The sequence below is a fragment of the Molossus molossus genome, unplaced genomic scaffold (genome assembly GCF_014108415.1).
Source record: "Molossus molossus isolate mMolMol1 unplaced genomic scaffold, mMolMol1.p scaffold_m16_p_3, whole genome shotgun sequence".
NCBI classification, from domain to species: domain Eukaryota; kingdom Metazoa; phylum Chordata; class Mammalia; order Chiroptera; family Molossidae; genus Molossus; species Molossus molossus.
Window position 1 is genome coordinate 83,515,272 of NW_023425366.1, and position 144,179 is coordinate 83,659,450.

A 144,179-nucleotide genomic window follows, 5' to 3' on the forward strand; every position below is an offset into this window, starting at 1 on the left:
TAAAGTTTGAAATCATACTTTAATTATGAAGAAAAGAACCCCAAAATTCTTGTTTAGTTTTAATAATCTATTAAGTGAAGGCTACTTATTTCTTGTTCATAGTTTTTAATCACTTTAGAAAAGAATTATACTAATTGAAAGAAGAGCACACAATGTTTTTGAAGTACTTCATTTTTTATAGCAACTTGAATTCATTAAAGCAAAAATTAATGAAGAATTTATTCCCTTCATTATTTTTGTTGTTGTTGTTCAGATAGAGTAGGAGGGAGAGGAAGAAAGAGAGAGGGAGAAACATCAATGTGAAAGGGACACATCGAGTGGCTGCCACCCGCACCACCCAACCAGGGCCGGGGACAAACTGCAACCGAGGTATGTGCCCTTAGCGGGAACCGAACCTGGGTCTCTCTGGACCGCAGGCTGATGCTCTAACCACTGAGAAAACCGGCCAGGGCTATTCCCTTCATTATTAAGGCTATTTTTTAAAAGGGCAATAGTACTTTTGAATAGAAAAGAAATTCCAACTAGAAGTAAATAATTATTACAACACTTGTTAATAACTATGTTTTGAAATTGATATTATCCTTTGAATAATTTGATTATTTTACTGGATATTATTATATATTCTTTCAGCATGGGAAAAGTGGAATCTTTGTATTGATGAAGAATAAGAAAGTAAAAATGGGCAGCAATTCTCTTTTATGTCAGTGGACAACATTTTTTAAAGTTATTGATCAAATTAGAAATAGAACTACCATATGACCCAGCGACACCACTTCTGAGTATTTATTTGAAGAAATTAAAAACACTAATTTGATAAGATATGTGCATCTTTATGTTCACTGCAGCATCATTTACAATGATATAGCCAAGATATGGAAGCAACCTAAGTGCCCAATTTTAGATGATTGGATAAAGAAGAGGTGGTACATATACACAATGGAGTATTAGCCATAAAAAAAAGAAAAAAAAATCTTACCATTTGTGACAACATGGTTGGACCTAGAGGGAATTATGCTAAGTGAGATACGTTAGACACAGAATGTTATGACATATGTGGAATCTAAAAACAAAAACAAACAAAGAAAACAAAAACAAACTCATAGATACAGAGAACAAAATAAGGGTTGTCAGATGGGTGGGGTGTTGGGGGGCTGGGTGTGAAAGGTGACGGAATTGAGAGGTACAAATTGGTAGTTACAAAATAGTCATGGTTATGTAAAGTACAGCATAGAGAACATAGTCAATAATATTGTAATAACTATGTGTGGTGTCAGGGTGGGTATTAGACTTCTCGAGGGGAATCACTTCTTCAGTTATATAAATGTTTAATCACTATGCTGCAAATCTGAAACTAAAATAATATTAAATTTCAACTGTAATTTAAAAAATAAATTTTAAAGAACTTATTAATGAAAAGAGCAACATAATCTTCAAGAATAGAAAAGCAAGTTATTACATGAAAGATGGTATGTACTTTAACAAATGAAATTTGAAGAGCATTTATCAGATTTTAAGCTTAATGCTAGCATATGCCTCATATACTGCTTTTTAATGCTAATATTGAGTATGTTTTTTAATTCATCAATGTTAAATGACCAAAAGAATGAAATAAGTTGAATGTGACCACTGTAGATGATATAGTACAATGCAAGTGAAATATAGACTATAATCACACGGAATTTTATAAACAAATTCTGCAGAACAAAAACTGTTAAGGAGACCCAAGTCATTAGGAAAATAAGATGAAAGAAAGTGGTATGTAATTCCCATGGTTATATTTTATTTCAGATAAATCACAAATATCTTTATAGTAAAGTATGTCCATTGCAGAATTATTTATTTATCTAATTGTGTATATTAGAAATGTATTAGAAATAAATAGAATTTAACTGGGCATCCTGTGTTTTTAGTTGCTATATCTACAGCCCTATATTTAAGTCAGATTTAAGTCTTTTTCGAGTTTTATTTTATTTGTTATATTTATAGTTTACAATAAATTGTGGTCCTTTGTATACCAATGTGTATCTTATAATTTTGCCCATTTTATAAGACTTTGGAATGTTGCTTACCTTTTTATTGGTTACACAGGCTTGGGTTATTTTAATCTTTGTTCTTATGAGATATCATTAGTAGTATTATTCTTTTTTTCATAATAGCATATTTATATAACAGCTTTATTGAGAGATCATTAATATACCACACACTCTATCCATTTAAAGTATACACTTTAATGGTTTTCACTATATTCAGAGATATGTGCAACCATGACCACACCAAATTTTAGGATGTTTTCACCACCTCAGAAAGAAACCCATAGCCTTTAGCCACCTGGTTTTGTCCCTCACCTCCCTCTTCTCTTCCTGCCCCTTACTACCACCCAGACCTAAGCACCACTAATATATTTTCTGTCTCTATAGATTTGACAATCCTGGACATTTCATAGAAATGGAATCATATAATATGTGGTCTTCTGTAATTGGACTCTTTCATTTAGCATAACTTTTTCAAGGTCATCCATATTGTAGCAACTATTGGTACTTCATTCCTTTTTATGGTCAAATTACATTCCATTGTATAAATATATCACATTTTGTTTATCTATTGATCAATTGCTGTGTATGTGGGCCGTTTCCACTTTGTTACTTAGGAGTGAAATACCTGGGTCAAATGGAAACTCTAAGTGTAATAGTTTGAGGAAGCACCAGACACTTTTCAAAGTGGCTGCTCCATTTTACATTCCTACCAGTAGTGTATAATAATTCTGATTTCTCTACATCCTCATCGGCACTCATCATCTGACTTTTTGATTGGAGCCACTGTAGTGGGTGTGAAGTGGTATCCCCTGGTTTTGATTTGTATTTCCCTGATAACTAATGATATCTAGCATTTTTTCATGTTTATTGGTCATTTAACATGAAATGGATATCTATTTAGATTATGTACTCATTTTTAGAGATTGTGTTATTTGTCTTTTTTATTATTGAGTTGTAAGAGTGTTTTATATAGGGATGGGCAAAAGTAGGCTTACAGTTATAACGCAAATAATAATATAACAATTAAAAAATAATAATACAAGAATAAACCGTGTTTCACGTACTCACAACTTAACCTACTTTTGTGACTACCCTGTATATCCCATATTTATATCCCTCATCAAATACATAATTTGCAAATATTTTATCCCATTCTGTGTGTTGTCTTTTCACTTTTTTTATAGTGTCCAGAGAGGAATAAAAGTTATTCATTTTGGCTAAATTCAATTTATGTATTTTTTCATTTGCTACATATGCTTTTGGAGTCATATCTAACAATCCATTGCCAAATCCAAGGAACTGCAGATTTGCCCCTGTGTTCGCTTTTAAGAATTTTATAGTTTCAGCTCTCACATTTAGGTCTTTGGTCCATTCTGAGTTAATTAAAAAAAAATGGATTTTAGAAAGAGAGGAAGGGAGAGGGAGAGAGAGATAGAAACATCAATGAGAGAGAACATCTATTGGTTGCCTCCTGCATGCCCCCTACTGGGGATCGGGCCCATAACCTGGGCATGTGCCCTGACCAGAATTGAACCAGAGGTCTCTTGGTGCACTGGGTCGGTGCTCAATCTCTGAGCCACACCGGTGGAGTGAGGTAATTTTAACATACTGTGTAAGGTAAGCATTCAATTTCATTCTTTTGCATGTGTCTATCCAGTTGCCTAGCACTGTTTGTTGAAAAGACTACTTTGAATAATCTTGGAACCCTCATTGAAAATAAGACCAAATACTGAGAAGTATGGAGGAAGAATCCTGGGATGAGGATTGGATCTTGAGGACAGCTTGCTTTGAGACCTGTAGACACCCTAGAGGACAGACTAAGGCAATCTTCTTCCATGTGGCCCAGGAAACACTGATGGATACCAGGGGGCACCCAGCTGAACACATCCTCCTCTCTTCCCTCTCTTTCCCATCAGTAAAACACAGCCTTTACTGATGAGAAGGATGGGAGCAGAATGCGCCTCTCAGGTCACAGTTTGCCTACTTGTTAACCACAGCAGAGGCCACTGCATCTGCAGTATCACTTTGCTTAACGCACCTCCATAGTTTGATTAACACCACAAAGGCAGACAAAGCCAAAAGTGGACAAAGAAGTGGTCTTAGGCAACCCAGTAGCTAAAAAGACTGAACAGCAACCAGAACACCCAGAATTGGGTTAGTTTCTATGTAGTACAATTGCTAGAGGAGATAGAAGACAAATTTAATAATAAACAAACCATAAATAAATAAGCACTCATTCAAGGAGATTTAATTACAGCATAAAGAGGACATTCTGGGCCTAAAAGGAATTATTTTGAAACTCACTAATTCAGTGAAAAAAAATGGAAAGAAAAGAAAGATGACATTGAGAATCCAATTAATGGTGTGATAGTCAAGCGGAAGATGTATCTCAGTCTTTAAATAAAGACTGAAGCCCTGGCTGGTTTGGCTCAGAGATTAGAGCATTGGCCCGCAGACTGAAGGATCTTGGGTTTGATTCCCGGTCAAGGAAACATACCTGGGTCTCAGGTTAGATCCCTGGCCATAGTCGGGGTTTTGTGGGAGGCAACTAATCGATGTTTCTCTCTCTCCATCTCCATCTCCCTCTCTCCTTCCCTTCTATTCTATCTAAAAAATGAATATCCTTGGAGAATATTCTTAGGTGAGGATTAACAACAAAATAAAATAAAATAAATAAAGACTGAAGTCATCACCTTGAAAAGGTTTACTGGGTTCTAGGCCAGATTAGAAAAATAAGTAATATGTCTATTCCTAGATATATCCTGGTAAATTTTCTGAATTGCAAGGATAAAGATAACTCTTTTATGCTTACGGACAAAAGACAAATATCAGATTGGCATTAGACTACTAAACTGCAACATGGAAGCCAGGAGACAATGGAATAACACTTACAGGGCGTTGAAAGAAAGGAAAGCAATCGAAAAAGCCTACTCTCAGCCAAGAGGCCTTTCGCCTCCCAGAGTAAAAAGAAACCTATTGGTAAATATGTGATGATTTAGATTGTGTATCCCACATGTATCCCCACTGAGGAGAATACTAAGAAAGAACATTTCAAGCTAAAGATAGCTCAGGAAACTAAAATTAATATAATAGTGAATGTCAGCTCTAATTGAAAAAAAATTTTTTTTAAATAAGGGAAGTTTAAGAGAAGATGAAAGAGTGATGAACAATAAACATCAAAGCACATACTTTTAAATCTAAATAAATAGTGGTAGAAATATTGGGAATTTGTAATGTAAGTGCCAAATAAAAAGACCCCAAAGTGGAAGGATTTGAAGACATATGTGGCAAGAAAAAAAATTAATAATAGTTTAGAACTTAAAGTACCAAAATATCTCAAAAAGTAGGAACAGGGAGAGGGTGGGAGATAAGGAAAGTACTTGCATTCTAAGGCTCTCATTTAGAGAGTGAGGAAGCAAAAACATCTTGAGGTTGAGTAGAAGGGCAATAGTAGCTCTTAGTGTCTTGTTTTTAAATAATAATATAAAAATATCTATTTTATTATAAGTAGGAGAAATTAGAAAAGTATCTCCAGGAAAATGATAAAGTAAGAACTTCTAAAATAAGGACCAGGTGGGCTGGGCGGGCGTGGGCGGATCAGGCAGTAAAAAAAATAAATAAATAAATATAAAATAAGGACCATTTGCCAGGGGAATTTGGAGTCTGGGTTTTGTGCCCGAGGGTTTAGTTTGCTGGCTCTCAGCATCTGAACAGCTCAGCCCGGGGCCAGGATACTTATCTGGTCTCTGGAGTGTGAGAAAAGCCTGCTGGAGAGGCAAAGCAGCAGAGTGCATGAGCACAGACTCTGGAGTCAGACAGAACTTGATCCCATTCAGAAGTCTGCCACTTAGCAGCTTACTCTGAGCCTTTGATATTTTTTTTCTGTGAAATGAGGATAAAAACACACCCTCGCAAGATTGTTGTAAAATGGGGTGAAAGAATATGTGAAGTACCAGGCATAAGTAGCTGTGCTGCAACAGCAATTTTTACTTTTATTATTGTGTTTATGATTTCTTGGGATTACCCCAGCCCGCGAAGGAGCTCTGGAGCTCAGGGGCCAGCTGGGTTTAGCTGGTTAGCCAGGGGCTTAGGTTTCCATGCACTGAAGCCTGTTTTAGCTCTGCTCTACACGGCTTTGCTCTGCAATTCTAAAACCACCGTCTTATGCTGAGACTCCGGGGATTTCACCTCCTGCCTGGCGGCAGACTGGACTGGCTTCTTGGACCTCTGTTCACTGTATCTTTGAAATATCCTTAGATAAATGTATTCATCAGTTTCTTTGCATTTTGTGAAATAAAGGGAGAGGGTAAAGGAAGCAAAAAGATATTATTTTATGGCTAGTCTGAAAAATATGTGAAAATTATAAAGCAAAAGAGTTAAAAATTTCCAACCATTTTGGATTTTGAAGTTTAAAAAATTGAAGTTGGGTTTGACCTTTCCAGACTAAAAGTGAAAACTTTAAATTAAAAAAGTAAATTATTTTCTCCCAGTTGGGATGACTGCAAATTTCTGCCAATATCTGGTAGGGGTAAAGAATGAATGCATCAGACTCAAAAGTAGATTAATCGCATTAATCTTAAAATATATCAACATGGGCCCTAGCCAGTTTTGCTCAACGGTTAGAGCATCGCCCCAAGGACAAAGAGTCACAGGTTCAATTTTGGTCAAGGGCACGTATCTTGGTTGTGGTTCAGTCCCAGCTCAGTCTCCCCACATCAATGTTTCTCTCTCTCTCTCCTTCTCTCCCTCCCACTCTGTCTGAAAAATAAATGGAAACATATCCTCAGATGAGGATTAAAAAAAGAAAAAAAATATCATAGATGGGGGAGGAAAACTTGAGATTTTTGCAAACAAGGGCTGAATTAACATGTGCTAAGAAGTTTATATCTTGAAGAAAAATAATGTATAGCAAAATAAGTAGATGTAGATTTTCATGCAGCATTAAAACCATTTTAATGCTTTCCATGGGGATTATTTTTCTGAGAAAAAAAAAAAAAAAGTAATGTGGCAATTCTTCCCATCATGTGCCTGAGAATTCAAATCTACTCTATTTACTTTATAACGATCTATTTACCCAAGTAAATTGAGTAAACTTGCTTATGTATGGAATTTAAAAAATGAATTCATAGAAATAGAGAGTAAAATGGTAGCTGCTAGAGGCTGCAGATGGAGGAAGCAGGAAGAGGCTGGTAAAAGGGTACACACTTTCAGCCCTAAGATGAGTAAGGTCTGAGGATCTAATGTGCGGAATACGGACTACAGTTGATAGTACTGAATTATACAGTTGAAATTTGCTGAGAGAATAGAATAAATGTTCTTACACCCCCCACTCCCTCCACCAAAGATAAACATGTGAGTTGATGGATGGGAATTCTTTCACAGTACATATCAAATCATCACCCTGCACACTTTAAATATTTTAGAATTTTGTCAATTATATCTCAATAAAGTTGAAAAGGTATTAATAGAATGAAAACAGAAATAAATAAAGTGAATCTGTACTTTGTTATCTGGGTAATTCACACAAAATAGGCTGTCCCTGTAAAGTATCTCCTGTTCCTTCATGGGCTGCGTTCATGTTCCCCACCCCCACTCACTCACGCTTCTCTCCAGGTGTATTCTGCTGGTAGCAGTGCAATTCAGTTTATAGAGTCCATTGCTCTGTGAAACCACCAAAATCACACTTAATTTTATCTTCCCAAGATGTTTCTTTCTGACTGTGTTAAATACGTCAGATCCCCTCTCCTGGAGCTGGTAGAGATTTCAGAGTCCTCTTGTTATTTTTTATTGTTGTTGTTAATTATTTTTAATTGATCTTTTAGAGAGAGAGAGGAAGGGAGAGAGAAAAACAGAAACATTGATGTGAGAAAGAAACATCAATTGGCCTCCCCCGCAAGCCCCACACTGGGGATCGAGCCCCCAACTGGGCATGTGCCCTGACCAGGAATCAAACCCGGGACCTCTCAGTCCATGGGATGATGCTCAATCCAGTGAGCCACACCGGCCAGGCTCAGAGTCCTCAAATAACTCAGTCTCTTCAGCCAATCCATGACCTAGTCCTGTGGATTCAGCCTTGACAATAGCTTCTTTATTCTTTGTCTTCTGTCCATTTTGACTTACAACTTCCAGTCCAGATCCCCCTGTCAATACCCTTGGCCCTTTATAATGACCTTTCTGTCTCACTTGTCTCCTTCCACCAACCCAACTCACACCAAGAGCCAAGGTGAAATTTTCTAATGCTCACCTCTCACCACATTAACTACAGTAAGTCCTCACTTAATGTCATCAGAGGTTCTGTGACTTTAAGTGAAAGGATGTACAATGAACCAATTTTATCATAGGCTAATTGATAAAAACAAAAGTTAAGTTCCTAGGGTATCTCATCAATATTATAATGAAATGACATGGAAGGAAATGATATTATTTGAGGATCTGCTATATTCTATTTGGATCACTCTCCACACAGAAACATGATATGTCATGCTTCTCATCATATTATTATTAAATATTTATTATGTTTCTTTAATTTTTTAAAGGGCTGCCTTCTGCTTCCGCCTAGAGAAAGCAGCCCTACTCCCCTACAAAAATACTCAGACTCACTCCACATGTTACAACTTTCTGCTGGGGAAGAAGACATTTTTCACCCCCTTTTAGTCTGTGGCCCACCACGTCTTTCCCTCAGTCAGAACCTGCCTGTTCTCAGAGGACAGAGGAAACACACACTCCCTGCAGGGAGAGCCTGCCTCACGTCACCCCCACCTCTACCTCCTGCTGTGACCTGGCCCTCTGGCTCCAGCGGGACACTCACAGCAGTCACCTCAGAAAACAGTCCAACGGCATTACTGGAAGATTGGCATATTCCGTCTCGAACAACTATGAGAGAGGAATGCTTACACGGTTGTTTCAAGCCAGGCCAGTTACTTCCCACCATTTCTTCTGCCAAGTGAGGCGACTGTGAGGCTGTCTTGTCTCTCTTGTATGTCCCTGCAGCTAGACTCCTATGGCCCCAGCTTGACCATGGGCACCATCTATACAGAGAAAAGATCCATTTATTCTAAAATAACAACAAAGTCTGCAGAGATATAAATTCAATTCACCTGATTACCCAGAGCATTTAGCTTATTTATCTTAACATCTGTATAGAAATAAATGATAATATCCCAGCTTTCCCAAAAGCAAAGGGGTAGGAGTCCCTTGATTATTACTTGTGTTATTAAAATACTGAAATATTTCCCCAAAACAAAGAGTTGTTTTTTTTTTTTTGCAAAAGTAAATCCACAAAGTGCCTAAACTTTTAAAATCATGTTATTTTCCCAATTTTTAAAACTGTCATCAAAGTTTCTAAATATACCATAGCATCCCATAACACTTATTCATCTCCTACCTGACAAAGATTTGAAGGCTTCTATGTTTAACACATGTTTATAGGAGGTATTTAACTACTGTACTTGATGATGATGTAAAACTTGAACCTATGATAAGTGTCTGTTGCCTGCTAGGGACCAAAAATGACTATTTCATAAGCTGCCATAATGCAGAAGTACACATCTCATAAGGAGGCCAGACAAAGTGCCTCTCTCAGCTCCACTGCCTGCAGGGGCTCAACTGATTCCGGGATGACATCCTCCTCTGTTGCTACACTGTGTGCTCTTGCTCATGATTTGAATCTTTTTTGAGTTAGTAACCCAGCTGCTCCCAGCAGATTCTTGTCCTGTGGTTCAGTGAGTGCAAGTCTCTGAATAGGAACTAAGCTTGAAAGAAAATGCCTTTTAAATCAACATTCAGTTCACAACAGCCAGGGTCTTATCCAAGATTGGAAGCTGTATTATTTTATTTTTCTGTGAATCAGATTAATTCCAACTCTTGGCCAATATCCTACCAGGCTTGGTGGGAAATTCAATTTTAGGTTTTATTGGAGGGAATCCTTTCCACGACTCAGGATTACACAAGAATCCAAGGAGATTATGCAAAGCCGAGAAAGCAAATACCTTTAGCTTCAGTTCGCGTTGTAGTCACTGATAACTTTATTGGTTAAATCTGCACGGAACTTGGAAAGATCCTGCTTTGTACCAAAGCTGGAGACACCAGTTCTGAGTCCAGCCTTCCTGGGTGTATCAAAAGTTCACTCTTTTCCAAATATTTCCATGTCCTTTTCCATTCATCTGCCATCCTCAAAGGCTTCTAGGAGGCTGCCTCCCCACCCTACCCAACCCCTGAACACCCCCTATAATCTCTTCAGTTTAAGCTTTCAAAAAACACAAGGGCGGGGGCGGGGGTGTTAGGAGAGGTTGTCCTGAAGCCACTTCTTTAGCCCCTGAAATCTGAGAGGAAAATACAATCAGAAATTTTTTTTTCAATGGCCATTATTCTTTCTGATTTCTCTAATGTAGGGAAAAAAATAAAAAGACACAAATAAGTATTTGAAAAAAATTTGTCTTGCTACAACTCAATATAACAAGAATTGGCTATGGCTCACTGAATGGGCTCTGATTTAGGGGCTGTCCAGCGCCTAAGGCATCTGTTATATGGTGGTAGATCAAACACACATTTCTGAGACCTAGAGCAGAATGTGGCAAGTGCTATAAGAAAGTTAAATTCTATGGAAGCCCAAAGGTGAAGAGATTACCTCCTTGGGGAAATTTTGGAAAGAACAGATAATTGAGTTGGGCCTAGGAGAGGAATTGCTATTACCCTCAGAAGGCAGAGTACTGGGACAGAGTGTATTTTAGGCAGGAGACAGAAGAACAAAGCCGGAGAAGTAGGAACGTGTTATTTGGCCAAAGCACAGGGAGGCCTAAAATCAGAATGGAAAATCTGGTTCAGCTGGGGAGGAGTAGGGGGGATTGGATAGGAGGTGGGGGTGGGCAGGAGGCATAGGAGGTATGGTCACAGCAGGAGCTGGAGTGTAGTTCATACAGGCTTAATGCAGTCATATAGTTTAGGAATGAACGTTAGGAGAGAGACTTGAGGAACTCACAATGGCAATGCACACTCCAACTCTTCAGCTATATTTTATACAGGCTGGGGGGAGTGATGGGATAGGGTTGCTGCTAGGACAACAGGTCGATCAGCTCCGAATAAACCCTGAAGGGAAATCCCTACTCCAAACTCTTAGTGACTTTGTCTGTTCTCTTTGGAATATGGGGAGTATTTGAGACCTTTCATTTCAACCATATGATTTAGCTAGATTCTGGGACAGTGGGAAAGGCCCACTTGCCTCTTAATACACAGAACTGTAATTCTAGTGGCAGAGTTTTGACATGGGCTAGAAATGATGGAGGATGTTTGACATGGTTTAGAACTGATGCAGGTTTCCTCGGAGCACAGTCATGAGTCTGTCTGTAAAGCCTTCTGTTTTTGGAGTGAGAGGGTGTTTTACAAGTTTCACCAGTAAAAGAAAATGAATTGTTTGAAATAGTGTTATCAGGAGTAAAAAAGGTGATGGTGATTTAGTTTCTATGATCTTTGATTCATTTCTTCACTCATTAATTTAACCAATATCTATTGAGCTACTCAGTTCCAAAGTACTAAAAAATCTACTGATTTTTGTCTGCCTAGCAACTAGTCTCCCCCTTTATTCTCATAAGAGAATTCCAATTTTCCTTAGTGACCCCACCCCCCACACCAATCCATTTGATTTGGTGGACTGGTTCCACTCCTGACTCCATAGGCAAACATATGACTTGGGCCAGGGTGGAGAGCATACCCTGTTGGCCATAGTGAGTGCATCAGGGACTGGCATGTGATACAATCAGCCCATATCACTACGAACAGACTGAAGAAACAGCCCCTTATCATGCCAAAATTAAAACTGAAGTTCTGAGCCTGGAGATATTGGGAGTCATCTTAACACCACAAGGACAGACTTTAGAGTCAAGAAAGGTGGAGAGCAAGACAGAGTCTTAAAAAAATGTTTAAACTTCTCAGCCCACCCTTGCCTGAGTATCTCTTTAACTATACAGTTACTTGAATTTGTCCTAATGAAGTTAGTTTGGGTCACATTTTGTCACTTGCAATTTAGTGAGTCCTAATCAAAACATATTGGTCTGGTGCCATGGGGTATAACTATGAATATAGTCCCTACGTTTATACCCTGTGCCTTGTCAAATAAGTAGAAATGAAAGCACAGGCCAGTTCCAACCTCTGCTATGACATAATAATTAATTGGATTCACTCAGGAAAAATAAGACTCTTCGCTGTCCCATTCAGCCTAAGTGCCTCATGAGTTTATTTTTTTAAACTGTGAAGTCAGGAACCAAATGACAGATTTCAGACAGAAAAGCCATAGAGTCATCATTGCGTTGGTCACATTGTTGACTTTCTGTCCCTGCTTAATAGTTTTTCTCTTTTGCCAAAGGTACAATGTGTCCTGGGCAGAACCAACATCTATTTGGGTTTTTCCATTACCTACTTGCGTGTCCTTGGGTAAAAGATTGCATCTACATGGGCCTAAATGTCCTTATCTCTGAAAGGAGGCTGGGAGAAATAGTATCCCTGTCTTACCTTAAAGGATTATCTCTAAAGTGACAATAACATATGTCTATATAAGCAAAAGTGATTTAAAAATATAAATGTCCAATTAAAATTAAAAGATAAAAATGTATATTTAAATAGTCCAGGCAAACCTTTTCTTAATTTTGAATTGGTTGACTAGCCTTAGATAAAATGGTATGGCGGCAAATGTTTAACAACACGCTCCCTGGGGGAAGAGAATCACCCTAATCTGTAGCATTGACAGATTTCTACAGTGTAAGTACTCCCACTAGAGCCAACTTTAACCTCGCAATCAGCTTCTAAAATTCCTGAAGATCAGCTCCCATGGGTCTGTATGAACCTGCACTAGTACAACATTGCTCAGTTATGTTGGTTTACCTTAACCTCACCTGCCTCAGTTTCTTCATTTATCAAAAGGTTTGTTTGGCTAAATGCTCACTCAAGTACATTTCATCTTCACGATTTCATAATACAATTATTTTATATTTATCAGATGAATCCAGCATAAACTCATGATAATCATACAGCTTTCACTGAAAAGTACATCACAATGATCTGTTGTAATGACACTTCTGCTATGACGTGCCTAGGAGGGTTCTTAGCATTGAGGGTTAATCAATCTACAGTTGCATTAGATTACTTCCTAGTGGTATAATATGTATACCCATCATGTACAAGGAATTTTTCTGGTTGTGTTTTAGGTAAACATTATACATATCACTATAGTATATAGATATAAATATTTTAAGCAGATGACCATTTCCTTGAGCTTGTATATGGATGTCTCTCAGACTGATAGAGGTTTAAATCAGTGCTCAGAACTATATTCAGTAGATCTCAGTGTCTCACAGCTTTATGTCTCTCTGAATTACTCAAAAAATAAACAAAATGCCCCTCATTAAGAAACCTGTGAGGCATGTTTTCAAATAGCACATGAAGCCCTCTACCTATCACATCTTCTTCAACCACTCAAAAAACTCAGTGATAAGAACAAAAACAAAAGACAGGAAATGCATCAACTTTCCTACTGAGCACAAGCAGAATTGTAAATTGACCACCGACACATGGACTTTCCCTGGGTTTTCTTTCTTTTCTTTTTTTTTTGGTACGTGCCCCTAGCAAGAACCGAACCCGGGACTCTCTGGTCTGCAGGCCAACACTCCAACCACTGAGTCAAACCGGCCAGGGCTCCCTGAGCTTTCTTGACAGTGATAAGTAATCTCTGTGAGTGTTAAGCTCTGACAGCACTGGAGGGTCCACATGAACACACTTGACCAATGAGCAAAGTGGAAGGGGCTGAACTGAATGGCGATGACATCAGGTGATAAATTCTGCACAAAGAGGTACTCTTCAGTCAGGGCAACTTGCAATGACCTCTCATTACCTCATTTCCTGGGCTGAGTTATCTTGGTTGTTTCATAATAAAGAAACAATCAACTGATATTTATGAAATGACATTATGCACGTGGTTATTCATTGAAGAATTGTTTGTAGTTGGAAAAGGTTGGAAATCACATCAAAGTTCGTCAGCAGAGGACTGGTGAACTAAACTATGTACATTCATACAATGGAATACCACACAGCCAGCAGTCCAAAAGAATGCAGGAACTGTTTGCATTCTGATAAGGAAAGGTCTCCTTGTAAGTGCACAACATGGACTTTAGGATGCCATTCCATGTATAAATAATGGCAAAAATAAATGAGGACACACAAGAAACACAAGAAACTCGGTGACCTCTAGAGAAACTGAGAGCCTGAGGAGATGAATGGAAAGGAAACTTTCACCATATACCTTTCATATCATTTGCATTTTGTATGACAGTACATCTTATCTATTTCAATACATACATACACACCCCACATGTACCTTTTTCCATATGCACCTTTTTTTTTTTTTTAGAAATAACTTTTTTTATGGTAGGAAAATATACATATTTATCATTTTTTACCATTTATAAATGTACAATTCAGTGGTATCAAATACATTCACAATGCTGTGGACCCATTCCCACTATCTATATCCAAATTATTTTCATCATCTCCCAAAGAAACTCTGTATCCATTGAACAAATAACTTCCTTCATCCCCTAGTCCCTGAAAAGCTCTATACTTTCTGTCTTTATGAATTGGGTATTCTAGGTATCTCATATAAGTGGAATCACATAATATTTGTCCTCTGTGTAATATTTGATGCTGTGTAGAAAGCATCAACTCACTGGATAAATAACATTGTGAAATTTTTTTTTCTAAAGTATCTGAAATGTTTTTAGAAAGAGAGATAGCAGATCTTGTGAAATGTGTGGACGTGCCTTGGACAAAGTAGCACTGGTCTCTGGTGTTTCCTAGAAACCCTGTTGTAATGTTTGAAAGATTAATCAGTCGCCCAGCTATCTAGTGCCCTCCTATTTCAGAAAATGGAGTGAAATAGCCACTACTTCCCATTTGTCTTGACTCCCACATGACAGGGATCTTCAACTGGGGTCCCTAGTGAACTTCAGAAGGTCCAGAAATCTAATCTGAAATTGTATGCATATTTGTTCTGAACTCTCTGGAGAGTTCTTTAGCATTCAGAGATTTAAAAAGTGATCTGAATCAGAAAAAAAAAAAAAAGGTTAAGCACCATTGCTAAGTGGGATAATTAATGCTGCCCCTTCCCATAAAATACACATCAACTAGTTTGTCTAAGTACATGATTAACAAACCCACACCAAAAGATAAGCCTCTGACATAGACAACAGAAGAAATAAGTCTGTGGCTTAAAACAAAAAAGGTCCTTAGAATTTCTATACTTAGTAAAGATAACATGGCACATGATTTGGTGGTACGTAGAAGAGACCATAGCAACAAGGGTTTGTTAATACAACTCTTATGTAAGGAGATTGAAAGTTTTTCCATTCATTTCATAAAAAGAACACCTCCTTTGTGTCAAATGTGGTTTAAGTGCTCAGGATACAGCAATGAATGAAACAATGTCTCTACCCCATGAGGCTTGCATCCTATTAGTAGAATGTGATGATAAAGAAGTGAAAAAAGACATGACAGTTTTTAGATAACTGTAAGTGTGTCAATGAAATTGGATGGAGAGTGCCTGGAGATTTACCTTCAGATAGGTGGTTGGGGAATCCCTTTCTGGGGAGATGGCTTTTAAGCTGACATCAAAAGGACAACAAGAGCCAGCCATGGAAAGAGCGTGAAGGGGCATACCAGGCAGCATGAACAGTAAGTGCTGAGGCCTGAACTGTAGGTAAGAAGGGAGGTACTGAGTGCTAAGATGGTTCTTGGGCTCACTACCAGCCCTTCACTGTCTCTTCACACACAGGGCCCATTCTCCTCTTCTAGACTCAGGTCCTTACCCTCTTCTTTTACACCCCATTCACCCTAAGCAACCAGCATGATTCCATCCCTCGATGTTCCTTTTCCCTCCTACATAATCTCTTTGAGTCTTGATGGCTTCACTGCCTTGCCGTGTATACATACACCTCATCAACCCAACCATGTGCTGAGCAACTCTAGAAGCATGCTGCTTCTCTGTGAACGCTGTCATGAGCAGTAGTGAACAGAGCTAATCACAGAGGTCAGGCTGGGCAGGATGGCCAGGACCACCAGAGCAGCCATTTAGGTTGAACCTCACATGTACAAGGATCCTCAAATTCAGATTTGGCCATTACTTGTCATAAATAGGGTATTACCACATTTATGTATGTTACAAGTGCAATACATTAAACATCGAAATATACCATACATATAAAACTATAAATACACCATAATTTTGTTGTTTAAAAATAGAAAGCAAAAATGGGAAGTGGCCTACATTTCTCTCATCCTGAAAGGCTTGAGTATAAAAAGAATGAGTTTTAAAGCAAGGTTGCTTAGAATCAAATCGTAGCCCTGTAGTTTCTTGGCTGGATAACTTTTGATAGTTTGATAAGTTTCTAAACTATGCTCAACAGGTTTAAATATTGGGAATAATTGTGTCCCAGTATGGATTATACCCATACTGAATGTAAATGATGAGATATAATTTAGATAGGATTTTTGGAATTTCAGTTGACATTGTGATGGGATGAGACTTTGGGGGTCTTGGGATGGGGTGGACCTACTCTGCATGTGGGATAGGCATGGCTCATTGGGAGCAAGAGAGCAAACTGTGGCAGGCAGAATAACCTCACAAAAGTCCTCGTTCTAATCCCCAGAATCTATGAATATGTTACCATACACAGCAAAAGAGACTTTACAGATAGGATTAAGGGTACAACCTAGAGATGGAGATGTTATCTAATCACTTGAGTCCTTCAAAGTACAAGAGGAGAGAATAGATCAGAATGCTAAGATATAGAAGAACTAAGTCTGCCATTGCTGGCTTTGAAGATGAAGGAAGGGGATACCAAATCACAGTGGTCTCCAGAAGAAAAACCCAATACAATAGATCCTACCCAGAATTTACAGAAAGAAACGCAGCCCTGCTTGTATCTTGATTTTAGCACTGTAAAACTGTTCAACTTTTGACCTATGAAGCTGTAGGAAAATACAATGTGTGTTGCTTTAAGCCACTGAGTTTGTGATGATGTTACAGCAGCAGTAGAAAACTACTAAAGTACCTAATTCATGAGGAGGTTTGTTTTATTAACAAAATTAAGTTTGTTAGTACATCTAAACAACTCATAACCTGGTATGTAGTAAGCACTCAATAAATGTTACCATCCTTCACAAAGATAAGAGGAAGCAAAGATGTAAAGATGTAAATAATTCCAAGATGGTATAAATGCAGCCAATGACCTATGTAGAACTATCTTCAAAAGACATTACTCTCTAATTAAGTTTCTAGAGATAATGAAATACCAAGATGATGACAGATATTCCTAAGAAAACTGCCTAAAGTAGGGGTAGCAAACTCAAATGCATATGTGGGTTTTGCTGGTAACATACATCAAGGAAATAGGCAAGTTGGGGGCTGCTGCAGATTGGAAGGGTGGCCCCATCTAAGGGACAGACCCTAGCCTAGCTGACTGATGCCAACGAAAATTCAATGCAGTCCAGTGTTGTGACATACTTCAAATTTCCAAAAAGCAGAAATCCACATCTTATTCTTCTATGAAATCTCCAGTTTTTAAAAACTGGAAAATTCACATTTAAACACGGACAGGCATTATCTCAGTGATATTGCAGGTTTGGTTCCAGACCACTGCTATAAAGCAAGCTGTAATCTTTTTGCTGGTAGAGGGTCTTTTGCCTTCAATTTGTAAAAAAAAAAAAAATGCAATGTCTGTGAAGTGCAATAAAATGAGGTCTGCTTGTACAGACCTGCACACAATTTTTAGGCAAAATTGGTTATGTCTACAGTTAGTCCCTCAGGTTAGTATTTCCAACCAATTAGTGAACATATGTAAAACCATTTCTGAATGTAGTTTTTGGGCCCTCTCATAGTCTTATGTCAGAAAATCATACTTAGCACTGTTTTTTGATAGGTTACCCAAATTTAAGAAACTATAAATTTTATGAAATTAAACAGAAAGACAACTTCAAATTGTGTTCAAATCCAGTTTTATTAAAATTATTTGGGAATTTGAGAGCAGTACAAAGTCTTTGACTATGACCACTGGACACACCAGACATGAGATTATGTTTTCGGGGTATCAGGGCTTTGGGTACCTGTACTTTTCTAAATCCTTTGCCCTTCATTTCATTATCAACTGTCAAAGTACCTTAAGTTTCTCTATCTACAACATCTTATTATTTATAGAATAGGAATTTGTAAAATATGATTGAAAAAATAAAATCTACAGATTAAAAAAAAAACTCTTCAAATATTAAGAACATACAAAGTATACTGAAGACATTTAGTCATCCAAGTCACAAGACAGGCATTTGATGTCTGTAGTTTGTTTTTACTAATTGCTAATTACAGTTCAGAGACTAAAGTATTTCCAAAAGCTATAAAAACCTTCGCTGACATTCCCTGTATGGTTCCAATGGATTTACAGAATAAAACCAGGAGAGCACTTGATTTGGCCTTTAAAAATCACAAGCTTTTTTTTTTTTTCTTAAGGGATTTTTCTTCTGTAGTAGCTCAGGTCACTATTTGCTCACTGAATGCCTTATAATTGGCATCTGCCTTACTGGAGATCTAAGTATTGGCTTTGTAAAGTGTATGACTGAACAGCACAGGGTGGAAGGCCCTCCTGTCTGTCCAAGGCGGAACTTTCTGCAACCCTTAGAGGGCTTGGTGCTCCTTAGTTGTTCTCCAGTGATCCAGAAGTTGCCTGTAAGAAAGAAAAAAAAGAAAACTGCATGAGAATCTTCATACCAGACATTTCTGCTTGTTCTAAACAGTCCTGCTTTTTTTTTTAAATCAGTGTATGAAAACTCAGCAGTGGCTGTAGAGCCTTGTTGTTTTGTTCCTGTCATGGAGTAGTTCTTGGGGATCAAAATGCAGAAAATTCTGCCCTAGCTTCTCTCAAAGGTTGTACTTTTATAAGATTCACGAGAATGGTTTTCAATCTTTACATTCCCCTAAGTGGCCATTTTATTTCACCAGAGGCAGAAGATTGCTATATCATATTACTATTGGTTGCCTTACTATTTTTAGGTGGAAACACTTGTTCCTCAACATGTTGTTATAGTCTACTGTCATTTGTTTGTGGTCTGAATAGCATCACTACTGAAATAAAAAGTAATATGGCAATCAAAACAGGAGAATTTCTTTCTTTTTTTAATATGTTTTATTGATTTTTCTAGAGAGAGATAAAGGGAGAGGGAGAGATAGAAACATCAACTGGCTGCCTCCTGCACGCCCCCTACTGGGGATGGAGCCCACAACCTGGGCATGTGCCCTGATCCAGAATCCAACTGGTGACCTCGTGGTCCATTATTTCAATGCTCAACCACTGAGCCACACCGGCTGGGCAAGTTTCTTTATTTGTATCATCGAAATAGGATCTCAAACTTTGCAAAGATTAACTGTGCAAGTTATTTGTGTTGTCCCAGCAAATTAGACCTAAGAAGTTTTATCAAATAGATTTCACTCTTATTTCTCTAATAAATAAAAAAATTTTCTCTAGAAATGAGGATACATTTTGAACTTTCTCAATAATTCCTTACATCTAATTTAAATTTATTTATAAAGTAAAAATATAGTCTACAAAGTTAAAGAATTAGGATATAAGGAACCTTTCCCCTCAATTAAGATTCAGCTAAACTTCAATTCAAGGCTACTTAAAATATTCAAGTAATATCTAGAACAAAAAAGCAACACATACAGTATTATGTTGTCTCAAAGCACTTAAATCTAGGAGAGAAATTATACTTACAAATGGAGTCCTGATCCCAAATTTGCTATAGAATGTCATGGTGACTTTGTTTTTATACCCTGTTCTTTGATCAAAGGCATGGCATGAATCAAAAGGTGGGCTGTACAAGTGAAGGCTCACGGCAGGTTCTGTATGGCTGATATTTTCTACTCGATGTAAACCTATGGAATCTAAACAACATCCAAGAAGAACAGATAAACAATTTTAGATGATAGCTGTCAGTCATCTAAGATCATAAATCAATTGGGTACATATGGAATTAACAAAAATTAGTTAGAACTGAACAAAATTAATTGAGAAAAATTAGTTGGAATTGAACTTCTTATTAAAGATAGTAAGTCATATGCACTCTGTTCTTTCCTGAAAACCCCTATAACTTTAGTAAAAGAACAAAAATGGCATCAACATACAAAGAAAATAGAAAAAGAGAAAACATTACTAAAAATGTAAAAGCTTATGTACAGTTGATTTTTTAACAACATGGACATTAGGAGGTGCCAACTCCCACCCTCTGCAGTCAAAAATCCACATATAACTTTTGACTCCCACAAAAGTTTAGTTGTCCCTCAGTATCTATGGGGGAATCCGAGGATGCTCGAGTCTCCCACTGCCCTGTATAAAACAGCATACATCAATGCATATAGTCAGTACTCCACACCCATGGACTTCCAACCTTGGGCCAAAAACATTACAGGTATTTATTGGAAAAAAAAAAATCTGTGTATATGTGGATCCATCCAGTTCAAACCCAAGTCACTCAGGGTTAACTGTAGATGAATAGCTTTGCAGAACAGAGAAAGCTAAATATTCATTGACACATGGAGATAGCCAAGAAATAATCTGGTTTATATTGTGAACTTCCCAAAGAGCTCAGAAATTGGCAGCTTGGTATTTCTGGAAATGGGCATGAAGATGGGGCAAAACAACAAGAACTGGTTAAAGGCCCACTTAGTCCAGTCTCACATCCCTTTCACCACTTCTCTCTCCCCTCCCCCCGAGAAGTCTGAGGTCTAGTATCTAAAAAGAATATAATAGATGAACTCAGGGCAGGTGAAAAACAGGTGTACAAAGTGAAAATTTATATGCTGAATGGAACAGCTCCACTCTCTTCACCACCTCGCTGCCAGACAGGAATTTTTTTTTCTCCAGGCAGGAGGTGGGAAGCAGTTTCTCAGGGAATCTGATTGGCTCAAGAACAAAGCCCTAAGGATACTGCCTGCCCTTGGTTGTATCCTTACCAAAGAAAAGCGCTGTCAGATTATCCTAGAACAAAGTCCAGTGTTTAGAGCTACCAACTGACATTTTTTTCCACTGGTTTTTAAATATTAGCACACAGCCAAGGTCACCAGACATTTGAACAAGTATGAAACACAGTGGCCAGAGCAACCTGAAAAAAAGCAACTAGAAACAGACATAATTCAGGAGAAGACTTAAAAACAAACTTATCATTAATAGCCTCAGAGAGATAAGAGAAAATACTATGAAAGGACCAGAGAATAAAAAGAGCTTTTAGAAATAAAAACTTGAATAGAAATTTTAAAAGAAAAACTGGGGAAGCTGAGGAAGACTCAAAGAACAAAAGAACAAAGATCGAAAAGAGGAACAAAAGATAAAATAAATCAAGAGGAGGTTTAATATCTGAGCAATAGGAGTTTCATAAACAGAAAAAAAAAAAGTCACAGAAATAACTGGACAAAGTTATTTTCTTGAATGGAAGGACATGAATTTCCAGATTGAAAGAACCCACCGAGCCCTGGCCGGTTTGGCTCAGCGGTTGGAGCGCTGGCCCGCGGACCCGAGTCCTGGGTTGGGTTCCTGCTAAGGGTACGTACCTCTATTGCAGCTTGTCACTGGCCCCGGTTGGGGTTGTGTGGGTGGCGACCACTCGATGTGTCTCTCTCCCTCCCGCAAAAGGAAAAAAAAGAAAGAACCCATTGAGTACCCAGCACATGAGAGTCATAAAACACGTACATCATCACTATAACACTAGGGACAGAGACAATATAACAAAAGAGATCTCAAAAGTTTCTAGAAAGAAAAAATAGGCTTCATAGAAAGATTCAAGAATCAGAACGACAGCAGACTTTCAACAAGACTGAAAGCCTTGCCTCGGTAGCTCATTTGGTTAGAGCGTTGCCCCAATACAGCAAGGCTGTGGGTTTGATCCCCAGTCAGGGCACATACAAGCACAACTGATGAATGCATAAACAAGTGGAAAAACAAATCTATGTCTCTGTTTCTGTCTCTCCCCCTTCCCTCTCTCTAAAATAAATAATAATAAAAAAGGACTGAAAACTATAAGGCAGCACCTTCATCATTCTGAGAGAATATGATTGTCAGGTCACAATTCCTTATCCAGCTAAATTAGCAATCACATTGCAAGGGTTAAATATAGAGGTTTTAGATATATGAGATCTCAAAAAGATGTCTTTTTTTTTTTTTTTTTAAATCCTCACCTGAGGATATTTTTCGACATTTTGTTCAGATAGAGTGGGAGAAAGAGAGAGCAAGAGAAACATAGACGTGAAGGGGACACATCGAGTGTTTGCCACCCACACGACCCAACCAGGGCCGGGGACAAACTGCAACCGAGGTACGTGCTCTTAGCGGGAACTGAACCCGGGTCTCTCCGGACCGCAGGCTGACACTCTTAACTGCTGAGCCAAACCAGCCAGGGCTCAAAAAAATTTCTTTCCACGAACCCTTCTTCATAGAGCTACTGGATATGCTCCTTTAAAACAAGGGCCTGGACCAAGAATGAAGTAGACACAGATCAGGAAACAAGGGAATTAGCAAAAGAAGATGGCAAAGGGAAAGCCCGAATGATGTGAGGGGACCCCAGAATGACAGTGGAGCCCTGGCCTGGAGATCAAACAGTCCACACAGAAGCTGGTCAAAGACCCTGGAGGGGATGTCTCAAAGATTAAAATAAAGAAATAAGGACAAAATACATGATTTTAAAAAAGTATGCTGAGAAATTTATAGAGTTTGAGGACCAATCAGGAGAGAATTCAGTGTAATTAGTGTAGCTAATGTAGGCACCTAATTTGCCTTATGCTTTATGATCTAGCTCCATGAATTTGCATGATGAACAGCAAAGCCTAGAAGCAGAAGACTTAGGTTCTGCTCCCAGCTAAACTACCTTTAAACAATTCACAACTTAAGAATCTTCAGCTTTTCTTACTTCTAAAAATGGGGCCTAATTCTCACATCTGCAAACTCTTTAATTCTATAGCTTGCTGCTTTCACAGTATACTGGCTTAAGCACAATTCTGAACAGAAGTTCAACATTCTTAAGAACTGACTGCCCTTACACAAATTATTTGTTCCTCCAACTGCAAAGATACACACCACCCAATGCATGCTGGACAATTCTGTAAGCAAAGGCCCCACAAAAACTAGTTACCAATCCTTTGAAGAACCTCCGGAAGCTCATGTCTGATCCCAATTGTTAATAATCTCAACATTATTATTTTTGGTCTTTGCCTCTTTTCCTTATGGTGTACCCTCTGTCACAGTGATTCTGAACTTGTTGATACTTATGGACGCCAGACTGATCCTGGCCATGGTTACATTTTGTCTATTATAATAGGGAACTTGGTCTCCTTGCCCCAGTTCTCCCTTTCCTCCACTTTATGTTTTGTACACTGCTACCAAAATGATCAAGATATTCCCAAATAGCCCAGCTGGTGTGGCTCAGTGGTTGAGCATTGACTCATGCACCAAGAGGTCATTGGTTTGATTCCCGGTCAGGACACATGCCCAGGGTGTGGGTCAAATCCCGCACAGGAGGCGGCCAATTAATGTTCTCACTCATCAACATTTCTATCTTTCTCTCTCTCGCCCTTCCTCTCTCTCTCAAATCAATAAAGAAAACAAAATTTAAAAAAATAATGGTGAAAATGGTCAATTAAAAAAAAGAGAGATTCTCAAATAAAATTCTGCTGATAAAGCAAGCTCTTATTTTAAGCTGGTCTTGGAGGCCCAGGACAGACCCCCGTTTACTCTCCCACTATTCCTCTCCAAGCCCCTTCTCCCGTCTTCCCTCCAGCTGGACCATTCCTGACTGGTCTTTATTTTTTGCAGCAACTATGCCTTCACTCATGCTCTTCCCTGTACGTAAAACAGCTTTCCCACTAATCGGTATCTATCTACACTCCTCCTGCATCTGTAAAAATCAAAGGTTGTAAATTTGTGATTTCTGATCATATGGGGCACAGAAATATTGAGCTTATTCCACCCACTATTTTACTAATTGGCAAACTTTCCCATAAAAATCAGAATTTCTTATTTCTGTGGAAAAAGAAATCAGAATGATCTCACTGGTGCTGGGTGCCCATTGGTGCTCTGTGGCTTGCACACACCAGTTCCCACAGCCTTATTCCCCGCTGCGGCTCCTATACTCCTATTATCTGCTTGGTTCCTACACTCTTTGCATTGTAGGTCTTTTACCTATTCTTCAAGATCTAATCTGGCTTCACAAAGACTGTGGCTAGCTGAAAGTAATTATTCCAAAAGGCTTTTTGCTTTATTGTGAGTTACATGGGCATCAAACTTGTTCTTGAAAATCTGGTGTGTCTCGGATATACAGCAATCCTCAAATAAGAGTTTCCTACTACATAAGAAACGAACACCTTGTGTGATGTGAATGGGGGTAAAACCTCCCATGTAGTAGTCCCCTTTTATCTGCAGTTTCAGTTACCTGTGGTCAACCATGGTGTGAATACATTAAATGGAAAATTTCAAAAATAAACCGTAAATTTTTAATTGTGTGCTATTCTGAGTAACATGATAAAATCTCCCGCTCCATCCCACCCAGACATGAATTATCCCTTTGTCCAACCTGCTGTATAGGCTCCCTGCCCTTCAGCCACTTAGTGGCCATCTCCTTTATCAGATATTGTGAGAGAGAGAGAGAGAGACCACATTTACATAACTTTTATTACAGTATATTGTTATAATTGTTCTACTTTATCATTAATCATTGCTTTTAGTCTCTTACTGTGCCTTATTTATAAACAAAACTTTATCATAGGTATGTGTGTATATGAAAAAACAGTATATATAGGGTTCATTACTAACCATGGTTTCAGGTATTCAATGGGGTCTCGGAACATATCCCCCACAGGTAATGGGAAACTACTGTAAAATCTGACCTTTTTAAGTGCATTCTGAAACTAATAAACAAATTTAATCCACATATCAAGTCCAATACTTGTCTTTAAAGAAGATCCTGCCTTGCCAGAAAAATCTCTGTAATACTTTATTGTATGTAAGTGGGATAGCATCCAATAAGAGTATGACTTTTGGAATCAAATTGCTTAGGTTCAAATCCTGGCTGCCACTTAAAAGTTGTGACTTGGACAAGTTATTTAATCTTCCTATGTGTTGGAATCTCATCTGTAAATGGGAATAAATGATCTCATATAAGCTTTAAGAATACAGATGTTAATCACTGCCTCTCCTAAAAAGCATTTGGCTTTACCATATCACATTTCAGGGAAAGAAAAAATTCTTGATGAGAGAGCTATAAATCACTGCTACATAATGTGCTTTATAAAGTTTCCCTTGAGTATAATCTTTTAAGTACGTTATATGCATTTTAGAAAAACAGGGATTAGCTAGCATTGGTAACTACTTCCAGAACATTTCTTTACACTTTCTTTTTAAAAAAAAATTTTTTTTATTGATTGATTTCAGAGAGAGAGAGAGGGAGGAGAGAGAGGGAGGGAGGCAGAGAGAGAGAGAGAGAGAGAGAGAGAGAGAGAGAGAGAGAAATACATTAATTTGTTGTTACCCTTATTTATGCATTCATTGGTTGGTTTTTGTATGTGCCCTGACTGGGGATCAAACCCTCAACCTTGGCATACAGGATGACATTCTAACAAATTGAGCTATCCAGCCAGGGCCACTTCTTTATATTTTCTAATACAAAGACTAATATTTCCACCTTGGCCTCATTCCTTTATTAAAAGGCTCTACATAAGTAAATTCATATTCAATTCTAACTATCCTAAGACTTGGCAGGTAAATGACTTTTCAGTCGGCACTAATCTACACACATGTGCTTCTAATTAAGTGATTGTAGTCCAGATGCAAAACTTTAAAAAGTAAAATGCACTGCTTTCAGGCCCCTTCCCAAGTATTTGAAATCATGACTCCATGATTCAAGTTGTATTGCACATGTGTAAGTAACCAATATTTCAGATGGGAGTTAAAGGTCTTTCGCACTTGCCCTTAGAAAAAAGGTACTGGACGTTACCGTTGATGTAGGCACACTGGTTTTCCCTCAAGATTCTTTCAGACTTCTTGATCATCTCATTGGATTTTTTGTCAGGCCAGGCAAATAATGTCTCCTTTAAATTTCCCTGCAGCATCTTCAGAAAGCAGTGAGAGTTGGTGTGGTCATGGATACTGCTATATATACACAAAATGACAATCGAACTCAGTAGATGGTCCAGCACCCAGACCTGCAGTAACAGCCCAGAGCTTATAGCTGCACACTGTCAATAGGTTATCTCCCAGGACAAAATCCATTTCAGCTGGATTTTGAAATATCATCAATTTATAATTCCACATTGTTCAAAATAAATAAAACATCTTCCACATCAGCCCTGGCCAGTTTGGCTCAGTGGTTATAGCGTCGGCCTGTGGTCTGGAGAGACCCGGGTTCGGTTCCGCTAAGGGCACGTACTTCGGTTGCAGTTTGTCCCCGGCCCTGGTTGGTCGTGCGGGTGGCAGCCACTCGATGTGTCCCTTCACGTCGATGTTTCTCTCTCTCTCTCCCTTCCTCTCTCTCCCTCCCACTCTATCTGTACAAAAAATGGAAAAATATCCTCGGGTGAGGATAAAAAAAAAAAAAAAATCTTCCACATCAATGCATATAAGGGGTATAGTTTTCATGCATACCCCCTACTAAAGAAGTTAAATTTTTTAAACCTTGTTATAATACTACTTTCATATGAGAAACACAAAACCAACAACCTTTTATCTTCTCCAAGACATAGTTTTAAATAACTCAGTTAAGCTGGGCTAAAACTTGATTATAAAACCACATTGGAGAATTTTTAGGAAGAACAAAAATAATCATCTGTAATCTTTGCATCACACTGAGAAGATCACTTAAAATTTAATGATTTTTCCCAGGCTTTCTCTCTTTTATCCTTCCTTTGGGGAACAAAAGGCATGTGTGTATCTACTACCACCACCCTAAAATTATACTGTAATGTATATATAATGCTAACATTTTATAGATTTAGAGTATCCAGCTGTGATTACATCCCAATATTTGTGAAAAAAATAAAGTAAATTTGATTTGGGAAAAAAAATGTATTCATCTAATCTTAGAGTAAATAATATTTAAATTTATTAAATTAGGATTATCTGTAAGGTTGATTAAAATATATATATATATATATCATAGGGAGAATTTGTTTCCTAAATCTACAGAGCCTTATCCTACTCTTTATATACAATCTGCTTTGAAGAAACATTGAGAGAACAAGTGAAAACTTCTCCACTCCACTGAGTACAAAAATATATTCTATAAACCTAATTTTCCAAAGTCCTGTAAATTCTTGTTTCCTTTCTCCCATCAAAAATGGTTCAGGATTATTTGTTTGCACCATTCTCAAAAGACTGAGAAGGATCTGTTTAAAGAGATAATACTCAATTGGTAATGATGTTGGCAAATGTGTAAACTAAGGATAATTAAGGAACCAAGTTTCAAAGAACTGAAATTAGTTTAAGTTGCCTTACCCTCTATATAAAGAAAGTAAACCATAAACTTAAAGTAGAAAGACATTTTCTGAATTTGTGAGCTGCTTTTCTAGCTCCAAATCTGGATGCTTGGGTCTTCGTCCCACAATTATTCACACAATTCAAAATACCACAAAGGTCAAGTTTTAGCACAATCTCATAAAAGTTTGTAGAGAGAATAAATTAAACTGTTTACCACCTATTTGATTTACTACTCATTTGCGGGGGTTAGGGGGGCATAGTTTTGATATACATGGTGTATGCCTAAACCCTTCATGCTAATTCCCATGAGATTTTTTTGTTGGGATTAGGGGACAGACAGTTATAAAATGAGATTGGTTAGTGCTCTCAAGATTTGTGGCCAGCCTGGCACTGTACATTGCATATGCTGGAATACTCTAATAAATATTTATGAATGAATAGTTGTATTACCTTCCATGTCCTTCACCCCAACATAGAATCATTAGATTAAATTTTCCATTTCCTTGATCCACAAGATTTCGGGTGTACCTGAAAAGAATGTATTCAGAAGTTTGAATATGGGCCAGGAAAGAAGCACTGGGAAAAATAAGCGTGTCACAAAGTATCATTCATTTACAGATGTTACGATTTCTACCTCTAAACAACTGAGTGTGGTTTTGTAACTAGAGATCCAGCACAAATGAAAAATATTTTTTCCCAGTTTATTTTGGACATTTTTATATTTTGAATCACTGCATTTATAGCTGTTCAGTTTTAATTAATGGCATGAAAAAGTTAACAGGAAAAAAAAATCAAATTCCTTTCTTCTTCATGTGACTGCCTCAAACTGATAAAAACTTTCTCACGAAGCTATTTGCACAGGGCCTTATTGCTCTAGGCAAGCATGTTGCTATTGTTTTGTTTTGTCTTTTTCTTCAGGCAGCTAAACCTGAACTTGAGAAACAAGGTTTCATTAAATAGTTGTTCAAGAATTCTCCTTAGTTTAACTAGAGCCCAGACACAAACCACATTAAAAAGTACCCCTAATGAAAAGTCCTCCACAAATTGTGTGTGTGTGTGTGTGTGTGTGTGTGTGTGTTGGGGGGTGGGGAGGGTGTAAGTACCAGAACATAGGAGACTGACTACATTAGGAAAGTAACTAACATTCTGAACTTTTTACAATGATGAGAAAACAGTAATAAGCCAAAGAAAGAAAGAAAGAAAGAAAGAAAGAAAGAAAGAAAGAAAGAAAGAAAGAAAGAAAGAAAGAAAGAAAGAATCCTGAACCAAAACAACCACAATCGCATCAGGGAAAAAGAAAAGAAGAAAGAGAAGAGAAGAGAAGAGAAGAGAAGAGAAGAGAAGAGAAGAGAAGAGAAGAGAAGAGAAGAGAAAAAGTCAACTTCAAAGTTTCTATTGGTCCAAGAGGTACTAATGATGCCATCTAATTAGCAAAGTTTAATGACATTCATTTAGACTGTCACTTTTAAGGAAAGCAATCTTTACCTCATTTCTGGGGTAGTGTTTGTTCATACAGTCATCTGTTCACTTATGTCCTACATAACCCTTCCTCCCCCTCTGCCCCCCAGCAGAAGGCCAAGTGCTGGCAGAGCAGGATTACTGAAGGAGGTGATTAGTAAATGCTCTTTAGATGTCAGTCATCCTCACTTTGTAGGTTTCTATGACCGAGCAAGGAGTTGTGCATGTGGCCTTTAATTCACAGTAAATTCGGTTCCTGTACCAGGATCCCACTTCTCTCTCCACCAGTCTTCGTATCATCCCTCTTGCTTTTCTGGGACTTCTGTCAGAAAATTCACTGTCTGGCCCACTGGAACCCATTCTGTCTTGGTTCTTCTGCATTGGCCTTCTCAAGGTCAGAGACCAGAATTCCTCACAGTGCTTGGATACTTATTATATGCAAAAAATACTATTAAATTCATTTCTGTTCTCCCTTCTCCCTCCCTTTCTCCTCCTCCAAACACTCACCCAGGAAGGACTGCACCCATTATTTTAGTGAGCTGTTATCTTGGATACCTGTGGAATAAATAAATCCAAGTGGCTGCATTTCAAGTGGTTTAGAGCTTGTCAGTAAAGAAAATTTCAAGGCCCCTGGAAATGTCCTTCTTCTAAAGATTAAGAACACTTAGAACCTACCCTGGCTAATTAATTTCATTTGCTCAATAATATCTCTAGGCAGCAGAAGAGAACTATTATACACGGTATGTCTACAAAGAGCTTAATAGTGGTTTAGAGTGTGGGCTCTGGAACAATAATGCTAATTTGCATCCTGGTGCTACTTCTTGACACCTTGTTCAGGTAATTAAACTTTTTATTGCTTACCATTTCTCACCTGTAAAATGGGGATAAGAATGTCACCAACCTCATAGAGCTGTCAGATATAAATGAGTTAACAAACATGCAAAGTGACTGTAATGGCACCTGGCCCACAACAAATCCTCAATTACTTGGAGCTAATGGCAAAATTGAAAACTAGACTCTGGTAACTTTATTGTCACCCACACAAGGACCTTACCATGAACTGAGTTGATAGGAACCACTTGCAAGTGGAAAATGGGATCCTAGGTAGGCTTCACTTTTTTTTTTTCTTTATTATTTTAGAGAGAGAGAAAGGGAGAGGGAGAGAGAAATAGAGACATGGATGAGATAGAACATAGACTGGCTGCCTCCTGCACGCCCCTCACTGGGGATCAGGCCCACAACCCGGGGCATGTGCCCTGACCAGGAATCCAACCAGCGACCTCTTGGTGCATGCATGGGTCCACACTCAACCACAGAGCCGCACCAGCGCGGCTAGGCTTCACTTTTTTATTTCAAATCCTAAAATACAGTTGAAACAGTCCTTGCCAACAGAACTTTATCAAACACCCTAAGTATGTTTAGTGAAATGACTAATAGAAACTGCTCCCAAGGAGAGTGTAATCTTTCCTTATTCTTCTCTTTCAACTATCCCCCTCAACCCAACTAACCATAAAGACAGAAGGGCTAGCTACCCTTCGGAAAAGAACCTCTCACTCTTCGGAGTGATTAAATTTCACTTCTGGCCCCAGAGGAATGGTAGAGATTCGTTTTTACTTTATCACAGAGCCAGAGCTACAAAGGACCAGGCCTCCTAGGGCATCTCACTCCAGCGCAGCTGGGAAGCAGCGGTCTTCAATTTACGTTCCATATTAAGGATAAGAAAAAGCATATTGCGGGGGGAGCGAGGGCAAATGAGAGACAGTCGTTTAATTCGCAAACCCCGATAGTGGGTTTAAATAAAACCGCAGTCCGGGAAGTTAAACTGGTTTGGGAGAGAGGGCACCACAAATTGATAATGAGCAGTTGACAGTTCCATTACGAGGGGGGGAAAAAAGCCAGTCGGCAGGTGCCTGGTTGCAGGCGATAGAGGGCGAAGTGATGGAGAACCAGCATCGGAATTGTGTCCTCCACCGTTACCCCTTTCCCCGGTTGACTGATGTAGTTTTCTTCAGGGAGCACCACTAACGTGGAGGATCCCCGTTAGTATAGCCAGTCGGTTCCCCAGAATAGAAAACTGGAGATGCGCGGCGGCCTCCTCCGTGCAGGACGAGCCTCGCAGGATCCGCCTTCGCTCCAAGGCGCGGAGGGCTAGCCTCGCCGCCGGCGGAGGAAGCGCAGTGCATGGAGCGGGGAAGGCCTTTCGGCGCCGGCAGCTTGGGCGCATTGAGGCCCGCATTCTCCCAGAGCGAGACCCCCACCCTTCCACCCACTCCCGAGCCTCCCTGGACTCCGAGAGTCGGCGGCTCCGAGCTTAGCGGCAGGCGCCCGAGATCCTCAGCAGGCAGGGCGAGAGCGCACTCACCTGTACTGGTCGTACTTGGCGTACGCTGCCCACTCGGCGGGGTCGCTCTCGTAGGCTTCCATGACGGCCTGCACCTCCTCCACATTGACCTCCTCGCCAGCGAAGAGCTGGTGCAGGATGCGTATCAGATCGGCTAGCGTCCGTGGCTTTAGCACCTCGGTCTGCTCCATCCTTTGCAATGTGGCGGCGCGCCTTTCTCACTGCTGGGCTTCGGCGAAGGAGCTGAGAGCCTAGGAACCGGGGCGAGGGTATCTAGCTGCCAGCCAGGCAGTTATACGCACAAAACTCCCAAACGCTTGCGATCCACAGCTTAAAGAATTCTTGGCCAAGATATCAAGAGACACCCCACCACCACCACCACCACCACCAGCACCAGGGCGGCGTGGAGGATTCGGGATCGTGTAGAACGTTAAGGGTACACAAATCAGGACCAAATCGTCAGGGTTTAGCCTCCCGGGCCCTTTTTAAGCTCTCGGAGTCGGCGGGAATGTACCAATGGCCCTCGGAGGGTGGGGAGAGGCGAGGTGTGACCTGAGGAAGGTGGCGGCGGCGGCGAGAGCCTGTGGGCAAGGCTCACGCACTTAGCGTCAGCCTTCTGAGCAAACCAGCATTCCCAGGAGCCCTTCCCTCCGGAATCCCAGCGCTCGCGGTGGGCTGCGCTCAATCTGTCCCCCACTTTAACAGGGCGCATTTTGGCCGCCCATTCCCAACTCCTCTCCCGGCGCCCCTCCGCCACCGTTCCCTGAGGCTCCTTTTGGCCGCAGAGGTTCTAGACCCCGGGACGCAGACCAGGGGGGTCGGGAGAAGATGGCTGGGGGGCTGGTGCTGAGAAAGGAAGGGGACTCTTCCTTTCAGAGAGAGCTGAGGAATTGTGACGAACTTGCAAAGGTTGAGTCCACTCCTAAGATGGAGATCTGTTTTGGTCGATTGAAACTATAGATAATATGCTCCAGGCTTGGTGAAAGTAAGTCAAAGTTGTCCTTTAAATTTTTCAAAAAAGATTTTTATTTAATTTATTGGCGTGACATTGGTTTCAGGTGTACAATTCTAGAACACACCATCTGTATATTGTATTGTGTACTGTACTGGAAGTACATTTCGACAAATGAGACTCCACGTTTGTGCAAGACTAGTAAAACGATGAAAGGCCAGGTATCCCTATTTGATTAAAAAAAAAAAGTTTTTATTGATTTTTTTTAGAGAGAAACATCAATCAGCTGCCTCCTGCACGCCCCCTACTGGGGACCAAGCCGGCAATCCGGGCATGTGCCCTGCTCAGAATCCAACTGGGACCTTAGTCCAGGGGACATCGCTCTGGCTGGGCCTAATTAGATTATTTAAATCCTTTATTTCTAGTCCGTGTTTGCTTGGAGGAGTCTACTGGCAATACATATAACAAAACGCATTTCTGTGTGGGACACAGCACTTGGCATGCTTTGAGAAGACAAATTAAGTATGAATTGAAATAAGAAAAATGTTAGGGACAGAAGAAATGCAAGTACAGATTCCTTCTTTCTCATTTTTTCCCCCTTCTTTCTCATTTATAGACCCATAGAATAATTTGGATTCAGGGTTATTAAAGGTCTAGACTTCCCTGAAAGACTAGTCTGTTCTTTTGTTTTTTCTAGACCTTGCTTCAATGTATGTATATACATTTATTTGTATTCTTATTTTGTATCATTATGGTTTATATTTTAGGTAATGATGGCTGGTAATTTAACCTATTTTTCCACCTCTGTATGTATGTGTGTGTGTATAATGTGTAAATTTACTTGTGCTAACAATATTCTTAGGAAGTACAAATGACAGCTCAATCACCATTGTTCAGAAAGGATTTTGGGTAGAAAGCATGCCAGAAGCTAACCTTTTGTGGTATGTGTTGCAAGTGAGGCTCTAGTAACGTAAGTGGAATACCTAGATCCAGGGAGGTAGTAGTTTTAAACTGCACTCTGCATTGCTCAGGGCAATGATTTCAACATTTTAAGACAGTAATTGACATGGGGTGGATATCCAAAGGGCACCAGAATTAGAGGTCTGGAAATATACATCTATCTATCCATCCAACTCATTTAAAAATTATGTACTACATGCCAGGCACTGCTCACAAAACTAAGTCTGACCTCAGAGGGCTTAGGTTCCAACGGGGGTGGAGAGGCTCAGGTAGACACACCAAGAAATATTATATACAGTATACATGGTGAAGTGGACAAAGACTATATACAATTTACAATGGAGGAAAACTAAAGCAGGGGGAAGAGAGTTGAGGGTATTGAGTTATTTTAGAGAGAATTCAGGGGAATATTATTGATGTGATATTTAAGCAGGGATTGAAGGATATTAGTGAGACTTTGTTTTCTGGGAAACATTTTCAAGTAGAGGAAACAGTAACTGCAAAAGCCCTAGGATGGGAGCAGACTTAGTTTTTGCATAACAACACAGATGAACATGGATATGGATAGCAGGGTTTGCAAGTAGGGGTCAATCAGAGGACCTTGTAAGGTCCATAATGTAGGCACTGTATCATCTCACATCACAAGAAGGGTGAGAACAGTGTATTTTGAGAGATACCCTTCACATACTTTTTTTACAGCATATTGTTACAATTGTTCTATTTTATTGTTAAATATTGCTGTTTCTAATTTATAGGTATATATATATGGGAAACTTTATCATAAGTATAGGAAAAAACATAGTATCTGTAGGGTTCAGTACTATCCAGGGTTGTAGGCATCCACTGGAAGTCATGGGTAAGGGTGAGACTACTCTACACAAATTTCCTTTACTGTTGCCTTTCAAATAAATTACACTTTGAAAGCCACACATTTCATTCACTCAATATATAATGAATTAATGATTAAGTATGTAAGAAAAAGTACTAAGTATTATGTGAGTGGGTACCAAAAAACCCCCCAAAAGTCCTATTTTTAGGGGCATTACAATCATGAAAGGGTGTTGGACAGTTTATAAGGTAGTATACAGTAGTGTTGTAATAATGGTAGTTCACTGTAACTATTCTTATGAACAGTTAACTGTTTCTCCTCCATCACCGATTCAGACAAGCTTTAAGGGAGAATTAAAATATGAATTAAGCAGAGGCAGGATTTGAAGGGGTAAAGGTAAGTGTACTTCCATAACTGAATTCTATGAGTAGATGTAAGAAAAGAAAAACACAGGGAACAATGAATAATCCAGTGTGGGTTGAATAATGTAGGGAAAGAGTGCTTATAAGACTAAACCTGCTGTATTGCTTTCTGAATACATTCCCTTCCATTGTGAGGTCTGTAGCTCACTTCTCTGGTGGAAAAAGATTATGCAGCATATTATAACCCTGCATGAAAGGCAATTTTCAGATACCTTGAACACCGCACTTTCCCACTTTGGATTACACACATCTAAAGTGGTTGACTAATGCTATATAATTGAAGGAATGGCCTGCCTTTCTTTCAGCTTTCTAATCTGATTAGACATTTAAGGTCCCTTCAGGGTTAAAATTTAAAAAAAAAAAAATCAGATTCCAGAAAGTATCCAATCTTATTTTGATTACAGATGAATATCCTTAGCATTCCTTATACCCTAAGTATGAGGAACTCATTATAAAGGTCTTGGTGTAGATAGCTTCAAAGATGGAAGCACAATATTCTAGTACATGAACCCTGTATGTTGTGGGTCCTTTGACAATAAGATAAAGCATGACATTTTCTCATAAACATGGAAAACAAAATATAACCTGAGGGTTCAGTTATTCCCCCCAAGTTCATTTACAGTTAACAGTTTAAACCAGACATCTGCAAAAATATTTGTGAATTGTGTATAAGGTTCAGTCACCTTATGGGATCCAGGCTTACAAGTAAATGTTGCAAAGTTTGCATAGAATAATTAATTATTTGGGTAAGGATTAAGAGATAATAGTGTAAATATGATTTATAATAGTGTAAAGCCGTATACTAAATTCAAGGTTATTAGGAATAAAACTAGTAAGGTATATATATATATTAAGCCAACCTTATATTTAATCAACTAATAAATTCTTTAGGTCAAAAAGGAACAATTAAATTGATGTCACAAATTCAAACTCAAGTAGCTTTGATTATTGAGGTAGTAAATATTCCATCACCTAAAACCTTAGTGTAAATAAAAGTTAAACACATTTTTGCTATTTGTTAAACATATATGCATATATATTCACATCCTTCAGTAAACTGAAAATGTACAAAGTTAGAGAACAGATCTTTTCCATACCCAACCTATTTGACTTGAAAATACTTGCCAGTTTTTAACATATATACAAATTTCTACCTAGTCTCACCAGATAAATTTGCACAATTCAACCTGTATTATTCCAGTGCTAACTACTAGCTGTATTAATCCATTACACAGGAACATCAGTATAAGGGGACTTAAGAATTCATTCTTGGACAGAAAATGAAAAATGAACAGTAATTTCATTACTGTAAACTGAATTATTCCTTAGCACCCTCTAATGTTAATGTATGACACATCATTAACCATAAAGTACATTCTAGGATTTAAGGGACACAAGTGTAGTTCAAAGTCCTTTGATAAAATCATACCATGCCCATTACCTTTGAAAATAAACACTTAGAATTCTTGAACACATTTTAGATCCCGTTTGGACATTCCATTCAATTTATTGGAATGCTTTTTTCAATGCTGCATTGCAAATATAATACAGAATGAAGAAAAAAAGTTCAATTTCACTTCAAGCAATTACCAGTCTAATGGCATTAGAAAAAAAGGTACTTTTAGTCATGGCATGTAATACACACAAAAACTAAGGCTTGTTTTCAGTTTTCCTTTGAGCGTTTTCAAGTTGAAAAATACATTATAAAAAAACTCAAAGATGTTGCCACATTTACTTGAGTGCTCTTGACATTGTAAAAATAAGAGACAGAATACCACCACACCTACAACCATTGGGATTCCAGAATCATCAAGTGATAGGACTGAAAAAGGTGTATGAATCATTCACCCAAAATTTGTAAAATTCCTTGTTTCCCAATAAAATAATTAAATCTAAACTGTGCACATTCTCTAAAGCAGTCTTTCAGTGCATCAACATATATGCTCTCTTGGCTAGATGTTTGCTAGAAATGAGCAGGAACAGCTTTTTCTTCCATTATCATATGACAAAGATGTAAAACCAAACTGCTTCTTTCTGCCAGTTTGAATGCCCCCTACTGGACTATGTAAGGTATGAAGCCAGCAGGTCAATGAGATTTTGTTTCATAAAATAACACTGTAGGTACATATGTAAATGAGAAAAGAAATATCCCATACCTCAAACAGAACTTCCCAGAATAAGCACAAAAAAAGATTCCTTTAGTAAACTAAACTGACTTTTACAGTGGAAAAACAATCAGTAGAGTACTAATTTTACAAGTAAACGATATTAGTCATTTTGAAAACTGACAATAAAGAGGCTTTGTACAATCTTAGTCTCCTGTTCAGTATCTTGGAGGCATACCTGGAGCAACAGTTGTAGTGCTGAGTATACTCTAATGTCAATCTTTTATGATGATTTCTGTATTAATCCAAATCACATTTTTGTGAGTCTATCTACTCTATGGATTTTTAAAATGAATACACATGGGTCATAGCAGATAATATGCTGAGTAGATCATATCCACAAGTCTCTTCCCACAAGTATCAAACTTTTCAGAGCTGTTTCCTTTGTGAAGATTCGTTTTAGTTATCAAGATCTTTTTATCTGTAGTTCATCCCCATGCCTGAGATTTGCAGTAATGTAGGACCAGTTTACCATCACTGCCAAAACACTACAAAAAGAAAAAAAAAAAGCAATAAACTTAATTTTTGTTATTCTTTGATGAAATTAAGAAAAAATGGTATATGTATCATAAATATCCTCATACATGTAACGTGTTATCTATAAAGCTATTTCTTTCAAGAAGTGCGAGTTGCTATTGGACACATATCAGTAATCACAGTGTCTAATAAAACCTGTCCTTTAAACACCATGGGAATGGGCTTACATATTTTAATCTTGTGTCTTCTCTACATCTTTAACTGTAATGTATATACTGTTTTCTACTAGTGGTGTTAATGTGTATAGTATACTGTAATAATTTTTGCCATGAAACTGTAAATGTTCAATGAAGTCATTCTTATGTAGTGTTCTTTTAAATTTCTTGGAGGCAAATCTGGATCACTGATTATAAACACAATGTAGAAGAAAAGAATTAGGTAAAAAAGACGACCTTACTTTCCAGGCATATTTCAAAGTCATCTTCTGTTTGTATTCTTTAATCACTATATAATTTATTGAGGTAGTAAATGTTCAAGATGTTAGAAATATAACAGAAAACAAGAGAGTAATCTCTTTTTCCCTGAGAGGCAATTAAGAATAGCATCTCTTACTTATGTGCATGTACGCATAACCAATGGACATGGACAACAAAGCCGGGGACAGGGTGGGGGGGGTTGGGGAGGAGGGTGTCAATGGGGTAAAAAAAGAAAAACATCTGTAACAAAAATAAAATTAAAAATAAAAACCAGGAAAAAAAAAAAAAAAAAGAATAGCATCTCTTAAAATAATGATGTGAATTAATAATTGTACTATTCACAGAGTACATCTTCCATTAAGGAAACAAAGCAGTTATGTTTTACCTCATAGAGAGTTCCAACTTCCTGGTCAGGGGAAGGGGCAAAAGACTGGTTCACATAAATAAACTGCAAAAAAAGAAAATTTATACAGCAATTCATTATTATTATTTTTTTATCCTCACCCGAGGACATTTTTCCATTTTTTGTTCAGATAGAGTGGGAGGAAGAGAGAGAGAGAAACATCGATGTGAAGGGACACATCGAGTGGCTGCCACCCGCATGACCCAACCAGGGCCGGGGACAAACTGCAACCGAGGTAAGTGCCCCTGGCGGGAACCGAACCCGGGTCTCTCTGGACTGCAGGCCGACGTTCCAACCGCTGAGCCAAACCGGCCAGGGCAGCAATTCATTTTTAATGGTATCCTGATTAATTTGCATTTTTCTGGGGTCCAATCAGCCAGCTATTCTAAATTCTTTGTCTTCAGAATTGAAGAAAGCTTCCCTAAACTTTTTTCTAATTCTCAGTCTGTGCATTTTTCTTGGGTAAAAGATATACACAGTTGGATTTTTTGTTTTTGTTTTTTTTACCTTTATCACCACTGAAAACTCTTTACTAGGTGCTATTACTTTAAAGTCACTTGTAGCCAAATAAGATTGTAACATAACTGAAACCAAATGTCCTTATAATCTTGTTTTTTTAAAAGATTCATTGTTCAATGTTTCAGTTTAGTCTGTTTTTATTAAAATATCCAAGTACAGGTATCCTCTGCTTTTCCAAAGTTCATATTATGAAAGACCTACAGTAGTACCTGTTTTAACTAACTGAAGAAATCCTAAGAGAATTTTCACTTTTACGAGGAAAGCAAGAACAACATTCAGTATGTTTTGCAGTGAGCCATTATAGAAATGGTAAGATTAGCCCTGTCAAGTTCTTTAATGGAGAACTACACTCAGCATCTAAGCATCAAGTCACCATAGCTTTGGACTGTGTCTGTGAGCATCTGTGCTTTACCTCAATTTATTTTGTGCATTTGTTAGCAAGATGTGACCAAAGATATCACAAAGCCAAGAGAGCTCATAAGGGTGTTATGCTTAGTAAAAAGTGGATATAATTAAGTGTATTTAGTATGATTTGGTAGGTTATTTTGGGAATGTGGGTATGCTAAAAATTTTTCCATATAAATGAATGGTAATTGCTTCTTTGCTTTATGACATTTTGGCTTAGCAGAGGTTTCATAGGAATGCTCTTCTTTCAGCTAGTGGGGGAAACCTGTACTTAAAATAACTCCTAAAGATACTGAAACAAAAGGTCACAAGTGTCAAAGTAGCTTTTAATAATCTTCCTTTTAGAAAACAAAAGATAACTTGCAGATAACGCATTAATTTTCCTTTGTCTATAGTCACATTCTAAGACTACAATTTCCTGGGCTTAACATAGTCTTCAAAACCCAACAATATCAGAATAAATAGTTAATTGATACACAGACACTACTTGGGTCACCAACTATAACAAAAACAAATATTGCCTACATTTCTCCCTTAGGTGATACAGTGTGGTAATTAAGAACAGAGGCTCTATTGAGACAGACCTAGGTTTGAATTCTGGCTCTAAATACAAATAACTTTTCTCAGCTGGTTTCCTTCTTTAGAATATGGAAAATAACAGTACCTATACTTCTTAGGGCTGCTGGGAAAGATACAATGAGATCGTATCAGTGTTTGGTATATGTACTCAATAGATGCTAGTTTTAATTATTAAATTACTTCAAAATAGTTCATGCATAAATGTCAATTAATGGTTAAGGCTGAATGATGTTCTAACATAAAAATTTCAGAAAGTTAACAGATTGGTGTACATTTAAGTGTGAATTTCTGTAATACAGATACAAGAATTTGTATTTGGGTCCTGGCAGTTTAACTAAGCGTGAACAAAGATTTTACTCTTCTGGTACATTTTAAGTGAGAAGGGCACCTAACGACAGTTTTTATTTCAGTAGACATTCACTATTATGTGGTAGGAACTGCCCAAGGTGTGGAACTATGAAGATTAATATGTCTCCATTAATGAGTTTTCAATCTACTGGAGAGGCAGACACATGTAAATAAGGATATAGATGAGAAAAGTACATTTGATAAGGTGTGGAGTACAGTGATGTGGCATTAGTTTATCCTAGCAAAAATGTCACGGAAAGCCTCCACTAAGAGAGTATAAATAGGATTTAACTAGGTGAAAAGAATAATTAGGACTTTGTAGGCAAAAGTAAGACAGTTTTAGTGTTAAGAGGACAGTAGAGTAATGGTAATGGAATTCAGTGTGATCTATAACAGGAGTCAGGAACTGAAAGTGACTTTAAAAAAAAAGCAAGCCCTGACCAGTTTGGCTCAGCAGTTAGAGCATCAGCTTGCAGACCCAAGGGTTTTGGGTTTGATTCCTGGTCAAGGGCACCTACCTGGGTCAAAGATTTGATCCCCAGCCCTCAGGCCCTGCAGGAGGCAACCAAGATATATTGCTTACCTCAGGAAGAATAGGAAGGAAGCAACACTGATATCAAAACAAATTCTAAAACCTGAAAAGTTCTATATGTTCTATAATAATCTTTCAATGACTTTTTGAGAAAAACAATCAAAAGAGAAGGTAAAAAAAATCAGTTCACATTATAAAAGTAAATCTAAAATTCATTTCATTTTAGGGTTCCCCAGAGAATCCTTCAAAAAAGTACAGAAATTCCACAACAAAAGAAATGAAAAAACATTACTGAAGTAACATGTGTGGCTCCATAGGTATTTCTATATATAACAGTTATCCATTGTTGCCAGTAACTATCGTAAATTATTATAAGGAAATATTCAGCATTGGTTTCATACCAACTGTTCTGAAGCCACAAGTTTAAGGAACTTTTTTATGAAGTCAATGAGTCCTTGGATGGTTCTGGTTCGTTCTACAGCCCACTTCTTCGTTTTCATTATAGGGGTGTCTCCCACAGCCTTTAGCAGGATATCAACTGTAAAAGGGGGAAAAAAAAAGAAATGACAATTACATTAAAACATCTAAAGTGAATGTGATACATAAGATTTTAGAAAACTTAAACCTTTAATCTATGATAAGTATATTTACCAAACTTGAGGTATGTCTAAGATGTATAAATGTTAGGTAGTAAGACTTATTCTTCATCATGTTTTTTTTTTTTTTTTTTTTTCTTGCTTCTAGTACCAGAAAGGTCTCCCCATGAAGTTCCATGAACTTTAACAATTCCAAAAAAACAAAAACAAAACACCATGGCTTTTTACACCTACCAAATTAGCAATAACTGGAATAATAATACTGTGGATGATACTCCTTATTGGGAATACAAAATGGTATCCCCTTTCTAGAGAGCAATACAGTATATTACCAAATACTTATGAAATACGTTTTGACTCAATAATAGTAATAGTTCTAGGAATCTAATCTAATAAAATATGAGATGTAAAAAGATTAGAAGGATTTCACCTTTGTTGGAACACTTGTTTTTATTAAAAAAACAAACAAACAAACAGGTAAACCTGAATATCCAACAAGAATATTTAGAGGGGATTGGTTAAATAAAGGATATTATAATCTACAATAGAATTTATATAATTCAGTAATGAACACACACTCTAAACTCCCTAGGTTTAAAATCCTGGCTCTGCCACTTGCCGTGTGTGTGTGTGTGTGTGTGTGTGTGTGTGTGTACACTCTTTAATTTCTCTGTGCCACAGTTTCTTCATCTGTAAAATGAGGATAATAGCACCTACCTCATAAGGTTGTTTTAAGGATTAAATGAGTTAATACATGTTTAGAACAGTATCAGCTCATAACTCATACTTACTGAACATTAAGATTATAAGCTGCCATTAAAGAAAACATGTTATAAAAGCATATTTAACAGTATGAAAAGTTATCTAAATGTACTAAATATAAACTAGCATGAATAATAAGACCACAATTTCATTAAAACCATCACAAGCACATATATATTCATGTAAATGTGGAATATTCACCAAAATGCTATTTCTCAGTGACATTATAGGTGATTATTATTTGGTTTTATTTGTACTTTTTTTTGTAACCACCAAGTTTTCTACAAGAACTTTTCTTTAAAAAAAAAAATACGTTTTTTGTTTGTTTTTATCCTCACCTGAGGACATTTTTGCATTTATCTTCAGATAGAGCAGGAGAGAGAGACAAAGGAAGAGAGAAAGAGAAACATCGATGTGAGAGAGACACATCGATTGGTCGCCACTCACACAACCCCAACTGGAGCCTGGGCCAAACTGCAACCGAGGTACGTGCCCTTAGTGCAGTGGTTCTCAACCTTCCTAATGCCGGGACCCTTTAATACAGTTCCTCATGTTGCATGTGCGCGTATCTGCATGTGGGTGGACCTGCCTGGAGACGGATAGAGGAGCGTATCTCGGTTCCTAAGACCATTGGAAACATGTTTTCCGATGGTCTTAGGCGACCCGCTGTGAAAGGGTTGTTCGACTCCCAAAGGGGTCGAGATCCACAGGTTGAGAACCACTGCCTTAGTGGGAACAGAACCCGGGACTCTCTGGTCCAAGGGCTGATGCTCTAACCGCTGAGCCAAACCGGCCAGGGCAAAAAAAAATGTTTTTTTAATTGATTTTTTAGAGAGAGAGAGAGGAAGGGAGAGAGAGAGATAGGAAACATCCATGTGACAAACACTGGCTGCTTTCTGCACGTCCCCTACTGGAGATCGAGCCCACAACCCAGGTATGTGCCCTGACCAGGAATCAAACTGGGACCTCTCAGTCCATGGGACAACACTCAACCGACTAAGCCACACTGGTTGGGCTACAATAAGCTTTCCATTATTATTTTTTTTAAAAATCCTCATCTGAGGATATTTTTTTCATTTATCTTCAGATAGAGTGGGAAGGAGGGAGGGAGAGAGAGAGAGAGAAACATTGATGTGAGAGAGACACATTAACTGGTTGCCTTCCACACAACCCTGACCAGGTCTGGGGACCGAACCGCAATGGGGGTTTGATCTGAATCAAATCCATGACTCTGGTCCGTGGGCTGACGCTCTAACTGTTGAGCCAAACCGGCCAGGGTGCTACCACAACCTTTTAAATAAAGGAACACAATAATTATTAGAGAGAAAATACGACTAGGGGCCAAAAATTTTGGTTGGAGAAATTAAAGGTTTCAATAATTCAAAATAGAAATACAAATCCAAACTATGAATCTGTCTCCTGAAGTTACTATGCTTTAAAAAGGGGGGGGGGGGGCAATAAACACATAATACAATATAAAGATGATGTGGTATAGAACTGTATACCTGAAACCTATATAATTTTATTAACCAGTGTCACCCCAATAAATTTAACAAAAAGAAAAAAAAAGACATCTACAATCAAAAGCAGTATTGAAAGCAAAATAGTGTATTACTGCCCCCTAAAGTTAATTCTAGTGTATTACATCCCTCTTGTCCCATTCTTTGGTATTAAAAATTGAGACCCACTAAACCAGTGTGGCTCAGTGATTCAGTGTCAACCCCTACAACAAGAGGTCACTGGTTCAATTCTAGGTCAGAGCACATACTCAGGTTTTGGGCTTGATCCCAAGTAGGGGGTATGCAGGATCAATGTTGATGTTTCTTGTTCATCAATATTTCTCTCTCTCTCCCTTCCTCTCTCTAAAATCAATAAAAACATTTAAATAAATAAGTAAAAATTGGGACCCAATGGAGTCAGAGATCAACTTATTCAAGTTTATCCTTGGACAAAGGCACCTAGGACACATAATACACATAGTATTCTTCTTGCAAAAGTTTACTTTCCTTCCTCCACTTAATAACTCTAGCTTCAATTATCTAGGGAATAGGGATGAATTGGAAGATAAATGAGCGGATTTTGAATAACTCACCTTCCATGCTCCCTCAATTTCCTGAGGCTATCAATAATTCCAATGCAACTGAGCATTTCAAGAAAGCGAAGCAGAAAATATTACGAGTTGTTCTACTGAAGGAAAAAAAAAATGAAAGGGCAAGCAGCTAGAGAAGAACATATTTATTTAAATTATAACTATTTTTTTTTTATTCTAAAGGTGATTTGCTTACAGTTCTCAACTCTAGCTATGCATCAGAATCAACTGGGGAAGCATTTAATTTATAATAAAGATGTCCACATCAATTAAATCAGAATTTTTGGAAGTAGGGTCTTGGCATAACTATGTTCAAAAGCTCCCCCAGGAAATCTTAATGTGAGGCCAGGACCAACAACCTTGGTTTGCTTTAATAATCTTTGTTCAACAGACTAAGCCAGAAGTGGAACACATGAAATACCTAAGCTCCTTTCATCAGAAGAGGTCCTCAAAATAGTATGACAATTTCAGGGTAGAAATTCAATAGCTAGAAAGTAAGTTTTATAAGAGGCAACTCAAAATGCTCATGGGAGCCAGAAGAACTAATTTTTATTTATTTACTTAAAACAAGTTTTAAATTGATTATTTAGAGGAAGGGAGAGATAGAAACATCGATGAAAAACATTAACATCCATTGGTTGCCTCCTGCATGCCCCCTACTGGGGATCAAGCCTGGAACCTAGCATGTGCCCTGACCAGGAATCAAACCAGGACCTCTCAGTCCATGGGATGATGCTCAATCCACTGAGACACACTGACTTGGCTAAGAAGAACTAATTTTTAAATTATCATTTTAGAAAATATATTTCAGACCAAAGAAAACATGCCATATAACCTCGGCATGTTTGTTAGCCACTGTTTTAGAAAACTATCTTCAGGGTCAACTAAGTAAGCTTTTGACTGAGACTGTTAGAGCTTAAAACAGGCCCTTTGCAAATCTGTTCCTGCTTACAGTAAAATGAAAGAAAAAGAGGAACAAAAATCTGTAAAACTCATAGAATTCCTATGAAGATTCTAATGGTTATCTTTAAAAATAATCAAAGGTCTGTTTCCCTAGTAGAGCATCATGGGGAAATGACAGAATAGATTCCCCCCAAATGTAGAGGTGGTCTAACTTTTTTTTTTTAATCCTCACCCGAGGACATTTTTTTCCATTGTTTGTTCAGACAGAGTGGGAGGGAGAGCGAGGAAGAGAGAGAAACATCGACGTGAAAGGGACACGACCCAACCAGGGCCGGGGACAAACTGCAACCGAGGTACGTGCTCTTAGCGGGAACCGAACCCGGTCTCTTTGGACCGCAGGTCGACGCTCTAACCGCTGAGCCAAACCGGCCAGGGCGAGGTGGTCTAACTTTAAAGGGAGAGTGTTGGGAGAGACAATTACTTCCACAGCAGACGAAACTGAAGTTTGAGAAGAGGCTGTGAGATCACTAAGCAGAAAACATGCCAATACCTAGACTAAGACTCTGGACTGAGAAAACCTGTCTGAGGCCCAGGGTCAACTTCTTTAAATTACAGGTGTTGATTTGCTGCTTTTCTCATAAGCAAGTCTACATAGAGCGCTCCAAAACAAGTAAATTTAGTAATTTCTGTATTTTACAATGGCAAAGTAATTCTCAAGCAATATAGGGTAGATGACAGAGCTAGTTCAAACAATGAAATGATTCACAAAGGTTCCCAAATGGGTGGTGGTGGTGGTTTTTTTTTTTTTCCAAAGGCGATGCCCATGCCTTTAGCTTTCCCTTAACATTCTTCATTCTAGGGAAAATATCAGTGTGGTCCAAGGAGTGAATTCACACGCAAGAGGTATAAAAAACTGCGAACTAACTAGCCGGAAGGCGTGGATTCTAACTCAGATTTGCCACCATCCTTATCATCTTAAATCATTCTTCAAATAATTACCGTGTTAAGTACCTGGAGCTACCGAGATCCCACTCAGTTCCCACTTTAAACAGAGTTCGAGGCCAGGCCAACTGCGAGGAAGAGAACCGAGTACAGTGTCGGAAGCACTGCGGCGGCCAAGCACCGCACCACACTGCCAAGGTGCCGATGGCTTTCTTGAGAGGCACTCAATTCAAAGGCCTTCAAACTTGAGAGACTTCCCCTCTCCTGACCAGTCAAACACCACGTCTGGCACGGGCCCTCCTCTAAATTTTGCTTCTTTATTGGCCTCTATCCCTAGTGGGAAGCAATCTAAATCTCCCGCCTCTGCCCCGAAAGAAACTACTCTCAAAATTACTTTTTTTCTTGGTATCGCCGGCAGGTTCCTCTGTTCCTGGGGAGACTGTTGCGGAAGAAGGGGGCTCCGGAGTGACTGTTCCTGGGGAGACGTCCATTGGACCTTCGCCGTCAGCCGCACCTGAAGAACGGAGCTGAAGCACGGATTCCGGCTCCTCAGCCATCTTGTTCGGTGGGAGGTGAGAGCGGAAGTGGGGGGGACTCAGCCTGTGCAGTGGGCGGAGCTTTGCACCGGGGACAGTCGCTAAGCAGGTGCCGGAGTAAGGGGACCCAACTCAACAGTGAGAGTTGAAGTTGCCTTCTGGTTCTCTATGTCCAACCTGTCGCAAACCCCTGACCGTTAATATTGCGGCTACTGCTTTCCCATAGCAACGAGCCTCGTATTCCGGACGGTGGGATATATCGCTATGGACCACCGTGTGCGCAGGCGCCCCTCTGGCAAATGGGCTGTGGCCTGCAGTGTTTCCGCTTCCCTCCGCGCCAGCCCCTCCCAGGCCCCGCCCCGCCCCGGCCCCGCCCCGGCCCCGCCCCGCCCCACAACTCGGGGCGCGCGCGCGCGTGCGGGAGGGGGCGGGTGGGGAAGGATCGCCGGCGAGATCCCGAGGCGAGGCTCGCGCGCCCGCCCCCGCCCCGGCCCCCAGCGCCCACCCGGTCCGCCCGGCTCAGCCATGATCAAGGCGATTCTCATCTTCAACAACCACGGGAAGCCGCGGCTCTCCAAGTTCTACCAGCCTTACGTGAGTATCTCGCCGCCGCCGACTCGGGCGAAGGGGAGTCGTTGGCAGCCGGCAGCTCCCTCAGGGCGACTCCCTCAGGCGCGCCGCGGCCCTTCTCGCGCCCCGGCCGCCTCGAGCTCCCGGGCTGTCAGCCTCCCAGTGGGTGTGAGCCAGGTACCCACCTCCCGCCGCGCTCCCGTTCTCCGACGTGGCTCTGCCTAGGCGGCTCCTTCGCCCGTCTGTTGCCTGGTGGTTTTCCGGCTGCGCGGGCGAGGCCCTGGAGACTTCCCGGTGCGGGCCCGCGCCGGCGGCAGCTGCAGCCCACCTGCGCCCGCCAGCCCACCGGCGCGCGCCTCCCCGACACCCGCGACTTCTGTGTTAGCCGCTGAGGAAGACCGCGCTCCCGGGTCTCGCAGCCCCACCTCCCTGACTCCCAGCCTCTCCTGGTGGACTTCTCTCTCTCCTATGGACAGACGGGCTACTGTTTTCTCTGTAATCCTCCCCTCGCGCAGGGACGTGCGCTTCCTGCGCTTTGATAACCGCAGGCTTTGCACAGCCCCTCCGCACGCCGCGATACTCGCCCGCCCGCCCGCCCGCCCGCCCGCCCGCCCCGTTTGACTTCCCTGGGTCTGATTGCAGGAAAAGATCAGTGGGGAACTAACCTTTTATCGGGCTTTTCCCTTAGTGGCGGTACATTGTTTACTCCTGCAATAACTGGCGACGTTTGTCGTTGACCGGCCAGCGCTGTGATTCTATCTATGCTCGAAAGTTAAGATTTTAGCAGCTGGTTTGGTGTTTTTCTTCCTAAGGGAATTTGCCCTAATTTATCGTTTTTCTTCTCGTTAGGAAGAAGAATAATATCTGTAAAACTCTTTCAGAAGTGTAAATGTTGTTGTTTTCAATTTTTATTGATTTTTTGTTACAGATGTTTCTCCTTTATCCCCTCTCTAGACACCCTCCCCCCCACACACAGCATTGTTGTCTATGTCCATTTGGTTATGCATACATGCATATAAGTTCTTTGGTTCATCTCATATATTGTTTGAAATGCAGATCTTAAGATAGTCAAGAGAAGCAGTTTAGCAATGATTTCAGGGAGGGTTATGTGCCTATCTGAGGGCAAAATTCGCTGTTAGGTAAAAACACATCAAGTTGGGCTATCACTGGTAGGGTTTATATAGAGATATAAATACTGTACTGTGTAGTATTGGGGCATTTTGCTTATAGCCAGAAATGAACTTTCAATTAAATATTTAAACTGTGCCAAGGCTAACACTTTTATGCAAATTAATCCCAGATAGAAATCATACCTGCTGTTAAAAATTAAATGTGAAAATGTCACTTTGCCTAAAATGATAATGCAGTCTATGGAGGTGTTAGTTGAAGTGAGAAATCTTGAGCTTATTCCTCATTTCCTTAAGTAGTCTTGCTTTTGCTAGCGATAAAGAATATTTTCTGCACCTATTTGGCTTGAGGATAATGTAATTTAAATGCTAATGCTTTATTTAAGAATGCTACATCGTTCCTTAATCCAGGAAATTATTCTAGTTGATCCTTATGGGTGAAAAAAAAATGCCTTTAATTGCCTAAAATATAGTACTATCCTTTATTGAAGGAACTTTCTCTTAAGCATTTTGCTTGCGCCATCCATTTACAGTATTAAACAGTATGTAACAATAATGAAATAATTAAGCAATATTAAAAATAGGTCTCTTGCCTAATCCATAATATCAGTGTAACCATTCCTGCAGTTTAGAATTTAACCATCTGTAGAAAAATGAATTTAATCTGGAAATCCGAGAATATATCATTCTCTTGTCTAATAATGGGAACAAAATCTTTTTTATCTTTACTCAGTAGGTAGCAGTAAAGGTTAATGTGGGAAGAGACAGTTCAGGCACCAGTGGCAGCTCTAGTGTCAATTTTGGCCATTGCATAAGTGACAGTGTTACTGGGGGCAAGAGAACTAAGATGTATATGGAGAAGATTCTAGTGGTCACTGGCCATGTAGAATTTGGGGTGCCAGAAGCTGTTCTTGTGCATTAGTCTTTTATAAGTTGGGTTTTGCCAACTGTATTTTTGTCATTCAGAAATAAGGTAAGGTTATTCATTTGTTTATTTATATATTTGCTTCCTTCACTAGGTCATAACCTATTTGAGGGTGGAAATCTTTTTCACTCATTTATTTCAGTCAATTTGTCAACAAATATTTATTTCATGCCTACCAGGTGTAGGCAGTGTTTTAAAATCTGAAGATAAATAAACATAACTTCTGTTCTTTCAGGGAGGAGGAATACACAAAACTAATAAGAAGTAGAATACATAGTGTGTTAGGTAGTTATAAGTGATGTGGAAAAAATAAAGCAAGAAAGGGTGACAGGGAGTGTAAGGATGATAATTTAATAGGATAGGCAGGTAAGTTCTCACTAAGAAGGTGGCGTTTGAGCAAAGACTTGAAGGAAGAAAGAAAGCCTGCCTTCCAGATATCTGGGGGAAGATCATTCCAGCAGAGGGAGCAGGAGATGCAGTGGCCCTGAGGAGGCAATGCCTGTTTGAAAAAGCTGCCCTGGCATGGAAAGAACAGAATATGTAAGGGAAGAGTATTTGGAAATGAGGTGTGTCCCCTAGGGCATCAGAGTTTATTTTATTCTCACTGCCAGAAATGTCCTTTTCTTCCATTGCCAAATGTCTAGATTCGACCCCTTGTTTCAGGCCTAACTCAAACATTGCTTAACCATTCCCTGAGGCCTCTTGGTTCTTAGGGTTTTACATTTATTTTTATTTTATTTATTTATTTATTTATTTATTTATCCTCACCCGAGGACATTTTTATTTTCAGATAGAGCGGGAGGGAGAGAGGGAGGAAGAGAGAGAAACATTGATGTGAGAGAGACACATCGACTGGTTGCCACCCACACGACCCCAACCTGGGCTGGGGACAAACCTCAACCGAGGTATGTGCCCCTAGCAGGAACTGAACCCGGGTCTCTAACCGGCGCTCTAACCGCTGAGCCAAACTGGCCAGGGCTACATTTATTTTTATTACAGTATAATATTATGTTTCACAGCCTATAATTCCTTTGGGGTATTCTATAGATTCTTTGAGGGAAGGTATCAGGTTTTAGATTTATTTATGTCACCCCCAGCAATCAATATTGAGTCTTAAATATAGAGAACTCTCTTTGCTAAATGTATTTATTAGAGTCTCCTAGCTTGGGATAGAGTTTGGATTAAAAGTGACCTCCTAAATTTTCTTTCAGTTCATAAAATTTAATCGTTCATTGATGAGAGGTTTTAAGAATCCATGCCTTTAGGACAAAAGTAATGATGGAATAGCTGTTACTTCAGCTGTTTCTGTTTTAAGTTGAAAGAAATCTCTAAGAAGTATATATCCAATAAGATTGACAGTTTTGAATTTAATTTATTAAGCAATATTTAGGAGTGTGGTGGGTTAACAGTTTCATATCCTGGTAGAATGTTGAGGTTTGAGTCCCGTAATAATGATTTAGCACTGAGCAGTTTGAAAAAGTGCTTAACCATTTGCCAGCCAGCTTCCCCTATTGCACTGGATTTTCATTTCTGTTTTTCTTCTAATATAACAGTTTATATATTCTTCTTTACCCTTTAGTAGTGCAGATTTCCATTTCCTGCTGTAATATTTTTTTAGATTTGATTGTGGCTCCAAACTGCTATTATATGAGAGACACATGAAGTCACATATGTACTTGGCTAACCTGAAGTTTTTGGTTCATTCTTCTAGAGTCAGACATGAAGAATTCAAAAGTAGACTCAGAATTCATTCTTTTTGTTTTTGCCTTCTATATCCTTGAGCTATGACTGTACAAGTTCAAATGATTTTCTTGGTTTGTCTCTTTAAATTGATGCTTACCCACAGTGACTTGGCAGCAATAAACTTTAATCATTTAATATTTGCCTGGCAGTATTGGTGTATTACTACAAATGACTAATGAGACTAATGTTTCTTAAACCAGATATATTTTTCCATAGCCATCAAACAAGAAAAAAACACTCTTGTTTATGATTCCTGTGTTATTAATAAACCATGCTATCTGTATCCTTTGGTGATCACTTTAATAAAAAATGTTATTCATTTATATGAATTATCTTAGTTGTTTCCACAGATTTAAAAAATTGCATATGTCCCTCTGGTTGGATGGCTCAGTTGGTTGGAGTGTTGTCCCATACACCAAAAAGTTGCAGGTTCGATTCCTGGTCAGGGCACATACCTAGGTTTTGGGTTTGATCCCTGATTGGGGCAAGTATAAGGAGGTAACGGATTGATGTTTCTCTCTCTCTCTCAAATTAATAAAAGCATATCTTTGGGTAAGGATTAAAAAAAAAGATGTGTATGTTTGTATATGTATACTCGTGGGCAAGCTTACACATACACATACACAAGTACAAACAGGAAAGTTTTCAAACTATTACATACAAAGGTTGCCTCAATTTTCTTATAAACTGTATCTGATTTTAAGTTGTTTATCAGCCAAATGGAGTTCCTAGAAGGAACTCTTAAGATTATTCTTTTCTTTTTTTGAATTTGCTTATATAACATATAAAGTATTGAAAGTATATATAACTTTTTCTTTTAAAAAATCCTTGAGAAAGATGCATTCATGTTTATTGATGTCTTTTTTAGTGACTGTTAAGACAATGGGGCATAATAAGTTGAACTTATTTTTTATGATCAAGATAGAATTGTCAGCAGTTCTAAGAATTAAGATGTCGACACATATTATTATTAACACATAATATTTGAGGTCTTTTATTAAGAAGATAATTCCAACTGATTTGGTTTCTTTTCACATTAGTTAGGATGTTTTTGGGTACATAAATTGGGTTTTATGTAGCCTGACTCAAATTTTGCTTAAAAAGAACTGTTACATAATAAGAAGTGCAGAGCAGAATAGTCGACAGATTCCAAAATTATTTGATTAATCAAATCAGTGCCTTCATCATAGATCCGATTGCTTACTATACCTTGCTCTTCACAAAGTTGATATCCAAAGGCAGATTTCCTCCTTGAAATCCGTGGTAATCAATTCAGTCTATAAGGAGTGATCTATTCCTACAATCCTACAATATATCTTTTTCCCCTTAGTCTGGTTAGTCCTACCCAGGACCAATAATGGAGCTTGCACTAATCAGGATCTACCCTTGGAGCTGAGGATGAGGATGGAAACATGAATAAAATTGGTATTCTGTTGGAAAGGTACAAGAGAGGAGTGGATGTTAGGTAGGCAAACAAGTGTCCACCATTCCTTCCATATCAACTCATGTTATTTCTTTTGAATAGATCAATTTTTTCTTCTCTGTAATTTTAGATTGCTTCTGGGGTTGTTAATATCAGGAATGCTTCTTGAAATAATGCAGTTCTGAACATGTCACACAAAAGATCTTAGTTTGAAGTATTGTTATATCAAAGGATCATTGAAAATTTTTGTTCAAATATGATCACAGTTTTTGTAGGTAGTGTGCTTTCAAGACTTGCTCTTTAAAAATTAAGATTAATTAAACCTGTTGAAAATTAAAGGAGGAAATAAAATATTCAAAATCACAGTGATTCTTGGCTTTAGGGCAAGGGTTATAAATTGGGCAGTGTTACAGGTCATTCTTCTGACTTTCTAAACCAGCAGTTCTCAACCTGTGGGTTGCGACCCCTTTGGGGCTTGAACGACCCTTTTACAGGGGTCGCCTAAGACCATTGGAAAACACGTATTTCCAATGGTGATTCATAACAGTAGCAAAATTACAGTTATGAAGTAGCAACGAAAATAATTTTATGGTTTGGGGTCACCACAACACAAGGAACTGTATTAAAGGGTCATGACATTAGGAAGGTTGAGAACCACTGTTTAAACAGAGGGAGGCCTTGTTTAGGGTGGTTATATTTATCTTTATTTAGCAAAGTTGTTGATTGTTAAATTATTTATTGTTTTAATTTTTATTGAATTTATTAGTTTATAATATTATATGGGTTTCAGGTGTACAATTCCATAATACAGCATCTGTGTATTTAACACTCCCAAGTCAAGTCTCCTTCCATAAGCATTTGTTTTAATTTTTAAATGTGTCTCTTTTTTTGTGATTATGTGGAAAATATTTTATTAAGATCACTAAGACCATCCTTGATTTCATTTCGACGGATAACTATTAACATTTAGTTGTATTTCCTCCAATCTATATTTCCTTTCAGAATGTCCTAATGAAGAGTACACACTTTTCAGACATTAGTAATGCAAAATGAATGCATCAAAGAAAGCTTTTGGTGGATTTATTGAACATTTGTGGCTTTAAGATAACCAAATTTGTTAATACCTGGCTACTCTATTGTTAGAATGTTTAAAAATACATTAATATATGTTAATAGCACTTTAATAATTTGTTTATATATTTTTTTCTGTGTATATCTTTCTTTTTTACAAAATTGAACTCATGTGTAAACAGCGTGTATCAGGGCCCTTCCCTTTTCTGATCCTGAAAAGAAATATTTGCTAATTTTTGTTGGAAAGTCAAAATGTGTTCTTGTCTTTAGCACTTGTAGTTGTCTTTGTACTTGTGGGTTATGGATCTCTTAACTGCTGCTGATAAGCCAAGGTGATTGTGAGTTGTAGACAGCTAGAGGAGCCAGTCTCCTTCAAGCATATTGTTATATAAAACTCTCACATTCCTTGCCCATTCTGCCCTTTCATTCTTCTTCTTATGAAATCCTTTGAGCTGCAGTATAGATGAACAACTTACTTTTTTTTTTTAATCCTCACCCCAGGATATTTTTCCACTTATCTTCAGATAGAGTGGGAGAGAGGGAAGGAGAGAGAGAGAGAGAAACATTGATGTGAGAGAGACACATCAATTGGTTGCCTCCTGAATAACCCAGACCAGGACTAGGGACCAAACCTCAACCGAGGTAGTGCCCTTGACTGGAATCAAACCTGTGATTCTTTGGTCTGCGGGCCAACTCTCTAACCGCTGAGCCAAACCAGCCAAGGCTGAACAACTTTCTTTACTGATGGTTCAGGCAACTCTCAGAAAGGATATTGCACTGTAAGAAGAAGAAAGGCCAGCATTCTAGCTAATAGGTATTAAGTTCTTAAGACTCCCAGGGGGAAGCACTTATAGACCGTCCCTTGAGAAGAGATGTGACCTTTTTGCATATTACCTGACCTGAACATTACACTGTCTTTTCTCTGTCCATATTTTTTCAACAAATATTTATTTGTGTTTGTATGGCCCTGTTTTAAGCACTGGTAATATTGTGCCAAGTAAAATAGATGTTATCCCTGTCTTGTGAGTTTACATTCTAGTAATAGAAGATAAACAAATTATGTAAGATTGTGATTAGTCTATAAAGAAAAATGAAATTGTAATGGGATAAAGCATGATGTGGGGATGGAGGGGAGAGGCTATATTAGATAAGATCATCAGGGAAAGCTTTGTGGACCTGACATTTGAAAAGAGGACTGAATGAGGTAAAGGAGTATATGAGAACACCCGAGGAAAGAATGTATGGGCGTAAGAGGTGCAGGATCCCTCAAATGAAACCACACTCGGTGTGTTTAGGAATAGCAAGAAGGCAAGCTGAGTGATTAACAGGGAAGAGTGGCAAGAGATGAGGTCGAAGAGAAAGACGGGGCCAGATTGGGCCTACATGCCAAATCATGCAGCTCCTTCAAACCTTTCATTCTGATGACATCCCCAACATTCTTGCTACAAGAAGAGATATTTCTTTTTGAATTCTACTTGTATTTTGCACAATTGAACAATGCCTCTGGCCTCTGCAGAAGAGGCAGTGATGCTGTTTTCTGCTCAGTTATTTTCTTTTCCACCCAGTTATCTTAGGCTCTGGAAAGGTAAGAATAAAGGTAAAAGTGAGTGCTTCAATTTTCTGCAGCCTCTATACTAATGAGACTAATGATCAAGCTGGTTCTATTTCCTAAGACACCTGTGAAATAATACAACTCGAGAAGAAAAGCATTTCTTTTTCTCAGACATCCCACAGCCTTAATTAGAGGGATGCAAAGTTTACGTGAAGCCCACTAGACCACCTCTATTATTACGGAGAAGCATTTACATCTTTCCTGCCTTGGTTGAAATCTGTGTAATTATAGGAATCACTAGCTGTCAGTCATTGTTCTCTTTGTTGCCAAGGAGGAAAGAAAGGGCTCTTTGTCAGTGTGCCAAAACCATTATTTTGATTCCTGTGTGCTAAGTGGGAAAGATTGCTAGTTCATCCTACCACATATATATCGTGCTATTTTCTATGATTAATACATCTTAGTGTGCTTGTTTAAAATAATTTTTTACAGTAGTAAAATATATACAACAGAATTTACCATTTTAGTGTACAGTCCTGTGGCAATAAGTACATTCACATTGTGTGCAACATCACTATCATCCATCTCCAGAACTTTTTCATCTTCCCCAATTGAAAATTTGGAAGGGATTGTTCTCAGCTACTGTTTGTATTTCCTCAGACTGAATTGCCTCTTTTATTTTTATTCTCAAAGACTACAGTGTTTAAATTATGTGATCCTTGTTTGGGAATAAACTTACTTCTTATTACAAAATACAATATCCTCCAATATTCTTCCTGAGATTATATCTATAAGGAGACTTTTTTAGGAAACAGTGTAGCTATAAAACTTGCCCCAACTTTCTTTTTAAAGAATTACCTGACCTACAAAGAAATCTTTTTTAAGATATAGTTCATATGCTATAAAATTTACCTACTGAAAGTATATAATTCAGTGGTTTTTATTGTGTTCATTGTTGTGCAGCCATTACCATAATTTAAGTTTAGTACATTTTCATCAAACCAAATGAAACCTAGTACCCATTAACAGTTAATCTTCCCCCTCCCCCGGTTGCTTGCAACCACTAATCTGTTTTTTGTGTCTATAGATTTGCTTATTCTAGACATTTCATATAAATGGAATCATGAAATATGTCGTCTTTTGTGACTGGCTTCTTTAACTCTTAGCACGATATTTTCAGGATTCACCCATGTTGAAACATGTAACAATACTTCATTTATTTTTATGGCCAAATATTTTATTATATAGATATACCACATTTTGTTCATCCATCAGTTGATGGATGTTTGGGTTGCTTCTACATTTTGGATACTATGAATAATTCTGCTATGACATTCATATTGAACCCATATGAAATTTTTGTGTGAACATTTGTTATCATTTCTCTTGGGTGCAATTGCTAAGTCATATGGTAACTATGTTTAATTGTTTAAAGAACTGCTGGACTGTTTTCCAAAGTGACTGTACCATTTTACATTGCCATCTGCCATGTATGAGAGTTTTAATTTCTCCATATTCTCATTAACTCTTGCTATTGTCTTTTTTATTCTAGCCATTATGGTGGATGTCAAGTAACATGTCATTGTGAATTTGACTAGTGTTTCATTAAAAAATTTTTTTTCTTTTCTTTATTGATTTTAGAGAGAGAGGAAGGGAGAGGGAGAGAGATGGAAACATCAGTGAGAGAGAACATCGATTGGCCGACTCTCATGTAGGAAATGGGCACACGTGAGCATGTCCCCCAATGGGGATCGGGCCCACAACCTGGGCAGTCACTCTGACCGAGCACTGAACCTGCGATCTCCTAGTGTATGGGTTGATGCTCAACCACTGAGCCAAACCGGCAGGGGTGATTTGTATTTTCTTAATGACAGGTGTGATTATTGGCTATTTGCATATCTTCTTTGAAGAAAAGTCTATTCAAATCCTTGGCCTATTTTTAAATTGTGGTTTTTGTTTTTTTATTATTGAGTTGTAAGAGTTCTTTATATGTTCTGGATGCACATCTTTTATCAGGTAGATGATTTGCAAATACTTTTTTCCATTCTGTGGATTGTTTTCATGTTCCTGTTGATATTATTTGCATGACAAAGGTTTTAATTTTGATGTCATCCTTTGCTTGTGCTTTTGGTATTATATCTAAGAAAGCTTTTCTAATCTAAGGACATAAAGATTAATGACTATTAGTTTTCGTTCTTACATTTAGGTCTGTGATCTGTTTTGAGTTATTTTAAGTATGGTATGAGGTAGGGATCTAACTTCATTCTTTTGCACATGGATATCCAGTTTTCCTAGCACCATTTGTTGAAAAGACTATTCTTTCTCCATTGAATTGTCTTGGAACCTTACTTCTACTTCTTTACCTAAATTTTACCTTGTTTTTGAGTTTTCAGATCTTTTCATTTGCTAACGTGGTTCAGAGTCTCTCTTTAAGTATTTCAAACTCAGTCTGTCACCTTCTCAGCTATTTTTATTTAAATAAAATAATAGGATCTTGGCTCCTGAAACTGGGAAACATCTTAGTATAGTTGGTGGTAGTTTTAGAGTGTTAATAGCTGCCATTTATTGAATTCCTTCTGTGTTGTGCTAAGCATTTAAAATATATTTGTATATACTGTGAGGGGAAATAGCAGAGGGTTCCTTAAAGAAATTTAATGAAATATCTGGGCAAGTTCTAATACATTGTATTGTAGGTGCCCTCTTCCCTTCTTGTTTGGTATTTAAGAGTAGCCCCATCCTGATCACTTGTTCTTGATGCACTCAGGCTAAAGTGAGAACCAGCCAGACTTCCTACGTGGGAGAGGCCTAGCAAATAAAAAAAATGTTAAAAACACACTCATGGACTTTTCCTGATTTCTCATCGGTGGAGTGCTTTGAAGCTTAGTCCTCAGACTTCTTTTGTTTTTAGCACACAAAGAACTAATTATTTCCCATATGATCCTTGTTTTCCTGATTTCATTCTTTGTTCAAATTTTTCTTTCTGCCTCAAATGTTATACAACTTGACACTGTTCTTTGTGAGAGGGAGGGAGAGATGGAAACATCGATGAGGCAGAACATCGTTTGGCTGCCTCCTGCATGCCCCCCACGGGGATTGGGTTCACAACTTGCGCATGTGTCCTGACAGGGAATTGAACCGGTGACCTCTTGGTACGTGGGTCTGACGCTCAACAATTGAGCCACACTTGCCAGACAAATTCTACCTATTCTTTATGAACCTTCCTTAATGTCTGTCACTTTTCTTTGAAGATGATAATCTTGCTGCTGAAAGTAATTGTTCCCCTTTACTTCTTATGATATATTACTTGTACTATTAGTATGTTAGTGATTGCCCTGTAATTTTGATTATAAAGACATCTGTTTCTTTTTTGGAATAATAAAAAGGCAAGATATAGAACACTAAATAAAAGTGTAAAGTAGTTTTATTCATATTTTATTTTTTATATTAAGCTTTGAGAAAGGATCTCTTTCTTTTCTTTTTTTTTAATCCTCACCTGAGGACATTTATCCATTTTTTGTTCAGATAGAGTGGGAGGGAGAGAGAGAGAGAAAAATCGACATGAAAAGGGACACATCGAGTGGCTGCCACCCGCACAACCCATCCAGGGCCGGGGACAAACTGCAACCGAGGTACGTGCCCTTAGCGGGAACCAAACCCTGGTCTCTCCCGACCGCAGGCCAACACTCTAACCATTGAGCCAAATGGGCCAGGGCAGGATCTCTTTCTTTTCATTTTAGTAACCCTTGATAATCTGACATCGAGTGGAGTGAATGAATGCATTTTAAGAAAAAATTCTCCTGAGTGTATGTGGGAGGAAGAGATGAGGATAATTACATATTTACTGTTGGATTATGAGAAAGTTTTGGTTCTGAAGTTGCCTTTTATGACATACATAGGACAGTAAGAACATAGGAAAAGAGAAAATTTTATTAGTAGGTTACTGAATTTTTTAAATTTATTTTTCATTAATGCATTAGAAAGTATTTATAATGCCTTTTTTAACTCGAGTTGTCTTAGACTGATGTAATCTAGGAATTGTGACAAAGTGAAATATATCTCTCTTGACTTCAGTTATGAAACTACCATGTTAGGAAATCTGATCAGCCTGCATTTTGATTCTCAGTTTTATGGCATTGCTCCATACCTTTTAGTTCCCAGTATTGCTGTCAAAAAGCCTGTAACAATTCTGATTACTTAGTCTTTGCTTATGATCTGTTTTTACTGTTCAGAACGTATGTAGACTCTTGTTTGCAGTTTCTAAAGTTTCACAGACCCTTGCTATGAGTCAGTTTTTATTCTGAAAACTTGTCCTCCCTGCTTGAAAAATTTCTGTTTTCTGTGTTCTCTTTGTGAATCTTTTATTTGGCATTCCTCTGGACTATTCTACTTTTTTTATCCTTTTTCTTTTGTTTTCTGTCTTTTTGCCCTTTGACTATATATATTTTCTGGATGTTTTCTCAACTTTATTTTTCAGTTTTTCTCATGAGTGTTAAAATTTCTCTTTATATTTTTAATTTCCATGAGCTCCTTTTTAATCTCTGAATGTTACTGTTTTCTAGGATGCCTTTTTTGTTTCATAGTTGCATTATCTTTCTTACCTCTCTGATATTAATGATATATTTTAAAATGTTCTTCTCCCTATTTGGTTTGTTTCCTCTCAGTAGATTCCCCCCACCCCCAATTTTGTTTTTAGCTTTTTTTTTAGTTGTCCAATATCCTTGGTTGACTGCTCCCGTGTAAGGCTAGGATACTAAAAGCTAATTGGAAGCTCTGAATCCATGATTAGAGGTTGTCTATATGAGCTTTACTTGAGATGATCAGGCAGTTTAGTTAGTGTAAGAATTACAATTGGTGTAACAAGAATCTTCTAAATCTTAACACAATAAAAGTTTATTTCTCATGCACATAGACTCCACTATTGGTCCTTATCAGCTGGAACTTTCTATGTGGGCAATTGTTTGTCATTCTTGAGAAGGGATCAAAGGAAGTGCTGCATCTAGCTAACATGAAAGATTGCAAGAATTTTTATGGGTGAGGCTTAGGTGGTACATATGTTTTTAACAACTGGCTCACCTGGGAGGAAAAAGCTCTAATTTGTAGTGTTTGCTACATGGTGTAAGTATGCCTGTCATTGCCAATTACAGGCTACCAACATGATGGTCATGATGGTGCTGAATGTGCAATTTGGTTTTGAGTTGTGCCAGCTCTGGCATACTACTGCATCCACCAACTGCATTCCATTGGCCAGAAACGGGTTGTATAGCTTCCCCTAAATTCAAGGGAAATGGAAAATCTTGTTGAATTGTATTTGATAAGTAAAGCAACTGGATTTTGGTGAACAAATAACAAATAGTTTCTGCCATAGTTGGAACCTTCAGTGTCATTATCTCTAGATATAAGTAGAATTCCCAGGAGAAGTTTATTCCAGGCTTGTGCTGGGAGGGTGATGAAGGCCTGGCTGGAGGAATTCTGGAAACTGATTGAAGGAAGGGGTAGGGATTTCAGCATCTGATATATGCACTATTTTATTTATTTATTTATTTATTTATTTTTACTGTCCCCCTCCCCCACCTGTTTTCAGTATGGTACCTGTATTTGGTTTTTACTACTGCTCTAACAAATGGCCACAAGCTTAGTAGCTTAAAACAACACAAATTTATTAATCACAGTCCCATGAGTTAGAAGTTTGACATGGATTTTATTGGGCTAAAATGAAGGTATCAGCAGAGCAGCATCTCTTTCTGGAGACGCTAAGAGAGAATCCATTTTCTTGCCTTTTCCAGCTCCTAGAGTCCACCCATATTCTTTGGTTTCTGGCCCCCTTTCGTGCCCCATAGCTAGTTGCATAGCATTTCTCTGGCTTCTTTCCTAGTCATATCTCCCTCTGACCACCGCCCAGGAAAGATTCCTTGATTTTAGGGAGCCATATGATTAGATTAGGCCCACATAGATAATATGGGGTAATCACACCATCTCAAAGTCATTAATTTAATTACATCTACAAAGAGATTTATTCACAGGTTCCAGAGATTAGGATATTGTCATCTTTGGTAGGCCATTATTTTGCCTACAATACTACCCCTTGCTCTCCAAAGACCCTCTTTTTTTTTCTACTCCTGAGAATAAGCTTACAGACTTTTCTTGGGAATGGTGGAGGGAATATAGTGGTCTGTCTGTTTCTTAAACAGCCCTCCTAAGAGCACCAATTCCTGAGACTTTGACTATTTTTTAATACAAATTGGGTTAAATTCTTGGGTTTCCTGGTCACTGATTTAGGATTTCATTTTCTGAGGTTAACTTAGTACTTTACCACTCATTTTAACCACTTTCCAAATTTTGTTGCCCTTTTCTTCCTTTCCTACTTTTTCTCATTCTTATGGGTTTATGTCTTTTAAAAAAAGAAGAAACCAACCCTTTACTATTTTAGCTGGGTGAGAAGGCAACAAAAGTAGATATATGTTTAATCTACCATCTTAATTAGTACAGGGCTCATATTTTCAACTACTACATCATATTGTTTTGACTTCATTGCCTCTTTGTGTGTGTGTGTGCAAGATGACCTAGATATTTGATAAGATAAAGGGATGTGAATCCCATCTTTTAGATTACACATTCATTTATTTAGTACACTATGCCAGCCATTTGTTGAGAATTTCAGATTCAAAGAATATCTAGAGGAGCTCAGTCTGGTAGAATTCAGGTTTCTACAAAAGAAATTTGAATACTTTGTTATAAGTGTATAACAGGAATAGAAACAGTGTCAAGGAAGCAATGAAGAAGAAGGAACTAATTTTTCCTGGGAAAGTAAAAAAAGGCTTCACAGAAGTCATCATGTTTGAGCTAAGTCTTAAAAGGATGTTGGAGAATGGGTTGAGGAAGTAGGAAAATAGGAAGGGAGTGAATGGTGAGAAGTCCAGTGTGATTGGAGCAGATTGTATAGGGGAGAAGAAACAGATGATGAAATTTAAAATGTAGGTCGGGGTTAGATTTTGGAGAGTGTTTTATGGCATGGTAGGGATTCTGGACTTTATTTCAGATCGGATGGAAGTTGTTTGAAGGACTTTAAGAAAGGAAGTAACAAATTCTGTTTTTTTAGGAAGTAATTCTGGTGACGTGTGAGGTAGAGTAGAGAGAAATGTCACTGAGTAAACATTTGAGTGGTTCTTAACAGTATTCTGAGCAAGAATATGAATCTGAATTGAGATAATATCTTTGAATCCAGCTTTACTATTTCTGAAGTAGAATTAACAGGACGTGGTGACTGAATGGACATAGGAAGTGAAAGAAAAGTAACCGTCAAGATTCATGGCTTAAGAGTCTGGTGAATGGTGATGTTATTAACTGGGATTAGAATATAGTAAAAAAAAAAATTGGTTTTAGAAAAAATGTAATGTTTTTAGTCTTCAGCATGTGAGTTTCAATATAACCTTATGGGCTACAAGTAGAGATATGTATTTGGAAGATGGAAATATCTATCCCAACTCAGAAAAGAAGGTATCCTTCTTTTAGGCACTAGAGCTATGGGAGAATTAAAGATTAGGGAGATAATACCATGATTGAAGCCATAAGAGTAGGTAAGGTCATCCAAGGGACACAATTTAGCTCTAGATGAAGTCTAGAAGGAGGTGACAGTAAACATGAAGAAGGAAAAAGGCAACTGTTTCCTATGGCGCTCCCCCCCCCCTTTCTTCTCAGTTTTTTAAATGAAACATGGAATATATACAAAATAATATTTATATATTAAATATCTGCAAAATATGATAAATAATGCCCTAAGTACTGTGTTCACCACCACTTTTTAAGAAAAATTACCAGTGTTTTTAAAGTCTTTCTGTATCTCTCTTGTATTTCATCCTGTTTGCTTTTTATAACCAGCATTTTGAATTTTAAAAATCATATTTTATTCTTGATTTGCCACATATATTTTTTGTCCTTAAACAATGTTTTGTTTAGTCTTGCATGTTTTTGAGCTTAAAAATAGAATCATACTGTTTATAGTCTTCTGTGACTTAGTTAAAAAAAAAACCACTCAAGCCCAGGCCAGTTTGCCTCAGTGGTTGAAGTGTTGTCTCGAGGACCAGAGAGTAGTGGCTTCAATTTTGGTCAAGGGCATGTACCTCGGTTGCGGTTGGGTCTCTGGCCCCAGGACCATGTGGGAGGCAAGCATTGATGTTTCTTTCTCTCTCTCTTTCTCTGTCTCTCTCTTCCTCCCTCCCACTCTATCTGAAGATATATGGAAAAAATTATTCTCATGTGAGGATTAAAAAAAAAAACAAAAACAACTCAATGTTTCTAAGATCATCATTGGTATTTTATCTATTGTAGTCATTAATTTTTATGGCTGTGTAATGTTCAATGCACAAATAAACCATAGTTAATTTATGCATTCTAGACTTGATGGACGTTTACATTGTAGTTTTTTTGCTGTTAGAAATAGTGCTGTGCCCCGCCAGTGTGGCTCAGTGGATTAAGTGTCTTCCCATGGACTGAGAGCTCCTGGTTCAATTCCCAGTCAGGGCACATGACTGGGTTGCAGGCTCAATCCCCAGTAGGGGGCTTGCAGGAGGCAGCTGATTGATGTTTCTCTCTCTCAAAATAATCGATAAAAACATATTTAAAAAAATAGTAATGTAATATTTTTTTAAAAAAGATATAGTGCTGCTATAAGCAGTCTTGCAAACAACTTTTGTAATCTCTCTAGGGCATAACTAGGAGTTGAATAGCATTGTCCTAGGGTACTGGCATGTTCAGCTTTACTAGGTAATGCTAGTCTGTTTTCAGAAGCAGTTGTACTAATTTACAGTTCTTCTAGTATTGTATAAGTGCTTTGTTGTTCCACATTCTTGACAATACTTGATATTATTAGACATATTTATATGTCACCATTGATAGTATGGCTACTTAATGTTGTGATTGTAGTTTTAATTAGCAAGGGATTTTTTTTCCCTTTTTTCTTTTGTTCCTGTGAGAACATGATTATCTTTCATAGTTTATTCACCATTCTGGTTTGCATTTTTTGTTGTTAATCCTTACCTGAGGATATTTTCCATTGATTTTTTTCGATAGAGTGGAAGGGAGGGAAGGAGGGAGGAAGGGAGAGAGAGATAGAGAGAGAGAGAAAGAAACAGTGATGTGACAGAGACAACATTGATCAACTGCCTCACACATGACCCTGACAGGGGCCAGGATTGAACATGCTACCCAGGTACATGCCCTTGACCAAGAATCAAACCCCGTGACCCTTCAGCTAGTGGGCTGATGCTCTAACTGCTGAGCCAAACCAGCCAGGGCCCCATTTTTAAAAAAATTAACTTTATTGAGGTGACAGCGGTTAAAAGGATTATATATATAGGCTTGAAGTCTACATTTCTGTGATACATGATCTGTATTAATGCACCCTGGCTGAGTAACTCAGTTGGTCAGAGCTTTGTCCCAGTACACCAAGGTTGCAGGTTCAACCCCTGGTCAGGGCACATACAAGATTCCATTTTCTGATAACATATAAAGATGAGTAAGATGGATGGTCTCTTACCTCAATTTGCAGTTAGTTAAGCTTACTTAATTAGAAGCTCCAGACTTTTCTTCCATTAAAATATAGATTAGCTATATTATTTATAACTTCTGTTTCAGTTTACTCATTTATAAGACAATGGGTTTTGACTAGCTAATATCTAGCATCCCTTTTACTAGTGTCTATAATTTATCTGTCTAATATTTTTCTTGTTGGTCTTGAAACTTAAAATAGGCTAGTTATATTGTAGTGATAAACTTTAAAGTACTGATTTTGGTTTAGTATTGTTTTTCATAAGAAAATGTTGAGTTGTTTTTTTTTTTTCCTGTAAGATGTGATATATTAGTTCTTCAAGGAACTCACAGATGAATTTCCCAACAGATATCACTACCTTTTACTTAAAAATTTTTATTATTTTTTTATTTTTAAATTACTGTTGACATACAATATTATATGAGTTTCAGGTGTACAACATAGTGACTAGACATTTATATAACTTATGAGTGACCACCCTGATAAATCTAGTATCCATCTGACATACATAGTTATTATAATATTATTTTTTATTATTTTTAAATTTTCATGTTTTTTATTGATTTTAGAGAGAGGGTAGGGGAAGAGACACACAGAGATATAGAACATCGATGTATGAGAGAAACATCCATTGATTTCCTCCCATATGTGTCCCCACTGAGAATTGGACCTGCAACCTAGGTATGTGTTCTGACCAGCAATCGAACCAGCAACATTTCGGTGCATGGGACGATGTGCCAACCAACTGAGCCACACAGGCCAGGGCAACTATATTATTGACTATATACCCTATGTTACACGTTATATTTTTATATCCCCATGGCTGTTTTGTAACTACTTATTTGTACTTCTGAATCCCTTCCCCTTTTTAACCCATTCCCCTGACCCCCTTCTCATATGGCAACCATCAGAATATTCTCTGTATCTATGAATTTGTTTGTTTTATTTGTTTTTTAAATTTCACATATAAGTGAAATCATATGGTATTTGTCTTTCTGTGTCTGACTTATTTCACTTAGCATAATATTCTCTAGAGCCATCCATGTTGTCACAGATGGCAAGATTCATTATTTTTTATGGCTGAGTAATATCCTATTATATATATGAACCACTTTTTTTCCCCTTTATTGTTTAGAGAGAGAGATGGAAACATCGGTGAGAGAGAACATCGATTGACCTCCTCCTGTATGCCCTCCCCCCCCCCCCACACACACACACTGGGGATTTGGCCCATAACCTGGGCATGTGTACTGACCAGGAATCGAACCAGTGACCTCTTGGTTCATGGGTCAATGCTCAACCACTGAGCCACACTGGCCGGGCTGTACCACTTCTTTATCCATTCATCTATTGATGGACACTTAAGCTACTCCCATATCTTGGCTATTGTAAATAATGCTGCAGTGAACATAAGATTTTTTATATTTTTTTGAATTAGTGTTTTGGGTTTCTTCTTATAAATACCCAGAAGTGAAATTGCTGGGTCTTTCTTTGTCTCTTGTTATAGCCTTTGTTTTAAAGTCTATTTTGCCTGGTATAAGTATTGCTACCTCAGCTGGGTTTTTTCCTTCCCGTTTTCAGGAACTATCTTTTTCCATCTCCGTACTTTTGGTCTTTGTGTGTCTTTCCACCTGCAGTGAGTCTCTTGTAGGCAGCATATGTAAGGGTCTTGGTTACTTATTCCTTCAGCCACAGCCAGGTTTGGTGGTGATAAATTTCTTCTGCTTTTTCTTGTCTGGGAAGTTCTTTATCTGTCTTTCAAATCTAAATGGTAGTGTTACTGGGTAGAGTAATATTGGAGTAGGCCTAGCTTTTCATCACTTTGAATATCACATGCCAATGTCTTCTGGCCTGAAATGTTTCTGTTGAGAAATGTGCTGATACTCTTACGGGAGCTCCCTTGTAGGTAACTATCTGTCTTTCTCTTGCTGCTGTTTAGAGTCTCTCTTAGTCTTTGCCTTTGTCATTTTAATTATGATGTGTTTTGGTGTGGCCTCTTCAGGTTCATCTTGTTTAGGACTCTGTGTTTCCTGGGCTTACATGTCTATTTCTTTTGCCAGGTTAGGGAAGTTTTCAGTCATTATTTCTTTAAATAGGTTTTTAATCTCTTGTTCTTTTTCTTCTGTTTCTGGTACCCATATGATGTGAAGTTGGTACACTTGAAGTTGACCCAGAGGTCCCTGAAACTATACTTGTTTTTTTGGAATCTATTTTTCTTTTTACTATTCTGATTAGGTGTTTTCTACTACCTTTTCTTCCAAATCACTGATTCATTTCTTTGCATCATCTAATCTACTATTGATTTTCTCTAATGTATTCTTCATTTCAATTATTGTATTGTTAATTTCTGACTGATTCTTTTTTATTTTTCTTTCTCCATTTTTAGGTTTCCTATCTCTTTGTTTAAGTTCTAACTGAGATCTTTGAGCATACTTATACCCTTATAACCAGGGTTTTGAACTTGGCATTAGTGCCGGGCTTGGGGCAGCTTAGCAAGAGGTACGTAATATAGAGAGGCCAGATGCTGCTTGTTTGGGGTTTGTGAACCTTTAAGAGATTTTGGGGTCCGGCCAGTGTGGCTCAGTGGTTGAGCAGTGACCCATGCCCCAAGAGGTTGCTGGTTCGATTCCTGGTCAGGACACATGCACGGTTGGTTGTGAACCAGATCCCCAGTAGGGGACATGCAGGAGGCGGTCAGTTGATGTTCTCTCTCATCAATGTTTCTATCTCTCTCTCCCTCTCACTTCCTCTCTCTTTCTCTCTAAAAATCAATACAGAAAAATTAAAAAAAAAAAAAGATTTTGGGAAAGTCTGAAGCATGAGCCAAGATAGGCTGTTTGTATGGAAAAGCCATTGGAAGCAGCTTAGATGAGCCTGCAAGTTGAGTGAGGTGGGGGTCTCAGGAAATCACCAGGGTTGGGCAAACTGTATTAGCTAGATTGATGGAGGCACAGATGTAGCATCCACCTGCAAGTGCAGGCTGAGTCAGGAGAGGGGTCAACAAAGGAACAGTGGCCTCTGCCAGCACTTCTGTCTGGGTGAAAGCTGCCCCTCCAGCCCTCACTCTTAAGCCAGACAATTCAGTTCCTCCCCATATGTCCCTAGAACCTTTCAAGCTGCATCCCCAGAGTGAGTGAATCTATCAGCAAGTAAGCCTGTGTGTGGGCCCTATAAGAGGAATGCCTGGAACTCTAAAGCACTCCATCTCACTCAGCCACAATCCCCTATGGTTTTTACAGCATGAAGTCATGGGGAGTTCTATTCCCAGCCCTGGAATCCTGGTCTGGGGAGTCTGGTGTGGGGCTGGGACCCCTCCCTCCTCAGGGGGTACCTCAGCAGCTGAGATATCCCTCTTGATTTTTAGCCACCACATGTAATGTGGAACCAGCCCATTTAGCATCTCCACCCCTCCTACCTGTCTCCATGTGGCTCCTTTGGTGTATCCTTCGGTTTAGGACTTCTGTTCAGCTACTCTTCAGGAGGTTTTCAATGATGATTGTCCTGTAGTTTAGTTATAGTTTTGATGTGGTCATGGGAGGAGGTGAGCGTAGTGTTTACCCACTCTACCTTCTTGACCAGAAGCCTATTTTTAAAATTTTTAAATGCTGTTAAATCTATAAATTCAATTCTAACATATATGAATTATTCTTTCTCAGAGTGAAGATACACAACAGCAAATCATCAGGGAGACATTCCATTTGGTATCTAAAAGAGATGAAAACGTTTGTAATTTCTTAGAAGGAGGATTGTAAGTAAAGTATTTCATAGACAATTCTAATCTTTGACTATATGATTGAAATATATATTGTTTAATCTGCTTATGCTTAAAGTTTTCTAATTTTAATTAATTGGATCAGGTGAATTAATTGCCATCTGTTAGCTATAGATGTAACAAAGAATTTTTTAAAAATATGTAACCTTGTTTCTTCTTTTTAAGAATTTTGTAAAAGTATTTTATATAAAGATAATATATTCATATGGTGAAAATTCAACATTACAAGGGAAGTATAAAATGTCTATCAAGTCTCTCTCTCCCCCAATTTTAGTCCTTCTTCTCCATTTCTTGTGTATCTTTCTAGTAAATTTTGCATTGACTGACATATAAAAGTATGATTTTAAAATATTTTACCTGCGGGATCAAACTGTATATGCTAGTTTGCATGTTGCTTGTTTTCATTTAGTATTTTGAAAAACTTTGCATATATACATATCTAGAGCAACCTCATTCTTTATAATGACTACAGGTTATTCTTTAGAGTGAATGGACCTGTTTATTAAATTTTAGATTACATACTTTATTTTATTTTTACAAACTGGACTGAAGTCTGCTTTTCAGATATATGTCTGTATGTGTGTACATGTATATGTATAGGCATATCTGTATATAGATAGCTTAGAATCCAGCTGTTTTTCTATTTTAAATGACTAAATAAGAGTTACTTATAATTTTTACAGTGTTATATGTCAAATATATTGCAATAAAAATAAATTTAGAATTAAAATTACTTATAATTAACTTGCCAACTATTACAAATACTTTTAAATTAATGGGTTTCATGTAAATAATTTGCTTTCAAATAGTTTCATAAATATTTCCCCATGTTTATATAATTAATTATTTTTTTATTTAAATTAATTAATTTATTTTTGTTACAGATGCTTCTCCTTTTCCCCCCACTGATTCCCCCCTCCCTATTCCTCCCGCCCTTTCCCCAGCTTTGTTGTCCATATAATTCATTTCTTAATCAGATATTTTCTTATTGACAATTCAAAAACTGAACTTGGAGCCCCATTATGAATAATCATAGGTTAGTCAGAGAAACCTACACTTTTGTATTTTAAGGTATATGATTCATATTATGAAAAATAGGATAGTAGAGAAGATTCTTATTTTTTCTGAACATAAATTACTTTTTGTCTTATAGAAAGTTTACTTTCATGTCACAAAAGGTTATATATTACGCTGCACTTAAATTGAGAAATATTTATGAATTTTGCTATTACTCAAGCCTACCAATTTAATAGTTGAGGCAGTTGCACCTGATTTCTGTTTTCATAATTTAATCGTATTTTTCTTATTTCTCTTAAACTTTAATTTTTTAAATATATATTTTTTTATTCATTTTAGAGAGAGGAAAGGAGAGAAAGAGAGTGAGCAACATCGATGAGAGAGAACATCAATTGGCCTCCTCCTCCATGCCCCGCACTGGGGATTGGGCCTACAGCCTGGACATGTTCCCTGACACAGAATCGAACCAACAATGACCTCTTGGTTCATGGGTGGATGCTCATCCACTGTGCTACACTGGCCGGGCTCTCTTAAACTTTTATAGTTCAGTTGTTTTTGCTATCATTGTTACCTCCTGTCATATTAGCCTCTTAATCTCTTATAAGAAACTTACCACCCAGCATAGTGCACTGCATGTGATAGATGCACAAGAACCTGATTGATCTAACCAGGGCACTATTTCAACTAGAAACTGTGGCTTGTTATGATTATTCTTTTCTAACCTTATAAAAAGTAGAAAGCAAATATTGCATCAGAGGTGAGGCTACGCATCTGGTTTAGTCCTTGTTTTGACACTAACACGTTGGTATTGGTCAGGTAACTTAAATTCTTGTACCTCAGTTTTTACCTGTGTAAAATGAGGTATTTGGACTAAGAAGATTTCTAACGTCCTGTGGTTTTATATAGCGTATTGCATTCCATACAAGAACTTATATCAGTATTGATCAGTACTGTACTGTAGTTTAAAGATGAGAGTATATTTTTAAAGGATAACACATACTTGCCATACTACATACTTGCTTTCTATTACTAACATCAATAGCCATTTTGAAACTTTCAAAATTTTGGTCTTCTTTGAAATACAGCCAAACCAAAGTTTAAGTCAACCTCTAAATTGCTGATTTTGGATCAAGCGAAGCCTGCTGCTTGTGCTTTTTTTGTTTCTTTCAAGGAACAGTTGTAATCATAACCTATAAAAATAATCTCAGAGAATCTTTAAGATGCACATAACATATTTTTAATTGAATCGTTTCTAGAAATATATCTAGCATGTAAAAAAATTTTGTCAAAGATTATTTTCCTTTTGATATTAGAGAACATAAAGATAGTGCATACTTAGAGAAGTTGTTTCTACAGAACTTATAAATTCAGTGTTACTTTTATTGAGTAAGTAAAAGGTGCCGTTTCCCCTTGTTTTATTTGAGTGTTCAGTTAGCTTTAATTACACTTAGTCTTGATTTTATCTTGGTTGAACAAACTAATCATTGTAAACTTAACTATGATAGCTAAGCTATTTAGAACAATATAAGATGTTTGGAAAGATTATTTTTAAAATGTTATAATTCTAATCATTATAAATAAAAACATTTGATGAAAGAATTGAGTATCTCTTAGTTCAGTTTTTTTTTTTTTCTTTTATATTTCTAAACAAAATGTATTTTGGGAGACCTTGTTGGGAAATCCGTCCAAACTTAAGAAGAAATGTCATCCTTTTTTTTTTTTTTAATGTTTTTATTTGATCTTTAGAGAGAGAGAGGAAGGGAGAGGGAGAGAGAAACAGTAAAGAACGAGAAACATTGATTGGCTGCCTCCTGCACACCCCCTAATGGGGAATCTAGCCCACAACCCAGGCATATTCCCTGACCAGGAATTGAACCAGCAACCTCTCAGGCCCGTGGGTCAATGCTCAACCACTGAGCCACAGTGGCCAGGCCGAAATGTCATTCTTTTTTTTTTTTCCTTGTTTCTAATCAGTTATTTAAGATGTATAACTTACTGTGACCTATGGAATTAAATTTAATAAACACTTATAGATGCCCTATGATCTGATTTCTGCTCCCTTTCTAACTTCATTGCTTACTAATCTTTCTTGGTTTACAGGCCATCTTTCTCATCCCTGAACATCCATATTTCATTGTTGGTGAAACGGCCTTTTTATTAGTTGTTACCTCTGCCTGAAATGCTCTTCTTTAAATTTTGTCATGGCTGGCTCATTATCATTAGATCTTGGCCTAAACGTAACTCTTAGCATTTAATTTGAAGTAACAAATCCATCAATATAGTATCATCCTATTTTGATTCTCTATGTAGTGCTTTCCACTCTGATAATTATTTCTTACTTGTTTGTTTATTGCACCTTACCCACTCTCAGTGCCTGACACACAGTAGGTACTCAGTAAGTAGATAGTTGAATGAATGAATGAATGAATGAATTAAAATGAAGTACCAACATCTTCTACTTGACATTTTTGAAGAAAACAACTATTTTAATTTACTTAGTCTCTGATACAAGTTCACTTGAATGCTTTACCATTAAATGTTAACTTTCGTTTTATGAAACATTTTTAAGCAAATTGTCAGTCTGCTTAAGCTAAAAATGTTTTTATTTTGTTCTTATAATGTTCTAATTGTTTTGTCATTTAGATTAATTGGAGGATCTGACAACAAACTGATTTATAGACATTATGCAACATTATATTTTGTCTTCTGTGTGGATTCTTCAGAAAGTGAACTTGGCATTTTAGATCTAATTCAAGTAAGTTAATATTTGCCTTACCTTAAATAACAATTTTCGACATTTTTATTTTTAAGAACTTATGTATTGTAAATTTTCTAAAATGATGTTTTGTTTGGTAAGAAATGAAGTGTTCCATAGTAGGTATTGGGTGGGTAAAAGAGAGAGGAGAGATGAAAAAACACGTAGACTAACTTAATCTGATTAAGACTAATCACAGCTAATTTCATCACGCTCCTTTTTTTTTTGTTCATGTAAGTCACCACGAGAAGTCCAAGACTCATGGGTCTTTTACCATGTGTATCCAGATTTGACCCCAAAACCCACTACTCTCTATGTCCTGAAAATCTTTCATAATGTTCCTAGAGCTGAAGGTTAGTCATCAGCAAATTTCTCATTATATTCAACCACTTCTTTAATATTACCATGACCATTACCTTTTTGCTCTAAGTTAAATCTGGTTTCTTTTTTTTTTTTTATCCTCACCCAAGGATATTTTTCCATTTTTTTTGTACAGATAGAGTGGGAGGGAGAGAGAGAGAGAGAAACATCGACATGAAGGGACACATCGAGTGGCTGCCACCCGCACGACCAACCAGGGCCGGGGACAAACTGCAACCGAAGTACGTGCCCTTAGCGGGAACTGAACCCAGGTCTCTCTGGACCGCAGGCCGACGCTCTAACCGCTGAGCCAAACCGGCCAGGGCTAAATCTGGTTTCTTGAATGACATTACTTGCAACCCTCTCCAGTGGTAGCAGTTTTCTCTCATACTTTCTTTATACTATACATTGAGCCTGGAGGTGTTCTCCTTGTGTCTCATCGCTTTTCCAGGTCATTATCTTTTCTTCTTTTTTTTAATATATTTTTATTTTTTTTTAAATCTTTATTGTTGAATGTATTACAGATGTTCCTCATTTTTCTGCCATTGACCCCCTCCTCCCCACTCCCACCCCCCTCCCGCCTTTTCCCACACTGTTGTCTCTGTCTATTGGTTATGCATATAAGTTCTTTGGTCTATTTCTTCCCACCCCCCAACCTCTTTCCCTCTGAGGTTTGTCAGTTTAGCAATGAATTTGTACTTCTTAATCCCTTCACCTTTTTCACCCATTCCCCCAACCTCTCTCCCATCTGGCAACCAACAAAATGTTCTCTGTATCTATGAGAATGTTTCTGTTCTGCCTGTTCATTTTGTTTGTAGATGCCATTGTCGATAGATATCTATTCATTGCCATTTTGTTTGTTCATGTATTTTATCTTTTTCTTCAAAAAGACCCTTCATCATTTCATATAATAACGATTTGGTGGTGATGAACTCCTTTAACTTTTTCTTGTCTAGGAAACTGTTGTAACCCAGGAGAGTCATCCTCACTCAGACATCAAGTAATTTTGAATATTAGGAGCTTTATTACCTGCGCAGGGACTGCAGCCAACCTACATAGAGGAGAACTGCAGCCCCGAGCCCAGGGGGAGGGTTGCTTATATAGGACAGGGGTTACTCAAGAGTTTAACAGAGCAAGCAAGCTACGTGTACCGAAGCAGATATCAGCAGTTAGTAACGGCACAAGTTGTTTGTTTTATATTTCTTAACATTTACTAGACCCCAGCCTTGAATGCCTCATTGTCCTGTCTGGCATCTCCTGATTAGTTAAGCTCATGGTCATGGCTGATGCATACCTTCCTCTTCAAGAATTTTAGCAAAAACAACTCGGGTTCAAGTAACCCAGGAGAAGTTCCTTCTTCTAGCGGATGGAGAATTACTGGGTTATAACAGAAACTTTTTATATGGCCATCGATTCTAAATGACAGCTTTGCAGGATAGAGTAATCTTAGTTGTAGTTCTTGCTTTTCATCACTCTGAATATTTCTTGCCACTCCCTTCTGGCCTGCAAAGTTTCTTTTTAGAAATCAGCTGACAGCGTTATTGGAACTCCCTTGTAGGTAACTAACTGCTTTTCTCTTGCTGCTTTTAAGATTCTCTCTTTGTCTTGAACCTTTTGCATTTTGATGATGTGTCTTGGTGTGGGCCTCTTGGGGTTCATCTTGTTTGGGACTCTCTGTGTTTCCTGGACTTGTATGTCACTTTCCTTCACCAAGTTAGGAAAGTTTTCTGCCATTATTGTTTCAAACAGGTTTTCAGTTTCTTGTTCTCTCTCTTCTCCTTCTGGCACCCCCAAGATGCGAATGTTGGCACGCTTGAAGTTGTCCCAGAGGCTCCTTACACTATCCTCATTTTTTTGTATTCTTTTTCCTTTTTGCTGTTCTGATTGGGCATTTTTTGCTTCCTTATATTCCAAATCGATGGTCTGCTTCTTGGATTTACGAACTCTACTATTGAATCTGTGTAAATTATTCTTTATTTCAGTTAATGCCTCCTTCATTTCTGACTGGTCCTTTTTTATGCTCTTGAGGCCCTCACTGAGTTCATTGAGCATCCTTATAAGCAGTATTTTGAACTCAGCATCTGTTAGGTTGCTTATCTCCATTTCGCTTCGTTCTTTTCTTTTCTTAGGGTATTGTTCTGTTCTTTCATTTGGGACCTGTTTCTTTGTCTCCTCATTTTGGCTGCCTCTCTGTGTTTGTCTCTGTGTATTATTTAACAAGAGGTATGGTGCTATCTGAGACGAGGTGCTGCTTGTTTGAAAGAATTTAGGAAAACCTGAAGCAGGATCCAAGATAGGCCAATCCTATGGTTAAGCAACTGGCAACAGCTTGGGTGGGCCTGAAAGTTGGGTGGGGCGGGGCCTCAGGGAATCACCAGGGCAGAGCTACCTGTGTGAGCCAGGTTGCTGGAGTCCCAGATATGGCAACTGTCTGCCGCCCCAGGGAAGGGCTCACCAAAGGAAAGGCCTCTGACTGCACGTTTGTCCCAGAGAAAGCCCCCTCTTCAGCCCCTCTCTCCAATGCCAAACAGCTCACTTCTTCCCTGAATGTCTCTGATGCCCCTGGAGCTGCCTCTCCTCCAAGCTTAGAGGGAGTGAGTCAGATAAGTCCGTGCACGGGCCCTTTAAGAGGAGCTGCCTGGGGCTCCAGCCGCCTCAGCCTCAGTTCCCACTGATTTTTCCAGCCAGAAGTTATGGGGACTTCTCTTCCTGGCACTGGAACCCTGAATGGGGCATCTGGTGTGGGACAGGGACCCCTCAATTCTCAGGGAGGACCTTCCCAGACGAGGTATCCTCCTGATTTTTATCTGCCACAGGTGGGTGTGGGACCAGCCCGTCCACCTCTGCCCCTCCTACCAGTCTCAATGTGGCTGCTGCTTTAATTCCGTAGTAGTAGGACTTCTGTTCAGCTTAATTTCAGGCAGTTTTGAATGACAGTTGTTCTGTAGTTTAGTTGTAACTTTGATGTGGTTGTGGGAGGACGCGATACCGCGTTTACCTACCTGCCATCTTGACCGGAAGTCCCATTATCTCTTCTTCTTAAACATTTCCAAGCTTCATCTCATGTTATCAAAGTATAGCACCTTCTACCCATCTGGTGGCGGTAATCTTTTATTCCCACCTTCCATTCATTGGAGATTCTGTGAACAATTTTCAAGGGTCTGAGATTTTACTCTACTTGGAAGCTAGCAAGTTAACTACCACAGTTTCAGAGATGCTGGCAGATGACAAGGATATACTTAGATTTTCATTCCAAGGATGTACTTCTTGGGATTCTCCAAATACTCTATCAGTGTAGTCTCTCCCCAGGTGATGCCTTTGTTCTTGTTGGCAGAAAATCCAGGGGCCTGACCTGTCTTTCGCCCAGATAGACCATGGAGATTTGGCCCAGTCTTGTGCTTACCTTCCTTTCCCACAATATGGCACTAGGTACACTTTTGAACAAAAATCTTGCCCTTCTCAATATCTCTTATTTTTAAATTGCTCTTTTGTCGTATGTGATACAGAGGTTCCCACTCACAAGCCAGATGTCCCATTCTCTAAGTCCAAGAACACTCTTGGTCCATGCCTGTGTACCAGTGTTGGTGTTAACTGAATGTGCTCTCATTTTTCTTCTTTTTTATTTAATTCCCACTGGCCTATAATATTTCTCTCATCTTAAAAAAAAGTCCTGTCTCTGCTTCCTTCTCCAGCCACTGCCTTCTTTCCTCCCTTTAAAAAAACACTTTTAAGATGTCTGTATACAATGTCTGTTTTTTCTTTTTCCATTTTTGTCTTGAACACACTCCAGTCAGGTGTTAGCTCTATAGTTGCTGATCCACAGGGTCTCATCAGTCCTCTTTTATTTGATTAAGATAGTTTATCATTCCCCATGAAATACTTTCTTCACTTGGCTTCTAGGACACCTTACTTACCTGATTTTCATCCTACTTCTGTAGTTGCTTTATTTTAGTTTTCTGACCTTTTCTACCTCTTTGGCGAATCCCGTTGGATATACAGAATATGACCATTTACTACTCTCTGCATTACCACTATATTGACCCAAGCCGCCACCAGCTCTTGCTTGGATTATTACAGTAGATTCCTGACTTGTCTTTTTGCTTCCATTGTCTTTTACCTTTGGTCTTATCTCAATAAAACAGAAAAAGTGATACTATTGAAATATGTTGTGTCTTACACTCTTCTATTCTGAATTCATGATTGGCTTTTCTTACTCAGCATAAAGGCCTAATTCCTTACAAATGACCCATGAGGGCCCACATACTTTGACTCCCCTCCCCATACCCTACTACTTATTTTATTTCATCTTCTACTGCTTTCCCTTTTACTTAACCCACACTGACATCCTTGCTGTTCCTCAAACACACTAGGCATGCTTCTATCTCAGAGCCTTTGGACTTGCTTATCTTTCTGCCTAGATTGTTCTTCCATTTGATATTTCCATGGCTAGGTTCATTATTCTTTCAGGTCTTGACCCAGAAGCTACCTTTTCAATATGGTATTTCCTATCCCTTCTCTCATACCTTCTGACCTCTTTCCCTAGTGTGTACAAAGGTCCAGGCACATAGTAGATCCTCAACAGATAATTGTTGAATGAATGTATGTATTTAATGCCTAATATTTATCATTTTTTGTAAAATAAGTGAGAGCAGAACCCAAAGGTTATTTAGAAAGAGAAAAGTTAGCTAGAAAGATAAAATATAGTGTGGTTGCTAGGTTGTAGCAGGTTTTTTAAAATCTTAGAGCAGGATACATAATTGTGTTTAATTTATGAAAATCATTAACCTCTGATACACTTAATATTTTTGTACTTTCTGTTTGTGATATTTCATTAAAATTAAAAAATTAACTGACAATAAAAAATGTAGTTGTTACAAATAATTTTATTGAATTAAGATTATCATGAGGGATTACTCATGCATAATGAGTCTGTCACCTTAAAAACATTGAATGAACAAAGATGGAAAGAAGTAGATTATTGTTTCTGCTTCTTTCATGAAACAGCTATTCAAAGCTTGTTTAGAGCTGATTTTCTTGCTTTGTCTAGCCTCTAGTTTTGAGGAAGGCAAGTGAAATGTAAAAAGTAAATGTGGAAAATTATAAACCAAGAGAGCTTAGACTAAAACCTCTTGGTTTTGCATATTCTTTAGAGATCGGATCGAAAAAACTTAATAAATATCAGTATACAATGACTAAATATAAGCTAAATTTTGGTATTTTGAATATTAAAAAAATGACCATTCATATGATCATGGAAGCATATTTTTATGCAAAGATATTGTCCTTCTAAGATACGCATGTTGTCCCAGATTTGACTTTATATCATATATAAAATATGAGATAATGCATTGCTTATAAATTCTTTATGAATAATCACCAAATTGAATAATCAGCTTCTGTTTCACTTTGTTACTTTTTAAAATTCTCTGTAAGTTGGAAAAAAAGGTTATCTTTTTTTGTGTCTGATGTGTACTATTTTGGTGTGATATTGACTGCCATATAAGCAAATTTCAGAGTTGATAGCTAGCTTTTTTTAGAGTCCTTTCTGTTGTAGCATATCTTCATTGGGAATGTTAAAATATTTACAGAGTGAGAATAGAAGTTCATTAAATATTAATGTTGGTTGTTTGAGTTATTTATAAGCAGTCATATTGCCCTCAATTAATTTATTATGCCAAGCTGATAATGGAGACATAAAAGTCCACTAGATAATTCCAAATTCTGTCATTGTTTTCTGTACCACATGTAGGGATTATATCACTGTCAGTCTTGTTCAAGTGTAGTTTAGAAATAATTAATAATTGACAGCTAAACTTTTTTTTAGATATAGAAAGATGTTTTGACTATGTTGTTGGAATATGCCTATAAGCTAGAGCTTCACGTATAGCATTTGTCATTACTATGGTACTAAGTGTTAGACTAGCTTTTGTGAAATTATTTTACTTATGGCTGCTAATGCTAATTTAATATGAGGTTAAGCATATCATTTAATCTTTATAGACCTTGAGGTTTTTTTTACCTGTAATGTATGCCTGTTTCAGTATGCTGCCTATAGATCTGTGAGGTTGTTTGAAAGATCAGTGAATAAAAGCAAGCTAGTAGTGGTTAAAATCATTCAGGCTCCACTTTGTACTGGCTATGTAACTTAGTTGTTTAACCTCTTTGACCCTAATTTTTTAAAATGGGGTAATAATAATAATACAACTCATAGAGTAGGTGCAGGTATTAAAAAGATACTGTAGCCCTGGCCAGTGTGGCTCAGTTGGTAAGAATGTCCTGTACATCCAAAGGTCATGGGTTCGATTCCTGATCAGGGCACATACATAGGTTGTGGGGTTGATTCCTGGCCCCGGTTGGGGCATGGTCAGGAGGCATCCAGTCCATGTTTCTCTCTCACATTGATGTCTCCCTCTCTTTCTCTCTCTCTCTCTCACTCCCACTCTCTCTCTTCTCTCTCCTTTCCTCCCTCTTCTTTCTCCCTCTCTCCCTCTCTTTCTCTTTCTCTCTTTTTCTCCTTCTCCCTCTAAAAATCAATGAACATGTCCTTGGGTGAGGATTTTTTTAAAAAGGCCTGACCAGTTTGGCTCAGTGGTTAGAGCGTTGGTCCTCGGACCAGAGAGTCCCGGTTTCGGTTCTCGCAAAGGGCACGTACCTCAGGTGCAGTTTGTCCCCATCCCTGGTTGGGGTCGTGTGGGTGGCAGCTGGTTCATGTGTCTCTCTCACATTGATGTCTTTCTCTCTTCCCACCTCTCACCCTCCTGCTCTATCTGAAGATAAATGCAAAAATGTCCTCAGGTGAGGATAAAAAATAAATAAATAAATGCATGAGTGAATGATATTGTACATGAAGCTCATGGTTAAATGGCTGACATAGTCAGTGGTTTTTAGCTAACATTATCATTAAAGCATATATTTATAAGGAAGGCGTTATTTTATTAGTACACATACTGAATTGAATAAAAAATCCTTTTATCTTTTTCACTTTTATGAGATCTGTGAATCCTTTTATTGCATATGTGTGTGATGGCTTAAGGTGAATTCTGCATGGTGATAGTTATATAATAAGAAATAAACTTGCCCTGGCCGGTTTGGCTCAGCGGTTAGAGCGTCGGCCTGCGGTACAGAGAGACCTGGGTTCGGTTCCCGCTAAGGGCACGTACTTCGGTTGCAGTTTGTCCCCGGCCCTGGTTGGTCGTGCGGGTGGCAACCACTCGATGTGTCCCTTCATGTCGATGTTTCTCTCTCTCTCTCTTCCTCTCTCTCCCTCCCGCTCTGTCTGAACACAAAATGCAAAGGTGTCCTCGGGTGAGGATAAAAAAAAAAAAAAAAAGAAATAAACTTAATCGGAGATACTTGTAAGCCAAGAATACTTAGGTGAAGAAAGATCCCTAATCTTCCCAGTATTGCACAGGAAATTATGCTGAGGTAGTGCTACGTAACATAAAAGGGTGTGCCAATGGAGGCCTTACCCCATTCCACCCCAAGTCGTTGTTCTGTAGACTTGAAAGCACCCTTGTCAGTGGGGTGATGTGTACACTACTTAGGCTTTAGGCTATATAGGTTTACTTGCCACCTGTTTTTAAGAATTATGTAGGAAACTCAGTTGAATAGCACTTGGGAGTTTTGCAGCACCCTTATTGGGAGGTTGTGAGGGCGGGTTGGGTGGATATACCTCTATCCCATGGAAGATGAGTTTTGATGCAGTTCATCCTGTTGGAGAAAGAGGGAGCCCTGGCCCAGCTGGCTTATTTTCCAGGCAATAAAGAGTAAGTGCCTAGGATCATTTTAGGAAAATTCTGCTTGCTACATACTATATTACCAGAGTATTAAAACTTTTCGTTTGCAGTTAAGATTTATTTCTTATGTATATGTAAGAAACTAAAAACTATTTCTGTAAACAGTTGAATTGAACACTGCTCTACTGATTCAGCATTTCTAAGATTTTTTTTCCTGTTATTTTCTTGTTGAGAAGTCTAATTTTCAATAATTATAAATATAAATTTTCAGTTATTTACATTGCTACTTCTTCATGTAAATCTTGGTATCAAATTTGGTGATACTAATTTGGTCATCTAATTTACATGTTTTGTTGACATCTCAACAGTCCTCTTTGGAGACATCATAGTGTTAAATTGGTGTTTGGAGTCAGATGGTATGGGTTTGACTATTGACTCTGTCATTTAACAGTTATATAACTGAGCAAATTACTTAGCCTTATCCATCTCCAATTTTCTTGTCTGTAGGTGCTGATTTCCATACCTACCTTGCCAGGATTGTTGTAAGAATTAGAGCTAATATATGTAAAGAGCCTAGAATATAGTAGACATTGTTGTTATGTACTTTATAGTGTTGAAGAAAGTATTTTGGAACTCAAGTACTTAAAGTCAGAATTTTGGAGCTGGAAACAACTTAAAATTAATTTTTCCCTTTCAAAGTATGTTTGAGAGAGAAGAAATGACTCAGCTTCTGGTGTTTCACTTTCAGGTGAACTCTTTATGTCCCAGTGTAGAATGAATGGTAGGTTTCAGAAAGGAATTGGATCTAGAGGAAGGAATCCCTTTGAGCTTAGTTATTCAAATTTTTTGGTTCTTTAAACTTTTTTTTTTTATCCTCACCCAAGGACATACTTGCATTTATCTTTAGATAGAGCAGGAAGGAGAGAGGGAGGAAGAGAGAGAGAGACAAACATCAATGTGAGAGAAACACATCGACTAGTTGCCACTCTCAGGACCCCAGCCCGGGCCGGGGACAAACTGCAACTGGGCTGGGACAAACTGCAACCAAGGTGCATGCCCTTAGCGGGAACCGAACCTGGGTCTCTCTGGTCCATGGGCCGATGCTCTAACCGCTGAGCCAAACCTGTCAGGGCCTTTAAACTTTTTTTTTTTTAAATAACAAATATTTATTTATTTATTTATTTATTTATTTATTTATTTATTTATTTTTTAAAATCTTTGTTGTTGAATGTAGAATGTATTACAGATGTTCCACATTTTTTCCCCCATTGACTCCCTCCTCCCCACTCCCGCCTCCCTCCTGCCTTTTCCCACACTTTTGTCTGTGTCCATTGGTTATGCATATAAGTTCTTTGGTCTGTTTCTTCCCACCCCCCCAGCCCCTTTCCCTTTGAGGTTTGTCAGTTTAGCAACCAATTTGTACTTCTTAATCCCTTCACCTTTTTCACCCATTCCCCCAAACCCCCTCCCATCTGGCAACCAACAAAATGTTCTCTGTATCTATGAGAATGTTTCTGTTCTATCTGTTCATTTTGTTTGTAGATTCCATTGTTGATAGATATGTATTCATTGCCATTTTGTTTGTTCATATATTTTATCTTTTTCTTCAAAAAGACCCTTCATCATTTCATATAATAACGGTTTGGTGGTGATGAATTCCTTTAACTTTTTCTTGTCTGGGAAAGTCTTTATATGTCCATCGATTCTAAATGACAGCTTTGCAGGATAGAGTAATCTTGGTTGTAGGTTCTTGCTTTCCATCACTCTGAATATTTCTTGCCACTCCCTTCTGGCCTGCGAAGTTTCTTTTGAGAAATCAGCTGACAGCCTTATTGGAACTCCCTTGTAGGTAACTAGCTGCTTTTCTCTTGCTGCTTTTAAGATTCTCTCTTTGTCTTGAACCTTTTGCATTTTGATGGTGATGTGTCTTGGTGTGGGCCTCTTGGGGTTCATCTTGTTTGGGACTCTCTGTGTTTCCTGGACTTGTATGTCACTTTCCTTCACCAAGTTAGGAAAGTTTTGTGCCATTATTGTTTCAAACAGGTTTTCGATTTCTTGTTCTCCCTCTTCTCCTTCCGGCACCTCCAAGATGCGAATGTTGGCACGCTTGAGGTTGTCCCAGAGGCTCCTTACACTATCCTCATTTTTTTGTATTCTTTTTTCTTTTTGTTGTTCTGATTGGGCGTTTTTTGCTTCCTTATATTCCAAATCGATGGTTTGCTCCTTGGATTTACATACTCTACTATTGAATCTGTGTAAATTATTCTTTATTTCAGTTAATGCCTCCTTCATTTCTGACTGCATCGATCATTTCTGACTGGTCCTTTTTTATGCTCTTGAGGCCTTCACTGAGTTCATTGAGCATCCTTATAAGCAGTATTTTGAACTCAGCATCTGTTAGGTTGCTTATCTCCATTTCACTTAGTTCTTTTCTTGGGGTTTTGTTCTGTTCTTTCATTTGGGACCTGTTTCTTTGTCTCCTCATTTTGGCTGCCTCCCTGTGTTTGTTTCTGTGTATTACTTAACGAGCGGTATGGGGCTCGCTGAGACCAGATGCTGCTCGTTTGAAAAAATTTAGGAAAACCTGAAGCAGGTCCAAGTCAGGCCAATCCTATGGTTAAGCAAGTGCCAACAGCTTGGGTGGGCCTGAAAGTTGGGTGGGGTGGGCCTGAGAGTTGGGTGGGGCGGGGCGGGGTGGGGCTACCAGTGTGAGCCAGATTGCTGGAGTCCCAGATATGGCTTATGTCTGCCGCCCCAGGGAAGGGCTCACCAAAGGAACAAAGGCCTCTGACAGCACGTTTGTCCCGGAGAAAGTCCCCTCTCCAGCCCTCGCTCCAGTGCCAAACAGCTCTTCCCTGTATGTCTCTGGCGCCCCTGGAGCTGCCTCCCCTCCAAGCTTAGAGGGAGAGAGTCCGATAAGTCCGTGCGCGGGCCCTTTAAGGAGCTGCTTGTGGCTCCAGCCGCGTCAGCCTCCCTGAGCCTCAGTTCCTGCTGGTTTTTCCAGCCAGAATTTATGGGGACTTCTCTTCCTGGCACTGGAACCCTGAATGGGACACCTGGTGTGGGACAGGGACCCCTCAGTCCTCAGGGAGGACCTTCCCAGCCGAGGTATCCTCCTGATTTTTATCCGCCACAGGTGGGTGTGGGACCAGCCCTTTGCGCTGCCGCCCCTCCTACCAGTCTAGATGCAGCTTCTTTAATTCCGTAGTTGTAGGACTTCCATTCAGCTTGATTTCAGTCAGTTTTGAATGACAGTTGTTCTGTAGTTTTGTTGTAACTTGGATGTGGTTGTGGGAGGATGCTATACTGCTTTTACCTACACCACCATCTTGACCGGAAGTCCCCTTTAAACTTTTTAAAAGAAATTATTTTAGACTTAAAAAAAATTGCAAATGTAATACAAAGAATTCTTCTCTATCCTATCTTCACCCAGATTTCCCAAATTTAACATCTTCCACATAACCACAGTACAATTATTAAAATCAGGAAATTAACATTCATACAATGCTATTGTCTAATTTGAAGGCCCTATACAAAATTTGCCAATTGTCCCACAAATGTAATTTTTTTTTCACTCAGAGTTCAATTCGGGTCACATATTGCATTTAGTTTTCATACCTCCCAAGTCTCCTTTACTCTGCGATAGTTCTTCATTTTAGTCTTTTATTCATGTCTTTCATACCTTGAGTCTTTGAAGAGTACTGGCCAGTTATATTATAGAATATTTCTCAGTTTGGATTTGTTTGGTGTTCAGACTATATAAATATCCTTTTTCTAATAGTTTTGGTAATTAATTTTAACATCTGTTGATAATTATTGTGGTATTTGCCAAATGGTGATTTTTCCATCATGTCTTTTATGTTTGTCAAAGTTTTGTAAGGTAAAACTTTCTAAGACTTATTCATTTTATTTTGTTTTAAGTCAGTGCTCAAAACATCAAGTGTACCATGTTTAATTCTCAGTAAACTGTCGTCTTTCAAGGCCAAATATCATTTTAAAAATCAACTTTTGCTTAGACATAAAATATAGTTCTGACAATTTATGTCAATATCTTTTTAAAAAATGTTCTTATGATTAACTTTTGTGCAGAGAAAGAAATAATCAGAGGCTACTTTCATTTTTAAAATTATTATTTTATAGAATAGCCTTACATATTCAAAACTCTAATTCTTCTTTAGATTTCTAAAATCCAATACAGATCATATTAAATCACTTCAGTGAAGGGGCTACAATGTAATTAAATTTTCTATAGTACAAGCAGTCTTTGTTTTGCACAATACTATGTTAGTTAACGTGTGGTAGAAGTATGAAAAGTTAAAAATTTGCTTTACACTATTCTGTATTTTCCAAGTAGTCTAAGTAATCACTTTTTACTACATTAAAAATAAAGTACTATTTTTTTATTGTTGGTGGAAGGATTATTCCCAGTAAATAAGAATGTGGTTTCTGCAATGAGACTTTATGGAATTTAATAAGTAAGTAAGGACTCTACTACATAACTATGTTTGTAGTTAACTTTTTGCTTCAGATTACTTTTCTGCAAAATAGTTGTTAATAAAAGTACCTGCCTTATGGGGTTACTGTAAAGGGTTAAATAAATAATTTTTTAAAACACTTGGAACAATAACAGTGCTGTAATACTCAATAAATGCTAGTTGTTTTCATCATTAACCTTTTTTAAGAGAAATAAATCACACAAAAAGAATCATTGATGTGATCTCTTTCAGAATCATTATGACATGAATATAGAAGACAGGTAGTCCTTTCATCAACTCTTAATAATATATGTAAAGTGCTTGTAGTAAATGCATAATAAATCTTTCTATTTTCACTAAGGTTGTCATCATTGGCACATTATTGTCCAGGTCAGGTTTAGTGCAAATCCAGTGTAGAATCCAGTCACATGCTGAGTTGAGTGCTACATACACCTTAAACATCATACCTTAAACCCTGGCCAGTTTGGCTCAGCGGTTGAATGTCATCCTGCAGACCAGAGAGTCCTGGGTTCGGTTCCTGCTAGGGGCATGTACCACAAAAAAAACAAATAAATAAAAATTACCATACCGTAAAAATTCTGAATATTTTTCAATGGCGTACATTGGCGAGTGTACCTAGACTATATTTATAATTTTTCTTTAAATATAATTGCTCTGATTTTTAAGTTCAGTCTATCTTCCCTAGCTTTATTAGTACATTTTAGTGATTTTTTTTTTTATTCTTGGTTTGAGCTAAACCAATGATCTCTCTAGATGACTGACTAAAAATTTTTTTTGTTTTAGATCACTTGGCATACTATTAGTATTCTTAAACTTATGCTTACTGTTCTTGGGCTTAAGACTTTTTCTATCTTATAATATGTCAGTTCAGTATTAATGTACTTCATTTAATTTTATAGATTAGAAATAGTAGGATCAATTCCTCCTGAAATTTAATAGAAGTCCCCAGATTCAGAAAGGAATTATTGTTTTATGTAGAATCTCTTAAGTGACATTGCTTAAGAATATTTGTGGCATCTACTTTTATTTTATGTAATGCACATTTTTATTTTTCTATATGTGTATAGTATTATAATACTAGCTAACATTTATAGAGTACTTTTTTTTTTTTTGGTGAGACACTGTTCTGAGCCCTTTATATTTATTCATTTAAACACTAAAACAGCTGTATGGTATAGGTGCCATGATTATGCCCAAATGAAGAAACTGAGACTTAGAGCTAAATAGCTATTTATTTTTGAAAAACTGAGTATTATTAAAATGAAGAAAAATTTAAAATAAAATTTTCTTAGTAAATTAAACATAATTTTTCTTTTAGCCTTTAAATTCCATGAGGCCAGAGATTAATGAGTAGCTATTTAGTAGATAACAGTTATATTGAAATTCACTTTAAAGTTTATATATTATTTAAAAAATGAAACACAAGAGGGTGCTATATACCATTCACTACTAGCTTTTTGCTTTTTAAAAAATCTTTCTTCTTGTGAAATATAGTGCAATAGCAACTTTATTATTTTTTGTTCTGGCTAGAACCCCCAAAGCCCATTAATTTGCTTTCTTAAATTTTTTTTTTACGTCAGTATATAGATTATTAGTTTTGTATGGGCCTTGTCCATGTAACAGATAAGCAGTGTGTATTTATTTTGGGGGCACTCAATTTCTAATTATATTAAGTAATTTTGCTAACTTTAATGAAAAGTTTTTTGAAGAAGGTCATTGATTTTTTTTTTAAACCAAATCTAACATTTAAGTGCATTAAATCTTAGGGATTTTTTTTTTCTAAATTAACAACATGTAATTATAACATTTTGCTACAGAGGACCTTGGGTTTTTTTTAGAGTATTCACATTTTTCATAGGTGGTACTGTTCAGGTTTAAATATTGACATTTTTTTCTAAGTCAGCAAATAGATCACAAAGTCTTGACATGTAGTTACCTTGATTTTATATCAGTATTTAACAGCAGAATTAGAATTCTCTATTTTTGTTTTAATTTTATAGTCACATGTTTTGAACATCCAGATAAATAATATTGGCTTCCCTTTATTAAATGTGTTTTGGGCACTGTGCTGAGCACTTTATCTAAATCATTTAACTAAATCTTTTTAAAAAATATATGTTTTTATTGATTTTTTTAGAGAGAGAGGAAGGGAGAGAGAGATAGGAACATCGATGTGAGAGAGAAACATTGATAGGCTGCTTCTTGCATGCCCCCTACGGGGGTTTCAGCCTGCAACCCAGGCATGTGCCCTGACCAGGAATCCAACCGTGACCATGGGACGTGCATGGGACAATTCATTGAGCCACACCGGCCAGGCCATTTAACTAAGTCTTTATGATAAAAGTAAGTGAATGAAAACTATTTAGACAGCATTTTCACCAAGACAGTCATCTTCTGACGGTTAAAAAAGGATGGTTGCAATATATAGGTAGTCAAACTACTGGAATTGAAAAAAGTAAACATGAAAAAATAAAGGTGTACTATAAACTTCATTCTGATTAAAGAGTCTAATAACGACTTTAAATTTAGGAGGACCACCTCACACCATACACAAAAATCATTTCCAGATAGATCAGTCCAAACATGAGAAATAAAACAATAAAGCTTTTGTTTTCTTCTGGGAGAATATCTTCTTGACCTTGCTATAGGCAAAGATTTCTTAAATTGGACATAACAGAGATTAATTATAAAGGAAGAAAAACTGATACATTGAACTATATTGAAATTTAAAACTTCTGTTCTTCTAAGAATACTATTAGAATGAAAAGGCAAGCCACAAAGTGGAGTAAGATATCTCTGATACATATATGTGTCAAGTCTGTATCTAAAATATATAAAAAATATCTATATATAAAAAAGACCAGTAGAAAAATGAGCAGAAGTCTTGAACAGACATCATGAAAAAGGATATCTAAATGGCTGATAATAGGAAATAGTGCTCAATCTCATTAGTCGTCAGGGAAACACAAATTAATATCACAATGACATACCACCACACACCCATAAGAATATCTAAAATTAAAAGATTGACAACATAGGCCTTGCCGGTGAGGCTCAGTGGTTGAGCATCGACCCATGTAACAAGAGGTTGCCAGTTTGATTCCCGGTCCGAGCACATGCCCAGGTTGTGGGCCCGACCCCTAGAGAGGGGCGTGCAGGAGGCGGCCAATCGATGTTCTCTCTCATCGGTGTTTCCATCTTTCTCTCCCTCTCCCTTCCTCTCTCTCTAAATTCAATAAAGAAAAAAAAAAAAGATTGACAACATAAAGTGCTGACGAGGATATGGAACTGTGAGAACTCTTATATATTACTATTTGGAGTGTTAAATTTTATAATTGCTTTGAAAATCTAGCACTGTCTATAAACCTGAATATATGCAACTCTGGGACTCAGCAGTTCTACTCTAGATATACATTCTGTAGCTATGTGTACGTACATTCAAGAAAAGGTGTGTAAGAATGTTCTTAGTGTTTTCTATATACAATATCATGTCATCTGCAAATAATGACAGTTTTACTTCCTTCCAATTTGGGTGCTTTTAAAAAAAATATGTTTGTATTGATTTTTGAGAGAGAGAGAGAGAGAGAGAGAGAGAAACATCAATGTGAGAGGGATATGTCGATCGGCTGCCTCCTGCACATGCACTACTGGGAATTGAGCCTGCAACCTAGGCATGTACCCTGACCAGGAATCAAACCGTAACCTCTCAATTCATGGGATGACGCTCAATCTACTGAGCCACACCAGCTGGGCTAGATGCCTTTTATTTCTTCTTCTTGTCTGATTCCTGTGGCTAGAACTTTCAGTACTATGTTGAATAAGAGTGTTGAAAGTAGACATCCTGTCTTATTCCTGATCTTGAGGAAAACGCTTTTAGTTTTTGCCCATTGAGTATGATGTTTGCTGTAGGTTTTTTACATATGCCCTTTATTATGTTGAAATATGATCCCTAAAGACTCCACCAAAAAACTAAATCTAATAAATGAATTTGGCAAAGTAGCAGGATGCAAAATTAATATTCAAAAATTGGTGGCATTTTTATCTACCAATAATGAACTATTGAAAAGAGAAACTAAGAAAACAATGGCATTTACTATTTCAATAACAACAACAAAATAAGGTACCTAGGAATAAATTTAACCAAAGAGGTAAAAGACCATAACTTGGAAAATTATAGGACATTGAACAAAGAAACTGAGGAAGATACATATAAGTGGAAGCATATACATTGAAAGAATTAACATCATTAAAATGTCCATACTACCTAAAGCAATCTGTAGATTCATTGCAATCCCTATTATAGTACCAACGACATATTTCACAGATCTAGAACAAATATTCCAAAAATTTATATGAAACCAAAAGAGACTCTGAATAGCCTTAGCAATCTTGAGAAAGAACAAAGTTGGAGGGATCACAATACCTCATATCAAATTATACTACAAAGCCATTTTAATCAAAAGAGCCTGGTACTGGCACAAGAACAGGCATGTAGATCAAGGGAACACAACAGAGCCCAGAAATCAACCCATGCCTATATTGTCAATTAATATTTGACAAAGGAGGCAAGAGCATACAGTGGAGTAAGCATAGTCTCTTCAATAAATGGTGTTGGGAAAATTGGACAGGTACATGCAAAAAAATGTAACTTAACACCGTAAGACCACCAGCTTACACCATACACAAGAATAAACTCAAAATGTATAAAAGACTTTTCCAGTCAGGGCACATGCCCAGGTTGCATGCTCAATCCCTGGTAGGGGGCCATGCAGGAGACAGCCAGTTGATGTTCTGCTCTCACATCGATGTTTTTCTCTCTCCCCCTCTCCTTCTTTTTAAAAATCAATTTTAAAATTTTTTAAAAACAGCATACTTTTTGAGAGAATATTTGAGAATAAAAACCTTTATTTACACACACACACACACACACATACACACACACACACAATGTACTTAGCAGTATTCATTGTAATGGCCCCATACTGGAAACAACCCAAATTTCTGACAACAATGGAATACATAAATACATTGTGTTATATTAATGCAATGGTATACTGTACAAAAGAATGAGCTATGTATTGTATTATACAATAACATAAATGAATCTCACAAAAATAATGGTAAAGAAGCCAATCACAGAAAATTACATACTGTATGATCCCATATAAATATAGTTCAGAAACAGGCAAATAATGTTCAGAAACATTATCATGTTAGAAAGCAGGGTGATGTTACCTTTGATAGTGGCAGGGACTGATGGAATACAAGGGACCTTATACAGAGCTATAATATTCTAACACTTAATTTGAGTGTTGGTTACACAAATATGTTTACTTTGAAAATTCATCAGGTTATACATTATTATAATTTGTATATATACTTTAGTAAAATTTTACTGAAGGGAATGGAACTTAAATGGCTTTATTTCATGACTTGTTGAACTGATTTTATAAATTGGTATTCAGACCATTTCCAAGTTATAGACACTATCTCAAAAGTAAATACTTTCCTCTTTCTCAATGGGGAAAGTTTTCTTTTTCACTCCCATTCTTACTTCCCCTAAGAAGTTAATATTTATGAAGTGCTTACTCTGTGTTCAAGCAGCATTATCTTGTTCAGTTCTTATAACAATAATCTGTTATAACAAGAAGAAAAATGAATCTGAGTTAGTTGGCAATAATGAATAAAGTCTTTTCAGGGGCCATGTCACCAAGGCCTTGAGGAGAAATGGACAAAGTTGGGAGTTTGGATAGATAACTTAATGATATTTATTTTCTACCTACCACAGAAAAAATTGAAATTAACTAGAAACTTATTTGAGACTGACCTGTGTATGCCCCGCACGTAGCCATCCTAAAACTGACTTCTTCTCATAATGAAATTATGAGTAAAACTATATATTCTTGGTTAGTACAGACCTCTTGTTCCTCTTAGTGACTCTGGTCTAAGTCAAGGGTCAACAAACTACAACCTCCAGATCAATTCCAGTCTGCCACCTATTTTTGTAAATAAAGTTTTATCGGAATAGAGCCATGCTCATTTATTTAGGTATTATCTGTGGCTGCTTTTGTGCTACACTGTCTGGCCCACAAAGTCTGAAATATTTACTCTCCAGCACTTTGCAGAGAAGTTTGCCTACCCCTGGTCTAGGACAATGTTGATTATAACCATCAAGTTACATATCTACATTGTTTCATTGTCTTATCCATCTTTATTGATACTAGGAAGGAACGTTGGTATGTGTAAATTAGCCTGAGGTCAGAGCAGTTATAGCAAGAAACCTGCTGTTTAGAATTTACTCTTTGTCCCATTGGATCACCTATGAATAAGATGACCATACATTTCAGTTTGCTGTAACAATCCAGGTTTATATGTTGTTTTAGGCTGTTATTATATCATGATAACATTGCTTCTGTTATTATAATGTAATAATAACAATAATAATAATAAATAGTTGCTCTCTTTTACTGTTAATAACACCCCCACCCCCATCAAGTTTGGATGTTAAATTGAATGGTTACTCCCTGTGAATGCTACCATTGAGAAAGGGTAGTGGGAATAGAAGTATGAGTAGAATAGTTATTGACAACTATGCAAGGTGGAATTTTAGGGATTAATTTTTGGTAGTTTGTATCAGAGGTTCCCAAGACCATCTGAATGACTTGCCAGGATTCATAGGACTCAGAAGTTGCTATGCTCATGGTGAGGGTTTATTGTGAAAGGATACAGAGTAAAATCATCAAAAGCAAATGAGGGGAAGTCTAGAGGAAACCAGGTATAAACTTCCAGGTGTCCCTTCCCCCTGGAGTCACACAAGATATGCTTAATTCCCCCCAAAATGATATAATATGTGCAAAGTGTTCCCAACTAGGGAAGCTCATCCTAGCCTGAGTGTCCAGGATTTTTACTGAGGGTCAATCACCTAGGTATGTAGCAGCTGTGTGACTGACCTTGATTACTTAAGTTCCAAAACCTAAGAGAAAAAGAGATGTTTTGCCTTAAGTCACATTGATAGTATAAACTGTCTGCTCATACTGGTACAGTGTGGCCCAAGGCCTCCAGCATAAAATACTCTTGTCAGACAGAACTTTGTAAGGGCTCAGTTCCTAGGAGCTAGCTAAGGGCTGGTCTAAAAAGAGGCCATTTTGGGGAACGTGTAGGGTTTGAGCAACCTAAGTCTACTGAGTTAATCCTTTTTCATACAAGGTCATACAAGGTATTCAAGCCAGAGTTTGAACCTAGTAAGTCTGATTTCCAAAGTCTGTATTCCTTCCATAAGTAATTTTTAAAAATGAATTTTGAGAGGTTCTCGATTACCTTTTTATTATTATTATTGATCATAGAGAGAGGAAAGGAGGGAGGGAGGAAGGGTTGGATAGTGTGGAGAGAGAGAGACATTGATCGGTTGCTTCCCACACCCTAACTGGGACTCAAACCTGCAACCCAGGTGTGTGCCCTGACTGGGAATTGAACTCGCCACCTTTTGGAGTACAGATGACACTCCAACCAGCTGAGCCACATCTGCCAGGGCGCCATAAGTAATTTTTAATGATCTTTTATACTGGTTTGCTAATTAGATATTACTGGCTACATTAGATGTAATAGAGACTTGGATTTTGCCCATCATTCCTGATAAAATACTTCTAATAAACTTTCTTTTTTCCTCACATGAGGATAGGGAGCTTGATTTGAATATTTTTCAGTGCTTTTGTAAGTAACGGTGCTAAGAATTTCTAGTTCTTAGTTATTTTCAGCAAAGTTTGTTTTATGTGTTAATGTATTGAAAAGTAGTTTACATGAATAATAGATTATAATTAGTCCTTTTGCACTTAATACAGTTTTTAATTTTAAAAAGAGATATGTGCCTGGTTGGTGTGGCTCAGTGGATTGAGCATCATCCCATGGACTGAGAGGTCCTGGTAAGGGTATATGCCCAGGTTGCGGGCTCGATCCCCATTGGGGGGTGAGCAGGAGGTAGCCAATCAATGTTTCTTTCTCTCTCTTCCTCCTCTTTCTCTAAAAGATCAGTAAAAACATATTTTTAAAAAGAGAGATATGTGATTATAGATTTACAAAAGTTTTAGTTTACGATTAAGATTGTTCACCTTGTAGATAATAGATTTGGATGAACTTACACAGTTCTCAAAGCTTTTAACCTTTTTCTCTTTTCTTTTTCTTTAGGTATTTGTGGAAACATTAGACAAGTGTTTTGAAAATGTTTGTGAACTGGATTTAATTTTCCATGTAGACAAGGTACTACTTCTATATTGTCTAATCTTCTAAGCTTTTTTTCAAAATCCTCACCAAAGGATATTTTTCCATCATTTTTTTTTTTTAGGGAGAGAGGGAGGGAGAGTGGGAGGGAAGGGGAGAGGGAGAGAGAAACATCAATGTGAGAGAGACACATCAACTGGTTGCCTCCAGCAGGACCCCATCTGGGGCAGGGGATCAAACCTGCAACCAGGGTATGTGCCCTTATCCGGGAATCAAACCTGTGACTCTTTGGTCTGTGGATCAATGCTGTAACTGCTGAGCCAAATTGGCCAGGGCTAATATTCTAAGCTTTTTATCAGAAAAAAAGTTAACTTCTATTTGCCAAAGTAAAAATGAATTTAGTGAATAATACCATTTTTATTTATTTCTTTATTATTCAATTTTAAATTATTTTTACTATGAGCCAGGCACTGTTTAGTGAAAAAGGTTCAGACCCCTTCCTAGAGGAAGAAACAGTGGCATTAACAAGTAACAGTGTGTTCAGAGTGTTAATGGGAACACAGCTGAACTATCTATTTCTGTGTGAATGGAGAAAATTACATTTAAACTGGATTTTTAAGGGTTAGATATTTTCACAGATAGAAAAGGAGAGATGGTTCTATAGGCAGAGATATAAAATACAGACTTCTTGCGAGAGGGGGATTATTATTGATCAAGAGACCTTTAGTGCCAGGGATTTTAGCTTTCATTCTGAAGCAATTTAAGAGATATATATATATATATATATATTTTTTTTTTTTTTTAAGACATATTTTAAAAAATTTCTTTTTTTTTATTTTAGAGAGAGAGGAAGTGAGAGGGGGAGAGAGAGAGAAATTTCAATGAGAGAGAACATCAATTGGCCACCTCCTGCATGCCCCCCACTGGGGATCAGACTCACAACCTGAGCATGTACTCTGACCAGGAATTGAACCGGTGACCTCTTGGTGCATAGGTCGACAATCAACTACTGAGCCACATCAGCCAGGCCAATTTAATAATTTTAAACAAACTTTTAATGGCGTTATTGTTGCTTTGTTTGTATATTTTGGAGGCAAGATTATTTTTTTTTTTTTTACTTTATGGAAGTTGCATTGGTCATTCTGAGATTAAACACAGGAAAATCAGTTTAAGAATCTGTTGCAGTAGTACAGAATGAAATGAACTAAGGCAGTATAGTAGGGATGAAAAAAAGTAGAATTGACATGACCTTATAACCTATTGAAAGCTGGAGGTGAAAGAAAGGAAGAATGATGAGTTTTCTAATCAGTATTACTGTGCATTGGTGATATGGAATTTAGAAGGAAGAAATTCCGTTTTTACTATATACAGATTTTTTTTCTGTATTAAGTTTATGTAATGTAACAGACTGTTTTGAATGATTAAGCCATTGGAAAAATAGTCCAAAAATAAGCTGCTGAAAATTTTAGCAAAAAAAATGTGATTTTTAAAAATCAGCTTCACTGAGGTATACTTTACATATATACAGTTAACTTAGTTTTGGCAAATGTATATGGTTATGTAACCACTACTAGTGTCAAGCTGTAGTACAAGGAATGTATTTTATTTGAACATCAAAAGGATACATTTATCGTTAGCCATTTTCTAGATCATATTTCTCATTTATTAAGTGATTTGATTTCATGTATTAACTCATTCTGGACAGGGAACTTAAACTTGATATTTTTAAGAGACTATTTTTAGTTTTCTGCTTTTTTCTAATTAATATATCGTATGCTTCATCACACTTACAAAGACTTCTGTTATTTTTAGACATTAGGGTTCACAATATTCAAAATTACGTTTTGGTACATGATCAAAATGCTTTAAAAAGCTCTATTTTTAAAATGACTGCTCATCCAGCTGGTGTGGCTCAGTGGTTGAGTATCGATGACCCATGCAGCAAAAGTCGCGGGTTCTATCCCCAGTCAGGACACAAGTCCAAGTTGTGGGCTCGATCCCCAGTGGGAGGCATGCAGGAGGCGGCCAGTCGATGTTCTCTTTCATCAATGTTTCTATCTCTCTCTCTCTCTCCCTCTCACTTACTCTCTCTACAAAAAGCAATAAAGGGAAAAAATAAATAAAATAAAATGATTGTTCAAAGATCATTAGCCTATATAATACATCTAGCAGTTTCTTTCTTTTTTTTAATCCTCAACCAAGGATATTTTTCCATTTGTCTTCAGATAGAGTGGGAGAGAGAGGGAGAGAGAGAGAGAGAGAAAGAAACATCGATGTGAGAGAGAGACATCGATTGGTTGCCTCCCACATGACCCCGACTAGGGCAGGGAGCTGAACTGCAACTGAGGTACGTGCCCTTGACCGGATTTGAACCTGAGACTCTTTGGTTCAAGGGCCAATGCTCTAACTGCTAAGCCAAACCAGTCAGGCCACATCTAGCAATTTCTTAAGAAAATTGACGATTAGATTTTAAAATGTTGCTGTGAGTAAAGTTTTCACGTTTGTACTAGAGAATAAAAGTTTTCCTAATTGGGGAAATTAAGCTCTACTCATATACAACTTCCATTCATGACACACAGTGTTTTTTAAATGTGTATTTCATAAATACACATTCATCTTGGAAAAATTAGGAAGTACAGAGAAGAGGAAAATAAATAGCAGCCATCTCAATTTCAGAGATTGCCCTAGTGTTAAAAGATAAACTGAAGCATATTAAAAATTGTAAGAGTTTATTTCAGCAAAAATTGATTCAGATTGGGCAGCGCCAAACCACTCAGTGGTTGAGTGTCAGGACACACGCCCAGGTTGTGGGCTCGATCCCCAGTGGGGGGCATGCAGGAGGCAGTTCCTAAAAGTGGTTAGGAACACTCGACTGACAGAGCCTGGGGAAAGACTTATAGAGAAGAGGCAGAAGCAGAGCAAGGAGATGATCTGATTGGCTGTAGCTTAAGCATTTACATTATTTTGGAAGTCAAGTTGGCTGTTTGTGATTGGTTTTCTTTAGATTTTGATTTCTTAACCTTAGGTATTTACAGACTTAGGTTTTGGTTTGCTTGCATAGAATGCTAAGGTATTAGAACCACCTCAGTCTAAAGGCCTCAGTGTTTAATTAACTTAACACTAGCATTAACACTTTAGATTATGTATTTTTTCTAGATTTTTTTTTGTACAAATAAGTACAGAAATACATCTTTAAAAAATTGCCCCGGTTGGTTTGGTTCAGCGGTTAGAGCGTCGGCCTGCGGTCTGGAGAGACCCGGGTTCGGTTCCTGCTAAGGGTACGTACCTTGGTTGTAGTTTGTCCCTGGCCCTGGTTGGGTCGTGTGGGTGGCAACCACTCAATGGGTCCCTTTCACGTCGATGTTTCTCTCTCTCTCTCTCCCTCCCACTCTATCTGAACAAAATATCAAAAAACGTCCTCGGGTGAGGATTAAAAAAAAAAAAGGAATAATATAATATGTAGTGTGCATGGTCTGTTCATTTCACACGAAAGTGTGTCACTTTTAGAACTTGCCAAAGTTAGCTATGTCTCTTCTTTCTTAGTTAAACTCTTGCTTTACATTTTTTCAATGCAATGAGACAAAAGAATCAGGATTTCAGGAGTCAGAGACCAGTCAAATAAACATTTCCTCTCTCTACATTCTCTGTTGAAAACAATGCTAGCCTTGTTTTCAGCCCTTCTGTGAAAGTTTCCATGTGGCCTTCTGTGCAACCGCTAGCTGGTGTTTTTTTCCAACATCTTATTACAAATATTTAAGTACTGATTTCTTTATCTGTCACATAGGCTAATAATGTAGTCACCCTGAAGCAGTGGGATAGCCCACCCTACCCCAAATTGGTTTGAATATAGAAACTAAAGATGCTATACATAACACCAAGAGAATCTGATCTGAAAGGAATATTACTTACATACTAAGGTTTTCTGGGAAGAGCAAGGAACAGCAGTTAGCTTAGGGTTTATGTGATTAGGGGCTGGGGCTGGGACAAGTTTCCATACTCACTTAAGTGGTTTGAACCTTCTACCAGTGCAAAAGAGGGAGCCCCTGGACTCTCTTATCAGCTTGTTTTTAAAAACTAGTGCTAAGCCCTGGCTGGTGTGGTTCATTTGGTGGAAGCGTTGTCCTGTGTAAGGAAGGGTCATGGGTTCATTTCCTTTCAGCACACATACTGAGGTTTCGGGTTTAATTCTGGGCACATACGGGAGGCAACTAATCAGTGTTTCTCTCTCACATTGATGATTTGTTTTTGTTTTTTTTCTCTCAAAAATAAAAATAAAAACATATCCTCAGGGGAGGATTTTTAAAAATGGTAGCTAATGTTTATTGATCATTTACTTTGTTTTGGGTATATCCATGGAGGACCTCATTTAATCTTTTCAGCAACCTGTGAAGGAGGTACTATTAATATCTCTGTTTTACAGCCCATTAAACTAAGACTTAAAGAGATTATATAACTGCCTAAGGGTCATAGTAGTGATGAAAGGGAGTTAGAAGCCTTTATTCCAAATTATTTTATTTTACATCTCATATTTATAAAGTAGACACAGAATTATTTAAGCCAAAAACTATTGGAATCGTGAAATGTTTTTGTAATGAGTTTCTTTTTGGGTGTGTATTATTTTTTCCTTTAGGTTCACAATATTCTTGCAGAAATGGTGATGGGGGGAATGGTATTGGAGACCAACATGAATGAGATTGTTACACAAATCGATGCACAAAATAAACTGGAGAAATCTGAGGTAAGAATGGAAAGTGCTCTAGTTAATGAAGGTAGTAAACATGATAATAAATTATGCATGATTTATAGCTTTCACTGTTTGTCCTTTAGGTACAGCTGGTATATTTGTGCACTTTTAAAAACGGAATATACAGGTTTTAGTATGCCAAATGTTCTGTGAATACTAGCCACCAAATAGATTTGTGCACCCTTCTTTTAGCCACAGTCATACCTGCCTTGGGTAATTAACACAATTCCAAATTCTTATTGCTTAAAAAAGAAATTATTTATTTGAAAATGGAATAAATAATTTGTTTTATAAAACATCAGTCAGAACTTATCAAGGAAATCTTAGAACTTTAATCTTAAAGATATATAAATTTAGCATTACAAAATTTTCTGGAAGAGGAAAAAGGCAATGGAATTCTCATGAGGAAGTAATAAGTTATAATAGGTGCTTAGTGCGCCTGAGTACATATTGCAAAAAGGAAATTCAATGCCTTAATCCAGTGGTTCTAAACCTGTGGGTCGCAACCCCTTTGGAGGTCAAACGACCCTTTCACAGGAGTCACCTAAGACCATCGGAAAACACATATTTCCGATGGCAATTCATAACAGTAGCAAAATTACAGTTATGAAGTAGCAACAAAAATAATTTTATGGTTGGGGGTCACCACAACATGAGGAACTGTATTAGGAAGGTTGAGGACCACTGCCTTAATCTTTTAATTCTGGGTTCTTCCCAAAGGTCACTGAACAGTTTGCTAAGTAATATATTTTATTCATTGATACATGTATTCATGGCTTTTATTGCATTTTATAAAAGAAAGATTGGGTTAGTTATACATTGCTAACTTTGTGCTGTTAGATTGGGTGAATGAGGACCAACCAGCACTTTAGCTAGCATTGTTCATAGCCCTCCTTTAAAATTTTAGTGACTCTTCTCTCATGTACTAGGCTGAATATTAGTAATGAGCTATAGCAGAGCCACTCAAGTTCACGTTATTTTAGTTGTTTTATTACTATAGCAGAAGTCTGGAGAGAGGGTATTGATATCTCATTCAGTGCTATGCTTGCTTGAGGATATTCTTACCTTTGGTATTTGTAGTCATAACTCAGATTAGAAAAATATATTTTATAATTATTAATACAAGTTTCAGTGTTTAATTGATATAAAGTAAATATTATAAAAACTGCAAGGTATTAAAAATATGCTAGCATTAATTTATAACAGGTGAGTTCTGAAGAATTATTGTCTTGTTGGCACTTATTATCAGTTTAATACAATACTGTGCTCATTAGAATTGAATAAAACAGGATGATGGATAAATCTGAAATGTGAGGGTTAGAAACAATTGAAGCATTGTATAAAAATATTTCCCAATATTTTATTTAAAATTAAAATAGTCTTGCATTTCTTATCTCATTTACCATCCCTATTGTTTTTAAAAAGGAGAGACTTATAATAGTGAAGAGCTTAACATTATGACTCTTTTAAGTAACTATGTATTTTGTGTGTTGTATAGCCAGTTTTTAAAATAATGGTTTTTAGCCCTGGCCAGTTTGGCTCAGCGGTTAGAGCGTCAGCCTGCGGTCCGGAGAGACCCGGGTTCGGTTCCCGCTAAGGGCACGTACTTTGGTTGCAGTTTGTCCCCAGCCTTGGTTGGTCGTGCGGGTGGCAGCCACTCGATGTGTCCCTTCACGTCGATGTTTCTCTCTCTCTCTCTCCCTTCCTCTCCCTCCCTCCCACTCTATCTGTACAAAAAAATGGAAAAAATATCCTCGGGTGAGGATTAAAAAAAATAAAAAAATAAAAATAAATAAAATAAAATAATGGTTTTTAAAAGGGGAAAATATAAACTAGATTAAACTAGGACAAGGAAAACAACTCACAATATTATTTAGTGTGGTTGGTTTGCAGTATATTATAAGGTATAGTAAAAAATTACTATAAACTCTAAGCTGTCGTTTTTAAAGTCTTAAAATGATAATTTGAAATTTATATAATCTGTAAAACTTTGTATTACAAAACTATGGATATAGATTTTATTATTCTTATTTTTTTAATCCTTGCCTGAGGATATTTTTCATTGACTTTTTCAGATAGAGTGGGAGGGAGGGAAGGAAGGAGAGAGAGAGAGATGGAAAGAGAGAGAGAGAGAGACAGACATCTACTGGCTGCCTCCCACACACAACTGGGACCGGGGATCAAACCCGCAGCCAAGGTACGTGCCCTTGACCAGGAATAGAACCCGCAAGTCTTCAGTCCTCGTGCTGACACTAACTGCTGAGCCAAACGGGTTAGAGCCTATGGATATAGATTTTACATGCCAAGAGACAGACAGTGACACAATGCATTAATAATCACTCTTAAATGAATGGATTTGGTAATTTGTAAATTCTGTGTAATCATCTAAAAATATATTGACTTCTTGTCTGGAATTTTCATATTTCCAGGTATTTAACTCCATTCCATTGGTGGTGGCCTTTTCCTTAGTGTGATGTATATAATATTGACAGAAGTCATAAAAGACCTATAATAATTGCATAATGGATATTTGTTTTTTATTATTCAGTGATATTTTGTTAATGAGCAGTTTTTTAACCTGTAAAGAGCAGTAAAATGCAGAATTTACATTTTTGATAGAAGTAGTTATAAGAATACTATGACATGCTATTTAAAATGGTTTTGAATGTTAGTAAATACTCCCATTTTTCATTCACTGATCATCTTTTAACATATAGTCAGTTGTTATCTGCTACCAGATTAGTTTTTTCTTTTTCTTCTTTACAAAAAAGTATGTTTTAAATCTGACTGAGGATAACCACAACATATGTATATTAAGTGTTTCTCTATATATGACGTCTGCTAATATTTAGTTATAAAAAAGAATTTTGAGTCAAAGTGAGGCCATCTAGTTCTGATCCTATTTTAAGAAATTCTGTTGAAAAATAATGTTTACTTTTGGTAATTTTTCAGTAATTTTCATATATTTTAAGTACATTTGGAAGTCTACCAGCTTTATTCTAGACACACTGAAATGTCAAAAATTTTCATATGAGTTACATTTCCCTGTTACTTAAATTGGTTATATCTATGAAATATAACTGCAGAATAATCCAAAATTACTTGAGAGTAAACTATAAACTTTTATTATTTTGACTCTTACGAAATTGTAGTTAAAATTTATTATATAAGCAAAAACTTACCAAGAAAGACTTAATTAAAATTCAGAGTATCATGATTGATGACAAGACCTGGTTATCATATTTTAAAAATTAATTTAAGTAATATTTAGAATAGCATTTATCTTTTTAACATTAGCCTGGGTTGTGCTCGCTTCGGCAGCACATATACTAAAATTGGAACGATACAGAGAAGATTAGCAAGGCCCCTGCTCAAGGACAACACACAAATTCGTGAAGCGGTCCATATTTAAAAAAAAAAAAAAAAATTAGCCTGGGTTTAATTTAGATACAGCTTTTAAAATATAACATGAATCTATCTAGGTGCCTTTATTTTGTCAGATATTGAAGATTTTATTATTTTGGGTTGATAGTAGTATATTTTCAGTGACAGTCAAAAGTGAACCAGTTTAATTTTCAACACCTAGACAGGTAGGAATGATGATCACCCAGATCTTTAAAAAGAGAAGAAGCAAAGATGTGCTCTGAATGTATTTTCATATATCCTGCTTTGATTAAAAAATCATTTGCTGTAACTTTGGGATCTTGGGAAAGGAAGGTTTAAGCTGGGAAGTTGGTGGGATTTGGGAAAGTCTAAGACGCACCCAGGAATCTGTCTAGGAATGGAAGGACTCTCTGTGGGTAGAGGTGAATGGGTGGGATTGGGGAGACTTGTTAGTTTTTATGTATTTCATGTTATTTTTAAGATGAATAAATGGCTCTGAATTTAGTCACTACTTTTTTAAAGTCAGTCTTCTTTTTTTCCGAACATCCTGATCTTTCTAGCTCTTTCCATTCTTCTCTCTTACAGACCTTTATCTTTCAATCTCCCAGACAGGACAGGTAGACAAGGTATTGCTGACTTTGAGAAAAATATATTTTAACAAAAGGGAAAGCAAAATGATGTCAAAGGCAATTAATTATTTAGGCCAGACTCAAAAATTCTTTGTGTTAATGAACCCATATAGTCCCTGTAGCCTATTTTTCATTCTAGTTTCTCCTTGTAGTTTCTTCATCTTTTATTGGACTTAGTGTATTTTTCTAGTATATCATTGATGTCATGTTTGTTCTGTTTTGTCTGCCTGCATTGTGAAAGGAAAGTTTAAATTCTTTGTTCTCATTTTTAAACATTGTCATTTAACTGACAAATTACATTTTGTAGAAATGACAGTTTACTTTGTATGTTAAATTTAGAGTTTATTTTGAGCATCATATGGCAGAACCAATCTTACTTGAACTCTCACAATTTTATTCTAAATTAGGATTCTGACATAAAATTGCCTGCTAGGTTTTGAAAGCTGTGAGTTTAAAAACCAAAAGCTGAACCTTCAGAGTTTTACATAAAAGTGGGAAGCAATGAAGACTTAGAATAGTGACTATTAAATAGTATTACCCCCAGTGGTTTTCAGTTCCAAAGTCTTAACAGAATTGCTTTCACTATTTTTGACTAACAGGTGCATATTAAAAATGGCCAATAAAAAATAAGATCAGAAATTATTAAAATTGAATCAAATGTTGTAAAACATGAAGTTAAATATATTTACCAAAATAAAATAGATTTCCACTGCAACAACATTCTGACATCCAAATATGTCAAAATAAGACTCAATAAAATATTATAAACCTTGAATATTTTTGTAAAGCATATTAGCAAATATTAGAAATGTTTTTAATAGACTCCCACCCAGCTTTACAAAACAATTTTCTCTGGTATTTTCTGTACATGTTTTTTTCACACCATAAGTTAGCTGTTTGAATTACATTTTAAACATCTCCATGTATATGATCAACAGCTTTTTTGTATAAGGCCATCTCAGGAAAAATGAAAATGATTATAGGACCCCATTTAAAAAGTGCAAAATGAAAATACTTTATTGAGTCCTATGGAGGAAAAAAATCTATAAACTTAACAAGTTAGATTACCTACCTTACTCATTAGGAAAATGTCACTTACTAATTAGGAAAGTTTGGCATAGCTTTTTAGCCACTAAATTATTACTTTCAGGACATGTTTGAGTAGCAGCAACAGACAAGTAAGTGGCTTTATAATTTCTTATCCTGAGATCATGAAGCTGGGGGTACCACATTTGGTCCCTAGATCCATATTACTTTATTCCTGCAATAGAAAATAAATAATGGTCTCATTCATTCCATTGATCCAAATCAGTGCCAATTTCTATGTTCCAGTCTTTAATTTATGTTAAATTGCTATTTTCTAGCAAAGAACCATCAGCCACTTGAGTCTCTTAACTTTTCTTCCTAGAACTAGTAATTAGCTTTATTTCTCTTTTTATTTTTTAAAATCAAGTATCTATCTTTAAAGAGTCTAGAATAGAAAGGTGGGCCTAAGTAACAGATGTTGGAAAGTCAGCTTGTGAGTTGGTTCTGCCCCTCTATGTTGACATGCACAGTTGTTCTGTTCTTCTACAAAATTATGGTGAGGACCCCTGAGGTTACTTGTAATGGTCAAAACTAGTTATATTAAATCCATGAATGGCATTAGTCTGCAATATTTATTTCACACAGGTAAATCCTGTGCTTGAAATTAAAACTATAAATGATTGTATAAAATAAATGATTAGTCATTTGGAAGGCTTTAAAATTATTAAGTATTCTAATGTTGATAAAAATTTTTTTATAAAATGCTGTTCTTGCTCACTAGAGGATTGTCATCATTGTTTTTAATCTCTTTGTTTATAATTGCATTAAAGCACTGCCTTTAAAACAATAAGCAAGCCTATTATAAATTCCCAGATTAAAAGTTATTTTACCTTACATTCAGAAATTAAAATACTGACATTTCATTCAGAATATGTTTCAAAATCTGCCATTATTTTGTTAATGATTTTGAGTCTGAAACCATTTAATAATATGTTTATTAATGTTGATGTTCTTTCACTTTGCTGTTAGGTCAAAGTTTTGAATGTGCATATACCAACTTCCAGCAGGAAGGGTGGGTAAAGGTTTTAGTATGTATAAATTATTCCAACTACCATCTTCTTATGCTATATTTCAAGCTTGAAAAAATATTTTAAGATGGTAGGTTGGTATTTTATGTCTTAAATGAAATAAAAATTCAGATTCTTTTCCTTTTCCCTTCAGAAAGTTAATTGCTATCGCATGAGGAAAAGGGAGCTTTCAGATTTTTTGAAATATATTTTAGTAATGCTGCTTTTTCAGTTTTGCTTGCATATATTTTGTTTATTTTTGGGTCTGGCAATTTAAAAACAAAATTTAAAAAAAATCATACCCATCCATTACTATCTTTGTGATTCCAGTGCTTGAAATTTCTGAGAGTATGTCTGTATAAGTCTTCTATCTGTTTGGCCTCATTTTGATATACTTGCAGACTTCATTTTGTTTTCTTTCTCTTAATTCTGTTAATTTATTTAATCTCATGGGAGAGAAAACATGACCATTCTTTTATATACTGTACTTCATTCTTTCATCTAATTCATACTCTTAATGGCTTTGGATTCATATATTTGTTTTTGTTAGTGGAGTTGCTGCAGTTTACGTGCCATGGTGGTGCTCGAGTAAAGTAACATAGATGGAAACAAGTTATTTCTCCAGTAGGGTTTCATTCTTATTATTTCCACTTAAGTCAACTGTGTAATCTTAAATATTTAAGAACTATGTTGTAGAAATAGCTTATTTTTACATTTTAAATCATATAAACTACTAACAAGTCAGGTAAACTTAATTTCTATAAATTTGAGTGTTAGTAAAAGTTATCTTGTTGCTTTGAATATATTTTACTGAAAAAAACAAACAAAAACACTTAAGATGAAAATTACTTTATACCTCTGTGTTAACAAATAGATTTTTTAATGGCAAATTACCTCTTACATTTTATTCTTTAATAAAATGTTTCAGACTTCACTTTCATGGAAGTCTGAAAATGTAATAGATTTTATAGCAGTTTGGATGTTGACTACCTGGTAACATGAGTTATTTATTTTTTTTAGTCCTAAGTTTTTATGTATAAACATTAATAGCTCATTTAAGCATCTACTTAGTAATCAACAGTTCTTTTTATATTTTCCTTACATTTTATATTCTGTAGAATCTAAAGTATTTCTTTAATAAAACTTAATTGACATACACAATATAATATTAAATTTTTGTACCATTTAAATTCATGACATTGTACACAAAAGTATTGAACATGCTTGAGAAATAATTTGATTCTCTTAATTCATTTGCGTGTTCTGAATAGTTACCATCCTTTGCATGTCTATGGCTTGCTGCTTATGTTTAGAAGAATTGTAATTTGTTGTATTTAGAAACTTTTTTGGTTTTACATAATAAGAACTTGGCACATATATGCTATTTAAATCAATTGCTCTATTCACTTTATATATTCTTATTAGTAGCCAACAGTTTATACCTTTGGTTACAAAGAAACAATTTAGTCTAATGAAATTTAACAGGCTGCATTTTTATTCTCATTTTCTTTGCTTAAATTCAGTTTAGCTGTTTATGGTATAGGGTATTATGGAAAAGAAGGCTTCTTGATAATTATATTTAGTTTAATACTGAAAACAATTACTTTAACTATTTATAAATACAAATCATAACATCCAGTAAAACACACATACCTATCTTTTCACTTTTTCACAACATCCTCTAATTATGCCTTTTAAAATACTTACATTCAAATACTTTATCATTACTTTTCTATAGTTTACTCATCATTTGTACTCTGTATAGAAATTTCAAAGTAAAAATAGTGGCAAATTGGTTTGTTATTTAGAAAAATTATGAAATTCTTCTACCTGGAAAATGATACTAGTTCCAGGATATCTGTAATTGTGTAATATAATTTTTGTTCCCTTGGCAGACAACAAGGGGAAGAGAGCCTATAAGGTGGTAAAGCTATTTGAATTGAATTCTTCTTTGATCCTCAACATTTCTAAATTTTGGTAGCTAACATTGAACTTAAACTGATTGGCTTAAATAACCTTTTCAATATGATTTATGCTACCCTAAGTAATATTCATATAGATCTTCATCTTTGGGGGCAGTGAGAGAGAAGTGGGGTATAACAAAAACTGCATTACTCCAGGTAGGTATAAATGTAGAGGTCCATCAGATTTTTAGTTATATATAAAAAACAACCCCTATTAAATTACAAAAATTGAAGTCCCACCCCTATTAAGTCTTTAATTGGGTATGGAGTGTTTCATCCATATCACCCTTATTGCCTCTGTGGACCACATCAATTATTAATACTATTATACTGGTTTTTCTATAATTTCCAATTCTAACTTGATAATCCATGGCTTTTATTTCACTGCTTAACAATGTTTGTATCCTTTATTCAGCAAATAGTTTACACTGGCCTATTTTGTATCAGTCAAGATTTTTCTCAGGTAACAGCTTTATTATTATTATTTTAATGAACAAAAGAGGTAGGGTTACATGAGAGAAAAAACCTAAAATTACAAAATGGGACTTTAAAAATAGTGTCTAGTTACACAAACATTGTTTCTTATACAGGGGCGAGCTAAAGTAGATTTACAATTGTAAACAAACAGTTTATTCTTGTATTATTGTTTATTAATTATTGTATTATTTTCCATACAAGCAACTGTAAACCCACTTTTGTCAACCCCTGTATATATGTAATCTAATCAAAGTGGAAGATTTATTTTTGTTACTTAATTGTCTTCTTTTTTGCAAGACATTGTATGCCACTCAATTGAGATGTGAATAAAAACTGATGAAATCTAATTGCTATATAAATTAAACCTTAAAAATATGAAGACTGTTGATGTAGCTACTTGAGAAAAATTATATATATGCATTTTTCTTTTATCTTTATGCATATTTTCTTTCAAAATTACTTCAAAATTATAAATTTTCCCACTAAGATGAAAGCCAAATATTGTACACTAATGGTACTGGAAGTTTTAAATTATATTCATAAATTTTAAATTATCTTTTGTATTTATGCTATTCTTTAATTTGTATTTTGTAAACTAAACATATGTTGTTGAATCTACTTGATATGACAGAATATTTTTGATCATTATATCTTTACTAATGCATCAAAGGTTGGAATGATCCTCTTGTTACAGTTTCATTTTTAGGCAGAACTGTTCTCTTTGTCTCTTTGGATTGAGGCTTTACTTTAAAAGCCTGATTTTTTTTAATGTTCTAGTACTTCCTTTTAAAAAGCTTAGAATAACCTGCATAATTTTAAAAAATTATTTAAAAATTTTTTTATTGTTTTGAAATGTTTTAAGGCATTAGCCCTAAGAAATTAAGCAAACATGATCTATCACTTTTAGTTTTTATTAAACAGCATCTATTTATAATAAATGTCATTTTAAAAGTAACAACCCAAATATATCATGATTGTTGTAAGAGATGTTTAATACAAAAAATAATGTGAAATATGCTTCATGCTTACATCATATTTCAGTTAAATCAAGATATAGGTGAAGATCTAGCTTTTGTCATTTGAATATTGTGTGTAATGTCTAAGTAGTACAGTTTAATTTGTATTTAAATCTTTACATTGTTATCATTGCATGTATTCACTGTATTTTTTAATGTGTCAACTATTTTCTCTTTTTAGATTAGTATTTCAAAGTAACCATCCCATATCAATTCAGACTTACCATCTGGTCTCTAAGCTTGTTATATGAAAATCTCTTATTATTGTCCTCCATTTTTAGTGTTTTTTGATGATTTACACCTGAGTTGTACATCTTCTTTTTCTTTTATTTGCTTCTGTATACAGGCTGGCTTAGCGGGAGCTCCAGCCCGTGCTGTATCAGCTGTAAAGAATATGAATCTTCCTGAGATCCCAAGAAATATTAACATTGGTGACATCAGTATAAAAGTGCCAAACCTGCCCTCTTTTAAATAAAAAAATTTAAAAGGCCACTCCCAGGTAAAATCCAGGGGGAAAAGTCATCTAAGTTTACCATGCAGTTGTTTACCAAAAATGGAGGAAGAGAGTCTTAACTTTTGCTCTTGGATTTAAGTCAAGGTACTGTATAGAAGTTGTGTAAAATCAGTATGGCAGTTCAATGTCGTTTTTCTTGTTCAGTGATTTTTGAAGAAATTGAGTAGTTCCAGTGTGATTTTTCTTGCTTTCTTTTCTAAACTGCATTTCTGTGCCCACCTAAGGCATGCTTCTATGTATTGGCTACAACAGTATTTCGAAAGTGTTTGAAACATTTCTTTAAATTATGTACAACCCAAAATGTTGGTGTTTTGTATGGATCACAAGTACAGCATTCCTTAATTCTTTCTGTTATTTGTCACAATTGTTATTTAAAGAATCAAGTATGTATTGCATGAAAACATTATGACCTTTTCCTCTTAGTTTAAATAAACTCCAAGGTAACTGGACTTCTAAAGCACCTTTCTGTTTGCCTGATATCTACTTCAGCAATAATTTTTTTTACAACCCTCATACTCAACAAAGTAAATAAAAATATATTTTATCACTGTTAAGCAGCTATTAGTGATGATTTATTTAATTTATACTTTTGTTTTTAATACAGTCAAACTTCAGTTCTCAAACATCTCCCATCTTGAACAATTTGGTTCTTCACCAAGTTGTTCATGTAAAAAATGTCTCAGTTGTTGAACAGAACTTTGGTTCTCAACTGGACAACCCTTCCATGCTGATCTGTATGATCAGTCATACAGGTAACAGTGAGAAACAAAGGAGAAATTGCATGAGTTTGAGTCAATTTTCTGCTAAACCTCACATTAACATCTCAGGAAACTGTGCTGTGTTTATTTTCATGTTTTCTTGCTGCTTATTATTATTAAATATATATAGTAAGTCACCATGGGTCCTAAGAAGGTTAGTGATAGCAGCCAAATGAAAAGGAAAGTTGTGAGAACAATGGCAGAACTTAAAAAAATAATAATTGCAAAGTGTGATAGAGGTATTTGTATGTCTGATCTGGCTACTGAGTATGGCATGGCAAATTAGACAATTAGCACAATTTTAAAACATGAAGCCACCAAGAGTGCTGATGTTGCTAAGCATGCGAAAATACTCACAGAATGATCACAGGCAATTGAGAAAGGTTAATGCAGGGAATCATTTGGGGGTCTAGAATAGATTAATTCAATTTACATGATTTCTAATGGGAAAAAAGGATTACATTTTTGAACAAATTGCTTCTTAAATAGCCTTCTGGAATGAATTAAGTTCAAGAACCGAGGTTCCACTGTATTCAGAAACTCATTAAATTATTCTAAAATTCAGTTGTTTCACAATCAAGAGTAGTGTATCTCATAATATGTTGGATGAATTCTGGAGTAGGAGATGACAAATCTTTTTCTAAAAATTTTAGAATCTATTTTATACATATAGGTTTAAACTTGCATCTGATCCCTTCTTGCTCAGATATTGAAAATTAATTTCAGCAAATACTTAGTTGCTTTTGAACACAAAACCCTTTGGGGCTCGCCTTGATTATTCCATCCCAAATTCAAAGCTATATTATTTTCTTAAGTCCTAATACTCATATTCTGATTTCTCATAATTGGTCCACATTTTCTTATTTGGTCTTACCTTGTAAACAATGAACAGGGTTCCTCTTCCAGTTATACCAAGGTTTTTCTTATAGTTCTAGTCCCCCCCCCCCCAATGTTTTCTTTGAAACATTTCCTTACATTTGTGGCATGTATGAATTTTACTCCAAGAGCTCTGGGATGTAAGCAAAGTTACTTTACTTTGCTAAATAAAATTAATCTGACTCTAAGCCTCGTTCTGTTGAGGCAACAGGAAATTCAGTCAGTGATTATTTCCATCAGTTCACACATGTGTTGAGTCTTAGAGGAAGGTTATACAAAGCAGAACATTTCCCTTTCTCTTTTTCCTTTGCTTTTTTTTTGAGGGGGGGGGAGCATTATGGGAAGATTACGTTTTGTTTGTTAATAAGGATATTCCAAAATTAAGGAAACCTCTAGGCAAGGTCATACTTTAACCTAAAGAAACAATCAAAAGGGTTTTATTTTCATTATATTCTATTAAATACAACACCCAAACAGCAATCGACATTCCTCTCCTTTTTCCCCCTTCCCCTTCCTTTTTTCTTCACTAAATGCTTACTGGGCATCAGCTCTGTGCCAGGCTTGTTCTAGGTACTGGGATATAGCAGAGAATACAATAGTTTATATTGGAGCATAAATTTAAATGGCTGCAAACAAATGTATAATATGTCAGGTGATGATAAGTACCATGGAGATAAAAAAAGCTGGAGAAAAAGGGACAGGGAGTTGGGTTGTATAAGTGGGTAGGGAAAGGCATCTCTGATGAAGTAACATTTGGGTGAAAACCTGGAAGAAGTTAGGAGAAAGTCATGGGAATTTGTGTGGCAAGAGTAATCCAGAGGACATAGCAAATGGCAAGGCCCAGAGATGTAAGGGTATGCTTGAGATGTTTCAAAAACAGCAAGGAGCCAAGAGCAGAAAGGGTTAAAGATAGAGCAGGTTATTTAATGGCTCTTATTATTAAGCATTTACAGTGTTTGTTCATGAATGGTGCATAATAAGGGATATTAACTTTAAAACTTTTTAATATTTCAACAAGTAACAAGGCAGAAACTTCCAGTTGAACATTGATTATTAAATACATTTATATTTGTGTTTTCTCAGACCACGGTAAAGTGACAGTAAAGAATTTTTTTAAATAACATAAATCCAAAAGGACAAAAAGAGTCAGAGAGATGATAACAGCTATAAAAATGTTAAAAACTGGAAAACTTATGAATGAGTGGCATATAACTGAGCAAACCTGAGAAATCTGAAATTTAAGTTGGCAGTAGAATAACCATGGAAGCATGTGGATTTGCACTGTAGAACCTCAATTTTAGGAATTGAGAGAAAATAGAATTATCTGGAAGTTTATCCCCTTCACCATATCACAAACCTTAGCAATTGCCATAGCTTCTCTTTCTCTTCTGCAGGAGACTACAGGTACAAACACAGTTGAGTGCACACAGAGCTTGCAGGTTTTTATGACCTCATGTATAAGCAGACAGCCACAGATCATCAAACACCTGACAAGAGCTGCTAATATGAAAGGTAGAGACCTATGCAAACAGTGTAATCAAACTAATAGGAAAGACCTTAAAAAACTAAAAGTTCTCTTTACTAGTCCCAATATATCAGACACCTCTTGTGTATCACTTCAGAATCTTCTTAATCCAGCTACTGCTGCAGTAACTAATTCTTCATAGTTTTTTTTTATCAGCTTTACTCAGCTGCAGCTGGACCTTGCCATGTTTTGGGCTCTAGCTATAACCTCCTGCTCCCTGCCCTGGATTTCTCTGCCACCCCAGTTGGAATGTTGCAGGAACCCTCTTGGCACTGTATGTCCAATTTGGAGGTGAGGAAAAATTAACACCAGTCTGAGACCTGTGGGTGGAATAGGTACTTCTCCTTTTTGTACCTTAAGAGTTCTGAGAATATTTAAAAAAAAATTTCTCAGGAAGTCTCATGGGATTGAGAGCCAGTTGCCTGCATACTTTTTTTCTTTTCAACTTTTCCATTTAGTCCCCATCTTCTGCACCTTCCTGAGATTATATTTCCCTCAAAACTGCCTATATATAAGCCTTTTTCACAGGCTCTGTTTTCAGGGAACCCTGGCTAAGATGAAAAATAGGAGCAAGAAAGGAAAATTTGAGGAACAAGATGAAGCCCTTGGATATAGGCATTTTTATACACCAATAACAATCTCTCTGAAAGAGACACTAAACAATCTCTTTTACCACTGCAACAAAAATAAGATACCTAGGAATAAACTTAACCAAAGAGGTAAAAGACCTGTACTCAGAAAACTACAGAAAGTTGAAAAAGAGGTAGAAGAAGATGCAAACAAGTGGAATAATATACCATGTTCATGGGTTGGAAGAATTAACATTAAAATGTCCATACTACACAAAGTCTATAGACTCAATGCAATCCCTATTAAATTACCAATGGCATATTTCACAGATCTAGAACAAATACTCCAAAAATTTTTATGGAATCAAAAAGACTGAATAGCCACAGCAATTTTGAAAAAGAAGAACAAAGTTGGAGGGATCACAATTCCAGATATCAGGTTATACTACAAAGCCACTGTAATAGAAACATCGTGATACTGGCACAAGAACAGGCATGTAGATAAATGAAATAGAACAGAGAACCCAGAAATTGACCCAAGCCATTTTTTTAAAATATGTTGTTGTTTTTTTAATCCTCACCCAAGGACATTTTTCAGGTAGTGTGGGAGGGATAGAGAGGAAGAGACAGAGAGAGAGAGAAACATTGATGTGAAAGAGACACATCAAGTGGCTGCCTCCCACACTACCCCAACCAGGGCCTGGGACGAATTGCAACCAAGGTACATGTCCTTGACCAGAATTGAACCCGCCACTAATTGGTCCACACCCATGCTCTAACCACTGAGCAAAACTGGCCAGAGCCAAAAATGTATTTTAATTGATTTTTAGAGAGAGATATGGCTCTAATTTCATAGTTATAAGACTTCCATTCAGCTTGATTTCAGGCGGTTCTGAAGGATGTTTGTTCTGTAGTGTAGTTGTAATTTTGATAGGGTTGTGTGTGGAGGTGAGTACTATGTTTACCTATTCCGCCATCTTGACCAGAAGTCTCTCTCCCCTTTTTAAACAACTAATTAGACATCCATCTTTTAACAGAAGTGCCTCAGTGGAAATGTAGGACTTAACAACAACCTGAGAGGACTCTTGCCTAAAATAAGCCGACTTGGTAAAAGCTGAAGGTCAGAGGGAGTCAGTGAACCTGCCCCATCCCTGTTCACCCTAGTAGGGATACAAAACTGGAAGAGTGCTTGTCTGTTCAGATACAGGGGAGGGAGAATTTGTAGAAGAGAGAATTTTTAGAAGTCCAGCCTGCCTAAAGGGAGATTTCAGCATACCACTGGAGTGGAAAAGATAGCAGTTTGTATACAATGGAGAGGGAGACTGGCAGAGCTCTACACCCCCTCTCATACCCATGACCATGCATGGAGCTAAGCTGTCAAGTGTTGTGGAAAGCTGTGAATGAATGTCTGGCTCCTGTTTTGTGGGTCGTGGCTGGAGAAACCTGTTTCTCTCCAGCAGCACCCAGAGTACTGAGGTGGAACCTCCATGACTTAGAGAGGGAGGAGAAAAAGAAGGAAGCAGAAAAGAATTTCAATAGGAATTGAAGAATTGGTTTCTAATGAGCCTTCCGGGTGTAAGCACAAAGTCCACCCACAAGCCTTTGGGAGTATCCCACTTGAGAATTTCCCCACTGGGTCCATGGGCTCCCACATTACCTGAGATTGCCAAATCCACACCTCCCCCGACTCTGGGGGATCTTTGTGAGTGTTCCCAGTGCAGCAGTGAGAGCAGTTCTGGTAATCTCTGAAAAATGGGCTGGGGTCTGTGGTGGGCAAGGGAGAAATCACAAACTGGAGCTAATGTGTCACCTTCTGCTAAAAAAAGAAAGGTTTCTAGCAGTCAGCCTAATAAGTTATAAGATCTGAAGATGTAAAAGTTTAAGAAGTCTGCCACAAGAGAGAGCAAGAGAGTGGAGCAGGTCTCCCCATTCAAAAGCAGAGGAAACCCCAAATATAGAAAACTACTGATCGCTACTCCATGGGAAGCCAACCAGTAAAGGTTTAAGGAGGTGTCTGCCACTTGAAATGGGAAAACAGTAATGCAAAAATACAAGGAACATGTAAAGTCAAAATATGTCACCCCCAAAAGGTATAATTCTCCAACTGAGCTCAACAGTACAGAATACTGTGATCTAGATGATAAAGAATTTAGAATAGCAGTTTTGAAGAAATTTCAGAAAGAAAATTTATTGATATTAGGGGAAAATACATGAATAAGGAAAATTAACTTTTTACCAATGAGATAGAAATTATTTTTTTTTAAAACCCAAAGAGAAATTCTGGAGTTGAAGAATTCATTGATTGAGCTGAATGCTCCACTAGAGAGCATCTAAAGTAGAATAGAGCAGATAGAAGATAGAATAAGTGACTTAAAGAATAGAAATTTAGCAATAACACAGAAATGAACAAAGAAAATGAACAAAAAGCAAAGAAAACCTCTGATCTAGGGCTTAATCAAAAGGGAAAATATTAGAACAATTGGGGTTCCAGAAGGAGAAAAGAGGGAGAAGGGGATGGAGAGTTAATTTAAAGGAATAATAGATGAAAACTTTTCAAACCAGGGGAAAGATATTGACATCCAAGTTCATGAAGCTGATGGATCACCAAGTTCAAAAGCTAAGCATGAACAGAGGGAAATGAACAATGGAAATACAAAACAACCGGAAAGCACTTGATAAGATGGCAATAATAAGTCATTTTATATCAATAATTATTCTAAATGTAAATGGATTAAATTCACCAATCAAAAGGCACAGAGTAGCTGGATAGCTAAAACAACATCCAGCTATATGCTGCCTACAAGAGAAAAATTTTCATTTTAAGGACATAAATAGGCCCAGCATGAAGGAATGGAAGATATTCCATGCAAGTAGAAATCAAAAGAAAGCTTGGGTAGCCATACTTATATCAAACAAAATAGACTTTAAGCCAAAAATGGTAACAAGAGACAATGGGTATTATTGTATAAGGATAAAGGGGTCAGTACACCAAGAAGATATAATCATTAACATTTATATGCCTAATATCTAAATATATTAAGCAAATACCAACAGATCTGAAGAAAGAAATAGACAATACAGTGAAGTGGGGGACTTCAGTAATGGATAGATCATCCAGAAAGAAAAATCAACAGGGTAACACTGGAATTGAATCATACTTTAGATCAAATGAACCTAACAGACATATATAGAACATTTTTAGCCAAAAGCAGCAGAATACACATTCTTCTAAAGTACACACAGAACATTCTGTAGAATAGAGCATAAAATGACTTATTATTGCCATCTTATCAAGTTTAGCAAGTTTAAGAAGATTAAAATCATACCAAATATTTTTTTCTACTAGAACAGATATGAAACTAGAAATCAGAAACAAGGAGAAAGCTAGAAAATCTACAAATATGTGGAAACTAAACACACACTTTCGAACAACCAATGGGTCAAAGAAGAACTAAGGGAAATAAAAGATATCTTGAAACAAATGAAAATGGAAATACAACATAGCAAAACCTATGGGATGATGCAAAAACAGTTGTGAGAAGGAAGCTTATAGTAATAAATGCAAACATTTAGAAATAAGACCCTGGTCAGTTTAACTCAATAGTTTGAGCACTGACCTACAGGCCAAAAGGGTCACAGTTTTGATTGCTGGTCAAAGGCATGTACCTAAAATAAACAACATATCTTTATATTTCAAGGAACTAGAAAAAAGAATAAATTAAGCCCAAAGTTAGCAGAAGGGAGAAAATAATATAAACCAGAATGGAAATAAATGAAATAGAGACCAGAAAAACAATAGAAAAGATCAACAAAACTAAGAGCTGGCTTTTCAAAAAGATAAACAAAATTGATACATCTTTAGCTAAGAATCAAGGTGGGGGGGAGAAGACTCAAATAAAATTAGAAATGAAATGGAGACATTGTAATTGATACAAAAAAACATAGGATCATAAGACACCACTATGAACAAGTATATGTCAACGAATTAGACAACCTAGATAAATCCTAGAAACACACAACCTATCAAGACTGAATCAGGAATAAATAGAAAATAAAAAAGGCCAAAAATGAATAACAAAATTGAATCAATTATCAAAAATATCTCAACATAGGAAACCCCAGGACCAGATCACTTCACTGGTAAATTCTAAAAATTTTAAGTATTAATGCAAATCCTTCTCAAAATCTTCTGAAAAATAAAAACAGGAGGGAACACTTCCAGAGGCACCCTATAAGGCCAGTATTACTCTGATACCAAAGCCAGGGAAGGACACTACAAGGAAAGAGAACTATAGATCAATACTCCTGATAAATATAGATGAAAATATTCTCAATAAAATATAAGCAAACTAAACTCAAGAACACATCAAAAGAGATTATAAGCATGGCCAAGTAGTATTCATCCCTAGGATACTAGAATGGGTCAACATATGAAAATCAGTAAGTGCAATAAACTAATAGAATGAAAGATTAAAATTACATGATTATTTCGATAGGAAGATGGTGGCAGGCAGGACTGGAGGGAAGGTGAGTGTGTGAGAGAGGGAGTGAGTGTGTGAGAGAGTGTGAGTGGATGTGAAGGTGGACGACCAAACCCTAGCAGTGCAGAGAAGTGCAGCAGAAAGTTCCTGTGCTGTGGATTAGAGCAGCCAGCTACCGCCGTAAGCAGCCCTTCAGGGTGCTTCTCCCTGTGCTGCAGGGAGGTCCCACCATTTTGGAAGATCCCGGGTCTTCTTTGGGAGGAGGCAGTGGGAGCAGCTATGGCCCAGCAACCTGAGCCCACCAGCGCAGCTGGCACCATCGGACCAGTGGACACTCTGTGTCAACACAGACCGGTGCACAGTAGTGGAGTTCCCAAGGTGCCTGTCGCAGAAGCCGAGGACAGCCCGGAGCCCAGCACCATCTCCCATAGTAGCAGCCCTATCAGAGTCCAGATATACCCCCAGGAACAGAGGCTGGGGAGCAGAAATCCATCCCCAGGCAACAGAAGCACAGACCAGCAGATAAGACCCATCCCCAAAATCTGCAGCAAAAGCTAAGCAGGAGTTGAGCCCCATAGGGCAGCAGCACTCCCCAGCTGCCAGCAGTGGGACCTAGGGCTCCACAGAGGCCTCTGTAGTCCAGTAGCTCACAAGTGCAGTGGGAAGCCAGAGCCCAAGAGAGACTGGTGCGATCCAGGTGCCCGCCCGCAGGAACTGCAGGGTGCGGGGGCACCAGAGAGGCCTGTGCCACCCAGCAGGGACTGTGCAATCCAGTTACCCGCAGGACCTGTGGGGTGCTGAAGCACCAGAGAGGCCTGTGCGACCAAGCAGGGACTATGCCATCCAGTTACCCGCAGAACCTGTGTGGTGCTGAAGCACCAGAGGCTCCTGCGACCCAGCAGGGACTGTGCCATCCAATAACCCACTGGACCTGCTGGGTGCTGAAGCACCAGAGAGGCCCCTGCCACCCAGCAGGGACTATGCCATCTAATAACCCACTGGACCTGCTGGGCCAGAGAGACCAATGTGACCCCGCAGGGACTGTGCCATCAAGGTACCCATGGGACCTGTGGGGTGCTGAAGCACCAGAGAGGCCTGCGTGACCCAGCAGGGACTGTGCCAGCCAGTCACCCGTGGAACCTGCTGAAGCACCAGAGAGCCCGGTGTGACCCAGCAGCCCATAACATAGGCATAGAGCCGGGGCCCCAGAGGGACTATGCAATCCAGTTACCCTCAGGACCTGCAGGGTGCAGGGGCACCAGAAAGGCCTGTGCTACACAGCTGTGCACAAGATAGGCTTAGAGGATGTGAAAAAGGAGGGGGAGTGAATAGAAGCTACATGATCTCCCAGGACCAAACGGGAATTACAACTAAAATAAAGACAAATCCTCTGAAAAAGGCAACAGAAAAGCAGCAGGACAGGACCATATAACAGGGACACTGGTAGGATCTGCAGAGGCGTGAGAGGGTGATGGACTGGGAGCTCACAGACAGCAGCAGTCTTAGCTGTGAGCAGTGCCCTTGGGGAATTAAGACCAAGCCTGCTCCACAGCCCAGAGAGCCAGGACCGAGCTCTGAAATAGCCACAGCCACTCACCTGGGGGCTATGGCAGATTGGGCTGGAACTCTGTGGGGACACCCAGGATTTGGAGGGCACTCAGAGTTTTTGCTGAGTTGCAGCCACAAAGGACAGTGTGCTCAATCCCAGAGCTGCAGGGAAAAGCAGCAGACCCCCCCCCCCCCGCCCCACGAGATTCAGCCTTTCCCAGGTGAGGGAAAGAAATAAAAATCGAGGCTCATTAACAACCAGCATCTGTCCCACCCTCTGGAAATCCTCTTAGGCAGAACACCAGTGCTAGCTTCCAAGGCACTGAGTAACTGAGACTACAAGGCACCAGGAAAAAGCTAGAGGATAACTGAACCTTTCCTGGGCTTGCAAATCTACCCAGGAAAGTAAGACCTGACAGTGGTGTTTAACATGGGCCCACCCAGGCTCATCCAAACCCAGTAGAGGGAGCCACAAACAGCAGAACACCAACACCCAAAGGGAAAATTTGGCAGGCTCCAAATCCCACTGAGATAGCCAAAATGGTGAAACAAAGAAACAAATCCCAAATGAAAGAACAAGAGAACTCTATCGAAGATGATATAAATGAAATGCAGCTAAGTAAATTATCAGAGGTAGAGTTCAGAGCCATGATATTGAGGAAGGTCAACAGCATGAGTAAGGACATCAGCTCCATGAGTAAAGATATAGAAACATTGAAAACCAACCAAGTGGAAATAAAGAATGACACAGCAGAAATTAAGAACACATTGGAAGGACTATACAGCCGAGTAGAGGAAGCTGAGGACCAGATCAGTGAATTAGAAGACAGGGTAGAAAAAATCAACCAATCAGAAAACCAGAAGGAAAAAATAATTAAAAAACAGGAAGATGGCTTAAGAGAACTGTGGGACAACTGAAAAAGTAATAACATTCACATCATAGGAGTCCCCGAAGAGGAAGAAAATGGGCAAGGGTTAGAGAATATATTTGAAGAAATAATGACAGAAAATTTTTCTAACTTGGTGAAAAAAGAAGGCATTCAAGTTCAAGAAGCACAGAGAGCCCCAAGTAAGAAGAACCCAAACAGGCCCACACCAAGACACATTGTAATTAAAATGCCAAAAATTAAAGACCAAGAGAGAATCCTAAAGGGAACAAGAGAGAAGCAACAGGTTACCTACAAAGGAAACCCCATAAGGTTCTCAGCTGACTTCTCAACAGAAACACTACAGGCCAGAATGGAGTGGCATGAAATCATCAAGGTCATTAAAACAAGGATCTGAATCACAAACTGCTCTATCCAGCAAGGCTATCATTCAAAATAGAAGGTCAAATAAAGAGCCTTCCAGACAAAAAAAAAAAAAAAGGCTAAGGGTATATATTAACACCAAACCAGCACTGCAAGATATACTAAAAGGACTGCTGTAATTAGTAGAAGATATAGGAAGAAAAATAGAACCACACTAAACAAAAATGGCAATAAATAAGTACATATCAATTATCACCTTAAATGTGAATGGTTTGTATGCTCTCATAAAAAGACAAAGAGTAGCTGACTGGATAAGAAAACATGACTCACATATATGTTGTCTACAAAAGACCCACCTCACAACAAAAGACTCACATAGGTTGAAAGTGAAGGGATGGAAAAAAATCTTTAAAGCAAACGGAAGCAAAAAAAATAGCTGGGGTAGCAATACTCATATCTGATAAAGTAGAATTTAAAATAAAGGCCATAACTCGAGACAAAGACGGCCACTACATAATATTGAAAGGATCTATCCAACAGGAAGATATAACCTTGGTAAACATATATGCACCTAATATAGGAGCACCAACATATATTAAAAATTTTTTGGAGGACTTCAAAGGAGAAATTGACAGCAATACAATCATAGCTGAAATCACTGATAGATCTTCTAGACAAAAAATTAACAAGGAAACACTCTAAGTGAAGCTCTAGATCAAATGGATTTAATAGATTATCTACAGAGAATTACACCCCAAAACTTCAGAATTCACATTCTTCTCAAGTGCACATGGGACATTCTCAAAGATAGACCACATGTTAGAATACAAGCTAAGTCTCTACAAGTTGAAGAAGATTGAAATCATATCAAGCATCTTCTCAGATCACAATGGCATCCAACTAGAAATCAACTGCAACAAGAACATGCAAAGACATTTGAAAACATGGAGGCTATAGGGCATGTTATCAAACAATGAATGGGTTACCATGGAGATCAAGGAAAAAATTAAAAACTCTAGAAACCAATGATAAAAACACACAACAACACAAAATCTATGGGATGCAGCGAAAGCAGTTCTGAGAGAGAAGTTTATAGCACTACAGGCCTACCTCAAGAAGCAAGAAAAATTTCTAACAGACTATCTAACCTCATAACTTAAAGTACTAGAAAGCAAACAAAAAGAAAATCCCAAAGCAAGTAGAAGGAAGGAAAAACTAAAGATCAGAGCAGAAATAAATGACATGGAGACCAAAAAAACAATTCAAAGGATCAATGAAACAAAGAGCTGGTTCTTTGAAAAGATAAACAAGATTGATGGACCCTTAGCTAGACTCACCAAGAAACAAAGAGAGAACCCAAATACACAATATCAGAAATGAAAGAGGAGAAATAATAACTGACACCACAGAAATACAATGGATTGTTAACAAATGTTATGAAAAATTATACGGCAACAAATTAGACAATCTAAGGGAAATGGACCAGTTTCTAGAAACACATAGTCTCTCCAAAGTGAACCTGGAAGAGATAGAAAACTTGAACAGACCAATATCAACAGAAGAAAATGAAGATGTAATCAAGACTCTTTCAGCAAACAAAAACCCAGGCCCCGACGGTTTCATGGGGGAATTTTACTGAACATTCAAAGAAGAACTAATACCCATTCTCCTCAAACTATTTGAAAAAATTCAAGAAGAAGGAAGACTTCCAAACTCATTTTATGAGGTCAACATAATTCTAATTCCAAAACCAGAAAAAGAAACTACAAAGAAAGAAAACTACAGGCCAATATCCCTGATGAACATAGATGCCAAAATTCTGAACAAAATACTAGCAAATCAAATCCAACAATGCATCAAAAAAATTATTCACCATGACCAAGTGGGATTCATCCCAGGGATGCAAGGCTGGTACAATATTCACAAATCAATAATTGTGATACACCACATAAACAAAATGAAAGATAAAAATCATATGATCATATCAATAGACGCTGAAAAGGCATTCGACAAAATCCAGCACCCATTTCTGATAAAAACACTTAGTAATGTGGGAATAGAGAGATCATATCTTGACATAATAAGGACCATATATGAAAGACCTTCAGCCAACATCATACTCAATGGGCAAAAATTAAAAGCATTTCCCTTAAGAACAGGAACAAGGCAAGGATGCCCACTTTCACCACTCTTATTTAACATAGTATTGGAAGTCTTAGCCACAGCAATCAGACAGGAGGAAAAAATAAAAGGGATCCAAATTGGAAAGGAGAAAGTGAAACTCATTATTCGCAGATGACATGATACTATACGTAGAAGACCCCAAAGACTCCATCAAAAATTTACTAGACCTGCCCTGGCCAGTATGGCTCAGCGGTTAGAGCGTCGGCCTGCGGTCTGGAGAGACCCAGGTTCGGTTCCCGCTAAGGGCACGTACTTCGGTTGCAGTTTGTCCCCGGCCCTGGTTGGTCGTGCGGGTGGCAGCCACTCGATGTGTCCCTTCACGTCGATGTTTCTGTCTGTCCCTCCCTTCCTCTCCCTCCCTCCCACTCTATCTGTACAAAAAATGGAAAAATATCCTCGGGTGAGGATTAAAAAAAAAAAAAAAAAATTTACTAGACCTAATAAATAAATTTGGCAAAGTAGCAGGATACAAAATTAACGTCAAGAAATCGATGATATTCTTATACATCAATGATGAACTCACAGAAAGAGAAACTAAAAAAAAAATTCCATTTACCATCACAGCAAAAACATTAAGATACCTAGAAATAAACTTAACCAAAGAAATAAAGGACCTATTTGCAGAAAACTGCAGGTCATTGAAAAAAGAAATAGAGGAAGATATAAAAAAGTGGAAGCACATACCTTGTTCATGGATTGGAAGAATCAACATCATTAAAATGTCCATATTACCCAAAGCAATCTATAGATTCAATGCAATCCCCATCGAAATACCAACGACATAATTCATAGAACTAGAACAAATATTTCAAAAGTTCATATGGAACCAAAAAAGACCCCGAATAGCCACAGCAATCTTGAAAAAGAAGAACAAAGTTGGAGGGATCACATTACCAGATTTCAGGTCATACTACAAAGACACTGTAATCAAAACAGCCTGGTACTGGCACAAGAACAAGCATATAGACCAGTGGAACAGAACAGTGATCCCGGAAATGGACCCAGCGAAATATGCTCAATTAATATTTGACAAAGGTGACAAGAGCATACAATGGAGTAAAGAGAGCCTCTTTAATAACTGGTGTTGGGAAAATTGGACAGCTAAATGCAAAAAAATAAAACTAGACCATCAACTTACACCATACACAAAAATAAACTCAAAATGGATAAAAGACTTAAATGTGACTCATGAATCCATAAAAATCCTACAAGAAAATGTAGGCAACAAAATTTCAGACATCATACGCAGCAGAATTTTCACTGATACATCACCTAAGGCAACAGAAACAAAGGAGAAAATGAACACGTGGGACTACATCAAACTCAAAAGCTTCTGCACAGCAAATGATACAATCATCAAATCGGAAAGGCAACCCACTGTATGGGAGAGCATAATTGCCAATGATATATCAGCTAAGGGGTTGATTTCCAATATATATAGAGTTCTTACACAACTCAACAAAAAGAAGACAAAGAACCCAATTTAAAAAATGGGCAGAGGAACGAAATAGACACCTCTCCAAACAAGGACATACAAATGGCTAAGAGACATATGAAGAAATGCTCAACATCACTAATCATCAGAGAGATGCAAATTAAAACAACAATGAGGTATCACCTCACACCTGTCAGAATGGCCACCATCAACAAATCATCAAACAAGTGTTGGCGAGGGTGTGGAGAAAAGGGGACTCTAGTACACTGCTGGTGGGAATGCAGACTGGTGCAGCCACTATGGAAAACAATATGGTGTTACCTCAAAAAATTAAAAATTGAACTTCCATTTGACCCAGTGATCCCACTGCTAGGAATATACCCTAAGAAGCCTGAAACACCAATCAGAAAGAATATATGTACCCCCATGTTTGTAGCAGCACTATTTACAATAGCTAAGATCTGGAAACAGCCCAAATGTCCATCAGTTGGAGAATGGATAAAAAAGCTGTGGTACATATACACAATGGAGTTCTATGCAGCTGTAAGAAAGAACGATCTCTTATTTTTTGAGATGACATGGAGGGACCTGGAATGTATTATCCTAAGTGAAATAAGCCAAACAGAGAAAGACAGGTATTATATGATCTCACTTATTTGTGGAATATAATGAACAGTCTGAGAAATGGGGTAGTTTCAGAAACGTGAAGGGGGTACAGAATGACAATCCCCTGAAAAGGGGGTGGTGGGGGATAGATAAACCACAGAACTTATATGCATGTATGCATGAACAAAGGTCATGGACAACAAAGCTGGGGACAGGGTGGGGAGGGACGGGGAAGGGGAATCAGTGGAGGGAAAAGGAGAAACATCTGTAACAAAAATAAATTAATGAACTTTTTTAAAAAAGAATAAGGTTTATAGCTAAAGAAAAAAAATTACATGATTATCTCAAAAGATGCAGAAAAAGCTTTTGACAAAATCCAGTACCCAGTATTAAAAAACAAACAAACAAACAAACAAACAAAAAACTCTTAGTGAAGTGGGAACATATCTCAACATAATAAAGGCTATATATGACAAATCCATAGATAACATTATACTCAATGGTAAAAAATTGAAAGCTTTTCCTCTAAGAAGAGGAACAAGACAAGGATGCCCAGTGTCACTACTCTTATTCAATATAGTGCTGTAAATCTTATCTATAGCAGTTAAGCAAGACAAAGAAATAAAAGACACCTAAATCGTAAAGAAAGTAAAATTTTGTTTGCAGATGATACAATTTTATATATAGAAAATCTCAAGACTCAACCAAAAAATTGTTTAAACTAATAAATTCAGTAAAGTTGCAAAATAGAAAATCAACAGACAGGAATAAGTTGCATTTCTGAGCACTAAAAATGTAACATCTGAAAAAGAAAAAAAAAGCTATCCCACTCAAAAATAGCTTCAAAACCAATAAACTACCTAGGAATATTTCTATACTTTTTTTATTTAAAATTTTTAAATTGAAGTTTATATTCAGTATTATTTTGTATTAGTTTTAGGCATACAGCATAGTGGTTAGACAGTCGTGTACTTTGCAAAGTGTTCACCCTGATATTTCCAGTACCCAACGAGCACTATACATAGTTATTACAATATTATTGACTATATTTTCCTTCATGTACTTTACATCACCATGACTATTTTGTAACTTCCAATCTGTACTTCTCAATCCCTTCACCTTTTTTCACCCATTCCTCTAACTCCCCCACCCCTCTGGCAACCATCAGTCTGTTCTCTGTATCTAAGTCTGTTTCTGTTTTATTTGTTTATAGTCTTTAGATTCCACATATAAGTGAAATCATCTGGTATTTGTCTTTCTCTGACTGGCTTATTTTACTTAGCATAATAATTTCTAGGTCCATCCATGCTGTCACAATTGGTAAGATTTTGTTCTTTTAATTGCTAAGTGATATCCCATTGTATATATGTACCACAGCTTTTTTTATCCAGTTGTCTATTGATGGCCACTTGGGTTGCTTCCATAGCTTGGTTATTGTAAATAATGCTGCAGTGAACATAGGGGTACATATATTCTTCTGAATTAGTATTTTCAGGTTTCTTCAGATATATACCCAGAAGTGGAATCACTGGGTCATAAGGCAGTTCCATTTTTAATTTGGGGCTGGGGGGGGACTCTATACTGTTTCCCACAGTGGCTGCATCAATTTGCACCCCCAGAAACAGTGCAAAAGAGTTCCCTTTTTTGTACATCCTCTCCAATACTTGTTGTTTGTAGATTTATTGATGATAATTGCCATTCTGACAGATATGAGGTAATATCTTATTGTGGTTTTAATTTGCATTTTTCTGATGATTAGTCACTTTGAGTATCTTTTCATATGTTTATTGACCATCTGTATGTTCTCTTTGGAGAAGTGTCTATTCAAGCCCTTATACCATTTTTCAATTGGGTTCTTTGTTTTTTTGGTATTGAGTTGTATGAGTTCTTTATAAATGTTGGATAATAACCCCTCATCAGATGTATCATTGGTGACTATGTTCTCCCATTTAGTGGGAAGATTTCTTCTTATTTTGTTGATGGTTTCCTTTGCTGTGCAAAACATTTTATTGATTATTTTGAGAGAGAGAGAGAGAGATCATCGACTTGTTGTTTCACTTATCCATGCATTATATGGCTAATTCTTGTATGTGCCCTGCCCAAGGATTGAACCTGCAACGTTAGCATATTGGGGTGATGCAGCCAGGGCAGTGCAAAAATGTCAGTCCAGAGGATGGGGCTAGTGGATCTTAGTGAGGGGGAGGTACCAGTCAGGCTCACAGGAGGTGGGAGGAATGGCCCCTACCCCAGAGCCACACAACTCAGTTACAGACATCCCCAGAGTCTGCCAGACCACTACACCCTGGGCCCAGGCAGCTGCTTCCTCTTCAGAGCATGCAGTGCATGTTCCAGGATGACTATTTGCATGACCTTTGGAGTCAAATTGCCTGATTTCTAACCCTAGCTTGGTCCCTTGTTAAGCAAATACTCAATCCCTCTAAGCCTCGGTTTTCTAATGTATAAGTGGGAATACCAATGGTACTTACCTCATAGAATGACTGTGATGACTAGATGAGCTAATCCATACAATGTGCCTAGCATAGTGCCAAACACAAGGTCAGCATTGGCTGCAGAGGGAAATGTGTACATACAAATACAGAAGGGTCCTGACTGGTTAGTAAAGAATATTTTTTTATTTTCAAGGGTTTGTTCTTTTGGGAACAAGGCCCTTCTGGAAACTTCTCTTTCAGACCCCTTCCTTAACTATTCAAACTCCTGAAGTTTGGTTTTCTAAGTCCTCTCTTTACCAGGACTCAACCTCCCCAGGGGTTGGAGGTGCATATTACAACACAGAAATTAAGATCAGAGTATTTCCACAGTAAAACTATCTTAGTTTCAGAAGGCAGGAATTTTAATTATTATGTTTAAAACCTTCTTTGTAATGTAGCCTTCACTTCCTGGAGTTTATTTTTATAGGTGCTTTCATGTTCTTGTGAAACTAGAAGAGACAATAATACCCAATGTCAAAACCATTCATTCTGGAATTAACAATACATGTGATATTTTTTCCAAAGACCTCCCCCTCCCCAAACATGAAAGATAAAATAGATTGTTTTCACAATCCACCATTTGACACTAAGTACCACCACTCGCTCTATGTGTACCACCACTCGCTCTACCACAGTGAGCTGGCTCTGTGACCGTAGCCTGTGCCTCCCTCAGAGAGCTATCCCATGTTCGCTTTAATTAGATGTCATTTCCTAAACATCTGATATATTTTATATCAGTTATTTGTAGAAACAACAAAAGCTGATTACTGACTATTCCTTCTACATTTAAGCTGGTTCTGGTGCCATACAATGGAAAATATAGAATTAGGGACTGGTAAAATTATGTTTAGAGTGAAACAAAAATTCTAAACTGCTTTATAATGTGGAAGTCATTATCTTTTCAGTTTTCAATAGGTCAGTGCTACCTGTGTCCCACTCACATGATTTCAATTGTACTTTAAATCTGACTGTAGTAAAATCTAACAACCTAAAGCAGCTGATTTTAGATGACTAGATGAGCTATGTATGTTGTAGTTTGGAAGTTTGAAACAAGTTGCAGATGCGGCGGTTTAGTTTCCTTAGTGCAGCCGCCTGGACTATGCCACAGTGTGCCCAGGAGACCTCTTGCACATTTCACCAATTACTGCTTTCAGATTTATGAATAAACTTTTTAAAATGTAGCTGTCACTTATCACAAGCTGCAATGGTCTGAATGTTTGTGTCCCTCCAAAATTCATATGTTGAAATCTAACCCCCAAGGTAGTGTTTTTAGGAATTGGGGCTTTTGAGATATGATTCGGTCATGAGGTGGAGCCCTCTTAAATGGGGTCAGTGCCTCTATAGAAAAGGTTCCCTAGAGCTTGCTTGTCTCTTTCACCATATAAAGATACAAGAAGTCTGCAACCTAGAAGAGCGCCCTTACTCGACCATGCTGACACCCTGACTTGGACTTCCAGCCTTCAGAATTGTGAGAAATAAATTTTTGTTGTTTATAAGCTACCCAGTCTGTGTATTTGTTATAGTAGACCAAATGGACTAAAACACAAACCTAATTCACAAGAGCTTGTGAATATTTAATGCTGGGCAGAAAAGGTATAATTTTGGACCATATGGCATCATGAAGAAGGACAGGCCTGGAGAAGGACTTCGAAAGAGATGAACACAGTCTGGACATAACTGACAAAGAGGAGTGGCAACTGGAGCTTGGATTCTCAACCCTGGCACTGTTAACATCTGGGGCTGGATAACTCATTGTTGTGGGGGCTGTCCTATACACAGTAGAATGATTAGCAGTAGCATCACTGGTCTCTACTCACTCGATGCCAGTACTGGCCTCTCTCCCAGTTATAACAGCAAAAATGTTTTTAGGCATTGGCCAATGTCCATCCCTGGACTGCAAAATCACCCTTAGTCGAGAACCACTGAAATAGAGAATGCAGAATTCCAGGGAAAAACTTTGCTTTGTCTATATTTTGTTGAAACCCCTGATGGCAATGACACCACCTATGAGCTACTAAGTAGCATTTCTCAAATGCTTTCAGGAGGTTGACATTTAAAGTTTATCTCAATTGATCCCAGTCTACCTTTCTTAGAACCTAGTCTGTTCCCTGAACTCCACTGTTTTTTAAGATACTATAAAATCGATTTAGTTGGTCCTAATCAGCATTTTTTAAAAAATTGAAATAGTGGAGAATAAAATAGTACAGAAATATCAGAGTATACTTTGTAGAATAAATATAGACTTGCAAAACTTTTGGTTATGTGTTTATGTATGTGTATACAACTATGTATGCTCGATCATTGTGGATATTGAAGTATAATGCATTGTTTGCTCTGTACAAATTCAAACATAAATTTAAAAGTAAGTGATTTTAATAAAACTATAAATTTGTTACTTAGGGTTTCTTGCCCTGGGGAAAGCCCCCCTTTCCCCCCAAATTGGGACAAGGGGAGGCTGAAGAGAACTTGTCCCAGGATTGAGGACACCAGCATAGGGCTTAGCCTGGAAATCGTGGAGAAGGTGAATCCTAGTTTTGTCTGAACACTTCTCTTCCTCTCATGGAATTGGGGTCCAGTCAGAATGATCAACTCCAATATATGGCCTGGTGAAGTTTCTGGATCTCAAAGATAAACAAAATTGTTAGGAAAAGTGAGTTATATAGAAGAGGGGAAAATCAGGTTGGCTTATACTTCTCCACAGTTGCAATATCTATAAAATATGTGGTATAATGCATTAGAATTGGAGACATAAGTATGAACTCATGTTTAGTTTAATATAGATATAAATGGATGCATATAGAAATATTCATAAATATGTATATATACAGTGGTTAGTATACACACATATATTTCTTTACTCTGTCTGCTGAGAGGGTCTAGACAGAAGAAGCAAAAAGGAAATAAGTACCAAACCCTAGTGGCAATGAGCATACTCAGCACCCAGATCTTGGATTCTAAACACCATTCTTCAGTAAAAGGAAACAGGGCTCATTGGAGAAACGTTGATTCTATGGTGGAGCATCTTATGGTCCCAGAAAGTAAGAAAGTGCTCAAAAAACACAAGACAATGTGTGTATGTCAAAAGGACCCAAGAGCTCTCAATGGCCCCAGCTGAAACAATTTGAGCAATAAAATAAACAATACAGTATTGGATTATAACCCAAAGTATAAAGTAAATATCTTTGAGCCCACACTGACACAAGTAAATGAATAGGTAAATAAATAAATAATAGACAAATCTGTACAAAATAAATTTAAATAATTTATGTAGGTACTGTATTCTCAAATAGAGAGAGCATAACTCTCTATCCCTTAAGTATGGGCTTTGCATAGCAGGTCCACCCAAACATGCTGTGTGGAAAGAGGGACAAGAGTGGAGAAAGGTGACAAACACTGCCCCAGCCGTGCAATCAAGCTTAACGTTATTGGGGTAAGTCGTACTGATGGCATGTACCCTGGACATGTTGTGGTGAGAATGGCACTTTACTTTTGTGGTCTTCCTCCCAAGAACCCTCCCAAGAACCCTAACCCCAATCATGAGAAAGAATCAGATTAAACCCAAACTGAGGACCAGTCTACAGTTTCCTGACCTGTACTCCTCCAGACCGTCAGTCATCAAAAACAAGAAAATTCTAAGAAACTCTCAAAATCCAGATGAGCCTTAGGGAAAATGATGACAATGTAATGTGATATCTTGGGTGATACTGTGGAACAGGAAAAGGACATCAGATAAAAATTAGGGAAATCTGCTCAACCGGTGTGCTCAGTGGATTGAGTGGACTGAGAGGTTCCAATTTGATTCCTGGTCAGGGCACATGCCTGGTTTGGGGGCTCAATCCCCAGTGGGCGATGGATGTTTCTCTCTCACATCGATGTTTCTATCTCTCTCTCCCCCTTCCTCTCTCTCTAAAAGATCAATATAAACATATTAGAAAAAAATTGAGGAAATTAAAATAAAGTATGGACTTTAGTTAATAATAATGTTTTGGTTCATTTGTTGTGACACATTCAGCATGCTAATGTAAGATTAACAGCGAGGACAACTCAAATTTGGGTATAAGGGAACCCTCTGTACTACTCTTGAAATTTTTCTGTGAATATTTAAAAACACATTTGAAAAATCTAAAAACACGAATGGTATGATTTTCTTTCCTTCCTTCTTTCTTTTTTTCCTTCTTTATTTTCATCTATCCATGCATCCATCTGTTCTTTCATCAATTCTCTCTGTATATATACAGGTTGGAACAAAAGTAGGTTTATAGTTATTCATGTGGAAAATAGCACAATAATTAATAAATATTTAAAAAAGTAACTGTTTCACATGCAACTGTAAACCTACTTTTACCATTCCCTGTACATAGAGAGAGGCCTGTAATGCTGTGCACCACATTTTAAGGACTATTGTATCTGACTAGTGGAATTTGAGGTGATTTTCTAAACTGGTTGAACAATTTTTAATCATCGTGTTATTTATATCAAGGTATTAAAGTCACTATATTTTTTAAGTGAAGTTGGATAGAAAAGTGCTAGCCATGAAGAGCTTTTCATCTTAATACTATTTTAGTTATGATAGGAACCAATATACGGTTTCATTTTGTAAGGATTTGTAGGATAAAATTTGGTCTAAAAGACTGCTTGCTAAATTACCATAATCCTTCAATATATTTAAATACAATTAATTATATAACCAAAAACAAACAAATAAAGACATTCTCAATTCTCATTTTTTTCTTGTGGTAACTCCCACAAAAAAAAAAAAAAAAAAAAAAAAAAGAGAGAGAGAAAAGGACCCTGAATGCGTGATTTTGCTGTGAAAACACATGTTTACAGTTAGCCACTGCAGGGAGGAGGAATGCTCAGGTGTTCCCACCGCAACGCAGCAGTTTCATTTGTAGCCAAGAAGTAAAGCACGTCTTAAAGCAAACAATGCGTTTCATCCGCGAGAGAGGCCGGCCTGATGTGAGAGGTAGGTCTGACTTAATGCAAACAATTGTTATTTCAGGTGAATGCAGTTGCAGTGAAGGGTTTATTATGAATAAAAGGAAAGACAAAATATGAGAAGAATCACTACTCTTTTTCTCCCTGTCTCTCAAAGCAGAAAAGGTAGCCTAATCTCTCCATTTCTAATTTAACGTTAGCTGGAGGTCAGTTCTAAAACTTTATAATTTTAGCATTGGAAGAAATATCTAAAATCACAGAGTCTACTCCCCTCATGTTACACAGATGAAGAACAGAAGATCCATGTGCCCGGTTTTAAGAAATCCCGATAAACTCAATCTGCTCATAAAACAGGTATATCAGGAGGTGGCTATTAATCTTACAAAATGACCCAATGCAGCATCCCTTTAAATGTGTGCCCCATATGTTTTAAAAGTATGATTCAATTTATAAAAATGGAAGTCACACACAACCTTTGGATTTCACCTAATACACAAATACACATTCCTGGAATGTCTTCTTGTGCGAGGAGAAATGAACCCCAGCTCTGATGTGAAATAATATGTGACCTTAAGAAAAATTCATTTACCCTGGAAACTGACATTTCTCTTTAAACATACGAAACAGGTTGCAGTGGTTTGCAGAAGTGACCAGAGTTCAGTGACAAGCAACAAAAACCATGGTCTGAGTCTCACTCCCATTTCCTGGTGCCTTCACCTTCGTCCCCATTTTCCCCATCATTGCTATTCTGTGTATCAGGCCGAGAACCCAGAAAACATCTGACTGAAACAAGTCGAGTGTCCACATATGTAGATTTCCAAGAAAACAAGCCAACCAAAACAGAAATGAACTAGAAAGGAGAAAATACTAAAACTCTTCTAAATCCTTTACTTTTCAATGGGCCTTCTTTGGATTTCTATTATATGGTGGGTATGTGTCTCAGTGCTTTCATTCATCCAGATTACTGGCTTGTAGCTTTCAGGAAATCATACATTTTTGTCTTAGAAGGAGTATGTTAAGATTTTACTACCAAGGGGAATGTTCAAGCCTAAGTATCAGCAACACACTCTTCTGAGGGCTCCACCCTGAAGAAGGTATTTGGATGTAGGCTGCCAGAGTTCTTGGAGAATTTGTAAAACTCTAGGACGAGTAATAAAATGCAGTTGTGTGTAAGTCAAGGTGATTATCTGTAAAGGGTTGATAATTGGGACTGAAGTGAAAAAGTAAAGCATTCCTTATCCCACACCAGTGTTATCCCTGAGAAATCATGGCAACCAAAGGATCCAGACAGACACAACAGGAGGTACGTGGAGAGTAAATTCAAATGTATGTAAAATGCCTACATCCATTTCTAAATAACTGATGTTCAAAATGTGTTTCTTGTTCTTTCTGAAGTTCCTGTTTTCGAGGCTCATGGTATCTGCAGCGGCAGCATTTATCTTTCTGGGTGTGTGTCCAAGTTTAAGGTTTGAAGTAATTATGAAGAAAATAAGACTAGAAGAAAAGCAAAGCCCATTAAGGAAACAACTTGTGAAAGGAGGAGAAAAGTCAAGGTGAATTTAGGTTCCTCAAGATGCTGTGTTTCTGACTAGAGGAAATAACACATTTGCCAGTTGGCTTCATGAGATCCCAGGCTGGGCCCAGAGACAGAGGGAACAGATGTTGGAGCTTCTTCCTGGATTGTGTGGCCAGACTTATATCCCTCAGAATCCCAAATGTAATGCTCTGGGAGATGGGAATTTGTCCATGTGCTCTCAATTTTATGAGGTGGTCATGCTGAGGCTGTGCTCTCTCCTAGTGTCAATGCAGCTAAACATCGAACAGTGTTCTGGCAGGCCCTGTGTCCCAATATGTCCCTTGGCAAATCCCACCACTTCTGGGAAGACCTGTTGCTGTTTATGTTTCAGCCTTGTCTGTGCCTGTCAGTCAGACCTGCTCTCTTTACCATGTATAAAATTGCTCCTTGACTTTTGCTAGAAAGGGTCAGTCCACAGCTAACATTTACAGGTCTGGCCCACATCCACATGCTCTAAGGAAACTAGAAATCTTGACAGGCTCAAGGGGAAGTTAATGAAACACAAACTAACCACCCTAACATTTCACAACCAGGAAAGACTCACACAAACCAAATGTAAAATGAATTAAAATGTCAAGATTGAGACTTTTAAAAAAAATTGCCAGAAGAACATTGACATCATATGTGGAAAGCATAGGGATCTGTTCCAATTCTTTAGAAAGAGCCCACAATCTGGGAGAGATGCTCACATCCAAATGTTCCAAGCAGCTTGCACACTGGAGCAGGGGGAGGAGGAGCAGAGATGTGAATTGCCAGTCTGAGCATTTCATAGCCATTCATCCTACAGAAGAGTTTGTGGACTGATAGGAATCTTTAATTCAAGTTTAGTCATCTGAGCAGGTTCTTTTTTTTTTTTTTTATGAATTTTTATTTATTTTTTTGTTACAGATATTTTACCTTTTTACCCCATTGGCACCCCCCACCCCACCCCGCCTCCACCCTGTCCCCGGCTTAGTTGTCCATGTCCATTGGTCATGCATACATGCATATAAGTTCTGTGGTTTATCTCTTCCCACCCCCCCACCCCCCATCCCCTCTTCTGAGGGATGTCAGTCTGTGCCCTACTTCCATGTGTCTGGGTCTACTGTATTCCTCAGACTGTTATGTTCATTATATTCCGTATATAAGTGAGATCATGTGGTATTTGTCTTTTTCTGCTTGGCTTCTTTCACTTAGGATAATACTTTCCAGGTCCCTCCATGTCGTCTCAAAGGATAAGAGATCTTTCTTTCTTACCGCTGCATAGTACTCCATTGTGTATATGTACCACTGCTTTTTTATCCATTCGTCTACTGGTGGACACTTGGGCTGTTTCCAGATCTTAGCTATTGTAAATAGTGCTGCTATGAACATGGGGGTACATATATTCTTCCTGATTGGTGTTTCAGGCTTCTTAGGGTATATTCCTAGCAGTGGGATCACTGGGTCAAATGGAAGTTCAATTTTTAATTTTTTGAAGTAGCACCATATTGTTTTCCATAGCGGCTGCACCAGTCTGCATTCCCACCAGCAGTGTATTAGAGTCCCCTTTTCTCCACACCCTCGCCAACACTTGTTGTTTGATGATTTGTTGATGGCGGCCATTCTGACAGGTGTGAGGTGATACCTCATTGTTGTTTTAATTTGCATCTCTCTGATGATTAGTGATGTTGAGCATTTCTTCATATGTCTCTTGGCCATTTGTATGTCCTGTTTCGAGAGGTGTCTATTCAGCTCCTCTGCCCATTTTTTAATTGGGTTCTTTGTCTTCCTTTTGTGGAGTTGTATGAGCACTCTATATATATTGGAAATTAACCCCTTATCTGATACATCATTGGCAATGATGTTCTCCCATACAGTGGGTTGCCTTTCCATTTTGATGATTGTTTCTTTTGCTGTGCAGAAGCTTTTGAGTTTGATGTAGTCCCATGTGTTCAATTTCTCCTTTATTTCTGTTGCCTTAGGTGATGTATCAGTGAAAATTCTGCTCCGTATGATGTCCGAAATTTTGTTGCCTACATTTTCTTTTAGAATTTTTATGGATTCACGGGTCACATTTAAGTCTTTTATCCATTTTGAGTTTATTTTGGTGTATGGTGTAAGTTGATGGTCTAGTTTCATTTTTTTGCATGTAGCTGTCCAATTTTCCCAACACCATTTATTAAAGAGGCTGTCTTTACTCCACTGTATGCTCTTGCCACCTTTGTCAAATATTAATTGAGTGTATTGCCTTGGGTCTATTTCTGGGTTTTCAGTTCTGTTCCACTGGTCTATATGCCTGTTCTTGTGCCAGTACCAGGCTGTTTTGGTTACAGTCGCTTTGTAGTATAACCTGATATCTGGTATTGTGATCCCACCTACTTTGTTCTTCGTTTTCAAGATTGCTGTGGCTATTCGGGGTCTTTTTTGGTTCCATATGAACTTTTGAAGTATTTGTTCTAGTTCTATGAAATATGTCGTTGGTATTTTGATGGGGATTGCATTAAATCTATAGATTGCTTTGGGTAGTATGGACATTTTAATTATGTTAATTCTTCCAATCCATGAACAGGGTATGTGCTTCCACTTTTTTATATCTTCCTCTATTTCTTTTTTCAATGACCTGTAGTTTTCTGCAAATAGGTCCTTTACTTCTTTGGTTAAGTTTATTCCTAGGTATCGTAATTTTTTTGGAGCGATGGTAAATGGGATTGTTTTTTCACTTTCTCTTTCTGTGAGTTCATCATTGATGTACAAGAATGCCGTCGATTTCTTGACGTTAATTTTGTATCCTGCTACTTTGCCAAATTCATTTATTAAGTCTAATAGATTTTTGATGGAGTCTTTAGGGTTTTCTATGTACAATATCATGTCATCTGCAAATAATGACAGTTTCACTTCCTCCTTTCCAATTTGGATCCCTTTTATTTTTTCTTCATGTCTGATTGCTGTGGCTAAGACTTCCAGTACAATGTTAAATAAGAGTGGTGAAAGTGGACATCCCTGTCTTGTTCCTGTTCTTAATGGAAATGTTTTTAGTTTCTGTCCATTGAGTATGATGTTGGCTGTAGGTCTTTCATATATGGCCTTTATTATGTCGAGATATGATCCCTCTATTCCCACATTGCTGAGCGTTTTTATCAGAAATGGATGCTGGATTTTGTCGAATGCTTTTTCAGCATCTATTGATATGATCATGTGGTTTTTATTCTTCATTTTGTTTATGTGGTGTATCACGTTTATTGATTTGCGAATATTGTACCAGCCTTGCATCCCTGGAATGAATCCCACTTGGTCATAGTGAATAATTTTTTTGATGTACTTCTGGATCCGATTTGCTAATATTTTGTTCAGGATTTTGGCGTCTATGTTCATCAGGGATATTGGCCTGTAGTTTTCTTTCTTCGTAGTGTCTTTTTCTGGTTTTTGAATTAGAATTATGCTGGCCTCATAGAACGTGTTTGGAAGTCTTCCTTCTTCTTGAATTTTTTGAAATAGTTTGAGGAGAATGGGTGTTAGTTCTTTTTTGAATGTTCGGTAAAACTCCCCCATGAAACCATCCTGAGCAGGTTCTTAAAATAACAACAATAACAACTTATATGAAGAATATTGCGCTTGAGTTTCAATGACTTCTCTTTCAAGTGACATAATCTTTTCAATTAGACTGCAGATTGCTGGAGATTAGAGGCTGAGTCAGATTCGCGTTTCCTCGGTCAGTGCCAAGGCCACTTAAGCAACTAGCAAAATATAGTTAGTCACGAAACTAAAATAGCCCTAAATAAAAATATTCTTCAATTCCCAACTGAAGCAGGTACATTCTTTAACTCTCCAGAAAAGATATTTTTCTCTCCCCTTCTTGAAATTCCTGGAATTGAGAGACTGTGAGCACCCCAAGATCTTCCAGTCAGGCCTGATAACCAGTTTGTACTCAATGGTATGGCCAAAGTGGCTGGTAAAACACTGAAATGCTTTCACACTTGTTGATATGAAGATAGGCACTGCCCAAGCCTCCAGATGTTCTCCCTCTGCTACCTAGACCGCACCTCTGGGACTCCCAGACTTCCTTACCATCGGTGTTAGTTTGCTAGGACTGCTCTAAGTACCACAAACTGGGTGGCTTATACACAGAACTTCATTGTCTTACACTTCTGGAAGCTGCAAGTCTGAGCTCAAGGTGTTCAGAGGGCCATGCTCCCTCTGAAGGGACTGTGGGAGTGTCTATTCTAGGCCTCTCCCCACTCCTGGTAGTTTGCTGACAGTCCTTGGTGTTCCTTGGCTTGTAGACAACACCACCCTGATCTCTGCCTGTATGTTCACATGGTGCTCTCCCTGTGTGAGTGTCTGTGTCTACATTTCCCTCTTTGATAAGCATACCAGTCATATTGGATTAGGGGTCCACCCTACTCCAGTATGATCTCCTCATAATTAATACGTCTACAGAGACCTATTTCCAAATAAGGTGACATTCTGAGGTACCTGGAATCCTCAGACCAGTGTTCTTGCTTCCATACCTCTGCCTCTACCCCTAGCCCCTGACATTTAATTCAAATGGATCTGGTCCTCCTCCTGTTTGATTTCTCCCATCCATTTGGAAAAATCCTTTCAAAACAAGGTCCCTGTTCACAGAATCCCCATAGGAGCTATGGCTACAGAAGGAGAGAGCCCATGGAACCTAAAGAAAGAAGACATCTAAGTGCAAACATCTGGACAGCTGTCTTGGGCCTCTGCCTCAGTGCAATGACAGTATGAAGTTTTGACAAACTCTCTTGATCTCTTATTATTTCCTCTGAGCCACATGCTGAATTATTTGGTGAAGCATCTGTTTCTCTAATGTTGGAGATTAGGGGGAAAGGAGAAGGAGAAAAAGAGATAACAGTTTAAGGCTTCCATAACTTTAGGCTGTCGCTTGGATCCCAGCTCATCCCTAGGGTATGGGCTTCTCACTTTTTGCCTATGGTTAGCATCAGGTTCTAACCAGTCCTAAGACTCATGGTACCAAGGAGTGGTCTGGGGTGTTCTGGGAGTGTAACAACCTTAGACTCTAAAAGACTGATCCTGCTTTCTTTTCCTGCAATGGAATTCTAACCTTATTCCAAGGATAGCCACCCAAACACTTCTGCCTTCAGATGGAATGGCTTTCAGTGTCCTAAAGAGGGAGAAAGTGTACACTTAATCTCTAGCAGGTGGTTCAGCTACATTATCGTACATTTATGTGCAACTCAACTGCTGAACTATGAGTGACACTTGAAAATAAATGCTATTGCCAAGAGGCTCTGTTTGGTGCATCACATTGGTCTGGGAATAATCTATTTGGAATTGTAAACCTACTGCTTGATATAATAGACTTCAGTTTTCATTTGGCCCAGTTCCACCATGACCTCAAGGAATTCTTCATAAAGGAACATCTGAAAGTGCTCTTGTAGGTGTGTCAACAGCCGGACGTTTGACTGAACAATGGCAGCAATGTTTCTACATCGAACACTAGGTACCAGATGAAGGTTCAAGATGTAGAAATGTTTTTTGCTCTCTCTGTTTTTGAGTTCCTCATCTTAAAAGAAAAAACACAAACACACTTAATAGTTCCAGCCTTCTGACTTGGGAGTGGGGGTGGGAGTTGACATAAGTATTTTCCAGAATTGTTGTTCATAGTAAAAAGCAATATTTGCATGCATTAGACCTCTAATTACAAGAGGAAATGAGGAAGGGACAAGATCAGAATCTAGATTTTCCCCTTGCTGGGTGGGGGTGTTGCTTGGGAGTTTCTTACTACACAGCTACGGTCTTGAGGTGCTGGCCCATGCACCCATTTGCACAGGACTGGCTGTTTTGCCGAGTTGGAAATTTTGATCCTGAGACATTTTGCCCTACCTAAGAAACAAACCAGCTTAGCCTGCATTCTTAAAAGAGCAGAGCCTGAGGCAGAAATTTATGTGCTACAGCTTTGCTAGAGAGTGCAATCCCAGGAAAAGAGTGGGGGGAAGGACCGAGATGGGAAGGTTCGAGAGCCAACATGACAGAGTATTACCTGCTCCACAGCTGGTACCAAACACAACTGATTGCTCAGTCTCACAGGACTGTTTTCTAAGAGAAAGGCACAATTTATATTCTGCCTCCTATTGGTCAATGGATCATCAAATAGGATATTAACTGCCCACCCCTTAACCGCCACATTCTGGATTGTACAAGTATGGACACTAACCATGGCCCATCAACATTAAGGAAGTTGAGACCCAGGCCAAGAGGAATCAAGTTGAAAGAGGCAAGGTGTGTCGGGTTGCTGGGGAATCCATGGAGTTGGTCATAGGAGGCTGGAAGGGACTGCTGACTCCAGTGTCTTCCCCAGCCCCAAACTGAGAGTGGGGTTTGACCTCACACTCTAGGTGGCTCCAGCTTCTTCACTCCTTGCCCATTCACATCTTTTTATCTTCTCATCTCTTTTCCCTCCTCCCTGGTTTGGACCAACCCATCACTTTGGTAGACCCTGATATGCACCATGGAGATCCCTCTTCAAGGAAAGATTTGCTGACCAGCTGTAGGAAGTGCAACCAGTAAACAGCCTCCAGCTGTCAGTCCTTCAGTATCTGCCTTAGCTGCAGAGTCTCTTTGCCTGAAGCCATGCTCATCTTGCGGCAATCTGATCTGGTGACTCAACATGAGCTGGCCATTTTTTTTTTTTCTTTTTTTTTTTTTTCAGGGATATAAAGTTCCAGGCAGTTATTTTGGGTCAACTCCAAAGGACGTGTTTCACCCCAGGGCTCCTCTCTAGCCTGCCTTATGTTGCAGTTAGACTTCTCTCTCTGCCGGTCCTGCTTCATCACACTTTCTGTCACAGGTGTTGATTTTAATAAACATCTTGTACCCCAAACTTCATCTCACATCTTCTGGAGAACCCACCCTGCCATAATCAGCTTATAGTATTTCATGCCCAGAATGTGTCATATTTGTATAATGAATTGAAAAGTTAGACCATTCAAGAATCTACAACTTGGCTTCTACATCCCACTTTTGGCCCCTACTGGCCTCAAGGGAACTAGTCCTGAATCCATTCCAGGAGCAGTGGTGTCAGTGACAGCAGTATGTTTCTGATTCACATTGGTAACAGCACATAAAGATATGCAGGGCCAGAGAACCCTGGACAGAAATTTCTGCTACTAAGTTCACAAAACAGTGTATTTGAGGCATTAACATACATGTGACCTCATGTGTATTAAAAGGTTAGGTATATCCAAAGACCAGGACACACAGGTACATTTATGTTCAGTATTTGGTGGTTGTAGAATACCCGAGCCCTCACTTTTCCTCTCTAGGTTGTTTACCACTGTCCTGGCTTCTATATTTATTAGGACAAGTGAGAGGCAGAGAGCCCCATATCTTTTTTTGCCCCCTCTCTGCTCTTTCAGGGTGGCTTAGGGAGTAGTGGGAAGATTTTGTGGTAGAGGATGAGGTGATAGGCAATACTGGAACATTTGTTCTGATGACCCATTATTCTCAGATTGGACACTGTGAGGTGGCTCATAGGCGGCATGCCTTGTGCAGCAGCACAGCCGACCTCCTTCCATGAATAAAACTTACGTAGAACATGCAGGGTATGCTTATGTGCTCTTGCACCCATACACTCGCACACACCCTCCTTAAGAGGGTCAGCCTCCCAATAAAAATAATATATCATTCTTTAAAGAAAAATGGAAATGGTAGTTGAGAATTGTGCCATCTGTTGGAACCATCTCTTCTCAATTCAGATAAATAATTTACACCTTACTCGATTCAGACATAGTGTAAATGATGCAGAGACACTGACAGGAAGCTCCCTGTTTGCTCCACATTATAGCTCAGGCCCAATGTGATGTATATATTTCCAGTATCAAAAATTCCTTTTATGTCATACCCTAACTGTCGATTCACTTTTTGAAGTTGGGAATTGTTGGGAGATTGCCAACTTAATTCGGTGAATTAACAAGAAACTAGGCCAAAAGACCCAAAGGAAGTCAAAGTACAGGCACAGATAAGTCAGGTACTTACAGCAGAAACAATTGGGGCTCACCAACTGTTCATGTACTTCTCTATATTTCCTAGTCTTCCTTGCAGTTATTAGATCATGTGACTAGTTCTGCCCAATAGACTATGAGCAGATGGTATATATAGCACTTCTGGGTAGTTAAGAGCTGATAGGTCTCCATCATAATTTTTTTTAAAATTTTTTTAAATTGATTTTTTGCAGAGAGAGATAGAAACATTGACGTGAGAGAAATACATCGATCTGCTGCCTCCTGCACGCTCCACACTGGGAATCAAGCCTGCAACCCAGGAATGTGCCCTGACCAGAAATCAAACTGAGACCTCTCAGTCCATGGGACAATGCTCAGTTCACTGAGCCACACTGGCTGGGCCACCATAATATTTTTCTTCTACGCCAGTTAATTTGAAGACTGCAGCTTCCAAGTGATGAAGCTAAAAATGGATAAAAACCACTCAAGCCACAATAGACATCTTTTCTCTCTCAGTATCCCTTGGATCCTAAAGTCTCCTGGGCTTTCCGGTCTCCCTGCCCTCCTGCCCTTATTTCTTACATTCCATCTTTCCTTGGTGAAGAGATTAACAGTGGCAGTTGACAGAGATGTATGTGTGAGTAATGAGACTTAGAGATATCCCAAGCAATGTAGAATTTGTCTATGAGACAATAATTTCATATTCTCCTATGTTGCCTATGTCTCTGTCAGGCCCATCATGTCACAGAGGAATCCCATCATGCCTTTTGGGAATCCCATACTGCTACTTCCACAACTAGTCCTTTAACTAGAAATCACGCTATTTTAATTTTTCTCCAAGGAAATGCCCATCTATCAGATTTCATACAGTACTGTCTTTGTTCTCCATTATCTACACGTAATGATAGAAAATATTTATGTTTCAATAATTTTAAGGATAATATTTCTCTTATTCATTTTCAAGCTAATCAAATTTTATTTTTATCTTTTGATGTTTATTTACAACGGAGAAAATCCTTAGTCCTTTCTAAATCAAGATCAAAATAAACATATAATAAGGTACTACATAATATAGGTCTCATCAAGAGAGTTATTGTTTAATCCACTGATTATGAAAAATTCGCTTTTCATACTCTCTTACTTGTATCCCAGACTGAGATTCTGCCGTAGCCCAGCAGAAGTAGAGACCTTTCCATATGACATTTAGGAACAAATAGGAGCCTCTGGGCCCAGCCACAGATGTTTAGTTTTATCTAAATATGGATTTAAGTTCTGGCTCTGTTTTCACCCATGAATTCCCTCATGGATCCTGGTGTGTTCTTCTGGCCGTTAGTGCCCTTGTGAACTCCACACGAACATTAGGATTCCAAGGACACTGTGTCTCCTGGATTTGTCAAAGGACCCTGCTCTGGTCTGGCTTCCTGATGGCATCCCCACTGGTCATTATCTTCTCTCATTCCACCACCACCTCCCTTTTCCAGCTGTTCATGTATTACTACTTGCCAGATCCTTGTTATTATTGTTCTTTGGGGCCCTTTCGGAATAAAGAGTGGGCAACTTTACAATTTAAATCTTATGGGATTAAATTTTCAAGTTGTGAACCTAAACCTTTTGGTGATTATTCTTGTTCAAATGCAGCTTCCTGCCCCCATGGGAAAAAAGATTGTCTCCAAAGACATTTGGATATCTAGTAGCCATTGCAAAAGATTGTATTGTTGGTGAGTGAAGTGTAAAGGAATCAGAAACATACAGATTACATTTCCTTTTAAATGATCATGGTCTTCAAAATGAAGGGAGTGAATGAATTATTTGGCAATATCCAGTTTAGAGGTGGCCAATATTAAAGTATTTGCGCTCTGGCCAGTACGGCTCAGTGGTAAGAGCGTCGCCCGTGGACTAAAAAGTCCGGGTTTTGATTCCGGCCAAGGGCACGTATCTTGGTTGAGGTTTGTCCCCGGCCCTGGTTGGGGTTTTGCGGGTGGCAACCAATGGATGTGTCTCTCTCACATCGATGTTTCTCTCTTTTTCTCTCTTCCTTCTTCTCTCCCTCCAGTTCTATCTGAAGATTAATGTAAAAATATCCTCGGGTGAGGATCCAAAAAAAAAAAGCATTTTTGAAAGGCGAGGCAGAAAACCAGGCCTACCTTCAGGATTTTCCATCCCTGAGTAGCAAGGATCTGCTATCATGGTTCTGTTGAGGCCACCCCCCAGCTGTGAGACCTGTCATGCAATGCAACTACTAGCATGGCTAGGGGACTGTCACTGTTAAAGGCAGTACTGAATGATGGCTCATCACTCAGATGTATTTAACACTCATAAACACATGGTTCATTAATGCAGGACACAACACTAACGAGGGTATTCAACATATGAAGCCATTATAATACATCAGTTACCAGCCCAGCCTTTATAAACAAGAAGGTCTGATTTCAAATCCTAGTTAAGTGACCTTGAGCAAATCCCTTTGCTTTTCTGGGCCTGTGTCCTCCTCAGTATGAGCATTAATTAAGACAATGTGCAGAAAGTGCCAGATTCAGACCTTAAAACATCTAATACTCTGCAGATTTATTTGATCCTCAATAGAGGGAAAAGTGAGTTTTTGTCACTGTAGCAAGAACAATGGTTATAGCCTTTCTTGTATCAGACCCAATCTGACATAGGTGTATGCTTTCAAGTTTTACACAATGCATAGAGATTGATCAGTGACCTGATATAAGCAAACATCTTCAGATTATCAGGTTGGGCTTAACACCTTTCTCTTTATTTATCATCAATTATAGATTTTCCTTGATTTTTTTTGTCACAAAAAAGACAAACCAGAAACAAGGAGGCTAAAAATGCCACTAAAGTCATCCAAAACACGTGATATAGTTCCACAAATACAAATATCTCAGAATAAGTAAGAGCAATTGTATAGAGGATGTAAAATCACAAAACGGCAACCAAAATGTCTGTGCAGAGTTGGGGGACACAGATGGAGCCTGGGGGGGGGCAGTAAGGGCTCATGGTATAGACTGTGTTTGTATTTCAAGGGTAGACTAGTGAAAGTTAAAATCTAAATTTGAAATTATTATAAGAACGACTGAGCAGCCCTAAGTGCAGGACAGTGAGTTAGCTACGATGAGGAACACAGACATTGAGATGAGCCAGCCAGGACCTGCAATCAACAGACAGAATTCAAGAAAGTCTTGTAATAAAGGCGGCATTAGATTATGAACAACCTGCCATCTAGCCCCGTAAGGAAAATGCAGTTTCCTTCTACTTCTAAACTTGGGTGATTTGGCAGCCTTTTTGACCTCTGGTCCTGGTGCACTCCTCTGTGTTCTAAAACAAACCCAGGTCCCTAAGGGACAGGGACCTTTGCTGGCCCAAGGGCATTCTCACATTCTTTGTTTCTTGGTTACTTTAGTTACCTACGTGGCTCTTCCACAGTCACTGCAGACTGGACAAACATCACAGGCAATTTAATAGTTTTTTTCTGCTACCCAACCAGGTCCCGTCTCCTGTCTTCCTTCACTTTGTCTCTATGCTACCCTCTCCTTCTGACCCAAGTAGGTTGCCTAAGAACGACCTTGGACTCATTTTTCTACTCCATTCCCATTATACTAAGTTGCCACATCCTGTTGATGTTTAAAAAAAAAAAAAGTTTTTTTGAGATATAATTCATACAATTTGCCTATTTAAGGTGTACAATTCAATGTTTTTTAGGATAGCCACAGATATGTGCAACCATCACCACAGTCCATTTTAGAACATTTTCATCATCACCTCAGAAAGAAACAGAGTGTCTTTCAAACTATTACCCCTGTACTCTCCCACCCTGTACCTGCCCCGCCCCACCCTCTACCCTCCAGCCTTAAGCAACCTACTTTGTATCGCTAATAAAGTTGCTTTCTCTGGACTTTCGTATGAATAAAATCAGGCAATAGGTTGTTTGTTTGTTTGTTTGTTTTTTGTGGCTGGCTTCTTTCAATTAACTTAATGTTTTCAAGGTTCATTTATGCCATAGCTTATATCAGTACTTCATTCATTTTTTTTATGGCCAAACAATATACCACGTTTTGTTTATCCACTCATGAGTTTATGGACATTTGGGTTGTTTCCCCATTTGGGCTATCATGAATAATGCTATTATCAACATTCATGAGCAAGTGTTTGTGTGGACATATATTTTCATTTTTCTTAGGCATATTGCTGGGTCATATAGTAATTCTAAGTTTAATCATCTCAGCAACTGCAACACTATTTTCCAAAGCAGCTGCACAATTTTCTATTCCCACCAGCAGTGTATGAGGGTTCCATTTTCTCCACATCCTCTCCAGTACCTGTTATTGTCTAATATTTTTATTCTAGCTATCCTGTTGACTTTTAAAAATTCTTTTCTTTTTATCTACAATATTTTATTTATTGAATTTGAAAAAATCTTGAAGTAACTATGATGAAATACTAACAGCTGTGCCCTGGCCAGTTTGGCCCAGCAGTTAGAGTGTCTGCCTGCGGTCCAGAGAGACCCGGGTTCGGTTCCCACTAAGGGCACGTACTTCGGTTGCAGTTTGTCCCCAGGCCTGGTTGGGTCGTGCAGGCAGCAACCACTTGATGTGTCCCTTTCA

General features: G+C 37.8%; 3 protein-coding genes and 1 non-coding gene across 5 annotated transcripts; 2 read left to right on the forward strand and 2 right to left on the reverse strand.

Moving 5' to 3' along the window:
- Positions 1-18,554: 18,554 nt before the first annotated feature.
- CDO1 (cysteine dioxygenase type 1) lies at positions 18,555-31,816 on the reverse strand. Its single transcript, XM_036279790.1, has 5 exons — positions 31,395-31,816; positions 28,025-28,102; positions 26,097-26,251; positions 19,835-20,004; positions 18,555-18,787 (listed from the first exon to the last, which is right to left on the reverse strand). Exons 1-5 carry the CDS (start codon positions 31,562-31,564, stop codon positions 18,758-18,760), a joined length of 603 nt encoding a protein of 200 aa, XP_036135683.1. The 5' UTR covers positions 31,565-31,816; the 3' UTR covers positions 18,555-18,757.
- A 6,224-nt stretch (positions 31,817-38,040) lies between these two features.
- ATG12 (autophagy related 12) lies at positions 38,041-46,292 on the reverse strand. The gene is given in 2 exon segments (XM_036279510.1): positions 38,041-38,102; positions 46,127-46,292. Coding segments are annotated over 2 exon segments (225 nt in total). The 5' UTR covers positions 46,290-46,292.
- Positions 46,293-46,696: 404 nt separating this feature from the next.
- Positions 46,697-107,945, forward strand: AP3S1 (adaptor related protein complex 3 subunit sigma 1). Of its 2 annotated transcripts, XM_036279508.1 has the most exons (6): positions 46,697-46,862; positions 67,877-67,968; positions 71,653-71,764; positions 92,538-92,609; positions 97,201-97,308; positions 107,224-107,945. In XM_036279508.1, exons 1-6 carry the CDS (start codon positions 46,794-46,796, stop codon positions 107,350-107,352), a joined length of 582 nt encoding a protein of 193 aa, XP_036135401.1. In that variant the 5' UTR covers positions 46,697-46,793; the 3' UTR covers positions 107,353-107,945. The 2 variants fall into 2 exon arrangements, with proteins under 2 accessions (XP_036135401.1, XP_036135402.1); XM_036279509.1 differs by lacking the exon at positions 92,538-92,609.
- LOC118642945 lies at positions 100,620-100,726 on the forward strand. Its single transcript, XR_004961854.1, has one exon. It is a non-coding gene; the product is annotated as a U6 spliceosomal RNA (small nuclear RNA).
- Positions 107,946-144,179: the final 36,234 nt, after the last annotated feature.

Coding starts and splice junctions, on each gene's coding strand:
- CDO1 (XM_036279790.1), bottom strand. CDS start 31,564: ATGGAGCAGACCGAGGTGCTAAAGCCACGGACGCTAGCCGATCTGATA. Junction 26,252..28,024: donor TGGGGTGAAGGACATGGAAG/GTAATACAACTA, acceptor GTGTATATATAG/CAGTATCCATGACCACACCA. Junction 18,788..19,834: donor TTGGGATCAGGACTCCATTT/GTAAGTATAATT, acceptor TCTTTCTTACAG/GCAACTTCTGGATCACTGGA.
- AP3S1 (XM_036279508.1), top strand. CDS start 46,794: ATGATCAAGGCGATTCTCATCTTCAACAACCACGGGAAGCCGCGGCTC. Junction 71,765..92,537: donor GCATTTTAGATCTAATTCAA/GTAAGTTAATAT, acceptor CTTTTTCTTTAG/GTATTTGTGGAAACATTAGA. Junction 92,610..97,200: donor TAATTTTCCATGTAGACAAG/GTACTACTTCTA, acceptor TTTTTCCTTTAG/GTTCACAATATTCTTGCAGA.